The sequence below is a fragment of the Chaetodon auriga genome, chromosome 6 (assembly GCF_051107435.1).
Source record: "Chaetodon auriga isolate fChaAug3 chromosome 6, fChaAug3.hap1, whole genome shotgun sequence".
In the NCBI taxonomy this organism is placed as follows: domain Eukaryota; kingdom Metazoa; phylum Chordata; class Actinopteri; order Chaetodontiformes; family Chaetodontidae; genus Chaetodon; species Chaetodon auriga.
Window position 1 is genome coordinate 5,632,109 of NC_135079.1, and position 144,179 is coordinate 5,776,287.

Below are 144,179 nucleotides of genomic sequence, written 5' to 3' on the forward strand. Positions count from 1 at the left end.
GTGATGCCAACAATATGATATTGGGCTAACACATATGAGCTCTTCATTCTCTCATCTGTATGAAGGTAAGCTATGAATGTGTGGCCCAGAAAAGAGCACTAAACTATGTATGTAGTATATGTAGTATTGTACTGCAATTATGTGGCATGTGCTGTAACCATTCAGCTAACATGGTTCATCAATGTGGATCCAATTTTAAATACTTTGTGTACTACTGGGTAGATTAGTATTTCAGTGTTACATCATTATATCAAATAAATGTAGTGGAGTAAAAAGTCCAATATTTCTGTCTAGATTGTAACGCAGTAAAAGTGCAAAGTAGCATAAAATGGAAATACACAAGTTAAGTACAAGTATATCAAAATTGTACTTAAGTACAGTACTTCTGTGTAACCAGGACACTCAGGCTGAGTGAACGCCTGCTCATTTGCAGCTCCGCTTGTGCTTTCCTGGGAAAGCTCTTCTGGCACGAAGTGACTTGTTTTACAGCAGAAACGGCGGTTTCATGGGATAAATAGATGAATGCAACCCACAGAAATTCATCAACCGAACATCTAAATAATAAGACATCAGTGCCGCCCACACTGCTTGATTGACACGTGATCCCTGAGAACTGCAGCGCAGCGACTCCACAGCTTAACACCCGTTATGTTTCCAAAATAAGTACAAACAGGAACTTGTGGAGAACCACATCAGTTAGAGAGAACTTGACTCAGTGGAGGATTCAAAGCGACAGCTGTGATGCACCAATCAGGCAGGGAGGTTCGATACTCAGGTCGTGACTTTGGCTTTGATGTGGAAGGTGGGAGCAGCGTGCACCGAAACACATCCAGGTTTGGAGGTTTGTCCCGTCGCAGGCGGCTCACTGCATGTCGAGAGCTGATGGAGTCTGTAGATAATGTAACAGAATAAAGTCCAATGCAAACAGGCATGTCTCTTCCACTGAGGCTGACTCAGGGCCTGCCTTTAAGAGCTAAAGCCAATGTCAACACAACCCAGCTCAGACTTATATTGAAGGTTAACAAGCACACTGATGTTCTGAAACTCAGCGAGGCCGGACATAATGCTCACTTAATTGCTGATGCTCTGCTTGTAAAGTAAGTTTGTGACAGAGGAGGTCAAACATCTGTCAGAGCTGGGACCTTTTTAGCAGTTTGACTGACAAACAGTGACGTATTTTATGATTCAGGATCTTCTACTAGAAATCCTCTAACACAACTGGACTGGAACATCTTTCTTCACTGATGTCGAGAACAACAAAAAAACCAAAACCATCTGATGTGACACTTTGTCTAGCCCTCGATTTTCACAGTTAAAGACTTCAAGCATTTATCTTCACGGCATCTCAAAAATGCTTCCTCCTCCCCGCCTGGTGTGTTTTCATTCCTGTCGGTCTTCTGGGAGAAAGGAGGAGTCAATTTATTCCAAACTAATGCTGGATAACATCCGCCAATCAGCGACTCATTCTCTCTGACCAGGCCGAACAGATGAAGGAGGCGTCCTGCGTGAAGAAAACACATTTCGATCCAGCGAGAGGCCTGCGGTCGCAAAGATCGTCCAACTCTGATGCACGAGCACATCTGAGGGAGTGGGCAGTGGGTGGTGTCCAATCAGTTTCAGCAGAGGGAAATTATTTCCTCCTCAAGCACTTTGTCTCTGCACGGTTTGCATTTTTGGTTGCAGGGTTCAGATTTCCAAACACTCCCTCAGCATCAGAACATCAAGTCCGTCTCCAAGTTGATTAGAACTGCTCTTATTACATGCTTATAAAGGCATGTCAACCAAGCGCTATTTACAGCCTTTATTAAGTATTATGTCCATCTTTAATCCATGTTTGATTTTCAGATTAGGCATTTGCATCAGATAGTAACTCTCCTGCAGATGTTGATCTGAAATCTACATGACATCTGTGCTGCATAAACATCCACCAGGGTTGCTATTGTTTTATCATGACTATCAGTTTTATTTTTGCTTCACTTACAGTAATTTCACTTTTCAAAAGATGTCTACTGGTTTTAGTTTAGTTTTGACTTGATAAATGTTCAGCTTTAGTTTAAATGTGGTTTTGGGATCTGACGTGCACAGTAGGCATCAGTGGCAAGGGAGAAAATCAGCATTGTTTAGAGTGAGAGTTTAATTCTTTGGAATGTTTCATTTTCTCTCGTCACATTTTTTCTATTAGGTTTACTGTTAGCAAGTACACTATCCTTATTGTGTTCGTTTGAAAAGGCATTCAGCTTGAGACTTGACAGCCACAGCGCAGTGACATAAGCGGACACATGTGGAGGAACAGCTGTGCCAAGCAGCTTATGAAAGCTGCAGGATGAGCGGAGGCCGAGCAGCAGCAGGCCAGCGACACCGGCAGAAGACAGGAGAGCAGGAAAATGTTCGAAGCTGAGAGAAATGCTCAAAGCAAAGGCCATTCACTGGAAAGAATGACGGATGGAGAGAACCTTGTTAAATGCTGACGAACGGCTGCAAGATCTGCTCTGGTTTCTTCAAGGGCCTGTTTGCACCTGAACGCCACCTGGTGGTCAAATGCATGCATAGCATTTATAAAAAGCAGATAAAAGGTTGACAAAAAGATGTTTCCCTGGGAAAGATGAAGCACTTTGTTTAGTATTAATAAGTAAAACTGTGGTTCTTGCCTTTAATTTCTTCTCTTCACCTCAGGCCATAACTGCCAATAACTGTTTTTCTAATGCTTTTGAATTAAAACTAGTAAATAAATTTACAGTCTAAATAGTTTATTTTGCATATCCATGAGCCTGGTTTATGCATACATACATTTGCATTGCATTTCAACACAACATGCATATGTCATAAAGTAAGATAATATGCAACTATATAATAATTCAACAGCACTTATAGTGTCTATGTTGTGCTGAAAGGTAACACAGTTGTGTCCTTGGAATAAACTAACTTTGAAAGCAAATTAGCTATATAGTGCCACTCTAAACATGCTTTAATATTAATCACTGCATGGACAGAAAGTGCTGAAGCAAAAAAATGGCTTCACATTAAATGCAATAAAACAAAAAAGCCCTCTCTATCTCTGGACTAAACATATGTACAGTAAGTTAGAAATACAGCACTTTTCAAAACAAAAATGAAAGTGTGCGACATAAAAAAAAAGCATAAATCAGCAAAGCAGAACTAAAACAGCCATAACATAAAACAAAAGAGCAAAACATAAGAGGCGTTTCAAAGATTAAAAAAAGCTTTATAATGGTGGATATTTCATGCTAGTGGAAGTCAGCTGAAGTAGAACAACAAAGTCACTGATAAAACATTTAACACAGGTTTTGTTGCATGAACATTTTTATTTCTATTAGTGCTGAGAACAAGCTCAGAGGCAGACTGCAGCAATACACGTTTCTTTCGTTTCAGAATCTAGACATTGCTTTGAATTACAATTACTTTTAAAGGCACCTGCGATTTACACGTTACAGCTTCATCTCTGACAAAGCACACAGCTTGTATGTATGAACTGATGCATGGGGAGTGACAGAAATAATAAATAATGAAAAATGAGGGGGTGGTGATGAAACTCTGTGATGAACTCAGCCTTCAGTAAGCATAAAACAGGCGAGTGACAGAGTGGAGTGATGGGCATCTACACAAACACACACTCACACACAGACACTCACACACACTCAGGCGTACTTTGCAGCTGATCTGTCTAATTAAATGTGGTTACATGTACCTATATCTCTGATGCAAAACATGATATATATATATATATATGTCGAGACATTAATCAAGCCCAAAAATCTTACTCAAAAACAGAATATTTACACATAAAACTGGTAAGATGTATGGATGTGATATCCTGAAGGAGGAAACAGTATTTTTATTTCAGCTGTCTGTAAGACATAACACATCAGCTCCTGAGCTCTGTGCTGTCTGTAAAATCTCTACCTACATTTCTTGCTCTCAAAACACTATAAAAATATAAAATGAATACTGCAAAGAAATGATTGTATATTCAGTATATGAACAACAAAGAATAAGGTGTCATCGGTATACAGTATGAGAAGAGAAACGTACAGCAAATAGTCGAACAGTTTTCAGGGAAAAAAAAGGTTTTCTTTAGTGGATCAAAAAAGTTATCTGTTTCTCTCATTGTACACTTTCTACTTCACCTTAAGCACTTGCTCAACATTCATCAGCCAGCTAACCATCACAGGTCAGAATCACAACAAAGAGGAACAATACAAGTCTGCTTTACAGTAACGCTCTTCTCAGTTTCAACATACAAAACAAGTCTAAAGAGTCAAAAAAATGTCAGGATTTCAATATATGAAATCTGTATATCTGTATATTCAGCTTACATATGGAATGCTTAAAATCAAAAATAGCTTTGACAACTTAAAAACGAACTCTGTCGATGTCTTCATTTGAGATCAATGCAACACAACCAGTGAAGCATTTTATTCATTTTCCCCACCCCGGCACCAACCAGCTTTTATGAATTCTTAATTGCAGACTTGGAAACTGGAAATATCCCAGTTTGAGATGACCTCACCTCTGCCTGTCAGCCAATACAGATGTGTTAAGGACCAGTACTACCGAAATAACGTCCTGCCAGTGGTCTACAAACTGTGGACTGTGTAGTTCTGCGGTCAGTGCTGTGCCAGTCCAGTGAATATTTACAAGCACTTTGGAAGCATGCAGAAATAATAACATATGACAGATGTTGACATGACTCTGAGCTAAATTCAATCAAACCTGTGCAAGTTACCGCAACAAGTTTTTCATTTCAACTGTTTTTAGTCTTTAACTTTATTCTTTCCACACAAAAGTCAAACTGCTGAAATGTTATTGTGTGATGATAAAGTAATAGAAGACATTTTGAGAATTAGGCTTATTTTCTCTCTTACAGAGTTAGATAAGAGCTCAATACCACCCTCTTTCTGTTCAGTATGCAGCCACGGCGAGGAGAATGTTAGCTTAGCATAGCATAAAGGCTAACATCTCCTGGCTGTAGATTCATATTTAATATATGGATATGAGAGTGGTATCAGTCATTGAATGTAACTCCTGGAAAAAGAGTGAATTAGCTTATTTTCCAAAATGTTGTGCTGTTCCTTTAAACTGAATTTAGCCCTGAGAAACATAATACAACGGTACCTTAAAAACATAATAAAGAGAAAATGCAAAGAGGCAGTTTTTCATCTTCTCAATGATACAGCATATATTTACCTCATCATCTATATACAAGGCTTATCAACTTTCCTGAAGAACCAAAAACTAAAACCAAACTATCACAAAGACTTTAAATTACCTATCCACTCATATGAATAATAATGGCCTATGATATCATATGGAATACAATGACAGAGCACACCCAAAATACTTTTTGCAAACACGTGGCATGTTTATGTCTTTTTTTGTGCCCTTTGACAAAAAGGAATGATAAAACTAAAATAAATAGACATGGCATGAGCCTTCTTAGATAAGAAACTGCCTCTTTCTTTGCCAATAAGTATTCAGTGTTTCATTGCCTGAGAATTTATCCACAGTTATGTTGAGATAAGTAGATAACCAATGGTGTCAAAAAAATTACTTTCTTTTATACTGATATGGCAAGGTCTTTAATACTGAGAGGAATGATTTGCGGAGGCTCCCGAACACTTGAAGATCCACCTCCCTCTGTGTCCTATCTCAAAGTGTCTCAGACCCAGTACTGGTTCTTTTTCAAGGCCGGGTTCGTTGTCCGACAGTGCTGCAACAACTCTGGATCTGCGTCTTTGGAGTCCATGTTGGACATGGGGATGTTGTTGGCTGGATCAGTTTTGCGAAAGGTTTCTGTGCCTGCCACCTCTCCGTTTTTGGGCTTGGATGCTGCCGTCTGGACGTTGTGCTTGCCTGTCTTGTTTTTACGGATCAGGTAGTAGGCCAAGATGGCTGCCAGCAGCAAGAGGAGGAGGATGACCAGGATCGGGATGAGAATAGACCAAAAGTTGCTGCGCCGGGAAACATGTGGATTCCCGTGGGGGCCAGAACCAGAAGATGTTGTAGTGGGGGCATCTCTGGGGGGCCCGTCCTTGTTGCCCTTCCAGCTGGGGCTAGCTGGAGTGCCAATGGAGGACCCTCCCGCACCAGGGAGGTTATTCCTGTCCTTTGACTGGGCTTCTGAGGGAGTCCTCAATAGAGTGGCAGGGTAGACCCCAGAGGCATTGAAGGGGCCCGTTTGGAAGGAAAGCACACATTCTGCAGGAGGAACCCCATGGGCTTTGAGTAGGAAGCGAGCCTCATCCTGAGTGCCACTACCTCTTAATCCAGAAGAGCTATTTAGGATTTCCATAGCTACACGGCCCTCATCCAGGTCTTTCTGGCTGAATGTGTCCACTGGCTGGCCTGCACCAGAACTTCCAGACCTCACAAAACGTGCCCCCCTTGGCTGTTGGATAACTGTGAACGTGGGGGAGGTTCTGGTCTTGTTTGCCAGGGGAGTGGCATCCAGAAGCTTTCTGTCCAGTTGGACAAGAGCACCTTGCGGTAAGAGAGGGTCCTGAGCAATGTTGGCTAGAGGCTGGACTGTGATGTTGAGGACAGAGGAGACATTAGCAGCCCGGCTGCGTGCTACAAATGCAACACTGTCTCGAGGTGAAGTGGACTTGACAAAGCGAACGCTGACTCTGCCTTCTTTGATCTGTTTCTGGGTGAAGGCAGATGTAGGCTGCCGGTCTACCATTACAGCTGCATATTTAGGGACACTTGTGATCTTGTAAAGAATGTCCTCCTCAACAGGGCCACCGGTAGTGGCCCTCAACATCTCCTCAGTCACAAGGGTCTCATCATCGCCTTGCTTCACCTTGATCTCAGGGGCTTTGTCAAGAAGCAGTGTGCGAGCTAGGACGCCAATGTGGAGTGTGTGCGGCTCTGTTTGGTGTCCTCCATCTGACACGATGAATTCCACAAAGCCATCGGCAAGGCTTCCATCGCTGTAGAAGCCCACCTGTCCACGATTGACCATCTCTTGTGTGAACTCAGAAATGGGATCCATTGTGAGTGAATCAACCAGTCGACCGTTGCTTGGGGCTTTGGTCACTTTGAAATTCACCTCATCTGGCGGACTGTCCTCGTCTTGAGTGTTAAGATGCCTCTGGGTCAAGATGATCATGGAGCCTTGAAGAACCTCTAAGAGCATGTCTGTAGTGACTAGTTCAGGGGGGTCAGAGCCACGCCGTTTGACTGAAATGTTAAAGACCTCTTCTAGGACCACAGATTCGGCAGGTGAAGCCACACCATGACCCTCAGTCTTTAGACGGGCCCTGAAAGAGAAGCTATCAAAGGAGGCCCCTGAGTCATCATGGAGATACTCCAGGTTTCCTTGAGTTACATCTTCCTGCGTGAAGGATGGGGCCTTACGTGGCAGGTCCTGACCACCAAGAGTGATACGGCCATGGTCAGGGAAGCGCTTAATTTCAAAAACCACATCCGCATCGCCTCGTTGAACTTCAGGTAGGGTAGCCAGAAGGTTGGAGGCATCCAGAATTGAATCGCCAATGACTTTCCTCTGGCCCTGTACAATTTCCAGACCTGAGTGGAAACAACAAAAACAAACAATTTTCAAATGTCATCAAATTTCCAAAGATGCTTTCTATTCAGTTTTGGCTGTCTCCTGATGATATTTAATTATGCAGTGCAGTGCATTTAGGCTGCTGGCACATTAGGAGAGACAGATGGAGCAGGGGGCTTGTTGTTTTGGCAGCAAAAGTAGCCGGGGCAGTGAAAAATTACAGTATATACAGAAGTCATTCTAAAACTCTAGAAAAAACTGAAATGATAAATGAGCTGCAATTTCACAGCATAATTGCAGATTAATCAGAAATGCAGGTCAAAGTGAATTTAACTAGAATGGACATGTTTTTATCATGGAGTGATTTTCAGATATTTCAAGATTCAACGGCAACTCAGCTGTGACTGCTGGGTGAATTAAGGTGTTTCGTTGAATCCGTGAACGAATTTCATCCAAATTCAACTCAATCTGCCATAGAAATTTGTTGACAGCACATTTATTTGAACCATTTTAGGAAAATTTCTGCATATAAAGTCTCTTCAAAACATTGCAAACCTGCAAAAATATCAATGCTTACACTCTCATGTTGAATCAAAGAATTGTAAATAGAGTTGATCCCAGAGTGTGGAATACAAGTCTCATGACTACAGTACTGCTGTCAATCAGTGTTTCCTGCTTCAACTAAGGACCCTCAATCAAGGGTACCCCTTACGACTAATGTATTAATTGCAGACCTCTCCCTCATTTGGTCTTTTACCTTTGTTCTTCCACAGCTGTGAGGAGATGTTGCTGTGAGCAGCGTAGTAAGAGATGGTGATGGGCAGGATGTGACGGACGTCTGGGGCCGGTTGGGATGACAGGGTCAGCTCGATGGAGTCCCTTGCCACCCAAAAAGGATCCTCAGGTATCTGGTGCTCATAGTAGACCGCTCCTGACTCCAGCTGTGCATGAGGGGAAACAAAGTCGGGAGATGGTGAGTTGACCAAAACTCTTAATGTCACTATTTACAAGGTTTACATACTGGAGTGGATAACACATAATATAAGTATTCTGGACACATCTGTGGCACCCTTTACTGTTGGACTTCTTCAGTCAATATCTTGTCAATATGGGCTTGTGACACCCGGTTTGCAGTCACTTGGTACGGACTTAGGTTTAACTTGAGTGATTTTGAAGACATTTTAGTTTGCTAAAACATTTTATTGCTCTCTTTCCCTCTGACGTTTGTGAGCACCACAGTAAAATGGGAGCTCAAATGGCTGCAGCAGTGGTTTGGCTCTGCTGTACTGGGATCCGGGTTTGAGAACTGGAATGTGACGGCCTGTGTTCGCTCTCTGAGGTTGCCGTGTCCTAAGCTCAACTCTGCTCTCTCCCCTTCTCTCTCGTTCACACACAAGCAAGCAAGCAAGCAAGCAAGCAAGCAAGAGTATATTCATGCTTGCATGCACAGACACACATTGCTGAATAAGTCAAATCATTTTTTCAACTCAATGTGGTGTTAAATTTACACTCTAAACGGAGCAGTTTGCAGAGAATTTGTTCTCACGCTCGTCCAAACATGGTCGGATGTCAGATGGAGACGAGAGTGTGAATATACTGTCGCCTTGGCGATAAAACACGGGGTCTGAGGTGCATGCACAGTGGTCAAGTTGTGTATCCCAAAATCCTAAACCAAATCCAGTAAATGCTTAATATACAATCATTAATGTTTTGTTATAGATAGTTTTCCTTTTGGTAATGTAACCTGAGTAAACTGAGACAAACTCCATATTACACTGCACTCATTGAACAAAGGAGCTCTGTGAAAAGAAGGACCACACCCTGATGAAGAGTTTTCTCAAACACTTCGGTGTCAGCCATTAAAAACAAAAAACATTTTATTATTCTCAGAATTTTCAGAATTTTCTTTCCTGGAATTTTCCTCCTTTTTACATATAATCTGAATATATCATATTCTCTGTGGTTGCTGTAAGAAATGCTGGGATAAATTCAGTGAAGTCTCTTTTTTCTCTCGGTATTATTCTTTGTGTGCAGCCTTTGTGTATATTTAAATCCTCCCAGCCCTGTCCATTAAATACAGAGAGATAGATCGTCTTATTAGCATGAATGCTCATGCTAATGGTGAGCCTAATCATGACACACACAAGGCACAATGTCATGTTGAATGACGCCCCCTGCTGGTGAAGAACTGAAACATGCAGATAGTTGAAACATTGCATCCATTTGCAGAATGGACCACATATAGATGATCTGTTCATGCTTTGTACAAACTCAATTTAGGAGCATATAATGTCTCATGAAAAACAATTACAGTTTATGTGAAGCAGAACTCTGCGTGCATGTTTGCATTAGCTAGACAGAGAGGCATGTTTGTTAGGAGATTTACGTGAGACTGAAGTGAAATTATATGATAATTTAAGGGCTCCATTTGGGATGGTTAGAAAAACTTGAGCAGTGAAGCTGTGTTCTTGTCTGCTGCAGTATATTTGCATGGGTATGTCACAATGACGTAACAAACTTGCTACAGTACACAGTGAAACAATAATACTTATTATGAACAATCCACTGATAATAATTAATACAACAGGTCCGTCAGTAGTATCAGGATACTTTGTGTTATTGATGGTGATGTGCTCAGGATGGGTTATTGTAATGTCATGGTTAGAGCTGCATTGTCTTTACAGACGCAGTGAATGGGCGAGCCTATTCATAAATTATGTATAAAAAGATATATTACTAAGGCCATGTTACAAAAATGTCCCTCTGTAAATGTTTTACATTTTAGCTCTTCAATCCACTTTAAAGTTTCAACAAGTCCTCACGACACACATGAATGATCCAAAGGTTTTTGCTCTCCCACCTCTATTTTTTAAGGTGTTTGGTTAAGTTTCTATCTAACGCTAAGCGTATCTGAAACTGCTTGACTAAGGTTAGGAAATATAAAAACAATGCTGACTGTTGTGTAGATGAGATTTTCAGTGTCACTGTCAGACACTCATCTACCATAAGATATCAGTTGTTCGGAATATGTAACACACAGTTCAGTGCTGTTGTTTTTCTGTTTCTTTATAGCTATCATTTCTTTGTCTTCAAACACAAAGCGATGGCTGTAGTTTCCACTGAATGAGCTTTCCGACCGAGTTTATTGCACTGACTTCTGTAATATAAATAAAAGTCAGTGCTGAGTAAAATATGTGCAATAACAATATATTTCTGTGCAGACCATTAAAAGTATTCACATGAGTCAAGAGCTGCAACTGCAAGCATCTTAATGCCTTTTTCCACCTCTGGACGAGTGGTGAGTTCTGCAGCAGCAGTCTGTGAAAAGCAGGATTAGCTGCGTTTATATGCATTAAAGTGTCATTATGTCTCCTTATATGTCTTTCTGATGGTCTATGCAGCAGACGAGTGGAGTGCCTTTAACAGCTTTGACTGCTGAGTAACACAAACCTGCTATTAATAGGAGTGTTAAACCTGAAAGTGGAGAGGATTTATTTGACAAGAAGAAAATGAATAATAGTTGAACTTACGGTGCCCCTTTAATGCAACTGCTTATTGAAGAAAGTTTTCATCAAAAGACACTTTTTCGTCTGGTTTTTCTGGCAATGTTTACCCACAAGCTTTTTATTATTATTATCGGCTTTAATCCATTTTACTGATTTACTGTTTACTTTTACCTTCGCTAATAATTTATTATTATCATTAAAGGTTAATGTAGAACATTAATTTTAAGAAGTGAGGACGGGAATTTAGTAAAACCCCTCCTCAAAGAAACACATCCAGGAAGCACACCTTCAGCAGCGCACACACAGGAGAAGTAATTACCTGTGTTTGTGAGAAACGGCTTATTTCCTCAAACTGGTTCCTGTCATTGGCCAGGATGAGCCTTCCCAAACGAGGTGGGCGGATCAGCGAGTAGCTTATCTCATTTCCATCCTCATTGGTTACAGCCCCCAGATTGGCACTTGTGATAGGCTGCCTTTTTCCTGTGAACACACACACACACACACACACACACACACACACACGGTCCTCTGAGTGCTGAGATGATTCTGTGGAAAATGGCTTCTTGGAAGTGTAGCTGAGCTTGTGAAATTAAGCAGACTCTGGAATTGCCTCAAACTTTAGTGGTTACAGTAATTCATGCACAGTACTGTGCGGAAGAGTTTCCTGATGGGGAGAGTTTCACTCCAAATTTTTATCCAGGCTTTCAAACTCATCTCCTATGTCATGCTTAAAAGTTTATTTTTAATAGAGCTGAGCTTATTTCCTGTGCTGACGCTTGCGCTCGTGGAATAGTTTCACTTCTTGTAATTTTTGGATGTTTTTAACCACAACAACAAAATGACATTTTATTTCCAAAGTAAAGAAGCAGGACAGCTTCTCTGAGGTGCACTGGAACATTTTCAACTGAGTTTTGACTATAAAAGGAAGAGAAAGCTGAAAGCAAGACTGTGTAATGTTCATACCACATAAAAACACTGTCCTCCTCTTATGAATAAAAAGCTGAATTTATAAGCAATAAAATGCACCTTTTGTTGAGTTCAATGCACTCAGGGGTTTTACAGCTACAAGCTTCCATCATCTGGCATTAGCAGTAGCTTGTAGTGGCTAATCTTAGCATAGGTACCATGTAACTGACATTAATCAGTGACTTCTCTTGCTATATGATGTTTCTTTTGTGCTGCTGTTACACAACATTTTAGCACGTTTTAGATAAATGTAATAGTCTTTAAAACAACTGAGTCAAGATAAAGCAAATCCATTATGCAATTTTCACGTAATTACCACTTTTGGCCATAGTGGCCGCTGTTCTGCACCTGATGCATTCCTTCAATTAAATTCATGCATCTTCAGTGTTACAAGCAGCTAAAATAAACCAAACCAAACAAACTTTGGCACATTTAATCAAACAGAAAACTAACACTACATCAAAGTCTGCAAAATTTCATATAATTTATAATATAATAGACACATCCAATACCAAGATGGTATATTTATGCATGCACTCAAAACATTTCTCAGCCAGTGGTTAAAAGGATTTTCAAGTTTGCTATCATTTGATAAATTAACATTAGCAGGAAAAGGGAAAATCCAAGGACTTGTTCTTACACAGTAATGACTTAAGTAAGGTTTACACAAACTGCTTTGACCATGGCTGACAAAACAGAGTGCTTAAAAAAAGACCTATTATTATATTGCTGTAATGACTGGGTCTGAAGGACATTGGCAGCTTACCTGGAAATACCATGAGCTCCTCCTGTGTTACCATGGTGATGGTGAGAGGCCTGGCCGTGACAACAAATTGGTAGAGAGGAGACGTGTGCTCCCCGTCTGTCACGGTGAAACTGAAACCACCGGACTCCTCACCTGCAGGAAGGGAGGAGTTGAGACGTGACTTTCTGCTCATTCAGTTAGCTTCCGTCTGTCTTTACTCCGCCATTTTAATTTAGATTATACGACTTATTTAGATCTAACACTAATTATTCATTCATTATAAATGCAGAATGTGATTTTTGCCTTACTTTAATAGCCTTGATGAAAATGACTCTTTCACTTGGCACAATAAAGGGGCAAATAACGATTACTCTCAAGTGCTGCTTTTGCTGTCTCATGACACTAAGTGGCCACGATATATCTGTCGGGGTTGCTGATCAATACCAGTGACTTAATGAGAACTTTGCCAGGTATTGAGATTTTGGCTTAGAAGCTCAGACACTTGTAGAAGGGGATAAGTTTAAGCACTGTAGGTGTAATACCAGCAGTCTAAGAAAGAGTCTGATCATTGGTTCATGTACGATAATGCAGGAAACACTGACTGAACAGTGGCTTCCTGTCGGCTCAACCGAGTGGCCTCACCCTCATGAATGAAGATGACCTCCCCTCTGTTTATGTGAGACTGCGTGAAATTCAGGATGTCCTCATCGGGCGCCTCTTTCAGCGCCACCATCCCACTGGTTGGCCCCTCGACATGGTAAACCAGCTGCTCTGCAGGGGTATCGGCGTCGTCGGTGTTCAGCATGCTGGAGGTGATGTCAGCTTCCTCTCCGGCGAGAACCTGTGAAATATCAAAGACAGTGAGAGAGAGATGAAAAACACAACGTTTGGAGGGATGTAATTCAAGCCAGGGGTCAGGAGTTTGTTTGAGCATTATTGGAGGCTGCTCTGTGTATAAAAGACAATACGATGCTGTCTGAAGTTCATCAAAGTAGAGAGAAACAAAAAGAAACCAATTAAGAGGAACAAAAGAAATAAACAAATCCTACAAACAACCACCTCCAAGGTAACAATTTAAAAGGTTAATTATTTCTCAGTGGCAGTCGAGACGCTCCTGTTATCAGAAGATGGAGCATAGCAGCACAGGCTGAATGACTCTCCCTGGGTGGAGGGGCTTTAATGGACTTCTAATGGTTGGCTGGCTGAAAGGAGCATTAATTGAAAGAAATGGGCCCGATCCCCAGAAAGACATTCTTAAATAGCTGGAATCAGCTGGGAGAGCGAGCCGAGGGTGCCCTGCGGTAAGAGGTACGTATTGATCTCGAAAGCTGTTCGCCCTCTGATGCCTCTCTCGCTCCCACTTTCCCAAGACTGAGGATGAAGAGCAAGAAGCCTCCGGCAGAAGGAAGAGGAGAGGAGAAGGCTCATTTGTGGATATTAAACCTTTAGGTGTCAATCACTGAGAGGCAGTTATAATTAGAAGTTAATTCATGCCACAGCATGTACGAGGACATGCATGAGACATATGTCAAGAGGCATGCTCTAATGAGAAACTGGAAGAGCTGTAAATAGACTGAACCCAGCTCCACCTGCCCTATCTTCCACTGTGCCAGCCACTAATTCAATCAACGAACTGTAATGACGTTCAGTGACCTCAGAGCATGAGCGTGAACTTGTGGCATTCACGTGTTAGCAATCAGAGAAATAATCTCAAAAAGAGTGAAAGGAGTTGAGAAGTAGCAGGTCAAAGCTCGACCGGCTAATAGCTGCGTTCGATTGGATACTGTGCATGGAGGAAAAAGAAATATCTCCCTCGTCCATGACGGACGTCTCCGCAGATGAAAGCTGATGCAAGAACTAAGCTGCTTTTAGAAAACACTGATGTTTATTGATGATATCCAACATGCAGAAAATTGCTCTTATCTGTGCTTTGAAAACACTCGTACGGTGTCACGTTGTCCACGCAGCACATGTGCTCGGTTTTTCATGGGAATTTGAAAATGCAACAAGTAACGCAAGCAAGCCAGAAAGACATGGCGCATTAACAACAGCTGCTTTCCACAGCGATTAAGCGCTTTAGGGTGGACTCTCTTTTTAATTTACTGTAATAGCAGCCTAAATACTTAATTTATTTAAGTTTATACTGTAGGCTGTGTAATCCAAAATGCAGATGTAGACACTGCAATTTAGTCGAAAACAATATAGCAGTGAGGCAGAAAGTGCTGAGTCACTCAAACACAAACCATTAATTAAAACAAGACTGCTGCAGCCATGCCAGTGGCTCTGTGAGGCTGCACTTAGGCACAGCGGTGCTTTTAACTAAATGTTAATGTCAAGATGACAGTGAAAATGCCAACATGCTGATGTTTAGCATGTTTGAGCACAAATGATGTTCAACATGGCCCCCAGTTTGGTGTGGTTGAATGCTAATGGTTGTTAATTAGCACTAAATTCTGCAGCAAAGCTGCAAATATTTGTGGCGATATCTGCTGTAAAATGTCATAATGGAGCTCGTGGAGAAGTCGGGGGGTTGTTGTTGAGGTATTTCAAGTGGTGGACTGAATGACCAACCGTAAAATCCTCTTTACTCCTCATGTTGTGGAACATAAAGACAGAAAACAACATCGCTGTCTCCTCCAGTCCTCTGTGATATTTCTGGCATCTCAGACCCATTTAGACCGGCTCAGTATAGCATGTGTTGTGAAGTGTATAATTTAGTCGCCTTACTACTCACAACATCCCATTCAGTTTGACACTCCATCAACGCTCTATCAACATGAGTCACAGCATCGGCAGATCAAAGCCATAATCCATCATTACACTCTGGGATTGTGTCTTTTTCCCTCTCAGATGGTAACTTTCACAACTCGTGACGACTTCACAGATAAGTAGGTTTTGATGTTCGTAGCTGCTACACATTAAAGGGGTCATCAGAAGAAGGGTCTGTGTGTACCTGCGCTAATGCAAGAAGCTTTGTCTTTAACCTTTTGTGAATCCTCAAAGACTCTGAATTTCATGTCTGTGCTGAGTTTAGATGCAAAAGAAAGAGACATAAACATGCAATATGGAAAGCAAATATTTGGAAAACATTTCACGTCACGTAATATAATATCATTAAATAAAACTGCGAAGACTTTGTTTTACACTTCGTGGCCTCTGTTTGGATGCTGCAGTGAATCTGCTGTTTTGAAATAAGAAATAAGATGAAGATCTTCAAATGAGACCATTGTGTGCACCATTGTTCAAACAGGCAGAGCGCTGATTTGATGATTTGCACGTCAAAATGTGTCTGGATGTCTAAAATTGGATAATATAAGATAAAATGAGCCTTTATTGATCCCCTGAGGGAAAATTTGGTTGTTGTAATGGCACAAGGACAGAAATGAGTACAGACAAATGGAGAAAGAAAAAAATAAATAGTTGGAAGTAGAGAGAAAAACAGAAATAAAAATAGAAACTACAAGAGCAATTTAAATCAAAATTACGGGATAAAGTGACAGCGGTGTGATTAATAGCAGCAGAGTAAGCAAGTCTATCCAAACCAGACTAAATCTGGTTGAAAGGTTAACATTTAAGACGTCTACGTTGCATACAACTATTGTTTCATCAGCATTTAATTGACTATATTCAGATGTGTATTTCGCCCTGCCTGCCCTGAATACAGTCATTCCAGTGCTTAAAGGGCAGCCTCGGGTGCCAGGGTGCTGCTGTTTGGATGTAAGCTAAATTTGGGACAATCCCTGGACCATGAGCTTGGAGGCGAGTGAGGCCTGTGAAACATTTGTGAAACAGGATCGATAGCAGCCGCCGGCAGCTCATCCTGTCAGCGGTGTAGCACAAGGTTCTGGACCTGAGGCTTTCTCTATGGGCCCCTCTCCAAACCCACAGCTCTTTGTTCTACTATCTTTTGTGGTCCCTGCTCACACGAGGCCCCTGTCTTCTCTTTTCCCTCTGAGTCCGACCCTCCTGCCTCCTGTGGTTGCACCACGACTGCTGCACGAGATACCTGCAGAGACCGTTTACCAGATTGCGACTGGGTCTGGTAGCCATGAGGGACTATCGGAGAATCCCGTCCGACAGATCAGAAACCTTTCATGTGTCAGATACCTCGATGACAGAATGGGGCTGATCTGCCTGGATGAGCTCGCTAGGTGGCGTGTCACCTTCAGAGGAAGAATGTCACATCATCCTACTGGAAACGATTGTTCTGCCTCACTTCAAGCCACCGATGGGTTCCGAGGATATTTCGGCTTGAACTGACAACTGCATCGTATGAGCGCGCGTCGACAAAAAGCATTTCATCCACTGTGCTTTCGAAGCCTGCAGAGAAGCTGTGATATGAGGCTTTGGAGAATGTCTACCTCCTCTGGGTGTTCTCACATCTCAGGCCTGCAGAAAGCAGAGCCGGATAGTTTGTCCGGGAGCACGCCCCTGGTGTGGGAGTGGCGGCTGAACCCAAAAACTCCGAGCTGAGTCTGGACTCTGTTAGGAAAGGTGGAAGTGGATTTGTTTGCCTGAAGGCAGAAACACCCACTATCCCCCATGCACCGTGGATGAGACAGATGCTCTATGCTTTCCCTCCCGTCTGCTGTATCCCTATTGAGAGAGACATAAGAGGCTGATAGAACTTCTGGTAGCTCTGGACATGATATGCAGAGATGACTTTGCTGATAACAGCACCACCCACCAGTCCAATTTCTTAGCATTAAGGAGCATTTTTGCAGGTAAAAACTAGTGTTACAATACCCCGCCACTGTTCTTCATCACTACTGACAGAGCTCATACTGTTGAAGGCTTATTTTTTAAGGAGGGTTGGAACAATCTCCTGATAATACACAAATATGGCCTTAATTTTCAGCACTTGTCGCCATCTCGACCATAGTTTCATTTGTTTATAGTAACCTTGTCATAAGGTGTCGCCTTTAAATGCAACTGATTCAGAAGTCCTCTGTTAGATTTCTGGGAGGAAGCCCCACTGCAATCAGGCTTTAAAGAGTAACTTCACACGAGGCTGAAAAGCAATTTTTTTGCTGTCCTCTCCAGTTGAAAGTTCCAAGCCTGCTTCACCTTTGGCCACATGCCTTGATTGGTGTGGTCAGAAGTGTGCTTTGTAGCACCTGTTACCACTTCCAGTGGTATCACGCGGTCCTGGAGTACTTCTGTGCATCGCTGCAGGGAGGTGAGAAGTTAAACCACAGGAGGTCAACAAAGGGATTTTCTGGAGGTGTTAAATCGCTTTTTGAACTTCGGGGTATGCTGAAATTTGTTCTCGATGGAGAGCCAAAATCAAAAAGTGGCATTTTCCAGTTCAGTGTTAAACCTGAAGCACCAAAAAGTCTGAGCATATATGCACAAGAGGAACATTCTGTAGGAAAGGTGGAATAAGAAGAGGAACACTTAATGAGTAAATCTAAATGAATACTGCTGCCTGTCTCACATAGACGTTTGTAATATTTCTTTACCTGATAAACACACAGTTGTAGAACATCTACTTTCTATTTTGAGTTGCTTTTGTAAAAATCATGTGTTTTAAGAGTCATTTGGACTGTTTCAAATACAAGCCGAAGGTTAACAAATACACCAAACAGTGCTATAATTACAACTTAACACCCTCTTAGGTAGAGGTGGGGTTTGATCTGTGAGCTTGTCTCATTAAAAGACAGTGAAGGACCTCTGACTCGCTTTGTTTTTATAGCTTGTTGCCAGTGTTTTCATCGATGAATTTCACTGAGCAGCTGAGGTGAGACAGTGCTTTGTTTTGGACATGAGTGATTATACTGGCTTGTGATGTCCATAATGAGAATGATAATAGTCACCAAGGATGCAACACTGATGACCTATCGTGCTGTGATGTAACTCATCATCACTTTCACTGTAGGAAGCATAGAATTGTCCCCAGGCAGGAAACACAATGTAAATATTGTATGTTAACACTTTCGAATAGTAAAAAGTACCAATATTTAAAATGAGGTCACATCACTGGATTCAGAATATCATCAGCATTTTTTCTGATGGACTATTTTTTTTTTGTTTTACAGTGCAAGCCCCCCTCCCTAACACTAGATGGCAACATCGACCCACTCTGCATCCCAGCAATGCACCAGGCAATGTAGGGCAGGTAATCTGCAAATGGCCTTGCAAATGACTGGTTTATATAACAATCAATGCATTTAGCACCTAAGAGGACTGGCTGCAAATTTAATTTGATCAGACACAATGGCTGATATTTCATTTGGAGGCAGTAATGAAGGAGCTGCCATAGGCAAATGACTTCGTTTGGCGATGACTCAACAGGATACCACCGTCTCTTAAATGTTTGAGACTCTGAGGGGCGCCAGACATCTGAAGCTGTATCCCTCACTGCCCGGCCATCTGAAATCTTGGCTGGTTTAAGTACAGAGGACACCAGGGCCTGTTTATAACTCTATATTGGGGCTCGGGGAAGTAAAGGTGCACAAGCTATTGGAAAACAACAACAAAAAAAGATGATTGCTGTGAAGCTGTCGTCTGTGGCCATGAAGGAAAGAGCTCGGTGTTCCATTTTGATTTCAGCTGATGGCATTTCTCTGGGAGGCGCAGATTAACCACCCCAATACCTATCAGGTGTGACGCTTCTCCAGCTCTGGGTTTGATGAAGGATAAAACACAAATACTGTACTTCATCTGTCACTCACTAGTCATATTTGCGAATAGCTAAGGGGATAAGGCTGGCATTCAAAGCAGAAGTGTTGATGGTTATATAGTCCTGCAAAAATGTGACAGAGAGAAGGCAACGGCAGAAATGCAAAGAGTAAAGATTCAGATAGATAGATGGAAGCCACAGATGGGATGCTGTGGAAAACGTAAATAAACTGAATGCAGATGAACTGTGTTTACTGACTACGGCTTTACAAAGTGTTCCTGAGTACATGTAGTAATCTCCTTTATCCAATCATGTGTTCACAAAGTGGTGAACATCGCTCCATCCTTTCATACCCAATCATGATACTATCACCTGTTACCGATCAACCTGTCAACCTGTGGAATGCTCCCAAAAAGGTGTTTTTGGAGCGTTCCACATCTTTCCAAGTCTTGGCTCCTGTCGCAACTTGTTTGAAACGTGTTGCTGCATCAGAATAAGCAGATGTTTACAAAAGTCAATGAAGCTGATGAGGAAACATTAAACATATTGTCTTTGTGCTGTTTTCAATCGAGTATTTATGAAAAAAGAGCAAATTTATCACATTCTGTTGTATGTTTTTCACAGCATCCCAACTTTTTTTTGAATCAGGGTGGAAGAAAGACAGATCGAAGAATAAGAAGCTCGAAAGTTTTAAGTCAGGCTGACCCAGAGGGACGACTGTTCAGAGATACAGCAAAGTCGAGTAGAACCAGACAGAGACAATGTAAACCCTAATGGAGACCAGCTGTATCCTATAGACTGGGCCAAGTGGGATCAATGGTGAGCTTGAGCAGAGCCGGATCACGGCCATGTTAGTCATCATGTCTGATCATCTGCTGCAGAGGTCACTGTACACACACACACACACACACACACACACACACTTCCTGCTTTAAATCAATCCATGTGCCGCTGGGTCAGCCCTGACTCTGTGTGGAGAGACATCCACATATTATTGTGTTAGATTCTGCAGCCGCAGCAGAGGAGGCACAGGCATTGGATGCCGCCCTCACTCTGCCAGAAAGCCGTGGTCTCGTCGACCATCTTGGTTTTCCAAAAATACGGGTTGCCAGGGAGACGCGGAGCCGCAGGCAGAGCAGGGAGGGCTGAATGACACAGTTGGTTTCCAGTTCTGTGAGCTGATTATTGCTGGCTTTTTCCGACTGCCTGCCTACTCTTACAGTAGAATCCACTTCATTGATGCCTCCAAACTTTTCTTTCATGACTTCTGTAAATCAGTTTGAAAGTGTGTCACAAACATAAACGCTGAGCCGACCGTAGATCCAATCAAGCAAAGATGCCGTGGAATAAACATCTTTCTTTGTACAGGAAACAGTGATTATTGTGACTGAATGATTTAATCAGCAGGAATAGAAGAAATACAAGCAGGATTTATCTGCTGTGTAGGAAATGTAGTAGTACAGTCCAACGCTGGAAGGAGCGTTGAGCACATGAAGGTGCAAATCTACTGGAACACCAGAGCATCAAATAAGACTTACATGTAAATTTAGACACATTTTTTGACAATGTGTATTATAATTATTGTTTTTTTTTTTTTTTTTTTTCATTGTGCACTTATTGAATTGTCACCACACCTTTCACTGTAGAGCCTGCTGGTGCATACATGAGTGTGGCATCCAGTTTTAAACACAAAGATGCGACCAGGATTGAGATGTTGTCTAATTAAAAATGTGGGTTGCAGTCATTACTTCTCACACTGAAACAGGCAGAGCACAACCAACTCATGAAAAGCTATCAGAGTTATTCCATAAAAGCAAAACTATTAATTCCAGCACACTTCTGAATCAGCATGCTGTAATTTTAATTTTGACTTAACCTTCACTGCAGAATACAAACACTTGAATAATTAAAAACTTGGTTTAAATGAAATAACATGACTATGTTAATCGGGGATGGGAAATAAGGAAAAGCCATTAATTCTAATCTTTTAATACAGTTGCATTGTGATAAATAAAACTCTCAAGTTAGACTTTATTGCAGGCTGGTTGTATGTTTCCATTTGTAATCATACTATGTTCCCTGACTAGTGGTTCTAACTGAGATATCTGTAAATTTGAGACTGCATTAAAATGCACACTTATACTGTACAGCTGAAATTCTGCTTGCTCTGCATTGAGTGCATACAGTGGTGAATCACTGCCCTTGTATACTTATGTGGCTTACATGATTCACTTGCCACATTTTGGAGCAGTCAAGCTGAGAATATGCTAATTCACTTCTATTTTATGGCTCTTTATAAAAACAAATATGCTGTGGAGGCCACTGCTGTACCGACGCAGCGTGCCTCATCGTCTGCGAGGCCAGTATCCTTCTGCGTCGAAGTAAAAATTCTCTGCATTTATTACACCTGCTGCATGAAGCAAATTTAATTCTCAGTTCATACAGGATTCATGACACCCGGCTGTAACTGCTGGAGGTATCCAGGATAGATGTGAGAGAGATCAGGACTTACTACAGAGTTCATTCAGAGTTCAAAATCCATCCATCAACTTGAACCTCTGATGTAAAGTATTCCTCGCAGCACAGGAACTTTTGTGTGTTTGCATCTGTTGCAATTAGCAGGTAAACACTGTGAAATGCACGTACTAAGTATTTGGATCACTCTGTGAAAATACTTTAATGCAAGTAAAAGATCTGCATTCAAAACCTTACTGAAGTAAACGTATACAAGTATTATCAGCAAAATGTACTTAAAGTCTCAAAAGTAAAAGCACTCATTGTGGAGTGAAATGGTCCCTGTCAGTGTTTCATGACTATGTAAGATGTGTGTTTGGATTAATATTACTGCTGCACTAATGTGTGTGTTGTATTTTACTGCTGAAGATGTTTAAGGTGGTGCTAATTTCATCTATGGCGGGCAGTTCAATCAACAGCAATGCATCATATTCTAAGATCATCATATGTTTGCAGCATTGGTGTCCTCTGAAAACCATGTATCTCTAAAAAGTAGACTTTTCCTGAGCTCAGAAAAAAGCATGTTATCAGCTTTGTGACGATGGATTTTATACCTAATGCAGTTTTTAAAGAACCAGTGTGTAAAATTTATTGGCATCTAGTGGTGAGGTTGCAGATTGGAACCCCTTACCTCAAACTACCCTCCAAAATATGTGAAAGGCACTCTCGAAAGCCAGTGTTTGTCTGTTCTGGGCTACTGTAGAAACATGGCTGACTCCATGGAAGTGGACAGTGGATATAAAGATCTCATTTTAAAGTAATGAAAACACAGCGGATCTTAGTTCCAGGTGATTGTACACTAATGAAAAGGTGATTATGAATATTATGTTCCATTTCTGCTCATAAATCCTCTTAACTCCCAGACACTGGACCTTTAAATACTTGATTTATCTTTAAAAATAAACAAAACAAAACACTCAATCCTTCAGTTTATCACAAACATGTAAAATTCAAAATCACCAAATCTGGAGATACGTGGTTTTCACAGTGGAGGATTGTTCTGAAAATTTGGAATCTGAAAAGTAACTTGTGACTAAAGCAGTTAGACAAATGTAGTGAGTTAAAAGCACAATGTTTGCCTCTGAGATGTTGTGGAGTGGAAGTATGAAGTTGCAAGCACTTGTATTTAAGTACTCAAGTAAATGTACTTACTCACACCACTGAGAAAGAGGAAGTAGTTTCCATGAAATGACCCCTTTTCAACATGTCAGAATCTCATCAACAGCCATTATAAAGCCACTTATCTGGTGTGGCTGTGGGCATCAGACTGATCATGCAAACAGCTGCGAATGCCCACAGCCTGTCAATCACATGCACACGCTGCGCTAGTTCTTATTTCCATACAGCAGGAAAGAAAGCAAAGTTATTCACAAAGGCAACATGAAATCAGCTGAGCGCTGGCTTTGAGATTAAGCTGTAGGGAAGCGAGTTATTTTCTCCATAGTTTCATCTTTATGCATAAAAACAAGTCGGTTCTTTCCTCTTTCACACAAAGTGACGATTAAGGTCAGCTTGAATTCTCATCAGCCGAAACATACGAGAGGGAGTTTTTATTTTATAGATATAAAAGATTTCCAGTTTCCACCCACTGCATCATAGAGTATGTTGGGGCAAAGCTCAACCATAAGAGAAAATGCGCATTCAAAGAGCGAAACGTTACCTCCAGTCCTGTGTTACGTGTCAGTCTTGGCGGCTCGTCGTTGACTGGGATGACAGTCACTGCGATGGTGACAGAGAGGCTCCGGCGGTCAATCTCATAAGCTGAGGCAGAGAGTGTAAAACTGTCCTCTGTGCTCTCGGTGCTGTCATGCATGTAGTAGACGTGTCCGAGTTTCACCTGGAGAAGACAAAAAAGGATCCAGTTGTCACTCCATTCTGGATCAGACCTGAAGGGTAGGAAACATCATAAAATAGGGAAAGGCTTGGGGGGCTTAAAGGGCGGAATACATTTCGAGAATGTGTCATACACACATATCCAAAGAATACTGAGAAGGCATGAGGCCATTATACCCTGTTAACCTGGATTAACTCTGATTAGAGCTGAAAGAAAAACAAAGTATTTTCTCTGATAGCCTTCCTCCCTCTGATACTCTGACACTCCAATAACTTCACTCATTTCCTAATGGTGTAGGGTACCACTCAGCCTGTGAACACACTTGTATAATGTCTTCAGTGGCTCTGGGGGACCTGATTCTCTCAGCATTGACTTGGAGACTACAAACAGAAAGCCTGAGTTAAGAAGCGGGGTTTGAAACGTGGGCGTTCACTACAAGGAACATGGAACAAAAAGATGCTGTTGCATCATGGGAAAAGTGGAATCCAAGGTTTGAACCTTGACTTACTAGAGACTAAGAGTCAGAAAGTCTTGGCCTCTGCTGCTTCATCTGCCCAACTTTACAGAAAGCAGTAAATCTCAGGAGTACCCATTTTCCATACATCCCTTTCCATCCCATATCAGCTCCAAATACAGTCCAGCAGGGTTATTCTTTAAGGCAAAAGTTGGTTCAGTCAAATTGTTAATTTGCTTAATTTTTATAAGCTGAGGGCATTTCAGCTGTGAGAAAGAAATTTAATCTAGAATAGCACAATTACCACAGTATTACCCAGTATAATCATGAATGATGTGAACGTGTCCGATGTTGAAAAGCAGTAAACATTTGATTTATTGTTCAGGAAATAGTCATTGTTTTGGAAAAATGTGCTTTTTAGCTTTCTTGCTTTTAGTCATATGAAAGTTAGCCCAGAGACACAGATGGGTCTGGTTCTGGGCTGTACATTTCTGGATCTTTTTGGGCCAGTGACGACCTCTAGCCCAGATGTATTAAACAAACACGTTAATCTACAGTATGTTTTCAAAGTTTGAGATAAAGGCTATATCAGGTCTGAAAGTCTGGGGGCAGCTCAGAAACAAGGAGCGTGTCCCCTGTGGGATGAAACCTTGAGGGAAAACAGATGCACAAAAGAATCAGTCATCCACTGTCAAGTGAGCCAGAGAGAAAACAGCACCTGCGGCCGGGCCAAGCCAGCTCTGCTGACTTTCTGTAAACAGAAGAGGACTCTCAGCACCCAGCATCCTGTGTTTGTCAGTCCCGTAGTCCTACCTGGATCAAATAAACGTTTTCCTCTGATGCTCTTTGACAAATTTGCAGAGATCCAGGGTTCCTCTGTGCAAAGAGGACAGTTGGAACTTTGTCTAGACAAAAGCCAGCAAGCTGCTGTGATGAGAGGACCTGCTTCAGAGAGCAGGAAGTGCCAAATGGATCCCATATGACTGGCATCCCTCTGGAATAACAACCCCCATCATCATTACTGATCGAGGAAAGTCAGCGAGACAATCAGTCTGCTCGCTGGGACAATAAACAGTGGGTGGTTGTTGGACACGAGACCTTCAGATTCGTCCTGAGAAAGACTGATGCGGGTGTCAGTATTTGACACTAGCTGCATAATTTATTTTAGTTTGCGGTTTGATTGATGTAACATCTCAGGTTCTGTGTGCCTACTGTTTTGTGGAAAATTAGCAATATAAACCGTAGAGGCTTGCTCACTTTGTTCTGAAAACATTGTGTACTTTGTTCAAAATAGAGATGCCTGTGTGGACCTTAATAGCTTTCCACAGACCTAATTGAGACCCGATGGAGAGCTGAACCTGATTAAAGCAAAGGTGTATTTGGGCAAAGTGCTTCAGATTTCCTTTATTTCCCATATTTCCTCAAGTTGGACTCCACTCAACATTGCATATGTTACTGAGTGTGTGCTTTATTGTTCAAAGCCGGAGTAAATCATAGTCATTGCTGTGGTTAGCAAAATGCCGTATGCTGTCTCACTCAGATGTGACACATCTGGGCCACATGGCACTTTACATTCTTTTGGTTGGTTTTCCTGTACATCTTCTGCATTAGAGACTTTCCGTTTTTCTCACTGTGCACCCCCCATGTTACTGTGTGCTTACATAACCTCAGTGAAACACCACAATTGATGGCTTACTACACACTCTAGCAAGTCCAGCGCCCATTCCCAGGGACAGGGGGGACTCGCCCAGTAGAGCTTGAAACAGCATTAAACTTTGGGAAAAAAACACACTGCAATACAAAAAAGTACAAACACATCCGACTTTCATTTTGAAACAATTACAGTCTGGTTTAAATGATGAGCAGACTGAGGCTTGGACATTTATTCGTCAATGTGTTCCTGATTTGGGAGACCTGACTCTGTTTCTTTCTCTGAGTATAGTACAGTGAAAGCAAACAGAAAAAGAGTACACACAGTGCACACGTAAGAAAGTCTCCAAGAAGCAGTATAAAGAGGCATTTTTTGTTTCCATAGTGGCAGATGATGATATCTGTGTTCATTTTTGCCTCTGTGCTACCAAAGTAATCACTGCTTTGCACTAGACCTATTCAAGCTGCACACTGGGATCTTTGAGAGACAGTATGAGTGAGTCTGGCAGTAGCAAAGCGCGGGAGTTTTGTGTGCACTCACACATTATTATAGGAACATACCGGGCCAGTTTATTTTGGCTTCAGGCGGTCCAAAGGCATCGTCAGTTTTTCCACAATGGTTCAGCAAAATAGAGCGGAGCAGAGGCAGACCAGGCCGAGATGTAGGAGCTATAAGATATGTGTCTAACTAGCTCCACTAAACTATGTGGTCCTCTCAGAATGCATGAGGTTTTTCCACCGGTAACAACTCATGCATTTTTAATATTTTCCTAAAGCTGGGGCCCTCTGAACCACACGGAGGGAGACCAGATAACTGTGCTGCAGCAGCTCCCAGATTCCCCCTCCTCTCTCTATCTGGTACAACACAACAAATCCAAAACAGCTCTGAGTAGTAACTGGGGAAAGTTCCATGGTGACGCTTTTCTGTGGTAATCCTCTTGAACAACCACCATGATCTAGTCTTATACTCCCTGAAGTTATTAAGACCGGATAAAATACGGATTATTGGGTTTTTCAGTCGTCTGGGAAGTTTTCGGTACCACGCTGAGAAAAATCTTTTGGCCGAATGAAATTCAGGTGCTTTGTGTGGACACACTTCCTTTAAAGTTACCCTTAAAATGTTAGATAGTAGATCAAATGCTTTAGTGGATTTGGCAAAACATCTGGTACACATGTTAACCATTTGGTAAATAAAAAGTCTCTTTTATTTTGCAAGACATCTCTCTGTCCATAAGCAGGACAAAAAATGTCAGAAACTTTGGAAACAGCGAGGGAAACCAAATATAAAAACAATTAGTTTAAAGTTCAAACCGATGGTGATATGAAAAATGCAGTTTTATTTGAGTGAGGAAGCAGGGAGATGTTATTCAGAGCTCTTTTGTGATTTTTTTTGTTGGAATATGTGACCGATTTTCTGATTTTGATATTTCTTTCATTGTGTCACTACGTACCTCTTCCCATGTAAAGTAAGTAAGTTCGTCTCCATCCAGGTAGCGGATGTCACCGTGCTGTGGTGACTCTTCCACAACAAAGTCGATGTTTGCTGAGCTGTAGAAGGGATGTGAGATGTTAACTATCTCCGCGTTGATTGCCCTGCCGAGGCCTTCCTTCACTGTGAAGTTGAAGGTCTGGATGGGGATGAGCCGGGGAACAACGTTAACAGAAATGTGCAGGTCCTCCACTGTTGTAAAACCATTACTGACATCCACTGTGAAGGCATCGTTTCCCTGAAAGAAATGGATAAGTTATTGATATATTAAAGATGAACCTTGCACCTTAGACGCAGCAGAGGCTGAGGTTGTGTTTCGTCTCATTTTCCTCTCAGAGTGAATACGAAAGGGAACAAGCTGCCGCGTATGATTTATTACAACAGAATAAATTAAATGACAGTAAACCTGGATGGATGCAGACACATAGAAAATGCGCCCCTGATCAATGTCCTCTTGGGTGAAGGAGTGAATGTAGTCGAGGACAGGCGAGGCTGTGCTGTCTGAGCTGTTTGTCAGCTTGACCACATGACCGAGACGAGGAGGCCGTTTAACAGTGAACACCATTTCTGTAGGCAGAATATCGGCTTGATCCACCTGAAAGGCAAAGGCACAGGTTAAAAGGTTAAAATATCATCACTTTTTTTTATACAATGATAAACCTGTAGTATGGAGCTGGCTTGACAAGAGAAACCCTTTTCATATAAATGTGTTTTGAAATGACTAAGCTCTCTGGCTAATCACATATACCTTGAAATGCAGCAGACATACTAAAATTGCTTGACTTTTGCACTATGGTGAAGGTAGACATTGTTGTCTCCAAATGTAATACAACATGGAAACAGAGGAACTTCTCACAGTTGACAAAAATAGCAGACTGTTGTGTAACTGTTCCAGTGACATTTGGTAAAACAAATCAAATAAAACTTTGAAAAAGAGTTTTCACTTGAAATTGGCAGCAGTGTTTCAAAGTTTGGAGTCATACTGGACATCTGGATTTGGACACTTTTTATCATTTCCTTTTAGTACAAGGACTACATTGTAAGTTAATGTCAGTATGCTACAATATTTTCTTGTATACTAATAATCAAAACAGGTCACAGTGAACTTTAGTGCAATTTGAACCTAATAGTATGAGTATGGCATATATCATTTAATTGGGACACTGAGACTGTATGAATGCTGACTTAAAAAACACATTTCTGATATCTGGCAGCACTTAAAGGCATGCTGCAGATTTACGCGCAGGCAGATTTATGGTCATCCCTCTTTGAAAAGATTTAATAAACTCTGGAGCCTAAGTGTTTAGCAATCAGGCTTGCATTTGACAATATTTCAGAAGATCATACTATTTTCCATTTCATAGTAAGAACACGCATTGGAAAAGCTCCCACAAGCAAAACGTCAGTATTTTACCTCGTAAAGGCCATTCTGTCGAGGCTTTGTTCAATACATATTTCAGTAGTATGTGTACTGGGTATCTATGTTATTCTCCAGTTGATAGTGCTGTGTGCACTATGGTGAAATTAAACATTTTATCTTCAGAAATGTCCCTCATCATTTTAAAAATCAAGCTATACAGTATATACGAAGAACTTGTTATGAATGGACCGACAATTTAAACCTCATTAATTACGCTGAAGATGAAGTGCAGGCAAGCTCATCTTATAAATTACAGTGGGCTTCAGGAAGCTCCTCAGGGGATACTTAGTGCTCTGTTTTCCACACTTAATAGACTGTAATTTAGTACATAAACTAGATTAAAAGCAGCAACTTTGCAGTCATATTTAGCCCTGCTTTCATGTGGCTATAATGTAGATTAGAGACACAGTTACAAAACAGGGCAGTATGCTTGAATGAGTCATGTGAAAGATTTTCTTCACAAAGAGAAAATAAACTTGAAAAGAGAAATACATAATCAGTGCCAAACTGTCTAAATATGCTGTCTTGTTGGATAAATAAATGCATGCTTTATAGATCAAATGTCAGCAAAGGAAATGCATGTAAATAGTAGATTTGTTAGTTGTACTGTAACCCAGGATTGCATATAAAAATCTTTCAGTTAGTAAAACTAAACTTTGACATACTGTAATTACAGAGTCAGTAATCCTTACCTTAAGATTATTCTGGGTGATTATGTTGTGCTCTCCCTCATAGGAAATGATGACCTCATTGGTTATCACCTCAGGCTCAGAGAGGTAACCTTGCTTGAATATTTTAATCCTGAATGTGCCCTCTTCAGAATGGCCTCTTGCTTGGACAGTGAAGCTGAAGGAGTCCTTGGACCTCAGGCTCTCATAATTATGCTCATATGACACAACACCTTTTTTCAGGTCCTCCTGGGTGAACACTGAAGCCTCAATCCCACTCACGATAATCCTGCCGTCACTGGGTGGTGATGTGACCTGGAACTTGATTTCACTGTCGTCTCTGATGTCCATGTTGGAGTCAGCACTCAACAGGGTGGTGTTAAGTGTCTTGGTGCTTCCATGGTCGATGACAATGATTGTGTTATTTACTACTCGGAGGTAGGGCTCACCTGCCTGGATCTGAAGCAGCGTGGTGGTCTTGTGGAAACCATCTGACACCTGCAGTGAGAAGCGTTCCCGGTCGGCACCGTGGTGAACGAAGAGGATGTTCTTATCTCGCAGGTCTGCTTGTGTGAAACGGAAAAGGGGCTGTGAGGGGTTAGATGTTGAGACGATGTTGCCCGAGAGGATTCCCTCACGAGCATAGACGATTTGGGTGTCATTGAAGCCTGAGTCGTCATCCTTAAACTGGATGACATCCGTTGTTAGCAGACGTTGACCGTGGCGCACTACATTGAAGACTTTATCCACAACTCTCACAGGAGCATGCTCGTTCTTGGATTGGATGGAAATTCTGAAAGCACCATTCACTATTTTCTGATCCTCTGAACTATCTGCTGCTTGATCAAATGTTGAAAAGAGGAATTCATCACTGGTTGTCTTGGATCCATCATGTTTGTAAATAAGCCTGTCAAGCTGGAGGTCTTCATTGCTGAATACTTTTATTGCCCCATCAAATCTAGGTTGCCCAGGTGGGGAGTCCCTTATCAGTCTGCCATGTTTTGGCTCTCGTGTGATCTGGTACACAAAATCCGTTGAGCCTGGAGACTGCATCCAAAGATAGTTTTTGTTGAGAATATTTTCTCCACCCTGCAAGACAACCAGCCTCTCATTGGTCAAAACAGGAGCATCTGCATTGGCAAGGATGTTAATGGGGAAGGTGTATAGAGGGGAGTACTGATCATCAGCAAGGACTCTGAACTGGAACTGGTCTCTGCTATTCACAGCTCTTTGCACACGCACCCTGTAGCTAACAGTGTTGTCCAAAATGTCTTTCTGTGTGAAGACATCACCCTCAGTCAACTCTCTGTCTGAGAGCTGGACACTACCGAGTGTTGGAGGCTTGACAAGGATGTATTTTATAGTTTGTGGATCGGGATTTTTCCCGTTTACTTCCACTTGAAGCTCTGTGAGTCCAATTGTTTGCTCTTCACTGGCCTGCATCTCCAGTGCAACCAGGTTTGAAACTTTCACTTGTGCAGGGATGATCTTGACCAAGAAGGTGTTGTTCCAGAGGGCGAACTGCCCCAAGTGAATGTCAAACTGAATCCGCTCGACCACAACATCTTCCTGGTCGCTTGAGTCTGTACTGACATATCTGAGGCGGTCCTGATCCAGATCAGATTGATGGAAAGTTGTAACCTGCTTGTACATTCCATCACTTATCTTTATCTGTAGTTCTCCAAATACCAGAGGCTGTGTGATGTTAAACATAATATCTCCATTACGAGGATGAGCAAGGACAGCCAGATTATGAACACCTATGGATGCGTTGCTTCCTTGAGACAAGAGAAGTCCAGTGTTGGTGACAATAGTCATATGTGGCTGTGTCACAGAAAACTTAAAAGTAGATGAATGACTTACTGACTGTCCATCAGACACCTCCAAGGTAATTCCAGCAGCACTACCTCCTCTGTGTACAAAATAGATATTTCCATCTTTCAGCTCTGTGCAAGTGAACTCTGAGATGCTTCGTCCTGGCTGCCGACTGTTTTCTAAGTAACCAACCTCCATGGAAGGCTCTGAGGTTACAGTTACTACTAATTCATCACAGCGGGTGTCAGAATCCATGATTTTAATAAGGTTGGGAGTCAAGCGAGTCCTGCCGTTTTCTGTAATGGTGATTTCTCCTCCACCAAGTTGTGGTATATCATTGACGGGAAGAATTTCTACTGGGAGGATATACTCATGAGGAGTTTTTAAACATTCTGGAAGGTAACTGTTACTGTGAGCAACCACCTGTAGCTGGATTTGATCTGCATGCCTCTCATTTCCATCGTGCATATACTTAATTTTCTTATTGACAACGTCGAGAAGGGTGAACTTTTGTGTGCGTCTTGTGTTAGTGTTGATATCAACCAAGCCATACCAGGGATCATTCAGGATAGTAAAGATTATGTCTGATTGACGCATTCCTGCAGCACTGAGGTCAAATGTGGGGTTTAGGTTGCCAAGATCAAGTAAAAGTTCTCCACCTTCAGCCACAAGCAATGGAGAGACATCAAGAAGTTTTCTTACATTTTTGAATATCTCTGGTGTGTCATCTGTTGGGTAGCAGTGCTGTTCATTGAAGTCCATATCAGCAAATTGGATGCGAACAGGTGGAGAAGTTGTGGTTGACTCTGTGTCATAGTAAGTTGAGTAGTCATAGTCCTCTCCTTCACATTTAACATGAACATCTTTGGTCACTATAGCATCCTGCAGGCTTCTATCCTTCTGATTTACTTTGATTTCGCCCAAGCAACCAATGAAGGACTCAGCTGTCATTTCCTCCTCTGCACGATTTAAGGACCCACTGTCACGAAAGACATCCTTCATTTTTCCCTGGATGCCTCCTAAATACAAGTTTCCAACCAAGTCCAATTTTTGTGATGAGTCAAGAGGGAGGGAGGAAGACTGACTGTCTATATTAATGAGGAAAGAATCCTGACTGATCTGAAGCTTAACTCTATGCCACTGATCGTCATCCAGCTGCACCTGAGTATTGTCCAGTACCACCATGCCACTGCCGAGGTCCAGCAGACCTTTGAGGTAGCCTTTCGCAACACCAATAGCAATGAAGTCTGACTCTCGACCAGGGTGGAAAACAAGTAGCGCATCCTCAATGGTGGTTTTCATCAGGAACTCTAAGACCCTTGGAGCACCACTAGCCCCGCTCCAGGTGGGGAGGGACACAAAGGAATCAGGAGTGCTGAAACTAATTGCCTCCCCATCACCAGCTTCAAACTCACTGCTGCAGGATTCTTTTGTGTCACGGCATTGTTTAAACGCCGTGCTGAGGATATCAAACTGATGGGACTCAAATTTGACCTGAGTCATGCAGCCACGGAAAGGCGGAATGGCATTGCTGAGGTAGGGAACATCCAGGTCTCCTGTTCCTCCAAGCCAAATACCCAGGTCAATATTGAGCTGTTCCCCGTCGACATTCACAGGATAATATGTTGGGAAGAGCTCATCGATCATCATGGTGAATTTGCCATCTTGCAGTGTGAGTGAGATTTTGTGCTCCAGAAGGTTGTTCAGCTGTACTCCATCGGATGAGGACAGCGTCACCTCACCTGCTCCCAAATTCATCCGTGCCTGTGGGAACATAAAAATATTTTCATTAAATTCAAACTTAAACTACATTTTGTAGATATACATTGTGGCATATCAGGTTTTTATACATGCACATTTGATAGAATAGCACATGGAAAGGATTCAGGGCTGAGTCAACACTGTAAGTTACAACCAACAACTGTACAGTAATGGCAATATTTATGAAGAAGAAACTATCTTGAACACACAACTACCAACCCCAAACTCTTCTCTATGCTCATGACCATCTCTGGTTTCTCTTACTTTATACTCTTACTTTTTACCATTTATGAGGGCTAATTTGTTGGCTCATCAAACACTTGAGTTTAAGCTTCTTTTTATTCTAACATTAACATTTCTGATCTAGGCAGTGTATCCACAACCCCAGAAAATTCCTCCCAGTGCTCTTAGTGTTGACTAAGCTTTATTTTAAAAATTAACTAGTTTCAGGAAGTTTCACTGATAACATCAGCGATCTGTATTTTGCTTAAATAAAGTTAAACAACATGATTCTTACACATGCAGGACAGATAAGGCAGTTAGATTTTTGTAAAGCCTTGAGTCTATTTGCTCAGTGCATCTCCTGTCACTGGAAGGAACAGAATGAAGACAGGTGAAGGAAATATTTCCTTTTATTAGACATAGCCTGAGAATTCACCTCATTGAAAATGCAGAGATATTATCCTTTCAGGGAAAAATCTGAATGAATCTCTGTGATAGCACACCTGATGCTAATGCTGCTTTTCGAAGCTGTCAAGCAATTATTTATAGATGTAAAATGTCGTGGTTCCCATTCCAGTCAGACAACTAGGGAAGACGGTAGAAAAATGTAATCAATGTAGGTTGTTTATGAAATGTGTCATATATGAAGCTGAGTGGTTGTCAAAACAACATTTAAAGTAACACTCTGATGTTTTTGGGATTATAGTAGAGAATTAATCAATTGGTTATTATCCAACTGAAATGAAAACAGTGATGTCATTTTTTTTTTTGTATAAAGCATTTTCACTGTTTTATATTATCCTTCACCAAAACAACAGAGAACAAGAACACCTCCTGCATTGGAAAGTGAGCTCATAATAATGGAGACGGTTTGCCTTGACATTGAATTTACATACATATTTAGCACTGTAATTAATTTTTGAAGTGTTTTTCTCATACTTGCTTCTCCTGTGGGGAAAATAAGCAGCGATAAAGTCTCACTTTTAAAATTAACACCGAATCTACTTGTGTATGCCAGGCCATTCTCTTTGGTTGTTTTAGCATAAGAGACAGCCATTGTTTTCTTATCGCCTCTAATGAGTGTATTTAGTGATCATATTAATATGCATTTTATTTTTGCCCAAGTAATTTTCAGGTCCTGCTCTGTCTTCAGCCACATCTCCACCGTAGGAACTTTCCCCAGGGACAAATAATCTTTGGAGGAACCAAACCAGGGTCTAAATTAAGTACTCCAAAGGTACAGACCTAATCTTTGCAGGTCTTTAGGCCACGATGGAAATGCAGACAACAATGGATGGAAGGACCTTTCAGTTCTTTGAACAGTAGTTCCTAGGACTAATAGTCGTGGGAACTTGGGTGGAAGCGCAGCTTCTGAGTTGACATTACTTTAGGTACCATCACTAGTTCCACTGCAAATGCTAAAATAGCTAATTTTGGCAACACACTTAGTTCCTCCAAAGGTTTTTTGTCCTTAAAGTTCCCGCGGTGGAAATGTGTCTAAAGACAGAGTAGGACTTGAAAATTGTGCACTAAAATGTGATAACTAAATTCACTCATTAGAGGCAGTGAGACAACAATGGCTGTGTGTTGTGCTAAAACAACCAGAGAGCACAGCCTGACATACACAGGCAGATTCAGTGTTAATTTCGAAAAAAGTGAGACAATGTTGTTGCTTATTTTTCTTCACAGGAAAAACAAGTATGAAAGAAACACTTCAAAAATTAATTAGAGTGCTAAATATGTATTCAAATTCAATTACAAAGCAAACCATAACCATCAAAGTTTACGGCAGTGGACTAATGTGCCTCATCCTTGCAGGTTTTCAGGCCATGATGGAAACGCAGACAACAGTGGGCTGAAGGAACATTTTAGTTCTTTGAAAAGCAGTTCCTGGTGTTAAATGTTCCAGGTACATTGGGTGTAAACACAGCTTTTTGAGCTGACATTACTTTAGGTATCATCACTTGTTCCTCTTAAAAACAGTACTACTCTTTGTGCTAAAATAACTGTTTTTGGCGTAGCAAACCCCTGTTGTACCAAGTAAGTTTGAAATGATGCAACAGTGCTCTAACAGTATAAAGATTTATTTATTTTCTTAATGTTTGGGACAAACCAACCTACGCTATCTTATAGTGTCTGAGAATATTTCAGCCTCCTCCACAGTGTGGTGATCATTCACCTGTATTTTCCCGTTTTGGAGCTCGAGGAACAGGTAGTCCTCCATTCCTGCAGCCAGTAGCAGCAGCCCACTCCGCCGACTCGTCTTGATGTGTAGTGACAGGTGGAAGCTGGAGACATCTTGGACGGCTTGTAAACTGCAGAAGCTGTCCCCAAAGTAGGATTCTGTGTGGAGTGCAATAGAAAATATAAAGATAAGAAAGAGGCATCATGTTAGCCCATAAATCAAAGGCATGCTATACAACTGCAACAGTCAGTGATTTCACTCTGCATCACCAAAAACAAACATTCCCTTTGACTGTATGCTTTCAAATAAAGGCAAAAATGACACTTTTGTGTTTTTTTTTGTCACTTAGACAGGAACTCACCAAACTCTGGTAGCAAAAAATGAAACAGTCTGATTTCACAATTTGCATTTCACATTTTCTACACTGCGTCAAACAACATGGCTCACTACATTAGGATAACACAAAGAGACAGCTGCATGCATTGCTATAAACTCATCCTACAACTGCGGGATGGCGACTCTGTGAGTTCTAATGTGAAAGTTTGGAGAAACCAGTTAGATGAGCATTTTTCTGAGTCTCACGTTACAGTGCAGCCTGCTCTGCACTGATTTCTATATTATCAGGTGTTCTCCAGCTGCTCCTGGCTGAAGAGAAACTCCTCTGGCCTCAAAGGGGTTCTCTCACTGAGACATCAGTCATTACCCCTGCGGAGGTTTTCTGGGCATATAGAGTCTCAGGGTGCAGGATTTCCCAGGCTTGAGCTGTCTCCTTTCCAATGATATGCAAATTCAGCCACCTGCCTCGGACTGCGCTCTCCGGGGCCGTCGACAAAATGTAAACCATGGAAGAAGTCAATTATTTCCCAGTGCACATGCTCTGAAATTAAACTGGACCACCTCCAAGACCCCGTTTCCTCAGCATGGAGTTTCCATGGCCTTAGCCAAGAGATATAGAAAGGGGGCTTTCCATTAGCTACCCACTTGTCCTCACAGGGGTGATAGTTCAAGACACAGAACCTCATTGGAACGCAGTGTAGCAGGCAGCCTTCTGACAACACAATGCTAATGCTTTGGAAATTTTGGAAAAGTGAAGCAGAGAGAGACACTGCTGTGTGAAAGTTAGAACATTCCTACAAGATCACGAAGACCAAAATATTCCCTCAAAATCAACAGTAGCATCCAGTAGCCTTAGAGGACGGTGGGCCTGATGCCATAAAGAAAAAAATCTCATAAAATAACTTCTCAGCCACGGCGGAGTCAGAAAATAGGGAAGAAAATACAATACTAAAAATTCACACTCAAAGCTATAAATGGAAAACAGATTTTTGTCTGTTTGAAGGTGTCCATGTGAGAGAAAATGTGTGTGTGCTCCTGTAAAAGGCAGCTTGTGTCCGTGTTGCATCTACATCAATGTATTAATTACATGCTGCCAACTTCAAAAGTGAAGAGTACATTTGTCCTTTGGTTTCTCATTCTGTGGATGAAGCCCTCCATCCCAGATCTGCAACTCACACTGGAAATGTGAACAAAGACAATCGTTTTGATGTCCGCAAGGATGAAAGCAAGCTTTGTTTTTTGTTCCCATGCTTTTGTGATTTCACAGAGGCATTTGCTTTCGGTTCCAAAGCTGCTTGGTCATGAACAAAGTCGGTGATGAACGGTCTCAGCACAGGACCAAAAACACAGAGACGATCGATTATACACATCTTCACAGCCAAAGGAACGCCAAACCGGCAGCTCTCAAAGATAAATATCACATGAAACTATTTTTGACATGATCACATGCTGAACTTTGTAATCTGCACTTTGTGAATATAATGAACTGAAAGAAATGAGAGAAAACAAAAGCTCCAAGATCCTCCAAGAATGGAGCTGAACATGCAAATGTCATTTGTATTACTGAATTGAATGGAATTATCACAGTTACACATCATTCATTTTCAAAATGTCACTTTTCGGAGGCTATTGTCGTTAGCTGTTACTCACTGTGCCAGAGGCTATTATGGTACAGTTCAGAGAGTTTCGGGTAAGGCTAAGGTATTCCAAATGAAAGAATAGTGCTAATTGCACAGGAGCCTTCAGGCTGAAACTGAAAAAAAAAATGGGGGAACAGAATCTTTTCTTACAGGCAATTGCATTAACAAAGAAAATCGCAATGAGCTCCATGCTTCTTAAACCCGAGCTTTTGTTGGATTGTTCACTGAGCATGGGGATAAAAAGCTGAAGGAGAGAGCGATGCCAAGACAATTCTGCCTGCGGATTTTCTGGTTCAAATTCAGCTCGCTGCTGTTGCCTTCAGGAAAAGGAGCACATTTTCTAATGATACACACAATAGCTTCACCCTCTGCAGTGTACCTGGACCTGGAATTCATTAGTTCCCCAGCTAAGCTGTGTAAAGCTCAGGCAGAGAATAGGCTTCATGTAGGAAAAGCACATTTTCAATATGCTATCTGTTTAAATGCCTCGCTCTGTGACACTTCTTTTGTCTCTGCGCCCTTGCTTGTGTCTAACAGGTATGCAAAATGGGAATCATTGCTACAGGATGAAAGAAAAAACATAATCACGAAGGGCTTTTGAGAATGAGAATGTGCATCATAAGTCTTCTGTTCTCTGCTGCAACATAACACCCAGCTGCAGAGACTTGGGCTGTAGATGGGATCCAGCAGAGGTGATTTCACTGACAAGGCAAAGCATCATTATCTGTAAAGGATCATCCCTGCTCCTAAAGAGCGTTAGCTGGGGCTGTGAAGCTGCTCCCACACTTGGTGTCAGTCTGTGTGTGGAGGTTTAACCACCTAAGAGGACAGTCTCTGATCCCCTTTAGCCACCACACCCCTCCTCACACTACTTTATTGTGCGTCAGGCAGAATCCTGGTCTCATGCCAATGCAGATGGCTATAATTTGATGACTGACTGCGCTTGTATTTATAATGCTCCGAGGAAACTGAGTCTTCCTCTCTTTCACAGAAGGCTGAATGAATTACCCTGTTGTCTTTCTTTCCCTTTCCTTCTCCTCCTCCTCCTCCTCTTCACCATCCTCTTTTGGTCTCAGTCTAGCGACACATGTCCGGAAAAGCTATGGGGAAGAGAGACGCGCTGACCACAAGTGCAGGAAGATTGGAGACATTCAGACGACTTTGTGTCCTGTGACTTGTCTGTGCTGATGAATCAGAGGCAATTTAGTCATTTTTATGCGAGCGTGAGGATGCACAGACAAGATTTGAGCCTTGGGGCTGCTGATTTTTCCTGCCCTGATTGTACTGTTCGCCACAGAAAACACTGAAATCACGTGCACAATATCCTGAAGCTGACGTCCAATCCATATTAGTTGGACTAATGTTAGTGTTAACTGAAACAGAGTAACGCACAATGCTATTATGCAGAAGCAAGGATACCCAGTGTTCCTCTACAACAACGATGCCATGGTAACAGTGCCTGCTAGCCAAACAAACCACCTCCTTGCGTAACCCATGGTTAAACCACAGTTAGCTTCGCTTTAAATAGCGGTTGCTGGTCATTTGTTTCCTTTGCTGGGCTGTGCCTACTACAACAGCACATAAGGGCTTCTGGATATAATTATATGAAGGATAGGGTGTTGCTAACCATAGATAGAATTGGGGAGATTTTTTTTTGGGTGTGATGCCGTTTACCATATGGCAACACGGTCATTACCATAATGAGCGATTACAACAAGGGTCAATAACACTTGTGCTTGCGATAAGCATTAGTTTTCCAGTTATGTGTGCAGATAGCTGTTCACTGGACTCAGAACAAGGATTAGAATATAAGGGAGTAGCGCTGGATGCATAAATTGATTGTTAGAGAACTGAAACAGTTTTGATAATGTTTTACTAGTTTCAGTTCCCCAATTTTCTACTTTTCTCTATTAAATATAATTGTGAATCAAACAAGCAATTTGATAGTTATGACAGCTGATTAATCGTGTGTACTATCCACAGATTTCTAATCTACAATAAGACAATATCGTATGTGTTAAAAATTGTGCAGTGCACATTCAGTCAGGTCATTGCAGTTTGTCAGTGTTCAGACTTCCTGCTGCAGCACCAGAGCCCGAGAGTGAAATGATGTCTGTATACGTGCAAACTAATAATTTGCAACAGCAAATAAATCTTGAGAGAAAACCAGTGCCACCTGAATTACATTTTTTTGTCAGCATAATAAATTGCCTCATGTTTGTACTGAACAAAACACACACGAACAATGTGCTACTTTTGTTTTTCCCCATATCCATTCTAGTGATACAAAAACTTGAAGCAGGAGGAGTGTGATTAATGTCTTTTGTGGTTATATTTAGGCACTCCATGCTCTTGATTATCTTAGACACAGAGCATGGTCCTGTTTAAATCTCTGTAGTGACTTGATTTACAAGACAGGATGAGTTTACTGGATTAACATTTAACCAAAAAACATGATCCTTCCTCAAATTTAGCCAAAGTACTTTTGTAGCCTTTATTCAAGCCCATGTGGGACTGTGCTTTGTATGCCCACCATCCAACCCGGCCACCTCCCTCTGACTTGTGTGCTTTGGACAAATCTGATAAAAATGCTGCTGCCCAATGTAAGCCATGTTCCATGTAGCAACTATGGTAATTAGCGAAAAAGTTAATTGTATATACAGAATGAACTGCAGTTAACAGAGTCGCTAGAGCTTTCCTGTGGACAGCTCCTGTACTCATTGATAATGATTGGAAAAGCATTTAGTGATAAGCACTTGTCATTTTCGTTATTGTTTGGTAATCAGATGACTAATTAAGATGAATGGCTATTACAATGCACGTACTGTGAACATGATATTTTTCAACAGATTATATTTCAGCACACTCGCTGCTCTTAAAAGGAAGTAATCATGTTGGTGCAACATGTTTACAGACCTGACTCTGAATGCAGCAGTCTGTATAGGAAAATACTACTAACTCCTGCATTGTTAAACAGTGGAGAGCAGGGCCACAACTCTACATACCTTGACAGCGCTGCTTTATAAGGACCCCCTCCCTCCCCACTGACTTTTCAGAAGTCACCAGGGACACACTTTTACAGGCTTTATAGACCCATTTCTCAGACCAGTCTATGTCAGCGTGAAAGCAAACACATCATCATTTTAGTCCCCTTTCAAATCCCCATCTACCTCTGCATCCCTCTGAGACAGTCCTATGCTAGCCACAGTGAAGAGGAACAATACGTTAAAAAAAAAACAGGCTTGCGGAGCCTCAGCGGGTGGCCTCCTCCTGGGCAATAATTAAAACTTTTCAGGCTCTCTCTGTAAAACTCACACTTACACAACAGACAAGGGGTGGCGGCAGCTACGAAAAATTATGACCTTTCGCTGTGAAAGGAGAAAGGCAGTGTAATGTAATTTCAGTTTAGGAAAATGGACCTGTGAGAAAAGGGAGGGAAAGCGTGGAAAGGATGTGAAAGACTCAGTGTTGTCTGGGTTTGTGCTGTTAATGTGAGAGGGGTCTAAAAGGCTGGGTCGCTAAAAAAAGTGAATAGGAAATACCCACTTTCTTTGGAGGGATACAGAAACAAGGAAGGGTGTTTTTCTCTCTATGTTTTGTTGAGGACTGCTCATTTTGTAAAAAAAATGACTGATGTGTTTGGATCTGGTGCCGTTCTCTTCCTCTTTCCATCGCTGGGTTGAGATGAGATTGAGAACAGGACATCAGTAGGTGGTGAAATATATGGAAGGTCAGCTTAACTGCAAAACACCCAATCAAAATCATTGGAAATCGTTGTCTTATACTTCAGAAACTCACCATGAACTCCTCTTTGTGGTCTGCACACTCTTGCACGACTGCCAGTGAAAATATTTCCATCAAATATTGGCTGCATTTCAGTTTCATGTTAACTTTGCCATACTGTGTTTCAGGGCAATGGGGAACAAAGAAATATTGTGCTACTTCAGAAGTACACAATGAGACATTCTCTAAATTTCAAGCCCTCAGCTACAAGGTAAACATCTTAACTCAAACTCAATATTCAGGCCAAATAAGGTGTGTGCCGAATTCACAGTTTGTTGGCTCATCACGCTCGACTAAAAGACTCGTTGGTCATAATGACTTCGGACTGATGAGCTCACTCACCTCACAACACTGTAAGACAAACACGGCCGTGAACAGAAGCATTGTAGTGACTCAGGGCTCTGCTGTAGTTTATGACTGGCTAATACAAAGCGTGCCTCTGTCGGCCCGGCCGGGCTACGGAAGCCATCAAGCGCCGAGGTCCCAGTGGGTGGGTCCTGTTAAAATAATCCCCCCATGACATCAGAAGACTGACCCCCCCGACCAAACACCACGCTATTTCAACCTATATCCCTCCTCACACCAACTGACCCCCTCCCCACCCATTCACACACACTTCCTTTTGCCAAATCCTCATGTACTGCAAGAAGCGCTCTAACAAGTGATTGTTTATACATATTCTGCGGCTGTGACTTTCTCTGTTTTCCCTCAGCTGAAGCAAGGCTGTTTATGGACTGAGCTGAAGGACATTTTAACACACCGGTAATGAATTCCTGTGTGAAATCTCACCATGTGAAATGTGAGTAGAACAGCATGTCAAGGGAGAGGACAGGAAGGAAGCAAGTAGTGCCAAATAGCAAAGCACATATAGACTATTACACTTAAGACTTTTACAACGATACATTTCTCATCTAGCAGAGATGAAAGTGTCCCATTCTTCTGCTCCTTTACACCTGACTTATCTCCATAAATCGAACTAAAGGTCAATAAAGGATTTTCATTATCCTGCAGTACTTCATTTTTTTTTTAAAAAAAGAAGAGCTGAAAGGTGAAAGCACAAACTGAGAGCGCTGCACGTAATGCACGACCGGCTCGACTGCTCTGGCTTTGTTCCACACCACTGACAGTTCAAGGTAATAGCAGGAGGAAATTAAACAGCCCTTAAGTATTGTACAGCCACTTGAGTTTCTAATATTTAGAATGTCAACACAAAACGAGAGGGTAAAGAGGTCCTTTGTCCTGTTGCTACATCTACTGATTAGTGCGGGTAATTAAACTGAATTATTCCAATGTTCAGGCAGTTTCTTATGATGCAGCTTGGTTTAAGGGCTTTTGCCATTTTGGCCTCAGTCCTCCTTGTAATGTAAATTGCATCAGTTTCCAAAAATGTCTGCATATGTAAAAGTGTCTTGCTTATAATTTGGCATAAAGTTCGTGACAGTGCTGTGTGCATCTTAGCTAATGATTAAAGCAGTGTTAAAGTCCAGCGGTAGGTTTGAAAGGAGGCTCTAAAAAGTTTGTAGCTCGCTCTGTCACTCATAGCAACATGTGTTTGTTTCTCCAAAACAAAATGCACTACTTCCTTATGTTGCACGATCACCTCCTCACAGCTCCATGGCTACGCCACAAGCAGCACATTTAGCATTTTTCGGAAGAGCAATGTATATTTGGAATATAATGACTGTATAGTGAGCATCAATGACAAATAAGTGGATAATTATACTTTGGTAAAGGGTTAATTGGATATTCTGATTTCCTTTGATGTGTGTTTGCTCTGACTCTGGGTTCTGACTACAGTTATTTAACTGTGTGAGCTACACAATTTCAAGGATAATACAAAAAAAGTGTATATGTAAATATAAGAGAACATCTTCCACACTCATGGCTGTGCATTACTTGTAGAGCTGAAGCCAGGATGTGATTAGCATAGCTTAGCATGGCATGAGGACTAACAGCCAGGGAAACCAGCTAGCCTGCATGGACATGAGAGTGCTCCTGATCTTCTCATCTCACTTGGAACGAATGCTCCAAAATGTCAAACTCGTCCATTAAGAGCACTGAAGAGTATTCCTTTAGTTCTGAATTTGGGGTTTTCCAGCTTTGACGTAAGCAGCCACACATTCTTGATGTAACTAGCTTGTTTCCCTCTGTCGTGACTCGAACGCCCTTCTACTATTCCTGGTACTTCATTTACTGTCAGCACACTGCGCTCTTGAGGTTTTTGCCCTCAGTGATTTCTGTGGGTTTTAATGTTTCCATCATACGTACGACTGCTAACCCCGCTGCACGCTGTTGAGAGCGTCCCAGGCATTATCGTGGCTGTCACAATTTTAAGTACGAACCAGCAGAGAGCACTTGACAGCTCTATGGTTTCGTCTTACAATTTTCCACCATCATACTTTTTTTTGTGAGTATTGAAAAGGTAAGTCTGCATGTTTGCTCTCATCCTGATTCTTTCCCGGTCTGCCTCATTCAACGTGAACAGTCATTTCTGACATATCAATAGCTCCATTCAGCCTTCGCTCAGAGTGCCCTTATAGCTGCAGTTATGAGTACGAGTGCAGGCATCAGTCACTCCACCACTAATTATCAGCATGACATTGGCTTTTCAGTGGGCTGGAAAACACTTTGCTGAGTAGCAGCTCACTGTCATAAATCACTCCACTTAAACATCAGCGCAGGGGAAGAGATTTAGGACCTGGACCATGAGAAGCCTCGCTCAGCTGGGGTCCTGTGCAGGGGAGGAACTCTTGATAGAAATGGGATTTAAGTTGGACTTGCCCTCTCTAGGAGCTCCAAATATTTCCCAGACAGATCTAATAAATTAACCAACTTTCTCTTTCTTTTTTCTCTCTTTTTTTTGTCCGTTTTTGTATTTATTCCTCATTAGAGTCTCATTTATCAAATATTGTGAGAATATCTTTAGATTGTATGTGGACCTCACTATTATTTGAATGTTTCCGATGATACCTAAGTTTTGGTACTGGTACTTCAACAATACTATTTTCTATATTATTCTCTAACTTTGTTTTGCTTTTGAGGTAAAGTTGATTCTCCGATAATTATGAAATTGTGGTGTGATGCCCGGCTTCTTGCACCCATATATGAAAGTGTCCTTGAGCAGGACCCAAGTTCCTCCCAATGGCCAGGCTTGCATGGCAGCTCCAGTGTCATTGGTGTGTCTGAATAGGTGAATGAGAAGCAATTTGTGAAGCACTTTGCCTGCCAAGGTAGCAAAGCGCCATAGAAATGTAGTCTATTCAATATAAAAAGCTTCCAAAATTTACTTAGTTAAGAATATAACCAAGAATTTGATGCCAGGTTTTGGTAGTAGACAGTTTCTATACTCAGTGCTACTGCCATATTCCAGGCAATTTAAAAAAAAAGTACTATACATCTGGAGACCCCCATCAGTTTAATAGCGACACACTTTTCCATGACCAAATTTGATAGTGAGCCCTTTCTATAAATGAGGCCCCCAGCCTCGCTCTGCTCCAAGGAGGGAAACTGTGATACAGAAGCTGCAGTGAGGGGGCCTCTCAAAACCCATATCCGGCTTTAACCTGGGTCTGCAAAGTCAGTGTGTGTTTGAGATCAGAGTGTCACATTAGCCCCATAATGAGAACCAGCTGAAGGCACACACCACCGGTCTGACCCTCTCCAGCTCCAGACTGACCCCCTCCCTTACCACCTCGCCACCTCACCCCTTCCCCCAAACCCTGGAGACTTTCTCTCGCTTAACTCCGCTGAATGTAGGCCTAGATAAATGCCTTGTCCAGATGCTTGCTCTCAAACCCTTCCATCAACCGGCGCTACACTAAACCATTCCAGCGCACACGCCCAAAGACAGAAGTACATGGTGCAAACATAAACACCCACACTCAGCCATTCACATATTAGTGGCCTGAGCATACACACACACACACACACACACACACACTCTCACTCTCTCCATCATGAGTTAGACGTCTCACAACCTAACAGTCATTTGTCCTCGGCCTGCCGGCTGAGTCAGCCCACCGTCTCCTGCCGTTCACACAACTGTTTTCCACCAGGCTACCGTTGAGGAGGCCCGCCCTGCTCCACCCAGCCACTTTTCTCCCTACAGCAGCTCCTCTCTCATTCAGGAGACGTTAGGAGGCCTCTCCAGCACCCCCACCTCTCCTTTACGGCCCCTCCATCCTACTCTCACTCTTTCTCTACCCGCCACTTTCAACCCAAAATAAACAGCCCATAACTTGGAAAGCCCGGGAACGCTGTGAAACAACTTAAACAGTGTTCCAGCTCATACATCCATTTCATTTTCCCACAATTTGTTTCATTGTTGAACTACTGTCTTGAAGATTGATAGAGCTGGTTTGACTGGAAAATGGTGGTAGTTGGTACATGCAGAGACAGGCTCCTTTTTCTCTCTTCTTCACCACAAACAAATGTATTTCTGAGCTGATAAAAGCAGTTTTGAATCAATGTAATTCTGCGTTTCATATTAGTTTATTTTTTCGTTTCGACAGTGACGTGAATTATAAAGTATGACTCAAATATAAACAGTCAAAACAGTAATGATTATTTGAAAAGGCACAAAATGGCACAAGCTGGGATGTGGTCCAATGTGCAAATGTGTACTTTGCTTATTTAACCTTTTTCTAAACAGATTCACTGAGCATGAATGCTTTTTTCCAGGAACGCCCTGCTCCACACAGTTACACACACACACACACACACACACACACACACACACACACACACACACACACCCACACACCCACACACCTGGAAACTAACAATGCAATGGGAGGTAAGTTCCTTGTTCAAGAGCTCCTTCGCAGTAGTAATGAGGAAGGAACAAGCACTTCTCTTTGCCTTCTCTCTCTCAGATTTGTTCCGCCAATCTGAGCCGGATCAAACCGGCAAACTTCTGGTCACAAGCCAGCTTCCTTTTCACATCTCAGTTTTCTCAATCCAAAAAGGCGAATTGTGCCATCTGCCTCGTGAAGCCATTCCTGCGACACATGGCATGTGAGGCCTCAACATAGAATACACATTTACGGTAAACACGGGTTTTGTTAGGTCTAGATGCTCATGCCACATCTGTGGTAACGGTTTAAACATGTGGTGACAAAATTGCCCCATGGGACACAAACTGCATCCCTGCCAAATCATTCACTGACAGCGGCCACTCTGCGCACCGCAGTGGGCCTGGAGGGACGTCGTGGCAACACGCGTCCTCTAACACAAGCCACTGTTTAGTGTACATAACTCACACCCATTGGCAGCTGTGCTGTGTGCAGATGCAGCAGCAGTAGAAGTCCAACTGTGTAATCTATGACGGCTACACCAGCCTTCACCTTGCTGATGAAAAAAATGAAACTCTTTTTCTTTGCAGCCATCTGTCACAGTTTCAAAGCAAAGGCTTTGCAGTTGCTAACAAATTCACCAGATATTTGTTGCCCTTCAAAGACCACACAAAGGCATTTCGATCAGCTGCTCACAGCCGCGTTCACTCAAGACATAAACACCCCCAGCAATTACTTCACCTGGAAGCACTTAATTCACTTATAGTTTGCAACATTTGAGACAGAATTATCCATCTTGGCCACTGCAGCGCAGGATAAAAACAGGGTGGGAAAGTTCTGCTTTGGCTGCTGCTGCATCCTCCCAAAAATCCAAATGTGTTATTTGAGACAGGAAGGTGCACATACTGAGTAACAAGGACCGGATTCCTCTACAGGCTGTTATTTAGACAATACAATGTGTTGTCAGATAAAATGAGAGAGGTATTGAGAGGTAGACAAGTAGGACAGTCACCTGTATGGGCAGAGTTTGGTTACGTTGAGGCAGCTGAAACCTTTTGATTTGGGAAAGTTCTTTGATGTTAAAGTCCTTTTTTTCTTCTTGTTCCTATGGCTGAATGTTTGAGCTTCACTGTGCAGAATGATGTATGTGCAGGGTTTGACACGAGAAGGCACATTCACCTGCTGACAGAGTGAGGTTTATCTGCGCTCACTGAAAATCCAGTTTTAAAGAGGCGGGCCTACGATCACAAACAGTTTGGAAACCAATCACTGTCCAAAGGTCAATTAACACAATTGTTATGTGGAAACTTGAAGCCTCCAATACACAAACACAAACAGTAGGAGGCATCTCCTGTGAATTAATTAAATCTTTGAAATTACACATATTTGCATTATCAGAGATCGAGGATTTCTGTTAATGAGGGAAAAGGAGTAGATGGAATTCTAAGGATTTTAACAAGGTTTTTGTGGAAAAATCATATCAGAAACATTATTAGTCAATGTATTTTACATGCAGTACATCATAAACTGTGTCTGGATGGGCTCTTCAAAGTTGGTTCGTATGCCACCTCAACCTCATTATTAAAAAGTTAATACTTGCATGAAAGTAAAAGATCACTTATTAGAAAGACGTGAGCACAGATCGTTCCAAGCATTTGAATAAACAGCCAATGCTGTGTTTTCTTTGGTGGAGACAGTCTCCTTGGTTTTATATCTGAAAGTCCTAAGAGGGTAACTTGTGACAAGGGTCATGAGTCAGATTTGAAGCCACATTGCCACGAGTTCATGTGCATCATAGCTGGTGAACCTCAGGGATGCCTCAAAGACAGAAAGCACAAAAAAACTTCACAAAAATTTAGAAAGAAAAAATGTTCAGAGAGAAAGAAACATGATGAAAAAGACGTAGAGAGACATAGAAGCACGCTTCTGGGATATTGAAAAAAAAAAATCCTCAGAAATACAAAGACTGAGAGCATGAAGAGTGAGAGTCTGCATCAGACATCCTTTTTCTTTTTGCTGTTCGTGTAAGTTGGCACAGAACTTCAGCAGATAGACAGACAAGGTCCTTATTACATCCAATTTGCATTTAGATGATAACAAGAGCAGGGAGTTTGAATGGCTGTTGTTCCAACAACTTCTCTGTGTCTCCAACAGATGTAATTACAAGTAATGCACCTCATTGCCTCTGACTGATTACAGCGTTATTTCTCCATTTCGTCAGAGAGAAGTTGCTCACAATCTTCCTTTGTGTAACCCCCAAATGAGCATGGCTGATTCAACTAAATGCTCATCACTATGTTTGAAACGACCATATGTATTGCAGATGACTGTGGAGAAATCAAACCTCCTCCCATTCTGTACCACCCACCTTGAGGATGACAGTGAATCAGCGCAGCTATTGTTGGAGGTTGACTGCTTCTCAACTGCGGGACTGATCTATGGAGGTGTGTGTCCTGAAAGTGAAACTACCGCACGGCAGTCAATGATCTGTCTGAACTGCCATAGGGACTAATCGTCTGTGACAGCTGGATGTGGCCTTCAGGTATGCACAGAAGCGATGAGGCGTGTGTACATGATCTTGCTGTGTTGGCTTTAATATACAGCAGAGAAGAAGTTATGAACACTGCAACTTTCGTGCACTGCAGCGTGTGGGTCATGTGAGGTTGTCCCCGCATCACCGGGTTGGTCTGCTGACTGCGAATCACGGCATTAAAACAGGAAACAAACAAACAAATGTTTGTGAATATTCTCCTTCATCCAGGTCGTGCCAAAGGCAACTGGACTTGCTTGTGGTTCTAGAAGACGTTTCGCTTCTCATCCAAAATGCTTCTTCAGTTCTGGATGAGAGGCGAAACGTCTTCTAGAACCACAAGCAAGTCCAGTTGCCTTTGGGAGTGCTTAGAAACAAACAAATGGGAGCACGCTTCAGGATTTTGGAAATCCAGCCGATATAAAGACTGTGCCGCATAAGCTAGCGGAACGGAAGCTAACTAAGAGCTTTAGCTCTCGACGTCTGCTTTCAGCGGACATGAATTTCCAATCTGCACGATCCATTTCTCAACTGTCTCAAGGCTTTTGTGTCTCAAGGCTGCTTCATCAATAAACTTTCTAAGCATCCATTAAGACTTACGTGGTCTATGTTTCAGAGCACATATACTTCACACTTGTGTACACTGTGCTGGAATCTATCTGCTAATCCAAATCTGCTGCATCTAGTGAGCCTTTCATCCATCATCAGGTAGGCAAATGTTTTATCTTGCCACGGAACAATTACACGTACTGATGAAAGTGCCACACATGGGTGAGTAATTTGATGGTATACGACATGCCATGGGCACAGATGGCTTGCACAGATTTGGTGCATAATTCTCACATCGCTACACATAGTCTTACATACAATGCCGACAGCTCCTTGGCTATATTTGGATTTATGAACACATTTGTACATCTCATTGGGGAGCTACATGACTTTTTGCCCACTTTGCATGAATATTGACAAGGCCGTCAGACTTTGATGAATCCAGAGGTTTAGAGGAGAGCCATGTTGAAACACAGCATCAATGAGAGGGAGATCATCAACAGGGGCGAGTGACTGAGCGCCGGCGAAAGGGAAAGTGAGGGATGTGTTTTTTTGTTCACTGCTAGAGGCGAAAGCTCAGTTGAGACAGAGTCTCTGCCTCCACTGAAGTCGAAAAGCCCGTGACTGATATCAGTGCTTGCCTTCACAAAACCGTATAGTCGAAGACAGAGCAGACCCTGATACAGGCAGCCATTGTAAACTCTGATGGTGGAGAAAAAAAATGAATACAAACCCCAGAGGGTTTAAAAGTTTATCTAGACAGCTGATTTTTTCAAGTATTGATTGTATGAAAGATTTTACTTGTGTACAGTGTCACTTCTTAACACAGACAGACAGCCTGTTCTCACTCCCAACTCGTCACATATGGGAGGCTCTGCCAGGACCCCTGGGTAAAGCCCTTTTTAAAGCCCTGGGTACACCTCTAGCATAATTTCTTTATGTGGGGTAATATGGATAGTCTGATATCGACAACCTGCTCTCATTCCCAAAGCAAATTAATGGAAGGATTAATGGATGGACATTTAAATAATGTACCTAAGTTAATGTGTCCATGTAACTAATGTACATATTGCTTATTTTACTACTTATTTTAAGCATAACCGTGATCTATTACTAAACCTCACCAAGTAGTTATGGTGCCTAAATCTGATCAAAGTACATATTTATTGTTGTTCTCAGCAAGTATTATGTTTAAAGTTAATGGACGTTTGAACTCGGATGTTGTCTTTTTAGCTGCATGTTCAAAAATGATGCTGAAGGTAACCAGTGCCTTAAAAAGTGACGCCAAAGTGGTCCTGACCAAGTGTCTGTATGTGAGTTGGGAGTGGTGTGTTGACATAGAAATACAGAAATAGACAAAAGTTGGCTTCTCATTTCCAGCTGATAGCCCTCCGTTTTGCCAGCTGTAGTGATAACTGTTGTTTGAATCAGCTGTAGCTAATTAGCTAACGTCAACTGTGTGTTGGTTGATAACACTCGCTCAAAAATGAGAATCCTGCAACAAGGTCTTAAAGGTGGGCTACAAAGTAAAGCCATTTACATGTATTAATCAAATGTGTGATCTGCTTACTGCAGAGAAGGAATATGAGAGCAAGTGTAATTTCAGCTCCCTGTTAAATTTCATTACCTATTCTGTTTGTTGCATGCACATTAAGTTAGGAAATACGGTATATTAGCACCCGACATACTAAGAACAAATTGTGTACCTTGTTTAAAATATGTAAATGAATTCATTAAAAGTCTACTTCTGTGCTCCTGCTCCCTGTGGATGAGTGAAAGTATGTCATGATGGTGCTATTACAGATAATAGTCCTTTCTGGAGCAAATGTTCTGTCCTTCACCTTCTTTTCCCTCCATTTCCCTTCTAATGCTTTATGAACATGTGCTCAACATCCTGTCATTTGGCAGATACCGGCACCCTGACCACATGTCTTGTTAAACAGTGTTGCAGGTCAATTATCCGGCACGGTGTATGCACTGGATCACCTTTTAGTGACATGAAAGCAGACTTTCACTTTCTGATGTAACATATTTAAAGCTGTACAGATTTTGAATGTTGACTGGCGGCTACAAACGGCAGCAAAGGATGCTTTAAACTTAAAGATTTAACTTGATATGCGGAGCTCAGTCAGCTGCATGCTGTCTTTACCAACTAGTCTGTGATAACTTTATATCAGGGCCTGCCCCTGCTAGATGTTTCTATCAAAAAACAATTAAAGATTAATTAAAAAATATGCAGTATAAATCATGGTTTATACTGTTTTTTATTGATTATTGCATACACTTTACACAGGAAGTCAGTCAATTAAGTGAATTTGGGATCTTACTACCATTAACAGTACAATACAATACAATAGGTGTTTGCTTTTTGTCTGTGGCCCACCATTAAGTTTCTGGACAGCCATGTTTTATATTGGAGGATGCCAAAAATGATAAATCGGGCAAAGGATTTCATGTTGTTCTGTTTAACTTTTCCCTGACTGATTTCTCAGTACTGTTTACAAAGACTGTTTGCATTTTCCTCTTAAGTTTCAATCAAGCAAAATCCATCATAGCTGCATCTTCAAGTGTCTCATGCCGAAAATGAATGAGGACTTTTCTTTAGAAGTACAGTCGATGCATGTTTTTCCACAAGAACTGATGGCCTCAGGTGCTAATTTCATGCCTTCTTGTGTATATGAAGATGTCAGTTTCACAATTACTGTTTCATTAAGATGGTATCAAGATGTGCGGAGGGTATGTTCCTGGAAGTTATTACCTGTTATGAAAAAAGCTTAAGCTCCACCACAGTTCCTTCATTGTGTCCTAAATTGGAATCTTAAGGCTAAGAAATGCACAAAATTGTAGTGAGTGGCAACAGCTCCCAACTTTAAAATATCCCTTGAGATAATTACAGACACCACAGTACATCCATGAGTGACCCGTGATGAGCCACTTGTGCAGTTGCCTACTGCTGCAGTCCCGCTTTAGTCACGTTATTTCAAGAAGAAAGGAATATTTAAATGTACAGTAACAACTTTCCTAATGCAGCTCTAAACAAAACGCAGATTTCCCCGTGAGTCACTTTAATCAGTGTCTATTGATGTGCGCCGTCTTAACTTCCTCAGCTCATTCAGAATCACAATGTGCGTATTAAGGACTATCACAGAATAAATGAGTGTTAACATAAGCTCAAGTGCCTTTAAATTTATTCTCCCTGGAGACATAGAGGAGCACTTCAAGCTGTGTAAAAAAAAAAGCCTTGATCATGGAGCCAAGCATCTAAAAGTCAGAAAAATGGTGATAATCCCTCTTTAAGGTTAGATTTTTTGGGCTTACAAGGCTTCAGGCAGGCTTTCTCTGTTAAACTCGCTCTTCTCTTGACCTCCTGCAGAAATCCCCCTTGCACACCTTTATTTGGGACGTTCATTGTGATTCATTAGCTGTTTCTTGAATGTTGGCCGTATAAAACTATTTGAACTTTTTCCAGAAAGGGAATTAACATGCATTATCTTCCACCTGGCTCGTTTGGGAGGAGGAGGAGTTTGTGAAGATCAAACTTTTCCGTCCTCTTTTTGATGATATACTTTTACCTGTAAAACATGGGGAAAAAATGGGACAGGAGGCCCCCTTCAGTGCAAACCCAAACCATCTGCAGATGTGTTCACTGGTGCTTACCCGCTAAGTAAGCAAACCTCGTGGAATGTCAATATGTGTGAGTAGTGATGCGCCGCATGGTCTTAACATGCATATATTAAATCTCATACCTCACAGAGAGATGAAATTCCATGCCAATGGGTATGATAATCATAAATCTGAGGATTAGCTTTTTGTGTATTTCACAGATCTGGATGATCTGTCAAGCTGGCAACAGGCTTCCTATAAAAAGTCTCTCACAGCATGTATCAAACATCAGACATACAAATGATAAAAACCCAGTAACCTCATCGTATAAAACACATCATCACAACATTTCAAACCTTTGATGAACGGAGAAATAAGATGTTTTCTTATTAGATTCATCTTTTTTAAATTCAATGAGTAAAATTTTAATATTTCTCTGGTTCCTCAAAGACACATCCTTCAGACAGAGGCTTGAAAAACAGAAGCCTACAGGGAAGTGTTCAAATCAATCAACCAACCAGTCAATCAGCTGATCGTTGGCAGTGGCAGCTGCTCAGAGGGCTTGAATGTGAGAGCACTGAAATGTGAAACAGACGTCAGTCTTCGTGAAATGACTTATTTCTGAGGACTAAAAGTCACTGACATCACCTGTGAAACTGTTGCCTACTTGTTTACTTCTGTCTGAGTTTGCAGATGAAATGAAAACAGCTTACAAAGCCATTAATTTACCATCCAAACAACACAAGCTAACCCAGTTGAAAGCTATCTGAGAGTAATTAAAATTCCTCTGGATTTAAATACATTCTCGAGTGTGTATGCTAACGGCCCTTTTGGGAGCTTCTTGGACTAATCGGAGAGACTGAGAAGTGTGTTCCTTTTGCTAATGGGTGAACACATGATTTCACAGCTCCCAATGCGATTATACTCTTATTAGGGTCAGACATTCATAAAGACTCATTAGCAATTTTTCCCATCATGTGTGTGGGTGATATCGTTTCTATCTCTTTTGGTGTGTGCAGCCTTCTTGCTTTGATTCCACTGACTCGCTCCCTTTGAACCAATTTGTAAGCCGCTGAGAGTGCTTGCACCCAAACTTAACCCAGACTTAATGACAAGCAAAACTCTAACCAAAAAGACAAAAAGGCTAAGAGCCTCTCTTGGCTGGTTTGATGTCGCAAATGTTCAGATGGTTCAGTTTTGAACAGACTTTGAGGGATCATGGGATGGTTAGATTTCTGACAAATTAAAAACCACTAATTCTGGACAGACAGCTTGTACACGCTTCTGTTTTTGGCAAAGAAAATCCCAAACAACATATGTCGATGATGCTGAGGAGGTAGGCCAAGGTGGAAGTCACCAGCCTGAGAAAACCTGGCATCATGTAAAAATTATTATCATTATTTATGACAACATCGCCCATTTTCAGAAAGGTTAATACAGGCAGTTCACTGCTGCTTTGTGCTCTCCTTTTTCTGCTAAAATTCAAGAGCGGCACTTTTCTGAATATTGTCAGCCCACCTGCAGAGATAGTTTACATTCGAGTTAATTGAATAATGTGCAGGTACTCAGCGATGGCAGCGTAATTAACGGTTAACAAGCCATCGCTGAAAATAGTTGGCTGTGTATGCAGCTGTCGTTCTCCGACGGTATTTTAGGCACATTTACTGCAGTTTGGTCAGCAGTTCTGTAAAAGCTTCATGACATTTTATTTCCTTTATTTGAGTCATGCAAAGGGTGTGGCGCTGGATGGGCATAGATACTTCTCCTTTCATTCCTTAATTGACTCTATTTGCTGCATGAAGTTTGTCCTGTTTTATAACTTTTAATATCAACTGTGCTGTACCTTTGTCCAAACATCACCTGATATATTGAGTATTTTTTTTTGTGGCTGTCTATGCACAGATTACCACTGAGCGTGGTAAAGAGAGCACAGCTGCTTTCACAAAGTACATAATGGTTGTCATTATTCAGAGAAATCTACATTAAATACAGTCCAATCCAGGTTTGTTAAAAAGTTTTTCACACAGCAACAAAGGACATAAATATGGATAAAAATAAAACAACAGAACCGAATGTATTGGCAGCAACAAGAGTGAAAAGCTTAAAATTTATGACTCATCCATCTGTCTTCATGCTTCAAATGGCCACACACGAAAACACACACACACACACGAAAACACACACACACACACACACACACACACACACACACACACACACACACATATAAACATGCGGATCCCCATTTCCTGCTCTCACAAAATCCTGCCGATGAGCCACAGACACGCTCAATTCAATCCACTCAGGCAAAAGCAGGCACAAACACACAGCCTTCGATGCAGATAAAGGACCTCCTGATTAAGCGAAAGCATATGCATGTGCTGGTGGCATGAAGGTTATAGAGGAGGGTTTATGACTGCGGGGATGTCAGTTTGAATCCCAGCTGAGCTGGGGGTTGAGTGATGTCGTTTCCTCCCACTAAAAATGAGGTGCCTTTGAGCAAGACACATAAGCCGCAGTCAACACTGGTTGGCTCCCCAGTGTGAAGGGGCCTAATGGCGTGAACGTGAAGCCGGGTGTTCGTCAGCGCTGAAAAGTTCCTTATCTCTGAAGTGCTTACCTGCCATATGGAGAATATATCAACATTCAGGGCTCTGCCACATGAAAAACAAACATTCGGGGTGTGGTGAGCAAACATAAACTGTGAGACTTGTAGCCAGTTGACAGAAGATTGGAGAACTGAGCTGCACACATGCACACGTAGATTTACTCACAAACACACAACCAGCGCTGTTTTGCGCAGCTGATGACATGGAATGTGTTTGCTACGTTTTACTGCGTTTGTCCTTAAACTCTGCCAAGCTTTGAGGTGGTTTTGGATGGAGGAGAAGAAGGCTCTTTTTTAAACATTTATAAGCTACAGGGCGACTCCGCTGCAAAAGGGAGGGGCCATCCAATCCAGGCTGTGGAGGAAACCGCCTCCCCAAAAAAAGCAAACCAAACAAATGGCACAAAAAGTTATTTTTCAGATGGCTACTGTAAAAGGGAGTCTTTGTGTTCCCAAAAATCTGCTCCAACTGACACTGGACTAAGTGCAGCAAAGGAAAGGACAAATGGAAAGAAAGACTCAAAGAGAAAGTACGCAGTGTACCCGGTGGGAGGAGGGGATTTTCTGGTGAGCAGCGAAAGATGTATTTTGGGGAAAAGCGCTCCTTCTGGAGGCTTCTGATCCGCTGTTTCACCAGAAGGCCTTGGCGCAGTGTCAGGGCGTTGGTCTTGTTTCCAATTGCGTCACTTTCTGTGTGACAGCAAATTCATAAGACCTTAATAATGTGTTTTATTTTTAACTGCTTCAGTTGTCTGATGTGGCAGCGCTAACCGCAACAGTCACGTTCAATGAGAAGCCTTCGTTAAACTAAGACACACACAAACTACAAGTGTGCATTTATCTTGACAGACAACTCAATGGAGCAAAGTGTTGCACTGTTCGCCCGTGAGGAAGAAGCCTGTGTGCACCGAGCACTTCTCTTTTAGCTGCAGTGCCGGGCAACTTCTTATGGACACTGATGCTCTCAGCTGTTGCCATGCGACTATACAGCAAACCCATTCGAAGCATTTCATCCATTTACAACAAAAAGATATGATAATTATATACATGGTTTGGTTCTCTGAGCACTTAATAGCAGGAACATACAGTAATACTGAGCAAGAGATGCCTGCTGTGAGGGGAGGCTCCTGGTAAGCATATGCAGCCCTGCTAAATCACACGATACTGATATCCATTGGAGAATGAACATCACTCCCTTTATAACACAGTTCACTCAGAGGTCTTCTTCACGTGCTTGAAACTTACTTAAGTTAAGCCTTTAACTGCCTCTGCTTGATGTGTCAGTGTTAGGATATTACAGCGGGTTTGAAACATGTATGTAGCACAGCGTATGCCACTTTTCAAAATTCATAACACTGGTCCTGTGAATCCGATGTAAATGAGCTCTGGCCTGTAGTTATGAATATATTCACAGTTGTTTATTAGAATTTAAATTAGGTTGAGGAATTGAATTCCACAGGCCAAATGAAGTCCGTATATTTCTGACTGCTAATGAATGCTGTTCCGAAATGCACTGATTCTCGATAATCCTGCCAAAGGCATCCGGTACCATCCAGCTGGCATTCAGATGTTCTACAGATGCTCTCAATTCACTAAGAATAAGGCCCATGGAAATGAATGCATCCAGAACACTGCAGTGCAAAGTATGGAATGCGTGAATGATGCATTTCCACAAACATGCTTAGCTGTGTGACTTCCAAGCCAACAGTAACACTGCAGAGAGACAACAGTCCATTTGTTGTTGAGCGTCTTGGTTCCGCAGGATGTCGTGGTTCATGCTTCGCGTAAAGTCAAATGAGGTGACCGATGCTTTGATACATGACATCCATTTGTCTTTTACTGTTGCTCCACAGGCGGAAATTACAGAAAGCCACATTTGAACACCTACGTGCGTAATGTCATCTTTCCGGAAAACATCTAACATACATACGCACGCATCGGCTGTGCTGCTGTGCACTGCATTAACTGTACACTGAGAAATGTAAATTCCAATTATGCAAATACTTCTGGGACATAGGCAGAGATAATTTTCAGTGGGTTTCGTTGAATATCGTTGGATGAGGCCACAAAGCCACAGAATCTGGGCTAAGTAAGATGTACTGGAGTGTAGTGAAAATGTCAAGAGAGGAGCGAGGAGGGAGCCATTATTGTGAAGTCTGCCTCTTTGAACTCAAAAACTGCAATCCAGCCATGATAAGCTATCAGAGCTGCTTCTTATCTGATTTTAATTTCATCACGTGCGCCATAGTTATTAATATATATGAAAAAAGACTCATTGCATTCTTGGAGTTTGAGGAGGACACCGAGGAGAGCTGACACAGGAGGGCGAGGCAGGGTGGAGCCGAGCAGCGCGACGCTGCTCCTGTTGGATTTGGCAATGAAATGTCCAACTGTGCACCACCACGGCATCCTCCACACACATGCCTCCACATGTCTTCACAGTGATTCACTAAAGTCATACCATGTGAGAGTTTGGTACACCTGAGGTTCAGCGGTTTAACATTATCTATATTCCTCAGAACAAAGGTACGGAGCTCCTCTTTTAAACAATATATTTTTATAGCACAAGACTGACAGTAGGGAAGTCTGCTGTATCCGTAATACAAGACACCTGCTCACAGTTAAACCCTCATTCATAAATCCAATACAACAGCCTGTTACAGTACATATTATCCAACACCAATATTTCTCTGCAGACAGACTGTTTCAGGGCCACTAACTTGGTTTCCAAATGACCTCACTCTGAAGTGATGTGACTCAGGAGTCAGCAGCGAGTTCACATGGAGACCACCGTCAATAGTTTATGACTTGCATTTAAAAGAGGCCAGAGAAGGTCTTTTCTGGTCAGGGTGAAACCATTATCGTCTTTGAAGGAATCATATATTTGATAGTCAGGGTTCACAGAACCCACCACACGGGACAGAAACCACATGCTTTGGAAAAACGCTGCCTGGTAATGGCAGTGTCATTCGATCAGTGTGGAAGGGGGTCAAATGGAATATTTGGCAAGCTGTAGGTGCTGGAGTCACTCCCTTAGGTTGCGTTAAAAGTAAAAAAGACTAAAAATCTCAAACCCTGCTAGAGGCCTGTCAGCAATGTTTGTTAAACCTCATGAGATGAAGGTATTGGAAAACAATAAGACTTGAGAAATCTTTTGTGGTCCCCTGGTCTTTCCTCTAGCGCCAACAGCACGTCAAGTTTTCACTTATCCTGTGAAATATCTAAAAAACAACAAAACAGATTCGCCCAAATCTTGACATTCAGGGTCTCCAGAGAATGAATCCCCTGACTTTTTGTCTAGTGCTGCCATGAGGTTGACTTTTGTGGTTTGGATTGCGCTAATCAGCAAATGTTAGCATGCTAACACACTGAACCAAAATGAACATGCTAAACATCATACCCACTTAGCATCAGCATGGTAGCAGTTTGGGAGCATGTTAGCATGATGATGCTAGGATTTAGCTCAAAGCACCGCTGTGCCTAAGTCTGACAGAGCATGGCTGACTCTGAGTCTTATTTACATATCAATGGTCGAGTGGAAATTTTGACCAAAAGGTCAGAGATTCCTAAGAATCAATGGGAACTGTTGTCTTGAAAGTTTCGTGGTAATCTAACCAGCACTCATCGAGATGTCTTGCTCTTTACCAAAGTACTGGACACGCGGACCTCATCATCCGGTCACATTTTTGAGCCTTCAAGCGGGGCAGAAACACAAATAGAAATTATTTACAGCATCATGTTAGCTTCAGCTGCCTCCTCCAGAATGGACAAGAAGAAAAATTACTGTGATCACAAGTCTTTCAATAAATTTATGTGTACAAAAGTGCTGTTTTGCATTAAGATAGATGTTAAAAAAAATGAAAACTATCTTTTATTTGTGTTTTGGGTATCAGTAACAGCAACTTAAGGGTTGTGTGCAACAAAAACTCTTCAGCCAGACACCAAACGCTAACTTCAGGTCTATGCAGCTGTTTTACATTTCGTTTCCACTTGAAGGTATTGAAGTTAATTCCCTGCATCAGCTCCCAAACGGTATCCGCTCAGTCCAACAGCGTGCCCAGGAATGCTGACCTGCATCGACCGAGGCAGATGTCAGGTAACGGCTCAACATTCCCAGGCAGTAATGCTCTATTTCATATTTCCAGAGACCACAGAATCATCTTTTTATTAGAATGCGGACCGCTCAGAACACCACTATAGGTGTCATGTTGAAAACGGCCTCTTTTGCTGTGCTGTCTGGAGGGGAGCTTTCCCAGCAAAGCCCTGTGCAGACATTCTTGGCGAGGTGAGTTGGCTGTGTTCACAAAGTCGGTCAGTTTTGAGAGGTACTGAAGGTTTTGCATTAGAGGAGCAGGGGAGGTTAAACAGACGCCAACATGTTTAACAAGCACATACTGTAATTTGTTGAAGGCTGGAAGCAGAAGCGGTCGCCTGATGTGAGCCTGTTTGTCTTTAGATCTTCTAATAAGGACGTTCATGATTAAACCTAATCAGCGGTCCTTTATTCAGGCATATTCTTGATTGTGTGCGGTTTTAATCATTCTTATCAAACTGATTCATTGCTCTGGCGTGAGATATTTACTTTATTTACTTGTCATGTACAAGCATCGTGAGAGCAGAAACACTAAACATACAAGCTTTATGATAACATGACTTCTTCTTTGTCAGCCATGTTCGGTCATGCCTCCAAAAGAAATCCACAGTTTGGCAAGGCAATGAATCCAGTTAATTCCACTTTCAGTTGCCAGGAAAACATTTGCACTCACAAGTATCTGCATGTTGGATGACACCGTGATTCCTCTGCAACAACAGCTGCTGAGCGAGTTAGTGTCGAGACTTCCACCAAAATACACAACATGACAAATGACCGAAGGCGAATCTTTACTTCTGCAGAAGGAGCGAAACGTCTCGGTGGGTTTTTTTTTTTTTTTTTTGTGGAGCTTTTCATATTTGTCTCACTCTGATTGATTGTATCAAACTCTATTTCTGTCCTATCAGTTCTCTGAACCCATCACCCCTCAACAAACTGATCTGCTATCTGGTTTGATAATGTCTGGTTGCAAAGTGGAAAACATGAATTTTGTTCGGGGAAAGTTTGTTGAGGCTGTAAAACTGTTTTTGCCATGAGAATGAAATCTAATCGAGGGAAGTTAGTCTTATTTTAAAGTTTGGGCCATACTTTCCAGGGATCAGATATTTCTATTTTAAACCGCTGACCTCGCTTTCACTGTCTGCTGAAGTGGAGTAGAAGCTCGTGTGTGTAACACTTTAGACCCCCCCTCCTTAAACTTGCTCCCCCATCCATGATGTCTCAATTGACACATAACTTAAAGCAGATTAAACGCGTCTCCTCCTCTTCGCCTTCATCTCCCAGTTGAGACTGAACTCAGGCTAATTAGTCAACTCAATAAAGGGTCGTAGCTTTAAGCTGGATTCACCTGCCAATGAGGAACGAGCAGATGGTCTTGATATTATGAATGTGGACTTTCACAGATGGAAACCAGCGAGTTAAAAATGTTACTTCGACAGCTCAAGGATACAAACCATTTGAAAGCACTGAGGAGTTACAGTAAAAGCCACACACAGACTATGTTTTTATTTATCTGCAAGATTTGTTTATGCATTTAATGGCAGGAGGGCAAATAAACACCGGGAGCTTGCTCATTTTTCTGATAAATTAATGTGCATTAGAGAGTCAGACAGCCAGAAAGAGCAGGTTCAGTTTCTCCCCCTTAGGCTGGCCTTAAGCTAATTGCCATCCAGTGGTTATTGGTACCTTTATGTGTAGCAAAATGCTCTCTCACACTGCAAATTAGTTATACAGCCTCCGGAGGTTATTACACAGGGATTGGACCATATTGCTGTTAGATTGGAATACCTTAGCAGGTCATGTGTATCATTAGTTTGCTTTAAAGGAAGAAATGGAAGCTTTCTTGTTGTGGCAGCATCTCCACGGTGCTTAAATCTACTGTACTTTTCTATTCAGAGGACCATAAATACCAAATGAATGTGAGAGCATTGCAATTAAGGTCACCAAATCCAACGTGAACTCAACAATGTTTAAAACATCTAAAGTGTGTCCTTTGTGGTCACTTATACAATAGAGATTTGTCTCGAAGAGGAGCTCGGGAATGCGTTATTGGCGGCGAAGTGACAGGACGCTCCGGGGTCACGCGTGGTCAGCTTTCCTATTCTGTATCTTTTCATTCTCCAGAGACCTCTTCCCATGACCCAGTCTGGCACAGTCTAGTACATCAGATTGCATAGTTGGCCACAAAAATAGTGGTTGTTCTCGGTGTGAACTCGTCGCTCCTGTCATCTGCATTTCTTCTGGTTTGGCGCATCGATTGTTGACTTCAGTGTGCTCAGCTGCTGTTGTCAGTCGCTCAAAGATTCTGATTATTTTTCTCATTTCTCACAATCTTTGTTCTCTTCCACAAGATAGAGTAGCTTTAAGAAATATGTTTGCCTTCTCTGTTTGTTTAATCAAGCATGTAATCATTTTTGAGCTTGGTCTCCCCCAAATTTCGCGAAACGTGAATAATGTCTGGAAATGCAAATATGTGCTCGGAGGCGAGGCACGAAAAGTGAGAAATATGTTGTTTTTTTTTTTTCAGCAGAAAAGGTGTTTGAAGGAGACTCAGCTCGTCACCCTGAGACAGTCAGATGGACGTTTGACGATGAACCAACAGAAGCTGCGCTGCTTTGCCCTGTTTCCAGTCTTTGTGCTGAGCCTTCCTAACTGGCTGCTGTGGTAGCTTTAGCTCCGTATTTATCTGATGGATAACATATTTCCAATGTCCAGTTACATCATGCTTATGCTTTGCTATGTAATGTGTCTTTACCTATATTTTATTATTTTATATTGTGCTTTTATTTTCCGTCTCACGTTATGCATCGTCTTTATTGTCATCCTCATTCTTTCTTACTTTTACTAACCTCATCAAGTGGGTTTTATTCTCCATTTTATTTGACATTAATTTTTCATCCCTGTTTTTATGTACATTTATGTCTTTTCTATGTGAGGCACTCACTTTCTTTGTTGTGAAGCACTTTGAGCTGCAATTTCTCCTATGAAAGGTGCGATACAAATAAAGTTTATTATTATTATTGCTATGATGTTTTCTTGTGAACAAGCACCTCACTAGAATATGCATGTTCTCCTTCAGTTCTTCGTTGTTTACTTTCTGTTTGTCTGCAGCTCATTCTGACTTCACTATTCTACATGCCTGAACATATTCATGAACTCCACTTTCTATGTGACAGACAGCAGAATTTATAATCATAATCTGAGTTTCTTCTCACTTCACGATATTCTATGAAACTATGATGAACTTTTTAGCATCTGCTTTGACACAACTGTGTGAAAGATTCAACACATGGTTGCACAAGAAGCTCGGCTGTCTGGCTCGGCGAACCAGTGACGTGTGCTTCAGCTCCTCTGTGCAGCTGTTTCTGCTTCATGCTACAGTCAGTCAAACCGAACTTCATGAGACACATCGTTTCCTCTGGTTATTTTAAGCCTTCATAACCGGCGCGATGACGGCATTTGCTCTGGCCTCCTAACACTGGGATCTGTGTGAACCACAGCACATACAGAATACACGCCCTCACACACACACACACAAATCCCCACCCTGGGTCCCCTTTCCTCCCCGGCCGAGCTTTCGTCAACCTCATGTGAAGCAACATGCTCTTTTGTTGGTCCTCCCGTCTCGCTATATTTATCTGGTGCAAGCTATTCCAGTCTGTCATCTACCCGATCCCAGACCTGGTGCTATCCCCAGCCCCCTTGATTCTGTCTGAACCCAGCCTGTAATGAGGCCGTCTGGCGTCAAATTACTCAGAACACTTCATGGTCCCTCGGCGGTGCTGATGAAGATTTTCAACAGGATGGGAGCTGGCGCTGATTTGCCTTCATGTCAGCATGCTGTGAAAAGTGGCCCTCATAACTGCAGCCTCCCGCTGCCATGTTGTGGGAATGACAGAGCAGGAGACTAGCAATTTGGATGAAACGGGGGATCTTCATATTTATTTTACATGGCTCAAAACCATCCTCATGGAAAATAAAGACAATTAAGTCACATTCTTGGTGAAGTTACCCGCCAGGTGTCAGGTGTTTGCCAGGATCTGTGAGAATCTGTGAGACACTCAGAAAGTCGTCTGTGACCAAATGCACCGAGTGGAAATATTTTATCATCTCACAGCAAAAGCTCAGTCCCTGAGTCTTGGAGCAAAGGCTAATAATGTCTCAGAGTCGGGAACTAATTAGAAGTACAAAAAACTATTAGTTTGGAGTCTGATGTCTCATGATTAGCCCTTGTGCTTATGAGTCACACACCCTCTGGGCTGGAGGGAGTCCCTGCACTCACAGTGGATTTCTCTATATTTAAAATAGTGAGTCATACTCATGTGCGAGATACTGTCCCTGCTGGACTTGTGAAAATAAAAGACTCCGGTCTCTAAGGGATAGTACTGTGCAGAAGGACACTTAAAGCATGTGAAATATGTTCTGCAATTTGTTTGAGTCACTGCTGTGTGTTGCTTGGTGTGTGTAGCATTTGCTGAAAAGCTCCATGTTTCCAGGAGTTGGAGGGTTGCAAACATAAAATGCCTCTGATAGCAAACAGGTCCCTTTTACTTCAGATCTAACACTGAGCATTCTCCAAAACTTGGCTAATTGCGGCACACTGGCATTCTTTCACCACAGTTGTTTTGTCTATATTAGGTAAGAGAAGTGGAGGGACAATGCGGTTAAAGCCTGCAGCTCTGGCTTGTTACTAACTGACCAAGCCGACTCCAGATGTTGGAGTGGAAACCTCAGGCTTTTCCTAACACGTCTCAGATGAATCAGCCAAACACTGGAAACATTTCCCATGATTCACGCTGCTTTTCCAGTGCCGTAGCAGCCTTTTTTACCCCACCGGCCACATCAGTCTGATTCCACTGATCAGGGCATGTGAGCTACATGCGATGCAGAGTGCTTAACAGAGCCTGCATTGTTCTTAAATCTGATTAAGACAGTAATATATATCACATGATGGTGTAAGATAACAATATCTGATGATACTAAGAGCTGATAACATCCCCGATAAACAAGCAGAGATCTTGAGAGCTGATCTTGGGAGGTAAACTGAATAATTCCATAAAAGGCCTTTGGGGTGAGAAGACATTTTGCGATTCCTTTTCCCTTTTACTCTCAATGGATAGGAGAAACAATGGCAGCCAGAATAGAACTGATTTCTCTTTATTCAACCAAAAATGATAAAACAGACTGTTCTCTAAAAAAAAAAAAGAAAACCCACAGAGGCCACTCGTATCGAGACATCTGGTCATGCATAATTCCTGCTTATTGAAAACTTGGCAGTTCTGTGATGATGAGAATTTTCTCTGGAGTTTTCATTTTTGGGCACTAAACTCCCCAACAGCTCTTATCAAAAATAAACATGCAGAGTTCAGTCGCTGCAGTGGGGGAAGAATAAAAGTCTGTCTGTCTGTCTCAGGGTCATAACACACACTTTGAGTTTTCCACTTCAGGTCTTGGTCTTAAAAGTGACCTGATGTGCATGACATTAGGTTGTCTTTGATTTTATGCAGCACTGTTAATTTCTTTTATTATTACTTGCTTGTATTTTACAGTGCTTAATCCTTCTTATGTTAAATAATCAACATTACTCTGATTTTCATCCATATCCTGTTGCCTGCCGCTGCAAAGACCCAATATCCTCAAAAATGTCATGAAGCAGATCTAATCTACTATTCCAGATGTCTGAGTATGTCCAGCTTTTGGCCAAGGACGTGAATTTAATAGGACACTGTCCCTCACACTTTTGCTGAGAAAAACACGAAAACCCTCGTTGGGCCCTGCCCTTTAGCCGTAAAACTCTCAGTACAAACAGTTGTGGTGAGAGTGCGAAATCCTAAATGTTGGAGCGCCCTTCAGCAAGGCATTTTCCTTAATAGTGCGGCCGTCTGGAGTAAATGCTGACTATTCTCCTCCTTCACTCATGCAGCTCAAACTGCTGCTGCTGTAGATTCGACTTAGAAGTGCCTAAAATTGCATGGCGACAAGGTAATCACAGTTTAACAACAATCTGAAATCCCAAATTGCTACTCGCAGACCTGAAATCTGGGTGTTGACCATCCGTCACTAATCTGCTGCAAAACCCCCTTCCACCGACTTATCTGATTGACGTGTAAAGGGTTAAAACAACGCAGGAGTACATCATGAGATGGCCTTTGACCTTGCACCTAGGGACACAATCTGGGCCTGTGTTTATGTACTGAAACTCTTTTGTGTACACACCCAAGGCTAAATGAGGTCTGTGTGTGGGCTGTCTGCCCGCTCTAAGAAGATCACGGCCCTAAAATATAATCCGAGCAGCCTGCCGTTGACAGCCAGCAACCTCAAAGAGAGCAATGTGGGAAAGATCATCTGCCAGGGGAGTATAGAGACCTCAAGGCGAGGGACATGTCTTTTTTTTCAGCGTTCTTGCATCACAATGAGAATAAACTGAGCTATGTTATGTGCTTTTGAAGTCCCCGAGTCCTCTGCTTTAAGTGTGGCAACAAAGCGAGTTATACATCCAGAAGGAAGAGGAGTACTGCTCTGTTGTTTTGGAAGGGTTGTGCATCTGGCACATCTGTGGCCCTGCGAGGGACAACTTGATAGCTTCATCGCACGTGTCTCCTGCTTTGAAGGATCATTCTGATTTATTACAACTTTAGTCTTATTTTTGAAGTAATCGCCGTCGTTCCAGTCAGTAATTACACAGTTGTACTCATCAAGTTAATTGCTTAAAATCTGTAACACTGCTATAAATAAGTCATACGGTGGAAAAAGCAAAGAGCTTTTATTTTCATCCTTATTCTGTCTCACTTTTACTATTACTACCAAGTGGATTTTATCTTATTTTACATACATTTTTATCCCTGTTTTGATGTCCATTTCATGCCTTTTCTATGTGGAGCACTTGCATGTAATGTCTTTGTTGTAAAGCTAGAGGTGCATTATGAATAAAGCTATTATTATTGTTATTATGAGCAGTGAGGTAACCAGCTCAAGGAAATAAAAACACACAGCGAACCTGAAGCCTGTGGGAGTCCATAGCATGTGGGGCCCCTGGCCAGTTGCCTGTTTGTAATCTATGGTTGTCCCAAGTTTAGCCAATTTATTTGGAAGAGAAACCAAAGATGAAGATTAAATTATTACACGAACTGTGTGTTGTAAACATCCATGACAGAACGACTTACTGACCTACCATTCTGGCTGCAATCATGTGCAGTTTGGCTTTTTCAGTTTTACCTCCAAATGATGTGGTTTGATAATCTGGCTAAAATATTGTCTTATTTACACCATGTCTGGTTGTTCCTGCCACGTCGGACATTTTTATAGGGATGTCACTGTGTGTCAAGATCTCAGCAGTTACTTATAACGAAAGAAATAATGGCCATAACTTTGATAATAAGAGCCAAGTTGTAATTAAATTAAATAAGCATTCTTTGCATGTCATATTTCTGGCTTTTAGCTTTTGATCTGAATACAGCAGCTCTGTGTGAATGAGCAGCAGCGGCTCCGTGTCTTGCTCAAGGACACCTTGACAGGACTTGCTGCTGTTGCACGCATCAAGCCTCTAACATTTCCATTATGGGGCCGACACTGTATTCACTGAGCAGATATGCTGTCCGCTCTGTTGCTGCAGGTGAGATATGAAACTCTACCTGCAGGAACAAGGTGAAGCTGAAGGAGCTAACTTTGGATTCTTGCAATGATGTTTGCCTCGGGCCAGAATCCCAGAAAATAGTCAATAAACCATGAGTCACTGAAACTTTCTCTGTGAAGTGCCGGATAAAACATCAGGCAGGCAGAAGTGAGGGAGGTCATATCACATTAGAAGCGTTATCAGTAGTGATTGTCTCCCATGCTGAGATGTTACGAGGGTCTCATCAAGCTTTCCAAAGCACGAGAATGTTTCAGAAGACATGCACTGCAGCAGAAAAAACGCATCCTTGTCAACCATGATTTTGTGTTGTGCTGCATTTTGGTGCAGGTTAGAGGCTGAAGTGAAAATAATAATAGCACGTGATGTTCCTCAGACATTTCAAAGCTGAAGTGAAGATTTATTCTTTTGGACATTCTGCCCTTCAGTCCCACGTGGAGGGATTCAGACAGAGGGGAAGCAGGCAAGGCGCTGTGCGTTCAGCTCTGCATTTATAAACACTCTGATTTTCTTGTTTGGATTTACTCCAAATGCCCCATTTCTATTCTGTCCTAACATCGCGTTGTGTTTAAACTAAGAGGTGAGGGGAGGGTCACAACGTGTGTCTGTGGGACCAACACAACCGGCAGAACACTAATCTCATCAATTTCCCAATGCAAATATTGGACTTATTAATCTTCTGTGCAGACACTTGTAGTCACACCATTCCCCGTGCCAACTCTCAAGGAACACATGGAGGCCTTGTACACAGACACTTCACGCAGCCCGGGCAAATTTCATGTTTATTTTTTCTTGTTACCATAGAGACATTATACTCTGGGGGAGATAGCAGGCTCATATGCAGGCTTGGGATGCAAATCCCCTCGTTAAGCTTTGCAATTGAAAATGCAAACACATTCAGGAGCAAGACGTCGCTAAAACACTCAAAAATGTGCAGACACTGTTTGCAGCACATGCTGTTGTCTTATTATATGTTATTTGAGCTTTTTAAGACAAGCATCTGCAGTGATTCAGTCAGTGCTGTTACAATGTTATCTACTGTCTTTTTAACATCACACATGCAGTATTGGTAGTATTTTACATAGAGCATGAGTAGTTCTGCCACCAGAGTTTCATTTTCTGTCCGTTTCATCTGTTTGTCTGTCGCTTCATCTGTCAGGTCATGTTGGTGTTTGTGAAAATGCCAATATTTCATAAATGGATTTTCAGAAAGCAACATGGGTCGACACAAAAGGCAGCAAGCAGAAGACTTTGTTGAAAGGTTGGTCATGGGGCAAGAAAGGAGCCGTTAACTTTTCACACTGTTTGGCCAACAGAGGGGAGTGGCGGTGGACTTGGCTTCCTCAGGAGCGCATAACTGCCAGACAGATTTACATAAAAGCATTCAACTTCGTGTGCTTACTGTATCAGCAGACAGAAAAACAAATAAAAAACAAACAAACAAACAATGAACTCTGTTACCAGGCCAACCGAACAACATGGAAGCACTGGAGAGCAATTTATGGTTTGGAAATAGCTACCCTGGCAATTTTTCCAAACCTCGGTAAAGTAGTGATTAAAGAGCAGCCTTCCTGGCCGCGGAAGAGATACAGAGCTGCAGGCTTTTTTGAAGAACAGGAACATGTCATGTCCAATTTCAGATAGAGCCACGATAAAGTGAGCATCCCTTGATTGAAGGAAAAAGAAGTGTCACATGGCTGCTGAATACAGAGCCCTGCTGGTCGTCGATGAGACTCTGTGGTGAAATGATATTCATGGATATACAGTACAGGGTCTAAAAGGCTCGCCGGGTGTTTAGTGAGCTTGGCTAAGTGACAGAGGGTGTTATCAATCATCTGGGAAGTTCTGAATTGAGGGCCACGACATCACCAGAAGGCTAAACGAGCAGGTCTTCGAGCATGAATGCTAAGATATATTGATCGCGTAATGCTTAATCTCATATCTGAGTATGCTTACATTTACTTCAAATGTTCTATGTGAAGAGAAGATTATGGAATTGATTTGGTGAGCTCACTCTGCATCATAATTGTTCCCGAGGCTGCTATGGGGGCGGAAGAAGCACGATGGTGTAAGACTATGAGAAAGTGGTAGGTTGCACCACTGAAAAAAAAAAAAAACTCATGGAAAATATTATTAAAGGGGAAGACTCACTGCGCTCGTGCTCTGACTCAATGCACTTCTTCTACTGAGCAAGATGCTCCAGAAGATAGGGACATATGGTAAGAGTGGGTGCAGGTAGACCCCTTGGAGGCTGCACAGTGCCGCTGTAAAGACAGGCGGCAGTGACTTGGAGGCATCTGGACGTCATGTGGCGCATGGCCTGTGACATTTGAAGTTGTAAACACATGGAAGAAAAGAAACCTTCTGGATGCCTTCTAGGTAGTTGGTGGAAGAGTCCCCCGACAGCTTGTGGCAGGCATTTTGCGGAGCAAAGGGGGGCCAAAATCTAATCAGTGACTCGGTACATCTGGTCAACATTAGCATTTAGTTCTCCAGGGTCAGTGGGTGAGTACTGTTCACACTGAGGCAGCAAGGATTCTGCCAGCAGATAATTAGATGAGGAGAAATTGTCCCCTTCATACAGTTTTGCTATTTCATTCCACCATCAGTTTGATTAGAGAAACATTTGGTTTTGGAAAAATATATCTCCTGCACCATTTAACCAGTCAGCACTATCTTTAGCACTACCTATCTACTGTATGGACATCTGCACTAAGATGCTGTTGGGGGAAAAGGTTTCTGTACGGCGGTCGCTGCTTGCTCAGTGTAGAGCTAATTCTTTAGCGGAGGTGTCGCCATCGCACCAGTCAGTTGGGTTTATCTATAAATGAGCAAACAGAAGGGCAAATGACTCTTTTCATGCATGTGGTGAACAGAACATAGTGCAGAAGAGCTGACTCCAGCTCTCCAGCTGAGCTTTGATTCTGTGCCACAGAAACAAAGTGATACTCCTCCGTTCAGATCAAGAGCCACTTTTTCACTCTAGCTGCAAATGCTCATGGAGAGGTTTGCCCGGACTTAATTGGAGTGGAATTTGCACTGAGAGTTTGAAGATCTGACAGCCGGCAGAAGACAATGGGCCCAACAGCTGTTCTAAGTCCAAGGCTGATCCTGCCAACGCACCATATGTACAATTTTGCGCTGAGGTGAGCTGGTTAAGCTGTTTGACGACACCATCTCAACTTCCCATCCACGTACCAGATTTGCCTCACCCAGACACTCCACATCCCACACTAACTGCACTTAGGAGGGAAAAAGAAGAAGAAGAACGGCTGCATCGTATCACATTGAGACATATCTGTAGCTGACTTCACTTAAGCACTGTGAGGCCATTGTATGGGCCTTGGCCTTCCAGCATCCCCCCTCCCTAACACACATACACACCCTCTCTCACTCCCTTACTAGCCCCTCTTACACTTTCATCTCTCCTCTCTGGGTGGATAAGTAGCAGCTCTGCCTGCAACTGTGCACTTCTCTCTGAAAGAGCCATTCATTGCTGCCAGCAGAGGGACCTCAGCTCACCTTCTAACCACAGAGGGCTTCAGCGTCACTACCTCCTGCCTTTTGGCAACATGCTTTCAATGCAAACATTCTCAAGGTAAATGCTCTCACACATTCAGCCGGGCACAGACTGAAAGGCACAGAGAAAAAAAAAAAAGTGCATTAGATGAGAAATCGACAGATGTCGTCTCAGTCCTTGGACCACAGACAGACCCCTGGCACATCTTTCCCCTCATATATTGAGTTTCATCCAAGAAAAGGAAGGTTTCACTGTCGAGCAATGAATGGCATGAGGACTGTGAGAGTGGAAGACAACAAAGTAAAAGAGAAATAAAGGGAAAGCAAATCCTTATCTGGAGTTTACTTCTAAACAGTTTGCTCAATGCAGTGTTGATGCCGGTAAAAGTTCCTTCAGTTTTAAGTTTCCCAGTCATGGTTTGCATCAGCTTGTCATGCTTTAATTTATGCGTTGGGGAAGCCTCTGACAGGGACAGTGATCTGATCTCCTCCTGTGCATCTCTGACAGAAGGGAGCAGAAGGAGGGAACAGGACACTAAAAGAGTGATTTGCAGTGGCACTTACCTCCATGACCGGGGCTGGGGAGGCAGAGCAGCAGGGTCAGGAAGGCACCGACCAGGACCGAATGCAGGGCTCTCATATTTTCGTGCTGAAAGTTAAGTCCTCCACTCTCACGTTAAAGACACTCCATTCAGAAGGGACTGAATGAGTTTCCAGTTTTGGGACCTGCTACAGGATACTCCTCTATGTGAAGGGGCAGGGCTGGGGAGGGACCATGAGAGGGACGCCCTCTTTCAACCCCCACCCCCCTCCAGCACACTCACTCACACAGACACACACACACACATGCAAAGATTGGAAAATCATATCCTGTTTCCTGCCTCTCCCTCCTGCCCCTGCACTCATTCACAAGTTCAAGATCTGCAGAGTGCAAATAATCAATTAAATTATTATTCACCATTCTGTGAACAAGTCACTTGAAGAGTTACTCCTGGTCATGCAAGTTGTGGAGGGTGTCTCCAGCTGTGCATAGTTGTCCTGTAGAGATCGTTTCGAGGAAACTTGGAAAACTTGCGTTAAGCATCCCAGACGAGCCCCCAAACTGTCGATGCAATCAGAAAACCAGACGCTGTCCAGTAATGGTTGGATGGAGGTAGCGAGATTCTCAAATGCAACATCTGTTTTTGACTGTAGTTCCTGAGAATTCTTTAACTAAAAGAGCAGGTACATTACGTACTGGGTAACAAACAAATCACAAGTTCGGGTTTTTATGTTTTCTACCTTAAAAAGCATTAAACACAGTTATTCACCCTTCTGTGAAGACGTGACTTCCAGGTCTGCCTTGGATGAGGTGCTGATGATGCAACCTGGTATGACGACAAAGCGTGTAATAGCCATGGAAAAATCTCATTCTGGTCAGTGGCAATAATAAATATGCAACATCTGGTTAGACTTTCAAAATAAAGCTTGCTAAGAAAGATTTCAATTGACGGTTGCAGTCTGTTTAGGTAGATTGTGGTTTGGCTTAAAATAACCACCTACTACACTTGATCCAAAGATTCTGCCCCAACCTCCATCCCTGGACGCTGCTGCCCTTCATCCTACTTCGTCCTTCCCTCCCGCTGCCGCTGGCACTGCACCTTCATACACGCCTGTGCTCTCATGCCTTGACGTGACACTACCACGCTATCCTCTATTCACACTTTGGCGTGAGAGTTTGCTGGTTGGTGTCTATCGCATCTGTCTTCGTACATGTTCTTCATGAGCGGTGACTTGTGGCTACTTCAGTATCTATTGACTGTGTTCACCATCAAGGTCAGCATCAAACAAGAAGTCTGTGTTCTCTACGCATAGATCAGTAAGTTCTCACAGAAGTGATACAAGGTGGAGGTGTGGTGCTCACCTCCAGCACTTACACACTGTCTAGACTTAACAACAGTTATCATGCAGTAACAACAGTCTAGAACGAGACACACACGCGTTCACATATATCAGTTCACAAACATGCTTCCTGTACCACACCACAAATCAAACACCCCCTGGCAGCACCACCTCCCCGGCTCTCTCTCATTCCGGCCACTGCTGGATTTGTAGAACTCCCCCTTTTGTCTCACTCGGTAATTGGAGTGGCCTTTGGAGACCGGCGGCTGCTTTCTGCAAGGATAACCCTTTTACTTTTAATTAAAGACAAATCAGGTTGCCCAACTCTCTTTGCGTTTATCTCCCTAGCCTTTCCCTTGATCAATGTCTCCGTTCTTCAGGTTTTTGTTCAACAAACCTGCTCCCGAAGCTAATTAAGCTCACACTTTAGCGTGGAATAGAGGTGGGTTGTGTTGGATTTGCATTCACTATCTCTCCTCTATTGATAGGACAGGGACAATGGAAAAGTTTCACTGCTCAAGTTATCAGAGAGGCACTCAGAGAGAGACTTTAATCGTGGTGAGTGCTGTCACTGATTGTTCTCCACTTGGCTTTTACTTTCATTTTTTTTTTTTTTGTAATGAACATGCACACACTCCTCCCTAGGATTAGTATTTTCTGGTTGGATGCTAAGATTAAACCTCAAGTTCACTCTCAAAGCCTGAACGTTCAATTTCACCTGTCTCACAGTCAACTGGTTGGCAAATTATGCCTCGTTCTCTCTGACAGCTGAAATGGGAATACAATTAGAATTTTCTAAACACTTCCTCTCAGGTGTGGAATAACTTTACAACAGTAATTCACTGTTGAGTGCAGCCCATACAGTTCAATTAGTTTTTCTTTTCAACTGAACAAACAATTCCTCACAAATTCTCTCCAAATTAACTGCCATATAAAAAGTGATAAAGCATCCCAAAACATGAAGAGCATTTTGTGTAAAGGGTTTTTCCCATTGTGCTTGAATTCACATTATATCAGAAAACACATCCAAAATAATGCTTTTTAATATGTTTTTCTCCGTTATGACTGAAACTGATATCCACACAGGAATACGGCTTTCGTTTGATTTCTCTGATCTGTGCAGAAAAGAACAAATTCTCCTTCAAGCACAATCGTAATATTTCTTTTCTTTGGATCAACAGCACCTCCAGTGGCAGCAGACACAGCAGCTTCACACTGAGGTGGCATTAATTTGTTCGGAAAACAGCAAACACAGTGAAGATGAAGCGGACCTCTCATCTCTGCACAAGGATGCGAGTGGTTGTAGCTGTAAGAAAACCTGTAAAATAACACATGGCACCTGTAACACGACGCTGTTTATTGCAGGCAACCTTTCCTGACATGGCAGACTCCCTGATTATTTCAGCATGACACAAGCTACAATTAAAAGGCTCCCTCTGAGCCTCGGCCAGCCGTTTGCACCGATGACATACTCTCGCCTCCCTAGGGAGGCATGATTTAACCTGGAGGGATGTCACCCACTGATACGAGTGGGCTGATGCAGTATGTGAGAGCGCAGGCAGTCTTAAGTAATGCGTAACACCAGTGGCCCCCTTAGCACGAGCACTTCAGCTGATGCAAGTAGACGTGTGTGAACCCACCTTTATCAGACTGAGTTGATGCAATTCTTGTCTTCCTTTTGTTTTTCTTTTTGCTTTAATAATGCATGGACAGGCGATGATTAAAGATGTCCCGTGGAGTCTTTATTGTGAACAAACAGAGTTTGTTTACTTTCAGCTATGCTCACCAGAAATACATTATATGTGTCCTTGAGGCCTAAAAACATGTTGAATGTATTTTCCACCTCTTAAAACATCTGCAAACCCCTTTTTAATCTTTTCAAAGCTGCATTGCTTACACCGCTGTGTGCTCTTCTTCTTCTTCATGTGCTCTTTAATAGCTGCATTGCTTTGTTTTATTGTGAATTTTATATCACGTTAACCTCCTGCTTGTGTTGTGCATGTGCATCCCCGTGGTGGTGGAACACAAGATAAAAACAGTATGGAGACCCGCTCATGGAAACATTATATAGAGCACACCAGTGGTCAAAAAGCTCCATAAAGTACTTTTAAGATGCTTTAATATATTTTGGCTACTTTGGGGCCGCAGAATAAGCTGAAAACACCTGGGATTTAAAGCGGTTGCCACCGTGTTAGAGAACATCCTCACACTAACACATCCAGCAGACACGGAGCGACATTTTCATTTGGACTTGTGTTTCTGTCAACCTGAAGAATTTAAGTCCAGCGTTAACTCTCCTTCCAGCTCTGTTTTCACCTCCACCAGCTCCCGAGGGAAATGTTTGCCTCTTAAGCTGCTAAAGGCTCCACCATGCTTTGTCCATCTACCCTTTGGTGCTGGGAAGGCAGCGTATAGTGAGTTTATATGAACTTTATTGGCTGAAAACGGCTGCCGGCTGTGTCTGGGTATCCTTTAAGGCTGATGAGCTGCAGGCCAGAAAACTAAAACAATGAGCTAAAAGAGGCTTAAAGGCTTCATACAGCTGCATGCAAACAAACGTTTGATTATTCTCTGTTGGCTGTGAGAGTCATCAGGTCATTTTATTCACTGTTGATTTAAAAAGTATTTATTGCAGCTTATAAACATAGGTTCACGTGATTTCAAGTGGAACTTAACACAATACCCACATGCCCGTATGTACGTTAATGGTTACTGCAATCATTCCTGCTCTCCATACCGGCAGTGAAGTTCTCCTCATGAGTCTTATGTGAGGGGGGAGAACAAAATCCACAGTCCTGTTGCAAAAATAGCTTCCAGTATTAAGCCAAAACTAACACAAGGCTTCAGCACTCAGACTTAGACAAATCAAAGCGGTATCTTCCAAAATAAAGTTTCTTTTTGCATGAAATTCCCTCTTTGTGCTTCTGCCCCTTCCTTGCAGCTCAGCAAGGAAAGAGTGTCCGTATGAAAAGGCTGTAACTTAAGATCCCCACGTGATCTGACGAGTTCAGACCGATGAAGCCTCACATCAGCTTCAGATGCATTTTTGAATGCAGTTTTACACCGATCACAGACTTTGTGCCCCATCTCTCACATTTCTTCACAAAAAAGTCCTTTAAGTATAAATATGTGTAAAATCATATGCAGCATTCGACTCTGCCTTCTCACCATATGTTATATCTCAGTAACTTCTCTCCCATTTGATGTAATCTTCACACAGAGCAGTAACTTAGGACATTTTGCCGAAATATCACCTCTCAAGTCACTTTAGGCAGAGTGAAGGAGCTCAGCTTTCACCGCACGGGCTCAAATATCATCTTCGTGTGTTGCTGCAGCCGTCTGGCCAGACCACCGCTATGCTCTCAAAGCTCCAGACTTGATTAAACCACAGCAAGTATGTCAGTGTTATTCTAGACCTTTTCCTTTTTTTTCTTCTGTCAGGATAAGAACTTGAGCCAAAGGCCATATAATCACAGTGGTCTGTTTTGATCAGCATGATTTACTGCTATTAAAATACACTGTAATAATCAAGTGGCCTTTGAACAAAAAGCTTTAGAGGCACTGGCAGTAGTGAGGACCTTGCTGTGGGAAAACATTTTCAGAAGAAAAGATTCTTCATTTTGTCCAGGAGACACTGCTTTTCTATGCCTTTTCAGCTAATGTGAGGCCTCTCACTTTTCGCCTCTTTCGACCTGGTTCACTTTTCATTAGCTCAATTATTGGACTACGTTCTTAATATAAATCCATGACTTTGTGAGTATTTTCTTCCCTTTCCATGTCAGCCTAAATTGAGAATAAACTGAAACCACCTGCATAACATCAGTGCTCCCCGTGTGGCGTACGCCTCAAGCGTGGTTGCTGGACAGGATTTTATGAGTGGAAAGGTTTCTTGAGGAGGTTGCAGGGTGCGAGCCGCTGTCATTTAACAGCACAGGTAAACGCTTTGATGTGTAGCTGTGAGAGAAAGCAGCACAGCGAGAGGCAAAGTTCATGGTGACATTAATTCCGTGCTGGGCGAGAAGGTGATGTTCAAAGTGTAATCTGTTAAAGATCAATGATTATTGTAGAATAACCTTAACGGATGAAACGGTGAAGGGGGAAAGCAGTATATAATGATGCATTGAGCTTTTTATTGGTTCCTACAGCAGGTCTGTTACATTTCAAACATGATTAGATCATCAATAGAGTATGATTCACTGAATGTTTTGAGAATCGATTAATCATCTGGGTCATTTATGAAGCAAATTTCTAAAATTGTGACATTTTTGACTATTTTCTGATGTTTCATTAACTATTAATTCATTAATTGAGAGAATAATGATCAGATTAATCCATAATGAAAAGTCATTAGTTGCAGCTCTATTACAAAATGTGCCAGATGTTAATGGAGCTATTTCAACAAGGAATCATCACAATTTATTTTAAAATCATGCAATCTGAATCCATATAATAGCTTTCTCCTCTTCCTACTTGTGGCTTGATGCGTAGCAGAGATTTTATGAATTTTAAGTGTTTCTGTCCAGGAACAAGCTCTGCAGTCCAGAGAGGAATTTGTCACATACAGCATTAAGATAAGATTAGGATTCCAGCTTCTGTATATAATTCTGTATGCAGGCTCACTGCCAAAGAGCTAAATATGTCCTGCACTGGAGATGCTAACAGGCTTATATGGATAAATTTTGGGTGGACTGTTAATTCAAATAAATCTATCTTAAGATGTGAGAATCAATGTCGGCCCAGCTCTCAGAGGTGGAGGTGTTACAGTGTGATTAACAAGCCTAACGTTGCCGGAGAGGTGTTGATGTAGCTCAGATTTTGAGGATGAAGCCTGGTGTTTACATCACGCAGGCAAATTGAAGCTCTAACAATTATTGGGATTAATAAGTTAAAATCATTAAGGTATTATAATCAATAAATGATCAGGCCTAAATACTGCGCCCTGACTGACGGTAACCGATAAAGTCAGTCCACTCGTGACACATTCTCACCTTTCAAAAGGACTCCCAATGACCAGCAGCCAACACTTTCACATCACAAAAAGCCATGACGAATATCATTTCTCAGACTTCTATTTTGTGCTGCAACACGAGCAGACGCTAGTTGTCAGAGTTACTTTCTTCCGACTGTAAGCCTATTACAGTCCTTTTTTGGCAATCCATCGGCAGTGTCAACTTAATTTGCTTTTCTCACCTCCGCTAATGCATGACACCGCTGGAAAATGGTTGAGTCATTTGCAGCGCGTGCAATGTTTCTCCCATGTTTATTAATGGTGCAAACTCCTGTGACAATATTTGCGTCCCCTTCAGATTTTTTCAAGTTCAGTAATCACTTGTTTAGACATGTTTGCTGAAGGAGAGGAGCGGATTAAGCTTGCCAATCAAATAATTCCACACAGCCTTTAAAATGATATAACTTGATAATATTTAGTGTTTTGGCATTTTCAGGGTCTTAATCTGTATTAGCATGTAGTTTTCAAAGGCGCAGGGCTCCCTGGTTAAATCCTCACCACATCCAGTTTGTTTATCTTTTCCCTGACAGCTTTGTGACTTTGAATCTCCGTCCCTAATGCGATGCTCTGGGGCGCATTGTCTGCAGATAGACGGGGCTCCTCAGGTATTAAATGGTGCTTCTGGAGAAAAGAAACATATAACTAAATTAAACAAAGATGCATGGAAAATGGAGGATGAATAACTAAGCAGAAGTGTTAATGAAAACAGACTTAGAGCTGTTAAAGATAAAGATAGCACCCAGCAGAAACGCCTGACAGCACACACAGAAAGTGTTTTATTCTTCCTCTCTTTCAGTGAAATAATAGCTGACTAGCCTCATTTACCAGCAATCTATTCACTACAAGGCTACCATTTGAATCTGTTGAATTTCAAGGTTAAATTCTGACAAACATGCTCGCTTTAACGCAGAAAAAACTTTTCCAGTCCTATTTCTTGACACATGCATAATACTGCGAGGCATAACATCACAGCTGATCGTCTAAAACTGGATTTTCCTCCATCAAAGCCAACAGATCATCAGTGTGACAGTGGGACAGAAATCTTTCGAACAATCAACTGTGTGCCAGCGTCAGCATGTACACAAAACCAAATTCAGAATTTCACGCGCCGTTTCACTTGATAAAGAGGGGAATGTCAGCCGTTCAGCTGCTCGCATGTGAACTTGCTAAATGGAAGGAGGGATGGGAGGGCGGCAAACATTGTTACTGTAACACTGAGTCCCCCTGCTGTGCTCTGAATATCATGGTGCTTTAAAGAGGCAATATGGAGCATGAAGTGGCATGCGAAGCTGCTCGTACCGAGCAGTGATTGAAACACTGAGAAAAGAACAGTCAAGGCACGTGTGAATGTGAGGCTGCTTTTTCTTTTACTTGAAATAAAATCCTTTCATTTCTCGCCTGAAATCAATAAGTAATGTATTGCAGCTTATAGCTCATCCCTGAAACAGCACAAACAGGAGAGGACTGTGAGCTGTGCATGAAACTCCTGTTTCTACTGTACAAACCTGAATCCAAACAATTCCTAAGGTGCTGATTTACATCTGTCTCACAAGGTTATTGTCTTGAAAGGCTTTTGTCTGTTGGGTGAATTTAAAGCTACAGCCAGCAGCTGGTTAACTCAGCAAGAGGTAACAAAATATACCTACCAGCATGTCAGACGCTCACTAATTGAACCACTACATCTTGTTTGTTTAGTCCGAAAACTGAAATGACGGCGTAGCAACTTCCTGGAGTCTCTGCTAGTTGCCTGAGATTCATGGTGTCTCCAGAGCCAAGGTAGCTGTGAGCTTTTGAGGTGCATATTTTATTGAGTTCCTACCAGTCTTTGTGCTAAGCTAAGCTAACACAGTGGCTGGCTGTAGCTTTTTATTCACCTTACAGGCATCCTCTGTATCTCTCCCAGTGGAATTATGAAGTTAGTTGTACACATGATTGTGTCATCATCACACAAAAATATCTGAAGTAGATTGAAGCGTTGATGCAGTGCAGCAGCAGTGAATATGATAAACAAAGAAGAAAAGTCTTGGTACTGGTAACAGAATTCATGTTGCCTGATTCAACAGAGACAAACTTTTTCAAATTTATTTATTTAGTCTCTAGTGGAATCTGTGATCATGTACTCCATGTCCTCCGAAGCTTTTAGCCTCTATATATCCTCAATGTTATCACTGCAAAACATATGTCTCTCACTTTGCACACATGCAAAATGAAGCAAGATGGCGTTCTCACTTTAAAGAGTACAGAGAGACTTTATTATTTCCTGAATTGGAAACATATATTTACATCACGTAATGTGATGGCGTAGTTTAAATGCCAACATGTGGGTGGTGAGAGGCTCGTCTTCACAGAGGTCAGTGCACAGCCTTGGCCAAACCACTGAATGCACAGGCTGAAAAAAGGATTTGGCTTACAGTTGTGATATTCAAAAGAAACTATTGATAGATGCAAAAGTACATCATTGTTTTCATGAAAGAGGCTGAAGGCTACAGAGGTGTGTTTTCATTTTCTTTTCTGATATTCTTTCGTAATAATACTTCATAAAGAAGCTGTGTCACTGGCTCTCCTGTCACGACCAGATTAGCTTCACGGTGCACATAAGAGACTCAAACAACTTACAATTAACTTCTGCTCTGCAACCTTGATTGAGGAGGACATGTGAAGACCCGGTATCATTAATTTTTTTTTTTTTAGCATTTTAAGAAACCTGCTGGGAGCCTAAAAGAATGTTTTTCCTGCCTTTTGTGTTTGCGCCGGACTTGTTCAGACACAAAAGACACAGTGAGACACAAAGCTTAACACAGTGCGACAAGACGATGATTAAAAAAGCTCAGTTTCAACGCTGTCCCTGATTTTGTGCATCCTCTGTTCTTGTATTCTTTTTTGAGAGGCGCTGGCACAGATCCAAAGCACCTCCCATCGATGTATTGGGAAAAAAGGAACAACGGTTTATACTCACATGGAGTCAAGGCAAGAAAAGATTCATCCCACATTGTCTGAAAGTTAAAGCTCCGCAATGCCTGCAAAGTAGCACTGAGCGTTGCAGGAATACAGAAAATACCATCAATCCATTGGACGGTGTTAACATCTGCAGCAATTAGTGGCTGTTTTTTACTTGATATCATCACACAAAGTGTGCTGATGACAAATAACCTCAGCTCTGAGGTGCAGCAGTCGGTGGGATGGAACGCAGCCGCTGCACCACCAGGGAGTCCACCAGAGCTGTGAGGTCAAGAGACCATTTAGCACTGCCCTCTGGTGGAGGACCAAATGTGCTTTGATGACCACCCATCAGGAATCTTTGATTGCACACACTTGAATGTGTAAGTGCAGTTTTATAATGAATAGATTGTTGCAGTCTACTGTTGTCTTTCCTAAGGATCCACCAGAATCTGTTTCATGGGAAAATTTTCAGAATAAAAGCATCCAGTTCACAGAATAGGTACTTTTGGTGCTGTTGAGTGACATCAAGCCACTGGAATGAATGAACCACGTCAACAAACACTGCGGTGAATAAACAGTTGTTTCCGTTGTGCAGCTGCATTCACATGCAGGTCAAGCTGAGATGGTCAGAAATGCAAGGTCAGTCTGTGGGTCCCTGGGAACAAGGCAAAGCAGGATGCTTGTAAAATTAATTCATGCATGTGAATGTAATTTCATTAGTTAGCTGCGGTCAGAGGTTGTCATCACTAAATGGCAACTGAATGAATCTGAGAAAATGATCTTGTCTCACATGAGCAGTTCGACTTCTGTGTGAAAGTGTGTGTTCTCATGCTAAATGCAGCATTTTTTAGCTGATGCTGATTTTCCACTATTTGCAAAGGACAGCTGGTTCCATCCTTAAAATCCTGCTCCTTTATTAATAAAAGCCCAGCTCATAATTTCAGTGACATTTAACAGCGGATTGTATTTTCATGCCAGCAATCAGTCTGCAAAAGGTTCCTATTTTTCAAGAGCTGCCTTTCTTATTTTACGAGCTGTGTAAAACCATGTGGCAGTCCATTCACATTTCAACAATGCAACAACCCAGAGTGATAGAGGAGGCTCTGGTAAGTACCATAGCAAGATTATGCAAAGTGCAGCATGCATGGTTTCTAAATCACTGTTTTAAAATGAACAAGATGGCCTCCTCTGTGCTTCTGTTGGACCTTCATTCCTTGAATGATACCGACGGTGACGTTTGAAAGGCGGTTTTGTTCACAAAAATGGTCCCCTGTGCAAAGACTTTCATCCAGATACAAATGCACTGGCATGACAGCGACACACATATGTGGAGATGTGTGTGAGTGTGTGTAGGTGTCGTGAGAAATCAACACCTACTCCTGTGTCCCGCCAGCCTTGTAATGCAGCTCTATGAATACACCAATGTTGAGCCAATTTTTTATGTTTGTGAGTTATGGTGTTTTTTCCCAGCAGACCTTGGCTGTCTCTCTCTCTCTCTTTCTCAATCGCCACATCTCTGTCTTTTTTCTCCCTCTCTGTCCGTCTCCTCCTCTCACTCCCTCTCCCTGTCTCTTCCTCTCCTTCTCCTCAGTGCACCAGGGCCATTGTAAAACACTGGCCCAAGTCCCAAGCCCTCAGGAGGCTCAGGGGCTCAGGGTTGACTGATCGCTGGATTTCACCACAGGCTCCAAGAACGGGGATTGTTCAAGAAGCTTTTCCTTCCCACTGAGACCCCTGTGGATTAAGGATTCCTGGCTTCTGTTGCAATAATAAGGCCTCACACACTGCCAAAAGAAAATACTGCAGCAAAGCTCTGCACTGCTTCAACTGTAGATGTTGTGCACTGCCACGTTTTGCCACCTTTTTTAAAAAATAAATAAATAAATAAATAATTTATTTACAGCAACATTCTCATACACAAAAGCCTGAAAATTACTGTCAGTGTTTGCAATAGGGAACAATGATGTGATATGTTAATTATTTACGTCAGACGGTTGTCTGTTTAGTGCACAGTAAGTGCTTATAGACTGGCCTAACCGTACTGAATATTTCAAAACAACTTCTCTTTAATTAGTTCAACAGGAGACACACAGTTTGCAACTGTATAGAAAACAAAACAAAAACAAATAGTAAATAATAAAGGCATTGCTTCTATCATGAGTAGTATTCAAAAGTTTAAAGTGAAACATCTTGAGGAAGAAGGTTGTAACTAAGATTCCCGCCCACTTACTGACACCAGTGCACATGTATATATTGACACATCCACGCCTGTGTACATTACATCCGCAGACGCCGGTGGCTTTGCAGCATCTAAAACTGCTCCAGAAAAGATGCATATGTTCCCCACGTCCCTCCCCTCATGCTTTATTACTCACTTAGCACTCAGCTGAGTGCCAATAGGTTGAATCAGAAAGCAAGAGCGAGCCAAATGCAATAAAAATGACACAAATCCTGAAGCCAATAAAGATGTAGTAAGATGGAGGCTGAGGAGGGAAGGAAAAATCTATAAGAAGAATTAAAATGATAACCATTCTTTTTCTCTTTAAGAGATGCAGGATGAAGGTCTGAGGAATGAAAACCCCAGTGTTTGAAAGCATCTGCCCCCCTCAAGTTTACCTTGAGCCTCCTCTCTGCCCCAGGGCTGCTCCGGGGCTGCTACAGCATGTCCTATGACTATTTCACATCAATATCACATTATCATTGACAATATTCTCCAGGATTTAAGGTATAAAATAAAAAGTTAGCAAATTTTAATTGACATTCATTTGGAATATTGGAGAAAAGAGAGTGAAAAAGGATAGCATGATGTGACAATCCATAATAGTACTGAGTTTTTTTGCCCTCTGTCATCCCGTTTTGCATGCAGTCAAAAATCATGTAAAATGATTTTCATGAGAATTGCTCATATTTTAATGGAGATGCATTGATTGACAGCCAAGTTAGCAGGGCCATAAAGGCACAATGTAAACAGAGTTCTGCTGATAAGTGGCTTGCAAATTAAGGAGCGTTTTGATGGTAGTGGCGCCCTAGAATAAGAATAACACCATTTAGTATTTAAAACGACTGATGCTGATGTTTTGAGGCACGTTTTCAAGCTGTCCAGTGTGCTGTGGCTGAGGCACTAATTAGCGATGTAGCTCGCAAACTGACATCAGCAGTGGTTGTTTCCTCAGAGGATGTTTGTTTGATGGCTGGTGCAGCAGGTCAAGGTGCAACGCAAGACATGTCTCCATGTCTTGTCACAGCTGTTGTGTGTGTTTGACAAGTGTCAGCAAGGGATTGAATTTATTTAATTGTCTGTCGGCAAAGAATATCTCCCTACTTACAGAAGTTGTCTAATTTAGGTGTACTGATTTTCTTTGAGGTCATGGGACATGTAATTTACAGACCCAATGTGTGTTATAGCAGACAGAAAAACAAACGAATATATAGATGTGACATGAGAAGAGATGGAGTAACTAAGGCTGAGACTGGGACTAAGACATTGCCAGCCGCCTCCACCCCGTGGGCCTTTTATGTAATGTTGATTGGCATAGGTACAGTAACAGTACTTACTGCTAATGGCATATGCAGGCAGCTGCCATTGGGCTGCAGTTCCAGATGGCTCTCAGCTGTGTTTCTGACGCCACGGCCTTCTCCATGCAAATTAGTGGCAAAGGCTGACCAACATTAGCTCTTTATTGAAGTCAGATTTCATTAACGCCATTGATTACATTATTGTAGAGTGCCTCAAACAGCCATTGCCCCCTTCTCAACATGCTGTCCTTCCAGCCCAACAATAAAGCAGCAGAAATGATCTGCGTCTTGGGCACAGTTGTGAATTGCTCAGATGAAGCTTTCTGGAGCCAACATTTCAAGTCTGAAATAACCAGTCAATACTAAGAGGAGTAATTTAATGTAGAGGAAGAATAAACTCAATGGGTAGTAATGACAAAGTTGGACTTGAACAGTAGTTCAGTAGCTCTTCTGACATGACCAGATGCTAAACCCTCCAGACTCTCGGGAACTGACATCCTGCCAGTTAATTAAATGCAACCCTTGACAGCTAAATAACGCCAATACAGCGGCCGAGATTCTCAATGTTGAGGCTTTCCGAATGGATTGATTTTTGCTGGCCTCCATCAACATGAGCAGCGAATTCTAATGTAAGCTGGTGTGAATATAACGAGATGCCACTTCCATTGCACAATAGAAAGGATTACAGAGGCCTACTTTCCTGATCTCCCTAAGGTCAGAGGAAAAGAAATTGCTGGACTTTTGCACCTGATAAAACCAAGCCGGAGACAAATGGACGGCCTCCATGGTTTCGCCTCAAAGTAAAAGTAGTCAATAATTCCTCTGTTAATCCTTTCTCCTTGCTTTGAGATCTCTAAAGAAGGACTTGAAAGACAATTAAGAGGAGGTGGAGAGGAAAAGAGGTGGATCTTTATTTTTCTCCTGAGAAAAGGCAGAAGGAAAATACACTCAAGAGCTGCTTTGTGTTTTTCTTCCATTTGGTTTGTGATTTATTAGGCATCTTTACTTTCCACTGTCGACATGTCAATCATCAAACAGCCCTAAAACAGGTCTACTTTTTCAATAACTATTCAGAGGCTATGAGCCACCGTGGAGAACTTGTTTTACTTTCTAATGCCTGCAAAGTAGTATTGATTGCTTAGTTTTTCTTTAAGTACTGCCATATTGCCGAAACTTATTTAACCATCCCTCAAAAGCAGATCTTATTTGCAAAATAGCTGCAGGTGTGAATATCTGGTGTGTCTGTGCCGTTGCATATGCACAAACATACGCCCAGGCAGCCATCAGAAGAGTCTGAATGCCAGCGGGCACACAATATAAAAAGAAAAAAAGCTATGTTATTAAGGTTTGTCACTCATGTCTGGTATCTGCGCCCTTCTCACTCCACCTTGACTGTTGCATACTGCGTCCTGACACATTAAATTCAAAGTCACATTAGCTCAGTGTACTCACAGGCTCCTTAACAGCTTTCAAAGTGATTGCAGCTCCATTCTTGTCAGTTTTCCACCCACAATCCATTACTGCACAATAAATTTTGCTGTAGTGGAAATGCAGTTTGAGACAGAAAACAACAAGTCCCTTCACATGTCGTAAGTGATAAGAACATACAAAGGAGGCAAGGTGCTCTGTTTTCTGCTGGTTTATATGATATTATACTTTCATTTCACACACAAAGGCTGCAGCTACAGCCGATATTCCAAGACCAGAAGTTTGCTCACTTCATAAATTCAGATGACCACAACACATAGTGTATATTCCATCAAACCCTCAGCTTCATTACACTTGGACTAAAATTTTGATAGGACATATCTCAAGTTGTACGGTTGGTGTTTTGTAATAATCTGAAAGGTCAAGGTAATCATTTTTGTAGTCTCGTATTGATTCTCAAAAAGACATTCGATTGACAAAACGATAAAATGTCTCAGGCACACTGGTGGATTAGAAAGGGCATCTTATGTTGACAGACTTGGATTTGTCTTTGGGATTGGTGTCCAACAAACCTTAACAGCATTTTATTACTTCAACACTGACCTTAAACATAAAATGTTGAGTATTTTTGCCAGCAACACCGGCAACATCTCTGGTACGAGGCACCAAACTGCACAAAAACAGAGGAAAAATTGCAAGAGGAAACAAATGTGTGCAAAAGATACTCGGCTAACTAGGCTACGCAAAGTGCCGTTCATCAGAAGGTGGCCATATGAGCTACGTTATGCATGGACATAATAAACATAGTAGAAGAAGACGCAAGTTGAAAACGTTGGAAATGCTGGAAACAACACGCGTGGCCTCAGCGTCAGCCGCCTGAGAGAAAATCTGAGAGGTCTGCAGGATTTGGTTCATGTCGTTTCATGTCAGTTAGTATTAGTCAGTTAGCATTGTTTTCACGTACCTGTTACAACACGGCCATTGAGTTACCATGTGAGAGGGTCAGGGTGTCTCATGCATTAACTTGCCCTTTTTTGCATGTTAGTCACGTTTCCTCTTGCAATTTTCCCTCAGCTTTTTCCAGTTTGGCGCTATTTTTGTTTTGGATTTGCTAGTGTGTTTATTTCTATTCAACTACAAGAAAAACAAACCAAAACTTGCAGACTATCACCTGGAATCACCTGTTCACGGCTGGGTTGAATAGTCAACGCTGGACTCCTGAACTTTGCTCAAACCAGGTGTTTTGTTTGTCTTACAAACTGAGAACCTCAAACCGACCTCTGCAGCTTCTCACATCCCGCAGACCAAACACACCTCGTCTCCTCCAAATCAAACACACACACCCTTAAACTGGAAAAAATAACAAAGCCAAACAAAAGAATATGCTCTTTCTAAGTCAACTCATCAAATATCTATGAGTGAAACACTGGTGAGAAGCCCACAGGAGCGTGAAGTGAAGGCCCCAGTTCAACTTGCCAAAGGCTCCTCCTGAACGAGGCTGTGCGCTGGGTGACAGGCTCAGCTTTGACTCTGGCTGTGAGCTTTCACCTGCAGCTTGGATGCACAAGCACCATACTGAGTACTCATGAGTATCTGCACATATGAAGTAAACCAACAGCTGGCAAATGACTGCATCATCAGAACAGTGTGGGAAAGTAAACAATTAGAGAAGAGGTACCGTGGTACTGTCCGCTGGGCTTTGAAGACAGCAATTAGTCAAGTATGATGGAAAAGACTGGTTAGGTTTCCTGTTTTCCAGTGGTGGAAAGTCAATATTTCCTCCTGCGCTGTATGTACAATTTAAAGTACTTTACATGATTGTCTCTGTTATGTCTCTTGATATTTTATTCTTCTAGAGGAAAATAATGATTAGTGTTTATTTAGCAGCTATTATTATTTTCTGCAGATTGATATTTTACATACAAATGAATGAATGAATGACATTTTTATCATTGTGTCATGAATATAAATGTGCTCAGCACCCACTGGCTGACAGTGCAAGGTGCTGTACATTCATACAAGCCAGGACGCGAGCGCAACACTCCCATTTTCAAACAACAGAGAGTCCAGAAAGAGAAAAACAGCTAAAACATCTTTCACAATCACATCTTCAGACAACCAAACAAAACCCATGGATCTCTGACAGACACATTTACTATGCTGAACTGGAAAATTTTGACTCAAAACCAATCAAACAATCTATCCTGCTTTCTTTTCCAGGCATTGGAGAAAAATTTGGCAAACTTAAACACATCAAAATTAAACAGCTGCTGCAGTTTTTGCTCATCTGCACACCAGAATATTTCAGGGTTTTGTGGAGCCATTTCATGCAACATTAACTCTCTTAAATCATCATCATTTGTACAGTACAAAAGAAAATAAGACTCACTTTCAGCTTCACCCAAATCACACGGCTCACACAACTGGTTCCCCCGGATGTTGTTGAATCAACCACGCACACAATATGATGCATTACTGCAACTTAAACTACTGAACAGTAAGTAATAGTAGTTAACAATATATTAAAATTAGCTCTGCTGTAATTAGCTGGATAATCAGTAACTACAAAATGTTATTGTTGTAATAAAATAATCACTTTTGAAACTTAGATTCATAATCCTTCAGATTTCAGTGCTGGAAGATTCTGCAACTTTTACATGCAGCGACCACTGGGGGCAGCAAACACCCCTTGACTGGTTACCCTGTCAGAAACAGAAGAAGGGCAGCTTGTGCATACGCTCACAGTGAAACCAAACAACGTGGACTGAGGGAGTAATGGGTCACTTTGAAATAAAGAAGACAACAACGGTGTCGTAAAACATGCATCAAATCCAACGCATGCATGCATCAGTTCTTGTGAATCTCTTCTCTCACATTTTGACTTGTCATCACAGAAAAAGCACAGATCATAAGTTTCATTAACGATGGCTCGGTTCAGTTAAGTACCAGTGAGCCAGCGTGCACCAGGACCTTGGAACTAGCTCACCCAAATGGAATGCAGTCATTTCATCAGTGCACTTGCTCTTTTCCTGCTATGACTTGCCAAAATGTCTGTTATGAGAAAGGTCTATTGCTGCAAAAACTGCTGACCATAAATCAAAAATAGGCTTTAATATAATTAATACCAGGCTTTAAAGAAACACTTTTACTCATACTGCTTATGTAATTTGCTTGAGTGAATTTTTATATTCAGGAATTCTTACTTGTCATGATTATTACTTTGTTTAATTTCTACTTTAAGGATGTGAGCACTTTCTCCACCGCTACCTCACATCCATACAGGCACATACACACCCACAAATCACCATCATCTTTACCTCCACCCCGCCTCTGCCCTCATGCCCTTGTGGTACCAGTGCCGTGCACTGCCTCCACCAATGACAGCAGCAGCTTAGCCCACCTGCAGGTATAACATCAGCAGGTTGTTATTGATGCAAGAGGTAAAAGTGAGGGTACATCATTCATAGGTAGCGCACTCACAGAATAGTGATATATGACCGATAAATCCATTTGTGTGGGGGCCCAGGAGTGGATAAATACCAATCCCCCATAAGGAGACTCTGATGTTTTGAATAAGATCCTGGTATTCAGGGTGAAGGTGTCTACATTTCAATCGTGCATGAAAAGCAAAAGAACAAACTCACTTTGGGACAATTATGTGAGAGAGGTGATCAGAGAGTCACAAAACATTCTCCATTTCAAACCGGAGAGGGAGAGAGAGAGAGAAAGGAAGGCAGACACAAAGAGACAGAGGGTATGAGAGGACATATGAGGCCAGGCAGCGCTGGCAGACGAAGCATAACAAGTATCTGAGGAGGAGCGGCTCGTGTCTGAGCTGCTCTGATATTAGGAACTGAAACCGTGGTTTGATAATTACAGCTAGTGGAGTATAAAATCCATTTGGGCCTTCCTTGGCTCATTAAGGATGAAAACAATGAGACGTTTGTGAATATAAAATGTTAAACATACTTTTTATGTATAGACAAAAATACACAAAATACAGTGTACTGACAATCTTCACATTTATGGCTTTATTGCACTGCGTTGTTATTGTAGCACAACACACATAGTTTACATACTGTTTATTTTATTATGCATGATTTAGATTGTAGTATAGCGTACATATGTTTACATAATCTCTGAGATATTTCTTCTTTCAATAAAGTATTCTGGTACTTCAGTGTTATTCTGCTTTTGCTTCTGGTCCTTTCTGGTTTATTTTACACTTTAATTTCTTAAAGAGAAATCTAATGATGTACCAGAAGGTTTGTTCCACAGAGCCGTCCTTGGAAACTGTTTAGAAAAGGGCAAGCACTTTAAGAAAATACTTGGCATGTGATTGGATGAACCATCTGTCCATCACCGTCTATCACTGGCTAACTTAAATCAATCAGATCAACGAAGCATATGGCTTAAATCAAAGTCTCGCCAAAGCCGGGAGAAAAGTGAAATTGTCTTTTCCACAGAGAAAAGCCTTCAGTGCTGTTCTTCGCTCTCCTTTCAATGAAGAAATACTAGTTTTGATATAACTAATATGCTATAACAGCATCCACGCTAACCTCTTTAGGAGCCGCCATCATCATCACCACAACACGTTGTGGCCGCTAGCTGCTAGTTGTGGACAAGCCGCAACTGCATGACTTAAATCCTGCCAAGACTGATCCTCAGCTCTATCAAACGTAGTTTTGCACTTGATATCCCAGAGGTAATGACGCATTTAGATTTCCAGGTTCGAGTCATTAATGCACACACAAGACACACATGACACTAAAAATCCTGTGAATCTGAACACAGCTACAGTGAAAAAAAAAAAAAAAACAGGCCCACAGTAAGAAAGAGGCTGCAGACTCAGAGTGTGCTCCCTGACTCCTCCTCACATCTGTCGAGCGCGGTCAGTATAAAGATGTACGTGTTCAGATCTCCACGGTTGTCTGCTCCTGTTTCAGGACGGAGAGAAGAAAGTGGAGACAGTCCAAATTCCCCCCCAGGGCAGATCTGGACGGTGGAGTTCAATAGACGTAACACTAATTGGCCATACTTCCTCCTACATTCTTTGTGACACAAACTTTGGAGCTGACCACGCTCTAAAGGGGGAGCTGTTGCTCAAAGTTCAACATCTGCCGACCTGGTGATCAGCGGATCACCAGGCAGCAGCAGCGAAGGCCAGTGTTAGTCTGCTGAGAGACAGCTCGTCACACTGCGGCTCATGGGAGCTCACAGGCCTCATTTGCAATCAGACTGTCAGAAGTTTAAACACTTAACCTGATGGGGATGGTTCAACAGCTCGCCTTTGGCTTCCTGCCCTCCCCCCCCCCCCCCCCCCCCCTGCTTTCCTAACCTCTTTTTCCATCACCTCTTCAAAGCTGCAGGCTTGCCAATTTCATTTGTTGCTGCCTCTCACAATAATAGTAATTGTTTAAATCTCCAGGGCTCCCTGTTTCCACTAGTTATCATCATTTGCATAATAATAAAACAGACAGCCATTCTGCCACATCATTCCAATTTTTTTTCTCAAATGATTTTTTAGTACTATGAAAAGGTTGGGCAGTGTCATTATAATGGAGTCTATATACAGTGCAGGATCCACGCCCTCATCTAAGACCTCATGGCATTTCAGAATCTCCGCACGAAACCTTGTTCAGGAATGGCTAAACTAGTCCTTTGACAACTGTGGCATTTTCTAGACATTCAGAGAAATATGTATCTCATTGTGTAAAAGACAATTAATCTGCTGATGTAGGGCAAGTACTCAAGAGGAGGCTTCTAGCACAGTGGCCGCATATGAAATCGCAACTTTGTGCATATACGATCATTGAAGGACTCTGAAGAAAGTTGACAGACTTACAGCCCTGACACAGGATCAGCTTAGTAAATTAAAGGCTAATACATTAGCATAAAGTTTCCTGTTATACAGTCACTTTCATTCAGTGTTAAAATGTGAATTATAATATTAAGTAATAAGTAATATTAAGTAATATTATAGGCTCTAATGCTTGAATTCTGACACTTTCAGGGTTTAGCCTTAGGTGGGCGATAAGTGCAAAAGCGCTGCAAAAATGTTTGGAGCAACGTGCTGCAGCTGTAGAAATGATGGCAAATCAAAAATTCATATGAAAGTCGAAAACAAATACAAGAATGAAAATGGGCCGCAAATGAAAAAACGTGCTGCAGAAAGCCAAAACAGATACATTAAAAGCAACCGCGCTGCAATACAGATACGATGCTAAGTCTAAAACACACGAACTCAGAAAATAAATGCAGATCAAAGTGACGACTGGAGCACTTCAGCGTGTTTCCCCTGCATTTGTTTGTGTGTGTCAGCATTTCTCTATTTGCAGCGCGGTTGCTTTTAATGTATTCATTTTGGCTTTCTGCGACACTTGCAGTACGTTTCCGTTCTTGTATCTGTTTTTGGATTTTCGTGTGTTTTGTGAATCGGCATCGTTTGTGAAGATGCAGCGTTTCTTCACATGGAAATGTTTTGGACTTTTTCAGCGTGTTTGCCCTTATCGGCCATCGTAGAAGCCTAAGTGACAGCGAGCGTCTGCCTTGCTGAAGTGTCCTTGAGTGAGAAACTGAATCCTGACCAGCTCCCCGGGCGCTATTCTGTGGCTGAGTTTGACCTCTGACCTCTACGTGAAAGCTAAGACAACATTTCAAAAGGGGGTAAATGCTAAAAATGAATTGCTGGCTCAAAGAACAGCAAACAAATAAACAGGTTAAGCAAGTCAACATCGCAGTGAGCCGGTGATGAAACACATTTTTGCGAAGGTCTTTTTCCAACAGGCAGTGACATTCACATTTAACAATGTATGCAGAGACACCAGAGACGCTGCAGCCTAACAAAATCACACTGAAACAGATCTACTGTGACATGCAAATGAATATGTAAATGACAAATTTTCAAGCCTCACATCCACTCAGCTGAATTGAATATCTGGTCCAAAAGCTTGATGAGTGACTTTTCCCACATGGACCTGAGTCTTCCTCTGAGGAAATGTGACAGTAAGAACAGCTGTTTCCCTCAATTATAATATCCATTGTTTTTATCCCTTTTTCTTAAGGTGGAATACATCAAACCTGGCCATTGTGTCAGGTTGTTTTTTTTTTTTTTTTTGGTTTAGGAAGAGTATTTGGCTCAAAAGTTGTAGTTGGAATTATTTTCTAAAGCCCTATTTGCATGTGACTAATATTACCTGGAGACTAAATCACATGATTTAGAAATTACCCCCACATGTCTCATGTTTTGTGCAGCGCATTCACACCAGCTTCTGTAACTGTCAACTGGAAAAGAGGCATAAAGAAGAGAAAATTAAAAAAACCTACACAACGACTGGTGAAATATGGTAGGTTTTTAACTTAACATATTACAGACATGGCGGATTCGCATGGGATTAAGATCACAGACGACCTCTGCAATTATTACAAATTACCAGAGGTCCCCGGGTAACACTAGCCCTGTGAGAATAGGGCTAATACCTCGCCCTGTTGTAAGACGTCAGCATGAAGAGTTTGAGCAGCAGGCTGTCAAAATCCAGGGAACTGATTTTAAACACAAATTCATATGAGGGTTTCTTATGTGCAAAGGAATGAAGCCACAGGTTTGCTATTGCACTGACATGACAGGTGGTTTCATAAGCATTTATCTGGCCATAAGGCATCTCATTCCTGCCGCTCATGTAAACATTATTGAGCTGTTTCATTGTGCGGAGGATAGCTGAGCACTTCACTGCTGTCTTTATGTACTGTAAAAGACGAAAAGTCACCAAACGGACCAGGGCTGACTCAGAAGTGTTTGTTTCTCGTTGAAAGATGCCACAAGACATTTTGGAGAAAAGGCCGCTGTAAAAATGGAGGTAAGACACCACCAGCACTTCAGTGTTGGCGGTTTGCTGTGAGTCAGCCAGTAATCACTGAAACAGATTGCACTTTTCTTCCACAACTCAAAGAGACTGAGAGAACGAGCAAAAAAAAAAAGAAAAAAAAAAAAAAAAAAAAAGGAGCTGCCGTGTTTTGGTCTCAAGGAGATTGTCTTTCTGAGTCAAAGCCTGAATCTAGTCAGAAAACAACTGTGTGAACAACAATAACATGCTGCATCTCCATATTCAGCTCCGCAGAATGCAGAAGTAAACAATTTGAGACACATTCCCATCATAACACTTCTCCAGGGCAGGAAGTAAATATGCATATACTTAAAAACCAGCCTTGGAACCTTATTTGGGACCCTTCAGGAGTAAATGGATAGATGAATGAAAGTGCAATAACAATTAAGATTTTAATATCAGAGGGACATTTCTGCTGAGGTTTGACGGGATTCTGGCTTTTAAAACTCAAATTTCTGCATTAATAATAATAATCACTGAATAATCATTTTAATTACAGTATTTTCACATTATAATTAATGTCAGTTGTCACCAGAAGGTTGGAGAGTCATCTAAATCAGGATTACTTAAACCTGCAATAAGTCATTATTATGGCCACTTGGGGCGTGTGTGACATATAATCAATTTTTTAAGCTAATAATGTGAACTTGTTTGCAAACAATTTCCTCTTTATACATCCTGCAGTTACGAAGTGACATCATCATTGATTTGGAGTTGTGTCTGTAGCCAAACTGTGAAGTCCAAAAATTCACTCTTTTCTTGCTCTGTTTTTGGTCTCTACCGACTCCTGAGGGAGGCATGTGGCTCATTGGCTGCTAAACGTTCCACCACGTTCACCAGCTAGTGACGCACTGTGTCTGCCTGCTGTTTGGTGCTAAGGAAGGTGGTGTTCTGTGGGCTTTTAGAGCAGTCTTTTTCACCTGCTGCTGCTATGAGAGTGATGATAGTCAACCAAAACTGTAAATCTGCAGCCGGACAGCTGAAGAATGAGCTGACGCTTGCTATAAAGCTCCATAAAACCAAGGGGAGCTGCCTTCAGATGATGGATAGACAGATGACACATTGTGTTCACGCTGTCATTTGATACAGCTTTAAAGGATAATTCAGATTTTTGACAACTTTGGTGTATCGTTTGTGATTTTTGGCCATTGTTTCTGTCAGTTCTGATAACATTAGTCCAAACACCAGAATGTAGCATTGCTACCACAAAGTCCAAAGAATCACAAGCTGTCACATAATTTGATTGTTTTTAAGTTGTTAATAAGCCATCTTTAGCTAGATTAATGACTTTATTTACGTTAAGTATTAAAACATAATATTAGCACCTCATTCTTTGCAGAGAAAACCTGTTTGTATGGATTGAAGACTGAAGCACAATGGACAGATTGGATGATAATACACAATAACAATGTCACTGTTCCTCTTCATCACTTCTTCCAAAGAAGCCAGATTCATCCTTTGATGTAACTTTTTAATGTAAAAATCACTGAATGTGATTTAATAGGATCAAAAGCACCAAAAAACTGAGAGATCTGATATGAAGACCAAACGCTTGATCATCAGTAGATGTCAGTGTTAAAGCTAGTAGGAGATCCTCACACACAGAGTTGAGCAGCTTGTGACTTAATTGGCCATAATGTGAACGCGATCATGGGTAATCCCATTTCATATGCAGGGTTTAAATACAAGATGGCGTTTCGGCTGTTATAGAATATACAGTTACATGACAGCACTGCTGGAAACCTCGCCATTATATAGGCAGGCTTCCACCGAAGCGTCTTTGCGCAGGGGAAAATGGTCGTAAAATCCAGCTGTATGGACTGTTTTGCTGCATGTCTGTATTTATTGTTTGATGCAGATTACAACCCCCCACTCACCCCGCATCTTCTGCCGCGTCACAGGAGTGTGGAGATCTGTTCAGCTTCTATTATGAGCTGCCTATTGGCATTTGTTTATATACAGTATTCAGCAGAGGTACTGATTCGTGCCCTGATGCACCTACACTGTTCTGGCGGGTCGTAATGATTTTATAAGGAGTATTTGCGTTTTCAAGGACAGGTTATCAGTTTCAATATGTACAATATTAGATGTAATCATATATTTATTTATTAATAATGCTTGATTCAAATACACTCTCAGAACTTAGAGGCTATATGCTGGATCCTTCTATGCTGCCTCACCTGTGCATCCTTGTGAATCTAATCTATTCAAATAACTGACAAAAAAGATGAATTATTTCTTATACATTAATGGAAAATTATAACAACCATCAATATTAGAACAGCGAGCTCTTAAGCCCCACCAACGGCTCCTAGAGGCTCTGATGCTGATTGTTCACTACAACAGGAAAGCCATAGACAAAATGCTATTCTTAAAAGATTAGAAATTAAGGTGCAAAAATGTAAAATTTGCATGAGATGATAAACTTTGAGGTTATTACATTTTTTTTGGGACCATGAATATCCACACATCCATGCTTTTAATGGGACTCTAGTCATCAGTTTTTGATGTGATCAATAGATAATTATTTCCCAATATAGCTAAAAATAAAAAAATAAAAAAAATAAAATGCTGGTCTGTGTGGTGAACAGCGGTATTGCAGTGCTGCTGAGGGAGTCACGTCAGGCCCAGTGAGGGGAAGCTAGGTGAAGTTCATTACCTTTAATTAGTGACTTCATGAAACTGGATGTTCAAGACTCCTGGGCAAAGAAAACTGTGAAGGGAGCCAAAGTCAAGGAGGCGTTAGCAAGTTATGATATCAGCTGCAGTGTTTCTGGGGAACTTTTTAGCCAGCGGCTGCAGAAGGTTGATTTAAGGACTTAAAGTAGACCTGAGCCTGGAAGGTAAAGACGTATGGAGTTCGAACAATTGTGCACAGAAGAAAAATGGAATATTTGAATATATGCAATAATTTTAGAGATCTTCAGATCCGCAGTGGGTGAGTCAAAAACACCCCGCTTTCTCCCTCTCTGCTTGCTGTTTGTGGTTGGATTTCTTGAAATGGGTAAAATTTAATGGCTGATTGTGTTGGTCCAACATTACTCAAGTTTATCACTGTGTGGGTCCGCTGAGGCTTTGAACCAATTTAAAAGTCCCTGATGTCACGTTTGTATCTGTGGTTGTGTAGTTCTGATCGGCTGTGTGCCATCTGTGATTGCTGTAGTCTCTGCAGAGCTCTGGTGCTTGGATGTTCTATTGAATGTAGTGCGTGCTGTGTGGTTTGAGGTAGTTGCTCTTTGATGGTGTATTACCATTTTCTGTTACATTACACTTGTACTCCACTACATCTCAGAGCAAACTGCTGCACTTTTTACTCCACAACATTTATGGGACAGACAATAGCTCTTAAGATTCTGCCAAATATGACGCCATGTTAAGCGACCTAACAACACACCCAACTCGCTACAACAAGCTCCACCTTGACAACATAGAAATGCTGCTTACATGTTGATGCATCAGTAAAATATTCCAGTAATACGTATGATGAATATAACACTGTCAAACGAGCCATTCTGTGCAAGTATTTGTGGCTTTGATACTTCAGGTGTTTTTTGTATTGATGTATTATACTCTGCCTTTACTGAAGTTAAACTGTGAATGCACGCGCTTGTAATTTCACACTTTGGTGTAGCTATTCTTACTTAAATAAATTATTTGAATTCATCTGAAGGTTTCTTCAGGAGGCAAATAAGATACAATGTGCATATTTCCATTTTGTTTTATTAAAAAAACCAAATATCGGCACTTTAAGGGGAAAATCATGACGCTTGCTGGTAAACGTTACGGGTGTGGATGCATGTTAGATTTGGCCTGTTGATGCCTTGCTATCATTGGTAATAATACCTCTGGCGTTCCTTTATCCTCCATTATCTTCACTTTGCATACATGTCCATACCTTGCATGGCTTCCACGTTTTGCACAATTGCCTGGGATACATTTCTACAGTATTGTTTTTCTGCTTGGCTACAATGAAGCATTCCTATCTGTGTTCACTCACAGCCTCACTTCAATGAAATATGTAAAGACACAGTATTTACAAGATCTGGGAAAAGTCCATTAAACTTTGGGAAGTGATACCTTTTTTTTATCTTATTCGACACAGTTTTGTTCAGGATGTTGGTGTTTTAATTGCATTGTACCATGTATTTTAATGTCCATGAATCTGCATAGTTTCAACTCTTTCTTTTCATTATATCCAAATATTATTACTAGGACTATGAGTCCTGTGTGAGAGGCTGCTCCTGTCCCTGTTCTCCCTGCTGGCTGCATATTTTCATGTGGATGTGTCAAAACTTGTTATTCTCCATTTGCTGCCATTCGTTCTTGTACAGTACGAACAGTAAACAACATCTACCGGAGTGAAATAATCCACCGCAGCAAACACTGAGCCTAAATTTGGGTTTGTCACTGCTTGTGTGTGTGTGTTGTTTTATTGTGCTCGAGTGTTCTTACATCAGTGCACACAATATGTTACGCTCTACTTCCTGTCAATCACCTGATACCCACAGGAAGAAGTGGAAGTCTCTGTCAGCATGTGGACTTAGCATACTTTATTAACACATTCATGTTTTCTTATCTGGGACACAGTCGTTAGCTGGGGAGGCAGTTAATTTTAAACTAGGTTTAACAACTTCAAGTTTGTGGTGCACACAAATGAGGAAATGTTAAAAATATGTTTGATTGGATTTTGCAGGCAATTCACACTCGACAGAGTTATATAGGCTATAGGACGACCCTGTAGGTCCATGTGGCAATTATTGTATGTTGCTACTTGCAGTAGTTCACTGGTTTTGACTCCTCAAGTGTGAAATTTGTCATTTTTCAGCATATATTTAGAATTCTGTATTTGTTGTTAAATATCTTTGGCCTTTGGACCGTTGGACAGACAAAACAACACACTTGAAGATGTCACTCTGGGAGATTGTGATGGTGTTTCAGCTGCTATTTTCTGACATTTTATTGTTATAAATAGGAAGATGAATCAATATTTTAAGCAGTTGTTAGCTGGAATTCAAAATTTTGACTATATTAGTGTATAATTTATGTGTTTCAACACAGTAAATCTGGAGCATGCAGGCACACAATAAGGGCAACCATTGTGATGAGAACACAATCACAGCACATTGGCAAATGCAAATGCACATAATGGAGGAAAAACAATGCAATATGTGAAGCCCTTGGGGTGAAACCAGCTACGGAAATGCTGAGGCTGATATGAAGAAAGATGGAAGTGATGGCTGAGAAATGTATGTTAACATTTACAATGTACCTCAGGTTATTATGACCCAGGCCGCTGTAGTTATTTCAGCAAAGCCTGCAGCTGCTATTGATAATGAAGGACAGACTGACTTTTGGGACACACAGGAGGTTTATTTGAGGTTTTTTTTAACACTTGAATGAGCTTTATTTCCTTTTCCACACCCTATTCTACACTGCCTCAGTACACACAGTGGTGGCATAGAGGTGACTACTGTCTATTGTTAGTCAGATGTTGTCCTCCTGAAGCACACGTGAGGCTCTGGTGGCCTTGCATTACATGCCTGTTCACATGTACCTATGTTACAAACCCAGTCATACAAACTATAAGTTTTTCATATTAAACTGTAAATTATGAGTATTCTGAGGGGATGCAAAGTCCTCATAAGCCACACACATGCACATGTACTGTACGCTGATACAACAAGTGTGTCAACATGACAGAAGCAGTAACTCCTGTAGGAGTGAGGAGTTCATTTGGAAAACAGTTATTTTTTAGATTTATTTTCCTAAATCATGATTTTTAATTGTGCAGTCGAAGGAAAATCAACTGAGCTGGTGTTGCTTTATTGATTTTAAAAATGGCTTTTGTCTGCTTTTGCAAATTATCTCTTCAATTACACTAAATGTGCATTTAATACATGTACGTGCTGATTTGGTAACAGTGTCTAACTGATATTTCAGAGAGCACACTAAACCACAGAACCTCTCTCTTTGGGGTTGGTGGTACGGTAACAGTTTTACGAAGTGTTCCTGAGCCCATGCAGTAATGTCCTTCATACAATCATGTGTTCACAAAGTGGTGAACCTCGCTCCATCCTCGCTTGTGAACCACTGAGCCTTTCCAGGATGCCCCTTTCATACCCAATCATGATCCCATCACCTGTTACCAATGAGCCTGTTTACCTGTGGAATGATCCAAACAGGTGTTTTTGGAGCGTTCCACATCTTTCTCAGTCTTTAGTTGCTCCTTACTTGTTTGAAACATGTTGCTGAATCAAATTCAAAACAAGCAGATATTTGCAAAAATCAATGAAGCTGATGAAGGGAAAAACATTAAAAAAGGATGAGCAAATGATCGGTCTGTTTTATTTATGGTTTATATGGCATCCAAACTTTGTCAGAATGGGAGTTGCAATATAGTCAACACAGGACTTCATCAACTGAGGTGATTAAACCAACTGTCAGAATAAAATACGTCCTTGACAGGGTTGGTTAATGCTGCTCTGTGGTCAAAAGTGGCCAAACGAGCACTGATAAATGTAAGTGGTACCTGACTCCACTTTAATCACAGTCATTGCGGTGGGAGGGCAAGCCAGCAAAATATAAAGCCAAGCAGGAAAGTACTGTAAGGGAGAGCAGAGCAGGAGAGATGTGCCGATGCCTCAGGGAGGGAGACAGATAGAGAGATGGTCAGAACGTTTGGGAGAGATTGAGAAAGCAGAGTAGACACGGAGCCAGAGGAAACCAATTAGGACAGTGATGGGCACTTAAATCAGGCTGTTATTCAATACTGCACAGTCTGTGTGGGAGTATTACAATTCCCTGAAGCTTGATGGAGTATTTCTTGTCTCTCGTTGACAATGGCTTAAAAGGAGGATAATACTGATTTTTAGCTTTGTGTGTTGCTCTTACACTCCAAGAAAACTGTCTGTATTGGAGAACATTTTCTGCAGCCTCTTACAGTCAGAAACAAGAACAAAGCTCGTCCTGCCTTCTAAGCTGTGATGTGACACCTTCTGTATATATCTGCACTGTAGAACACATTTTTTAGAAGATTAGCACTACAATAAAACATTTTTTGAATTGTAAACTGCTTCTGTTTAGCGCTATTTAGTCATAAAATACAATAATGGTGGTCATATTGTCAGCACTTGAGCACAAAATGTTCTGATGCTGTATTTATCCCAACAAGCATTTTGAGCAAGCCCTCCAGTATTCAAAGCTGCATTAATTCATGTTTTAGCCTCTTGGCAGTAACAGAAGCTGAAAATATAACATCTGACATAGTATCATAGGATTACTATGTTAGCATATCCAAGGCATAGCTGTGTATTTACATATCTGGCAGGCACAAATCAACAGAGTGGGCCTGAAAACCGAAACACTGAGCTAAAAGTGGCTGAAAGGCTCTGCAGAAGTGGTGTGAACTGCAGACTCTGAGAATAATTCTCTGTGAGTTACTCGCTCTGTTGTTAACAGAAAAATATTAATATGTGTAGCTTTGAAATGGGTGGTTCAGGTTTCATCCAAACTTCACAAACTCAAACAAAGCTGTCTTGGAGTTGCTGCACTACACTGAAAGAAGGTCACACTGGATGCAAACTTACTTTTCAGCATGCAAGTCGAGACCTTGGATGGACCAGTGGATGTATTATTTCTTCATAAAGTTGCCTAATAACACATCCAGCTGTTGTGAGAGCATCAGCATTCATATGGCATCATATTTCTGGCCACCTGATAAACTGGCTGTAGTTTAGTGCTGGGTAGGTAATGTGCAATCAGTTTATCAGAGATTTTTCACTGAAAAAGCATCATTATGAAGCTGGAAATCAGTTGATGAGAGCAGTGAGAGTGAATCAAAACAATAAATCTGTGAGCCGCAAAACCAAAACAACGAGCTAAAACACAATAAAACACTCTGCAGAGTCAGGTGTCACTACAAACAATCCCCTTCATATAACACATTTTTATCTGACCAATTGTGAGTAGGAGAATATTGAATATTGGAGGTTTGGATTAACCTATAATCCTGCGAGCTGTCATGCATTCATTTCAAATCCAGACTCAATCTGGATTCAAAGCCATAATGAGACAAATACATGAGGAACACACTTAAGAGATGGCTGCAGTTTGATACCTATCATAGCAAACTCCATTTTCATCTGGATTCAGACATAATGAATTCACTCAGATTTGATAATGAGATGAGATAAGATAACGTTCGCTTTATTGTTCCCTGCAGGGAAATTTCCTTGTCATACAAAATAAAAGCACCCACACATACCAAGAGCAAAACACAGCAAATATGATCCACTAAACAGCGAACAAATGAACTGCCTGCGCTTGTTATCCATTTATTATACGACGGATGTCAGCGGAGGAGTTTTAGTCTGTAAACTCTGCAATATGATATGAGACTGGAGCCTTTTCTGTTTGAAGGAGGGTGTACGTTCATGGTCGCGAAGGCCGTCTGATCCAAACATCAACTAAGATTCATTTAAGAAGAGAGTTCAGTTCCAGCCTGGGTGCTTTACTGCATGCCGTTTCCTCCCTCTTTCCTCTGCCTTTCCTGGCTCTCTCCAGCTATCACCATGTAATAAAAGCAGAAATGTGGAAAAGGTGTTCCCTCCTTTTAATAGCTATACTTGGAATTGACACTATTTACTGTAACTGAAACAACGACAAACAATGAAATGCTATAAATGAACTGCCAGTGCTGCTATTCTCACAGCTAACAGAATAAACTCTGTGATATGTAGCAGTTGTAATTACCTCCAACACTGATTTTCCCATTGATTACTGCACTGCACCCTCTCGTGATAATACGTCTAATCCAAATTCAAACTGATATCAGCTTTAATATTTACTGCCATTAAAGCTGATGCACCTAATTAAACATGTGTGGCATTTGGTCTTTGTTTGTTCTGCTGGCACTTAAATCCCTTCACACAAACATCCTCACACACACACACCCTCCTCCCCTGCCGCCTCTAGAGATCTAGTAGAATTACTGAGTGTAAATAACAAGGTATAAAGAGGGAAGGCTTTATGTCCAGCCACCGAAGATCTGTGGGGGGGGGGTTGCTGTGAAATGGACAAAACTCAGGCATGAACCAGAGCCAGCATCAGTTTTTATGCTTAAGTGACTTGTGTTTGTGGACCTGCCTTGCACATGACCCCGTCAAATTGATCCGTTTGGGGAGCCAAAAGAGGAAGAAGCAAAGGCCCATTGCCCTATTTCAAAAAGACATCTTCATTTGTATTGATTTGACTGGAGAGTCGGCCAACAGCTCTCTGTATCCCCTGTCATGCATTCTTAGTCTTGTCCTCAGCAGACCTGTATTTGGCACTGGACGCTTTATTGCACGCTTAGCGTACATTTCTCAGTGATCAGCAGTTGGAAAACTGCAGAAACGGATGCTGAATTTCATCCGTCTTGCCACTCAGATGCACAGTAGTTGCTTTGGTAGCAGATGGCTCCACCCAGACACATACACACACACACACACACACACACACACACACACACACACACATACAAATCATGAGCTTCAGTTTCCATAATCCAAGTCAAAAATAGCCTGTCAGTAGCTGAACAAGTTGCATGAGCTCAAAAACCACAAAGACATTAAGCATACAGTGAAGGGGTTTAGTTAAATGCAAATAACAGCTAGTGCCGTTGCCTTTATTCACACTGCAGCCATTTTTAATTCATCACACCTGCAGTGGAGGGAAGAATCGGACAAAATTGTCATTCGGTGATGAGCAGACCTGAGGCTGAACTGACTGCGGTAGCTGAAATCAAAAGCTACAGAAATTCACCTGAAGGCGCCGGCTGTGTTAGCATAATCGCCGGTGCTGCAGGTGAATGAAATAAGTCCTGCTAACTGGCTGACATTAGATTAATTAGCAACACTGGTGCCGACTTGGATTAAACTTTGAGAGTACAAAAAAATGTAGATAATGTTTGATGTCATGAGGAGACTCCCTGCATGTCCCTACTGAGACTGGGCTGTTTTTGGTTTCTGTTTGAAGTCCATAAACTTCTTCTGGTGACGATTTAGCTTTTTGTCAGCTTGTTCTTTTTTTTTTTTGTTTTTTAATTCATCTGCATTCACGTGCAGGTATCTGTTCATAGAGTTTAGACAAAATGTTGAGTTGTTGTGACTGTGTTGGGTTTTGATAGCCGAGCCCACCAAGGAAACAGGACGATAATCATGGTGGTGAGAGGCTCAGGCTGAAATCTACCAGTGGACACCGACCATGTTTTCCAGGTTGTTGGGTAATACTGCAGCATTACAATAACCAGAAGTGAGTTGCTACTGCAAACAGTCGGGGAGCTGAGCAATTATCGCTTGACGTGGACTTTTTGGGGTAATTTGGTGCAAAGTTCCACTTTCTGTCTTTTGTCAGACAAATCCTGTAACATTAGGTTTAAAAAAGAGGCATCCCCTCTTTAAATCTATATGACTTAAATGATGCAAATGATGATTAGCTTAAAGAAAATAAACGTGCCTTTCATTTGGATAAAGGAACTTGTCACCACGAAAGCATGTACGGGGCTGTAATGTGTGGTGTTAGCATGGTTAGCCTTTGTTAAAACCAAATATCATCCTCTGTAAACTCTGTTTACGAGGCAATCAATCTGAGGTTGCGGTTGGGTTATCATCACTGTAATGGGGTTTATGATTCCAGCCACTGGTGACTCCAGTGGTGTTGCAGACAGATCAGACATGGTAATCCCGCAGGGTAAAGCCATCATTATTTCCATTTTAATAGCCATTATTGTCATTGTCAAGGTTACAGCTGCAGCTATGCTTGCTGACATTTTGTGTTTGTGAGGTGTAGATGATGCATATTCTCCCTTCACTGCACATGGTTATTGGATTCCCCGACCATATTTATGATTTTAATCCCCTGCGACAAAAGTCACCAGAGGGAACACGCACATATATACCAGCCATATCTGCTGCTAACAACCGAGTCCGGTGAGGATCTGCATCATTTTACCCTGGGATACAATATATGGAGCATCACGGCTTGAGGCCTTGAGATAAATAGCTGTATCAGTTTGTTTTGACTTCCTGAAAAGTAGATATACTCTCAGTTAATTCTAAATGGCCCTGAGTCTGGCTGCTTCACATCACAGGAAATATAACTATCACTGTCTTTAACTGTTAACTGCACAGTGATGATTATCAGCGATCACTCATCTGGAAATTGAAAGCCTTTAATTTTTCTCCTCGGGTCTTCACTTGTTCCTTACCTGCAAAGCTTTGCTGATAATGGCAGGCTGAAGGAGAAATGGAAATACTCAAAGGACAGCTTTGACCTCAAGAGTCTGAATGTGACACTTGAGCTGATGAGGAGTTCATACTGGACTTCAGGAAACACGTCAATACAGCATACGACTATCAATTTTACTCATTTTTTCATAAATCTCAGGCTACATGAGGGAAAACTTCAGGTAGTGAAATAAATGTCTAGTAATAGGCAGCTTTTTAACCACTTCTTGTGCAAGAAATTGATTTCCTGCCACTGTCCATGGAATTAAATCAGGAAAAATAGAGTCAATCTACTTAGTCTGAATCAATTGCTGCAACACTGCTATTCTGTGTTGCATTGTTTCTTTATGATTTGTGCTGATAAGATGGGTCGATTTTTTTCACACAAATATCTTTCTTAGCACAGCCTTAAGTTTTTATTTAGGGTAGGTGCTCGAGCAGAGCAGTTAAAAGTTGATTAACAAATGCAAACACACCACACAGTGTGCAGGTCCTCTGCAACTATAGTCCATTTGAACCCCGCAGCAGCTAAATGAATGAAAGCCATGGGTATTTTGATCGGCCCGACACATTTATATCACTTTAGGTTCGCTTTATGTCATGTGTACATAAAAAAGTCTGCATAATAGGACTTGCCTGCATAGAGTTGGAAGGTCAGAGCTATTGATAGACTGGCAGATTAATCATTATGCAGTCTGGCACTGTAGCAGTCTGTTAGGATGGAATATACAGAGATATTTTATGGATAATCATCAATCATCAATTTCATGAATCATCAAGTTCATTGAAGCATTACTGTTACGAGCAACAACACTTCTGAGTGACACCGCTCTGATAGCTTCATGTCATTGCACATGCTCGTGTCGTGCTTTAGGACAGGTTCCTGTAGAGGAGTGTTTCCGTTGTGTTCAGGCGCCTACTTTCTATAAACAGACAGTATGAAGTGTCGTACAGTTAGATGTCTAGCTTTTAATAGTGCATCTGTGGCGCTCAGCCAATGGGCAGCTGGCAGCCAAAGGAGTTGTGTGGCTGATGAGGTCGATGTGGGTACAAAACAGATGGTATACCAAGCGCCATGACTCATACCTGCAAAATTTTAAAGGTGTGTGATAAAGATTGTTATTAGAAAGAGCATATGTCATTTCCTACTGGGAATGCAAATGCTGAGAAAATGAATATTTCTTTTTTTTCAAGAAGTACATAAAGTGCAGAATAAGCACAGACCTTCTGAGTCACATAAATGTACAAAATCTACCCTCATTTAATTCCCAAAACAGATGTTTTCCTTTTTTTATATATATATTTACATCCAGGCTGGGATCAATTTCACCAGCCCCCGGTGCGTGATTAAAGATGCACTGCAGTGCACATGCAATCTAGATGACTGTTTTGCGTCTTGACATGTAGCCAACATTGGCGATGTCTGCGTCTTTCTGTGTTTCAGTGGGCACCTGTTTTAACTCCACGAGCAAGAAAGCATAACCCCCCCACCCTGCTGCATCCTGCTCCCCGGCGCTGCTAGCAAAATGAAAGTAAAGCTGCTTTCTTTGATGTAGATGTTGAGGCCTGTGATCTTACTTAGACTAATTAATTAATGACATTCAAAGCCTTTCAGTCGTCATCCTGGAAGCTTTACTTAGAGCCAAACCGCGTTGGGTGTGCAATGATCAGCAGCTCTGGTTTTCACTTGACGTTGCCTGTCTGACTTTCCTCTCCTTTTCTTTCAGTCTCACTCTCTCTCCTTCAGTTCCAGCAGCTAAACCACAATTCGTTCGGAGAGCTGCTCGCTTCTCCTTACAGTCTGGTGGCTGTTAAGGCATCTCTGAGTGTCCAAATGTCGTACTTCTCCCCGAAAACTGATCACACTTCAATCAGAATGCATCCACATCATTCTTGCGATGCCTAGTTTTGTGGCATGGGGGTTTGAAGGGAAAGACAGGGCAGCTGTTGTTGATTGGGTGGATGAGACCTAGATTCGATGTGGCTCTACTCCGTCAAACCTGCCAGGAGAGGGAGATGGACTCTTACCGAGGCAGAAGTTGCAACCGGCGGGGGTGACGAGGTGGAGCGGATGGCAGACTGACAGCTGTCATCAATCACTTGCCCCACCAGCCAGATGCAAGTTGACAGGAAGGGGCACGTTGGCTAGAATGGCGATTCGTACACAGTTTACCGGAGATGTCTTTTTGCCAGCCGGTCTCTGGTGGAATGCTGTCTGTCATTAATCCATGCGACCATCTATCAATCAATTCCTTTTCCGGGGTCAAGCCTGTATGTGACATGCTCCATTTAACAGCGGCATTACAGAGCCGAGGCACTGCTGCACTGATAGCCAACAGGCTGTATTTGCAGGAGGAAGAAAAAGTGCAAATGTCCAAGGCACATTACATCAGAGTTTAAGAGCAAAACCGAATCATAATCACGACGTGCCTTTCTTTATGCTCGAGATGAAGGAAAACTTTGAGAAACTTTTGAAACGCACCTTGTGAATTTAGAGACAAGGCAGCAGAAATATGAAAAGAATGGATTACAAAAGGCAAGTGAAGAGCTGAGAGAGGATAGACTGAGACGACCAGGAGCTAAATAATGCCAGTCTGGGGCAGTTGGATAGACAGGAGAGAGATACTGCTTTGTCTCTGTGGAGTTTCCATTGGTTGAGGCTCACTGATGCTGAACACTCCAGACAGCTAGAGCTAACTCTCAGCAAATCTCGTTTTCGCAGCCTCCACTGTATAGGTAATTCTCCCATTTCCCCAGACGACGTGTTTTCATGTTTACAGTCTGGCAAACAGGGCAATGAAATAAATGCATCCAGGGCACGAGAATATTACATGTGAAGGCCCACAGTGTGCAGTATAATGCAAAGCTGCATATTAAACATTCATAACCGAGCAATTTAATATTAGAAGATCCAGAAAACCTTATTTATTTAATAATTAATCGTATAGTTTAGACCTACTTAACTTCAATGCATAGCACATCAAAGCATCATTCCCTTGTGCATTGTGTCTGCACGCTTGTTTGTTTTAACCCACACAATAAACAAGTTGTTTTCTTACAATGGTCATGCTAACCAGGTCGGTCATAAGAGGAGTTTTAGAGAAGCAGGGGTGTTGAAGTGGAGCTGTTGCCTGATTTCATGTTCATGGTCTTTGTTGGACACCCTCTGTGTTTCCCTCGATAGCAGCAACATCCTTAACATCTGTGTTTATATTGTACGTAATCCCTGCTCTTTTGCTTGGATTGTGTCTGTTCTGAATACTCGTGAGTCAACCCAACCACCAGAATAAATGTTGGCATTGTACATTTCTGCAAACCACAGATGTTGAAAAGTTTCTTTACATTCAAACTTTACCTCAATTTTATGTTGTGACAATGCTGTGGTTGAACTCTGGTTAGGTTAGGTGATAAACACAAATGGCTGAAAAAAAGCCCAGTGTCTCCTTAGAAATACCAGGTTTTGTTGCCAGGTAAGATCAACTACATCACTGATACCTCCTGTAGAAACTGATATGCTGTTGATTATTTAGCTTTTCTTGCTTGCTTTACTTGTTAAGCTGCTAAAACCGCCGGGGCTACCTATCTTCAGGCCCTTACTAAACCTAAATTAACACATCAGGCCAGGTTTGTTCCATGCTTTCTTTAGTGGGTTAGTAGAACAATGCATGGCATTGAGGAGCACTTCATGGAGCCAGAGTGAAACATCTCATTCAGAGGTCACTGAAGCCTGCAGTTTACCTGAGGAGAAGGTCAACTTCCATTTAACAAGTTGGGGGTGTACATATTGGGTTTAAGTGTCACAAAACACTGAGGTGACAAGCTCTTTGGGATGTGATCAAGCGCAAATATGATTGGAGTGCAGTGGAGCAGTGACGGCGCTGCCTCTGGGATGGGCTTTGATTATGCCTGGAGCTGGCTGCTAAATCAATAGACCCTGACGCTATCGCTGTCTGCACAACAAACACCCAAGCTTTCATGTACCTGTCTTGTCTGGAGGCAGCAGACAATCTGTCCAAACTGACTCACAGTTCTCTGAAATGAAATGTCGATTTATTTGTAGCATCGCATTTCTTCATTTTCATGAGTTTGAATGCAGTTTGGACATTTTGGCACAAGCAGCTGGTGACCAGGTCGTTTTCATCTTAAATGTCACATCTACTGAAATGGAGGCTGCACAAATGAAGGAAACAGACTTTAAATGTGCTGTGATTCTGCACAGGCGTTCAGCCATGACCAGGTTCATTAGCTGCCCCGGTGTGTTTGAGCAACATTTTAATAACGCTGTCTGTTCGCCGCTGAATGACGACTTTGGGGGCCCTCGGGCAAAATGGCACTGAACACAAAATAACAGCATGGTGCACATCTTTATTACTTTGTCCTGAGGGCAATTAGGAATATTTACTGTCTTTGTCATTTGCTCAGTTCAAATTGTGCTTTTGGCAGAAAAAGACAAAAGACAACCTCAACAAACAAACAAACAAAAAAACAAACGGCCACACTATTCTGTAGAAACATCTAAAACGGCCTTTCGGTGGTATGTTGAGTAGAAAATTCAGTGTTTAAAATCAGGCCCTTATATTTCATAATGTTGTCTGTCATCGTCAGTTATGATGATATTTTACTTGCCAAACTAACTGCTGATGCCTGGCACTGCTGTGGTGCCGCTGCAGTAATGTTCCTCGTCCTGTTGTCCAGTAGCATTCGGGTGCAGCTGCATCACCGCGTCCCCAGACATCAGCTCGAGAAAATCAGTTTTGACTCACTGATTTTTGGTCCCATTCCCGATCCCAAACTTTTAATGTTGGGTATCAGCAGATTTTCAGTCAATCTGATGCTTATATTTACCTAAATGTTGCTTAAATCTGACACACTGAAAGTACAACTGTAGCTATTGATATGTGAGTATAATCAGGATAATGTGAGTCCTGATATTGACGTGGTGCAGTCTGCTGGAGACTCGAGTATTTGGAGTCTACTCACAAAAAATCTTTGTCTGAGGACAGACGGCGCTTTAACCAGACAACAGCAGAGTTTAATTTTGGCCCGCAATCAAGTTACTCACGAAACTACCGTTAACCGTTAGCTAAAATGAGAAGCTGCCACCTGAATGTTTCATGTGCTGCTCTTTGCTTGTGAGAAAGACAGTTGGTGTTTAGCAGATTCATTTTGCAAATGCTGTCCAGGTGTCAAACTCAGTAACCTAAATGCAGAGCCTGGCTGTGGAGGCTGAAGTGGAGGAAACACAGATCAACATAAAGAAAGGATCTGATTTTGTTTTGCTTCATTTCAACTAATGCTGATGCTTTAAAATAGGACAGCACTGATACGTGTCGGTACAAGGGAGTAAGACATGAAGTTAGGGATAAAGGGTAAACAATGTGGGAAGTGAGCAAAATATATATATACTGTGGGTATTTGTTCAGCTGCTATCCTGTTCTAACGGGGTACAGTATGACCTATTGAGCAACAAGCTGACATTTTGGAGGAGTTTAAAGAGAACTTAAACTGTAAGCTTTTAAACCATTGGGTATCCACTCAAACATGAGTATCCTTGAGGGCTGCACACAGGTCACAGGTGAGTGGCCGCTGAGACTGTCTTCCATGCAGCTGCTGTTAAGAGTACAGAGAGATGTTTGCCTCTGGTTTTGGCTTTAGGTCTGCTTGGTTTTGGATGCAGGTGTGAATTGTGTGAAGTTAAATTAACATCATACAAGACGTGTTGAGTTTAAAAGTAAGAAATGACCCACAGCTCGTCAAATTGTATTTTAATTTTGATATTGAGCAATGACTCAATAATGCTTTTAAGTGACTGTGGTGTTTGTATCCTTCACTGTTGACAGTAATGCTGTGACAGGATGTAAAATCGATCATCTTTTCCAACTGCCTCATCATAAAACAAGTTTTTCTACTTCCTGGACTCCATAACAACGATGAATCGCACTCTCTGTCACAACAGTGTCAATGCACATAAACCTGAACCACATCAGGCCTCTGAAGTCCTCTGTAAGCACAGTGTTGTGCCCCATACTGCAATACTGGACCTCTTTTTGCTCCAAAGTCAGAACACAAATTATAGTACCAGGTACTTAAAGAAATACCTGCAGTATAAATTCTTTTTAAATTCCCAGATTGTTTCCCCTTTATTCTCTAACCTCACATCTCATTCTCTTGTATATGCATTAATGTATCAGTCCATACTGATTACACTGGAAACTGGGAGGAATAATGCTGTACGCTGCAGGTCGTAATCTAAAGAGTTATCAAAAATGTAGTTAACGATGCAAAAGGACACAATAAATTCACAACGGGACGTGTTTCACGCTGGTATACACAAGAAAAAAAGTTTATATAACATATCGACATCATAGTTTTGCTTTGCCACGGACATTTTACAGAGATACAGATTTCAGAGCGGTGCAAAAGCAGGAGAAGTGAGTGTTATCTACCAGTGGGTGAAATAAAAGGAAGCAGAAAGCAATTAAAACGAGACAAGGAGAAGAAGAATTTCAGTCCCTCTCAGACTGCTGCTGCTCTTCTTCTCTACTTCCACCTCCTCTGTTCTTCCTTCGCTGACAAATAAGGTTTAGCAATTCAATTTTCACTTCAATCTCTTCGGCTGTGCTTCCCCTGCGTTGCGGGTACTGTGCATATTTGTGTCGTGTGTTTGTGTGCAAGAGATTTCTGCAATACACCTGCTGCTTTCTGAGATGCTTTTACTGAGTCCGCCGAGCAGAAAGATTAACTACAGTAGCAAACATCCAAACTTGATACTCCTGCATGTCCCAGGGGCCTTTAGACCTGCGAGGAGCTTTTTTTTGACGAAGCTACGTTGGCTTGTTTACACAGCTGGATCCTTTAAGAGCACCGCATGGTGTTGTAGACCGAGCTGAAAGTTGCATTGAACTGCACGTCGAGGGGATGTTGCTAAGTCCTTATTTTCACAAAGAACAGTCACGACTGGCGTCCTCATGTCCATTTTGTAGTGATGATGAATCTTTGACCAGCTACTTAGCTGCTGATCTCAGTGTATATCTGCTATGTGGAGAGATTTGTGGGCAGATTCATCATTGTGCCCAGTTGTGGAGCTCATAGTCATAAAACAACAGGCACAGTGTCTGAGAGCTGTGAATAACAAGTTGTCATTTCTGCCTTTTTTACTGGCAATATCTCGTCTCCTTCATGGCGCTGTTTTATAGAATGAGTGGCTCCACCGTGTTTAACGCATCATTTCCCACCTCATTGTGAGTGGGGAGGGGAGAGCAGGATGATGGGTGAGTGGTGGTGGTGCTGGTGGGGAGGGGGCCCAACGTCCTTGCATTTTATTGCCCAGCTCTTGTCCTTCCAGCATGGATAGTCAGAGCAGTGCCCTGGGAATTACAAATAAGCAAATTTTCATGCTAACAGTCAACTGGCATGAGTCAATTCCTGTATGACCAAGAGACAGACATGGGTCCACTGTGTTTACTGCCTTTTTAATATTTCATCAGGAGGAAATGGCTCTGAGGGATAAGCAGTCAGTGATTCATGAGAAACAAGAATTTGAGAAATTAAGAGTGCAGGATTAGATGTAGTTACTAGAGAGCATTAAGGGAATTAAACACAGCTTCACGCTCTCTTAGAGAAAGAAAATCATGAAGCTGCTTCACCAGGTCTGCATCAAGATCACACCTAATCATCTTCACTTAGCCTGATCAAAAACTACTTGAAATCATGGCCATGCCCTCTCCAGTGCCTATATTTAGCATTTCAACATGTCTGCACTGAACTTCTGAACCCTCCTTGGACTAAGTTTCAAGCGGGTTTCTTGCCTTTAATGAGCCGTGACTAACTGGTTTTACATTTCACTTTAATTACAGATTGCTAATACGCAACTGCTTCAAATTGTTCATAGCTGGGTAATTTTAATTTTGCCTTCCTCAATTGATTTATTTAAGCTTAATGAAAGTGTTATCTTTAAATGCAACATCATCACTATGGCATCTCATTATGGCCGCACATCGGTGCAGACCAACAGCCTTTTCTGGGGCATAAGAACAGTAAGTCAAGAAAAAAAAACAACCTATAACTGTGAGAATAAATATGCGGCTGTGTTTTATTTCTGTATTTCTTTAAAATAATTCCAATACATTTTCTCAGTGGGTTTACAGTCATGATGTGCTGGAAAATATTGAAAAATACTTATGAGAGTTATACTGTTCAGACAGATGTAAACCCAAGCGCTCCAGATATATATTTGATCACAAATCAATTCCTAACTACACCATTAATTACAAGGCTTAACAGCCAGAAGATTAAGTGCACTTTAAAAAGGTGGAGCTTAATTTGTCAGCTTAATTACACACAGTTCTGTTAATGAAGTCACGTCATCCACTGACTGCAGTTTCTAACCCACAATAAAAGAAAGATCTTCGTTTACATTTTGTTCATTTGTCAAGTCAACTTTATTCATATAAAGTACAGCACACCCTCTGTCCTTCTCTGACCCTCAATTTGGAGGAAAATGGAAGAAACCCGATTGTGTTACTTGTAGAATATGTTTTATTAAAAGGCCCATTTGAAGTAGAATTGTTTATTTTAAGTTTGTCATAAGGCATTGTATGCATACAAGCATAAATACCTGCCGAACAGAATTTAATAGAGATCAATATCAAGTCAGGAAACACTGCTTTCAAAGCCCACATCCGATGGTGCCTACTAGTAGCGGCTATGAGCTATTGTGTTTCACAGACACTGAAAAGTGCTTGATAGCAGCGGGGCTAAAACAACAGTCCATGTTGCACAGAGTGAAGGAATTACCAGACGTCGGCCGCCCTTGGCAAAATGATTGTGGCAAACTGAAGGCCAGGCATCTACATCTTAATCTGAGTTAATCAATGTCACTTCATCACGGCAAGGACAGCCAAGTCATCCCGAACACTCCCCTCGACTTTCCATTCCCCTTCTCCAGTATGACGGACAATTGTGATCTAGTGCATGAGGCAGTTTAATGGTCTTCAGTAAGATGAGACTGAACAACACAGGACATATGTTCTGTCACTTTGCTTATGTAAGGAAAGAGCTGCTCAGCGCGAAATAGAAAGATGGACCTGTTAGTACAAAAATCATAAATTCAGTATTTCTGGGACATTTACAGCGATATTTATTTATAGTTTATAAATGCTCTGTGTGAGGAGCGCAGGATTTATCAAGGGCAGAATGATGACTCATCCTTTGTGTTTTCATCCTCAACAACGTTGCAAACAAATATTTTTTTATTGAGGGAATAGCTGCTGTTTTTAGGGTTTAGATTCCTTGACAGGTGAATATTTCATATACACAGAGAAGGCCCTTACAAGGCAGTGGGTGAAAACAGCCAGAAAAATTGTTTGGCAGTTTTTCATGTTTACATCTTTCAATAAAAGTCTGCCAAAAAAGTAAACCTGTTTTTTTTTAAGCAACCCCCCCTGTATCTGCCTATCCAAAATCCTGAGTTTGGGGCCAGTTAGGCTGTAAATGTTAAGGCGAAAACAGGCGCTGTCAAGTAAGTCTTTGGGAAAATAACCCATCACAAATCCAACAGCTTGTGTCAAGCACTCAGCTGACACCTTTGATACAGTGCAGCTCAGCCTCGCTGGCGTCATGGTGGAATTGCTTTTAGTGGAGCTGAGATTTTTGAAGGCTACTTTGTATTGAGATGTTTTCCCTCCCCCTTTGTTCCCACCCTCTCTGACAGCAGACACATTGATAAGGACATACAGATGGAGAGACAGAGGGGCAGTGCAAGAAAGAGAGGGGAGGGTGTAACGAGGAGGTAATAACTTCACACCTCGTCGGCGGGAGGAGACATCAAAAGGCCCTCAACCTAAATGAATTCTGACAGACTCTGGGTACAACCCATCAATATCCTCCCCCGCCATTAAATCAGCATCCAAAAACTGAGCTGGATACCTGCTCGTAAAGCCACAGTCCCGCGACAAAAGATTTGGACCCTGACGAGAAAGCAGGTGACGGATGCACAAATCCTGACACGGGTAGCTAAGAGACGAGCAGAATTGCTAATGAAAGAGAAGCCTTTGCAATCCAGCGCAGCGGCTTGCCAGAGCAACATTCAAACGGACAGGCGAAATGAATTCGGTTGCCGGAGCTGTGTCGATTAGAAGATTACACAGCAAACATCTAAAAGATCAGTGCCACTTAGCTGTGCTGAAGGACATCGGCGTCCTTATCGCTCAGTCCCTGCAACGCCAAGACACAAAAGAACTTTGAATGTTTAGAAACGGCAGCAAAGGCACGTATCGGAGCATGTCATTAATCACTCAGAGGTTTATCTCTAAAGAGATGCCATCGCCAAGATTATTCTCCTAATTGATGAAGTTTCACAGGCCAATAAAAGGGTTGTCATAAACAAATGAAAAGTTGTGAGTTTCGGCTTCACTGTAGCGCATTACATCACCGCCTCCCTCCCGAAACTTTACAGGAACTCCGAGTTCTGCCCTTGTCAGACGAGGAAGAGGGTCACATGGCAGAATCAGTCACACAGACAACCTATGCAGGCCCAAGTCTGTAATGTAGATCTATGATGCTGGACAGGGTCAGTGGAGGCAGTGGAGTGTGTTTTAGTGCACCATAACCTCAGACGAATGGGCAAGGTGGGGGTGGTGCTATGAAAGAAAAAGAAAAGGAAGAAAAACACCCCGCTGTACGTGACTTTGTGTTCGCGATGAGCGTGTCAGACAGACTCCAGGGGGTTGTTTGTTCTTCAGCGCTGTCTTTAATTTGCAAAAGCTTTTATTATCCTGTAGTGTACTCCCTTTTCATCTATATTTAGCTAAAACGGAAAGTGATCAATAGTCATATTCGGAGGATTACTTGCAGATCAGAATAAATAGATGGATACTAATAGCTTGCATGTTGTCAGTCAATATCAATTTTTTTTTGTTCCCACTGCATTTGGTGTAATTTGAGTTGCAGCTCATAGCACAGACTTCCTGCAGCGAGATGGAGAGTTTAAACTCTCCAATACATCCAGATCTCCAATAAGGGCCTCACGCCTGCGAGCGTATCATTTAGATTGACAAGAGAGGCAGAAGCAACTGAAGTGAACTTAACTCTACCCCCTGCCCTATAAATAATATTTAATCCGTCTTTGGAAGGGAGAATTGGTAATGAGTCCCAAAGCTTTTTTGATGCATCACGTTGCCTTCAGCTACAGCTGACACCAATAGGATATAAACCAGACAGCTTTCTATGGCCTACAATGGGCGAGATACGACAGCGTTTTCAGGATCGGATCAATCAAATAGCTGAAGTCTGGTTAAATGAGGATATTGAGACGCACCAAGACTTTTGTCTGAAATGTGAAGAGAAGAAAGCAAGAGTGTGGGAAACACTATAAAGCATTGCGTCCTTAGGGGTGTTATTAAAAACCTAAGAGGTATTAGTTCAGATATTTGAACTTTCAGCTAGAAGAAATGGTAGCGAAATATGAAAAAGGCTTACTGTGCAGAAATCCAATAAAGAGAAGGCTAAGTATGTAAGCTCATATTGTTGCATGCTAATGCCATTGAAGGCTCCATCCTTGTTTTCTCAGCGCACTCACTGTATTTGTTGATGCATTTTATGTTTCTTTATGTTTCTTACTCCCATTTGAGCGTCTACACAAATGTCCAGTATACTGAACTCATCGCCTTAAATGATAATGCCCGAACAAAACAGCTGTCTGCATCGCCTGACTGGAACAAGCCTGGAACAGACGTTAGAAATCCAGTTCATTAATAGTTGGCGCAACTGAAACGGTAATATTTGTGGTTAATCACTCAAAGTGTTTTGCATTTTACTGCATAATTCTTCATCTAGCCTCCAGGAACACACCAGCTAGTCTATCCAGACCCGGGACATGCTTATCTGTTATCCAGCTATTAAAACATGTTGCCAGGCTTAATATACTATCCTGCTGCTTCACACTGATACAAAGTGAGTGTAATATTACCTTAATGGTAAGTAAATAGATTCCACGGGGAATAATAGCCGTCAGCAGTCTGATCCAATAAAGAAGTAAGCAGAGAGAGCATGAAGGGAAGATGAATGAATGTTATTAAAGAGTACTGATGCCTGGTCAGCAGGAAAATGAAGAAATAGCCGGACTGGACCGCTCCTGCAAACTCACCGAGCGCAGCCTTTGTGCTCTCTCGCTCCAGTCTGCATTTCACCTGGTTATCAGCAAAGGTTTTACTGATTACAGCTCTGATTAATTCAACTTCAAGATCAAATACAAATTGGTATATCGACTGAAAATGCTTCTCATTTCCCCAGGAGCCTTTTTTAGAAGAAGTCAAATGCCACTAATGCAGTCTCATGTCACCATTTTACCTCAGAGACTGCTGAGAACAACCTCAATGGCGTACTTTTTGGTACTGTCACTGGAACTGTTAAGGAAAAATACACCCTAAAACACTTTTATAGCTATGCCTACTATTTAAATGCCATTTGGTATTGTGCATTAACTTCCAAGTGCTTTTTTTTGGGAATGTGTTTTTCTTAAAGGGAGTAGTTTGACATTGTGGGAAATGCTCTTTCTTCCTGATAGTTAGATGAGAAGATTGATACCACTCTCATATCTGACTGGAAATGTACATCCAACAGCCAGATAGCTTGACATTAGCTTAGCAAAAAGGCTGGATATGGTGGGAGGGGGACACATAACCGGCTCTGTCCAGAAGTAACAAGACTAGCACCTCTTAAGTTCACGAATTAAGTCTCATTTGTTAAATCGTTAGACAATTTCTTCGCTGTAACTTACTGCATTTGCCGCAGTCGAGCTAGCTGTTTCCCCCTGGTTCCAGTGTTTGTGCTAAGCTAAGCTAACCATCGCCTGGTTGTAGCTTCATATTCAATGAGGAGTGGTATACATCTTGTCATCTAACTCTTGATAACAGAGCGAAAAAAAGACACATTTCTCTAAAATGTTGAATTGGCACTTTAATGGACCAATGTGACGAATTTAGTGACATCTAGTGGTGAGATTGCAGCCGACCAAGCGTGCAGAAGACAATACAGTGGCCGTGAAATTCACAAAACCATAGAGGAGCTCCTCCCTCTGTAGATATAAAGAGTTCATTCTAAGGTAATAAAAACATGCTATTATATTTTCAGGTGATTATACACTAATGACAACATATTTATCTATGTTATATTCCATTTCTGCCATATTTTGCCAAAAGATGGCCCTAAATCATACACACTGGACCTTTAATCTTTCTTTAGAAGGGAACATATTTATTTGCAGCATTTCTACAAAAGGAAAAAAAATATTAGCCTCAATGTCAGGTTTTGTTGTCAGTACCTCAGAATCACACAGAAAAGGTTTCTTTATAGACACAACACTGTGCCGTCATGTTCATCATTTAAGCAGAAATCCATCATAGAAGATGCACGTTTCTACTCCGACAGGATCCTCAGAAGACCAGAATGCAGTGCAGCCTAAAGACATGTTACATTTTGTGTGAGGCATGAAGTGCAGAAGCGTATGCTCTCTTGCTTTTTTAATGCTACTGCTATCAGTCGTGCTCTCTCCACCTACATGCATAACCCACAGCTGAATGCAATGTGTTCCGCCTGTTCTTTGGAGATTTTCAAGTCATTCTGGGCAATGTGGGAAATTGCTTACTGAAGTACAAGTGGACAAGGTTGAGGGAAAATGCACGCAACAAAAAACGTAACTGACACCATTTCCTCAGGAAATAACACCTGGAATGCACTGAGCATCTCAGACTGTGATGTGTAATAATGTAAGAGTACCTGAGGGTGGACATTTCCTGTGAGTGCTAAAACAAAGGAAATTCAGTGTTAGTTGAGGGAGACGGGAGTCTATCTTGTTCAGATTCCTTGTTGATTTGAGGGAACAGTCGGTCTGGAGATTTGAACTGGCCACTGGCTGTCCAATCATTAAACTACTTCTGTTTCCATATGAAGGACTGACCGCCGCATTAACGATTAAGTCTCCGCTCTGTTGTTTCCTGTGTTTTCTCATTAGATTAGCACACTGTAAAGGTCAGGAGAGATTCACATATTTAAATGACATCGTACTCCAAGGCTTACATTGCCAACAATGCCTGCAAATGCTTGTTTTTTTTTTTGCAATTTTTGTTCTGTTTTGCTTTCGATTTTGTAATCGTTTTACATTATGATGCAGTTTTACTTGTGTGGACCTCTACTTACTGCTGTAGGAGTAGTTGCTACGCTGTGAGTGGCTAATGGGGATCCAAATAAATAGATAAATGAACAACTAAATGAGCTTTGTCATTGTTACGCCATTGCCAAGTCGCTAAAACTCAGAATGCATCTTTACACCTCGTGACTTTGACCGATGGGATGCAGCGTTTATAAAACTGTGTTGCTCCTTTTGTAGAGGGCAGTCGCATATAATTTATGTTAGCAATTGCCAGTGAATTCAGGCAATGAAAAACATGGCACCAATATGTGCAAATTCCCCGGAGAAAAAGCGTCAATTTAGCCAAAATGCCTCTCTCATCTGAACACCATGTAGTGGGTGGCAGGAAGTGGTAGTGGTTCTTTGAGATGTGTTGGCGGGCTCTTTTTAATGCCTGCCAGCAGACATGCAGGGTGTCCAGGTGCACAGTGTGCAGACACCCCTCTGCGAAACCAAACCTTCATTATTTATTAGGCTACAAAATGAAGCTGCGAGAGGGGGTCAGTCAGCCGTGAAGCTGGCAGGAGGGGATGTTGCTTCCTTGTTTGCCAGGGACGCAGGTTGGAGCACTGGGCATGTGCTGCTAGTAGCTGCACGAGCGGAAGATGAGAGAGACGTGGGATTCAATTCCACCTACTGTGCGTGACAGGCCAAATATAGACTATCAGATGGAGTTGTTAATTTCAAGATGGCACGCCATCCTTTATCCCCTGTCCACCCCACACCTCCCCAGAATCGACCATTTCAGGTCCCACCTAATCTTTAATCGTGCCCACTCATTTTCTCGCCCTACATTCTTTCTCTTCTCCCTGCCTCTACACTATTGTAATGGCTTAGAGCCGGATCCAGCCTTGATTTTTCTTCTTCTATTCAAGGCATTTTCTTCGCTTTCATGAGCAGTTTTCCATTATCCCTGGCCTGGCCTTATAGGCTCAATAAATGCCATTTGACTTTTTTTCCTCTGCATAGAGAAAAATGGGAAAAAGAAAGCCGTTTTCAATAATCCTGCCAATACGATGATTCAGTTGATTTTCATCCTGTTATACTTGCACTGGAATTGCATTGTTCACAAACTCTCAATCTTTCCATGTAATTATGTGTACCACTTGATGCCCATGTAGTTCCAATTTGGGACTTCATGCAAAACTTGCTTTCCTACTAAAAGCATTCACACTAACAGGTTACATGTTATAATGACCTGAATGACAAACACTGACTCAGAACATCCACTTTTACTGTGCTTGAAGCTCCTTTGCTGCATCTTACTGCAGCGTTTGTATGTCATGACCCGACCTTGGTGATGGTCGTCCATTCAACCTTAAAAAATTACTTTAAACCAAATTTGTCAAAATGCTTTTTTCTCTTGTGTCTGCTCGAGTCGCTTATATGATTTATGCTGCTTATTCTTCGGCACAACCTTGGTGCCATTTATGTTAAACTTATGTGGCACTGCTGTGATTAAAAGTCCACTGATCTCTGAGCTCTTGTACAAGGCTACAGTCTTTTCATACCATGCTGCTGTACTATACAGAGAGATTAATACGAGACTGGTATATTGTGACAAATATTTCACATGCAAAGGCTTTAAGAGAGAAAATTGAAATGGAGCATTGACTGCAGGGTTTCTGTTTCTGTGAGAATTTGTTCTGATGTATTTAAATCTCTCTGGTCGTAATGTCTGGTCAAAGTCATTCCAGAGTTAGATTTGAAAATACACATGGCTGTACACGCTGCTTCTCTGACGTCTGCACTCCCTCTTGCTCCAATATTTTCACATCTAACTCTCTGAATTCAGGGTTTATTGTGACCAAACCAGGGTTGGTGATTGTTGGAACAGTGAGAAAAACAAACCAACAAGGTTTTGGTGAGTTTTGTTTCTGTCATGTTTGGATTAAGTGTGTTTTGCAATGATAAAATGACTGTTTCTGCGAATGGAGTCTGGTGACTTTGGCAAGTGATACAGCTGCTGTTTCTGGTTAAACAAAAAGGAACTTACTCTTTAACGAAAAGGTCTGTCTCTGTTGAGATCCTTCTCATAATGTTGTCAGACACTTAAAATAACAATCTGAGCCTGTCGGTGGCAAAAACAAACACTTTTAGTGGACGTACACTGACGGTGCGCAAACACCCGGAGGGATTACATTGCACACTGTTTGTGGCTGACAGATGCAGCACTCTCACTCAATACTTCTTATCCCCATTAGTCACTTAGACACAAAAACATGGGAAAATAGGGTCCATAAAAACAGACATTTGACTGGAATCTCTGCTGTTTTTACAGGACATTGAAGTCTTCCCCGACACTTGGGCCGGCACCAAACGGAAACCCTGAATGACATTCATGTCATTGTCACCTGTTCACCTTTTTGTGACGTGAAAATGTATTTCTCCTTGTGCAGAGAATATTTAAATTAAAGGACATTGTGCTCATGCAAAAGCCAGCAGCCTATAAAGGAAACATGCTCTTGGAGAGGTTCTTGGTGCTGGTTTGGCCGTCGGTAATTGAGCCATTGTGGGATCACTCCTGCTGCATTTCTGCAGAGGCCAAGAGCAACTTGCCAAGCCGCTGTGAAAACGGACAGTCCCAGACTCTCCTAACCTGTCTCCCTCGTGTCCTCGCTTCCTCTCCTGCTCATCCTCCTCGTCCTGATGTTCACTTCTCCCCTCTCCCACACTCTCGCCCTGTTTCCTTACCTCCATCCTCCCTCACAACTTCTGACTTAATTTCTCACTCCCTCACACGTCCTCTTTCTATCTCATTCAGTCTCTTTCTCTCTCTCTCCCTTTTCAGCCGTCAGTGTGGGAGTAAAAAGGATTAGTCGAACCAAGAGAGGGAGCAAAGCACTAAATGACGGTATTGAATTCTGGCAAAATAAATTTGGGCTTCTCACGCCAAGTGAGAAGTTAAGTCTCAGGCAGTGCCATTTCTAGCACATCTAACATGATAACAGTGCATAATGAACTCATTTCAGAATGACAGTTATATTATCAAAAGCCTGCCGCTATTTAGACTCTGAACATTTAAGCTACAAAAAAAGAGGGTAATGGAGAAAACTGAACAAATACTCACTGCAAAGTATTAGGGTCAGTTTCATATCTCATAAACACATTTTTCTGCTAATATTACAACAGTTACTTGTTGCTGGTCATCCACTATTTTGAGTTACTGTGGAATATAGTGAGGACAGGGGAATATGTTAAATACTGCAACAAAAAAAGACCAAGACTGCGTTTAAATGCACATTGAATCCACTTAAATTAATAATGCAAACTCATTTTTACATTATTTATAAATTCCATCGCATTTAATGATTATTTAACCAGTTTAAGGATCTTCTGTTCAAGCATGATGTGTAAGCAGCATAATTAACACTGAACTTTGTACATGAGAATAAAATCACGTATAAAAATGTAAAAAAAAGTTAAAACAGAAGACCTCAAAAGTCAGCAGTCCAGCTAGAGGATCAGGGTGAGAGGCCAAGCCTATATAAATCTTGGGTAAACAAAGCATGGACAGCTCCTTATTGAGCTGGTCTCAGGATCCTTCATAGCTGAAGGATGAACACTCTTGAATTTGCCAGAAGAGAGGCCAGGTCTGTCGGTAATATCAGACTGCTGCGGTGAATGACAGTCAATAGTCTGAACTACCGCCGCACTCTCTCTGTTTAAGGTTATGTGCTCAGGTATGACAGGCGTGTAATGAAATTCCTCTCCTCTTTACACTTAGCATCAGTGTCATTGTCCTTCGTTGCTTCAGTGGTGGAGAGACTGTGGACAACAGCTGCAAAGTCACCTGTTAGAAGCCCAACCGTAACTGTAGCTCATATATTAGCCTTGTGTTACTGTAATTACAATCTACAGTTCCATTTGTTTCCGGCTGGTGAGATGCTAAATATGGCTGAATATTATTTTGTAACCAGAGGTGATGTTGATATATGGCAAACCTTACTGTAGGTAAGCACAGTCTTCTAAATTGAGAACAGTGTTTTAGAACAATAGCAAGATTGTACACATTTAAGGTTTGGTCATTTTTCCGAATGCTAGTGTAGTTTTGCCCTTCAAGACAAATCAGAAATGCTTTTTTTCCACACTTGAAACCTGCACTGATTTTTGGGGCCACCTGGGGCCAGCAGAAACAAGCCTTAAACACTGTACGTTATTAGCTTCTAAGTGATATGGCTGACTTGTTAGCATTAGCATTAATTTGGAGTTGGGTTTCTGGCCACCTGATGAATATAAATCCAATATTCAGTGTCCTTTTATAGGGTCCTATGATTTCCATCAGACTCACTTACGTGGACTGTTCGAGCTGCATGTGGAGGCTGTCCTGCAGACATATAAAACAGTGCAATGTTGTGTTACATCAAATTCATTAATATTAATTTTGAGTATTTTCTTCATCCACCACACGATTAGTCTTCCTGACAAAGTGCTGTTGTTAAGGTAGCATAGTGGCATTTTATAGCTTTATATAGGAAAGCAACTGACAAGAGTGGATGGAGTAAATCAAACTGGAAATTTGTGGGTTGTAAAACCAAAACAATGAGCTGAGCGATGCTACAACAGCCAGTATGGCGGCAGAGAACTGCATGTAGCGATAATTTTCTTTGGGGTTGTGACAACGCTTAACAAACCTTTAAAAGGTGTAGACTTTTTTTTTTGTGTGTTGTCATGATGATTCCCACAGATCTCGGAGGACTGACTTTTGTCTCCAAAGATGTGCCTCAGCAAAAACGGAACGGAAAGGAACTGCCTCATCGTGGATCATCAGTGCGAACTTCTTCAAATGGCAGATGGTGGACCCATTGAAGGGACGTTCTGCGAACAGCTGTACGTTCCTCAGCAAAACGCAAAAAGAAGCTTTTAATGAAGGAGGCAAAATGACTGCAGGCGAGAGTGACAGGGTTCAGGGGATGAACAGAGCCGTTAATGAGCTGCAGGCTTTCCACTGCACACATTGGTCAATAACAATAAGTGTATCATTCTTTGTTGCCAAAACCTATCCCGTTTACATTAGCAGCTCTTGTACTTCTCATAGAGTGAGCTGATACCACTGGGATAGTCTGAGTCAGCCAGTCTGCAGTTTTTCTGTTGTGGGTCTTAACTGTGGCTTAGTAAACTAATGAAATGTTGAGATTATTGGCTTGCTAGACAGAGGAGTAAGTATGCGCCTCTTGTTCAGATTTCACTCTGACATGGGTGGTCTCTGGTCTCTCAGCGGTCTGGATACCTAGAAGATAAACGAGTTAAGGTTAAATGTTCTAGATTGGATTCATTCCGGTGTGAAATGTTTTGAAAATATCTTTAAAGAATGTATTAATTAGGCCTCTGCCCAGTGCTAAAACTCTGTCGAGCTGCTCCCTCGATGCTTCAACTCTCCCATCTGTGGTGCGCCCATGGCAACATCAGAAGAAGCACTCAACATGATGCATGTCAAATTCACGCTTAATGAGTTTTGGCCTTATGTCAGAGCCTGATTTAAAGTCATACAGTATGTTCTTCATAAATGCATAATTTACAAACAATTAACAGAAAACATCCCGGAGCAGTGAACAGATGGGTTACATAACCCAGTGTTTGCAAAGGAGAGCTTTTTAGCAATCTCTGTTTAGTTCCACCATTAATGATCAGTGGAATGTGGATATTTTTAAGTGGTTATTAATTCCACTCCATGGCTCAGACATACAAAAACATATTCTGCTCCATAGCTTCGGCATACAGGAAGCCTGAACCGTTGTGGGAATGAACCATTAAGACTTGCCTGCGCACCATTTAGAGCACGAACTGATTGTTGTCACGACTATTTTAATTTTTCTTGCCATCTGAGTTGTCTTGGAAGGTTCCCAAACCACATAACTAAAATGTGCTTGCATGTATGTTTCTCCTTCTGTTGATCTGACTCACTTAACAAAGCCTCACTCAGAGTGTGAGTGTACTGCAGAGGATGCTGCAGAAACTAACTGGAGCCACAGGGCCCCTCGCTGCATGGGAGGCTGCGAACAGCTTGCAAGATATTTTGCGGGATGCAGGGGTACAAGGTGGGGTATGTGGGTGTGGGAGAGGGTGTGTAGCTGTGGCCGAGGGCAGTTGATGAGTGGTAGGTTGTGGGTGGTGCGTTCGGGTGCTTACAAGTTGTGCAGGTTCCTCACTGAGCTCTCCTGCTGTCAGAAATATTTGAAAAGCAAAGTGGCAGCCAACTGAGCTTTTTCATAATTTATTGGTCGCGACATTTTCACTTTAAGTTGGGGGGAAAAAAAGAGCAATTAGCTGCTTTCTTCATCAGCCAGTGTGTGCTCCTTCCCTTCCCCGGCTGCTCTGCATACAGTATTCCCTGGGTGATGAATCATGCTCATGTGTTGTGCAACGCTGCTGTACTCACTTGCAGATGTTGCTGGAGTGATGTGTTTTCACATTAAACAAGGAAACTTCTACTTTCTACAATAATGATGTAGACCTAATTTGGTTGTTATGATATTCATGAGGAAGAGTTCAGAGTTAAAGGGTGATGAGTTCAAGGAAAGCATTTTTTTTAACTCCTTATTAACGCATTACAAAGATATTCCTGCTTTTACTTTTGCTGTTTGGGTTTGCGCATGCTCTTCTGTGCGCTGTTCATCAGGTGCATGCTCCTCAGTATGCGTACAATTACCTTTTGCTCGTTAATGCTCTGTGTGATATCCGTATAATGATGTGCCTCACACTCTCACATCTCACACTGTCACCATCCTGAGATTACATCTCCTCATGTTGACAGAAAACCTGCCATCCAGCTTCAGCATCTGAGGAAGGAGAAAAACAACACTTGGAAATGGCGCAGGCAGTGTCAACATGTCTGCCTCGCTGCCTCTGTGGATGTATTGTTTTCATTATGTCACTGCGGCTTAAAAAGACAATCTGGAATTTATTTGGCCATTTAAGGTTTAGCTGTATTCAAATATGACTTTCACTGAATAATAGGCTTACAAGGATTTTATTTAAAATCATAATGGGATGGCTCCAGAAAATGTCAACAAGCTGTTAAACACCTAGCACATGTCACATCAGACCTGTTACCTGGTTGTATTATCCAAAAAGTACTGAGAATCAATCATATAAACCACGTAAAGTCCGCCTTTAAGGTCACACTGACAATGAGACCATGATCAAAACTGGGATTAAATGGATGTTATGAAATCTTATTTTGCTACATGAAACTCGCTGCTGAATAGATCACAATGTATGACATGTCATGTAATAAGAAAATGATTTAGTGGATAGAGTATTTTTATCCACAGATTATCATTTAAAAGGTTCATTTACTGAGAAGAGACATTACTGATTCATTTTTGCCGATGTTACAGGCGTGGTTCTAGGAATGGCCACATTGGTCCAGACTGAGAGGTCTCAACTGTAGACCTTTTGACTTGTCATAGTACAAAAAGCACAGCTGAAACAAATTTCAACAATGGCTCAGTTCCATCAAGTGTCCCATTAAGTCATGCCCGTGAGTACCAGCACTCTGGAACAGACTCATCTAAATGAAATGTTTTCAATTACACCTGTGCTTTTCCTGCTGCCAAAATGCTGTGAAAAAGGTCTATTAGATGAACTGACATTCATAGCTCCCACAGGATGAGTAGCTAACGACTGACTTTGGGGATTTCCTGACTTTTCGTTTAGCACCATCACCAGGTTAGAGTTTCAATTCGTCAAGTTTACAATGCTTAATGACATTACCCTGACCTACATTTACAGAATGTTATAGTGTTAGCATGCATGGTGGCAATGATAAACATTAACTGCTAAACACTGGCATATTAGCATTCTGACATTAGCATTTAGCTCAAAGCTAGCTGTTAGCATGGCTGTAGACTGGCTAGACTCAACTGCTTATTGTTTTTTATATCCTGGTCTGGGTGAATAGTGAATACTCGATTCTGATTGGCTACATGGTGTCCATTAATTCCCGATAATGGACACCTGCTAAATAGTCATTTCACTGTTCTAAATTAATGTGTGGCTACATAGCATCAGATTGCATTAGTACCACAGCAACAGGTATGCAGTCAAAGCCTCTTTTACCATTTATTTCAACACGTTAACAAGCTAAAACAGCTCACTACATCAGGCTGTGGCCGACAGTACACATGGTCTGCCGTACACCAGTTGGTTGACTTGAATGTAGGGTGTGTGAGCCGAGAGGACTGGGAATTTCTCCCGTTCCCAAGTTGTATCTGAGGTTCATCCTGTTTAATAAAGACGCTTCCATTGCATGACAACCTTATGGGATGGTTATGATTGTTCCAGGTATTAGTCAAACTCTCAGATGTTACCAGGCAAACTGAGTTACGTCTTATGAAAGTTACCATGGCATGAATGGGATAATGCTCTCTGATGTGGCAATAATCAGGAATTAATGGGATCCATGTCGTCCATTAATTCCTGATGATGGACACCTTGTCGGGCATTATCCTTTACAAGCCCACCAGCTGCAGGCTGGTTCTTGAAAAAAAGGTTGATCACATTCTAGCTACTGTGCCTTGACTGCTACTAATTATCACATGTCCAATGTGTGCAAAGGATGTGACTTCAATTGATGCATGTCACTGATGTGCGATGTGGCCAGCGTGTCTTGTGTGAGTGTCATTTTTCAGTACTGTTGAGCACCACAAACCAACCCATTCACCTCCATATTTGAGGGGTGGATAGTCACAGTGGGAATCACTCTCCTGACCTTGGTGAATTTGGCGCCACGCTGTCTCCACTGAACTACTCAGAACCACAAGGTCATAATTTGGGCTGAATCTATTAAAACCATAAAGACACTGCAAATGTTTTTACCCACTGAGAAATTAGGCTCACTAACATGGTAAACCATCTGCCTCTCCAAATAGAAGTCTGCAGCCTTTGGATGCAACTTCAGTCTGCAGTATCCTTCTTAAATCAGCTGCAGACTTCACAGTGAAAGCCCAGACTGTGTGTGAACAGAATGAGAGCACAGCACTGGGCAGCAGGCTGAAGGAGGAAAACCTCTGCAGAGCATCTGCGCTACCCTTTCCTGTCACAAGGGGGCCACATTGTGCTTCAATAAACCCCCTTGTTTTTTTTCTTCCCATAAGTCAGATAAACACACCATGAAAAACAGAGCTCACCTCCCATCGACTGCTCTGTAAATGTATAGCTTTGTAAGTGGCATTGAGAGTGTGCGATGGGAAGTGTGTGGGGTGGAAGAGATTTGGATGTATACGTTTCAAAGAGTAGTCTCAGATTTAGCTGGCCTCTTTGCAGACGGAGAGACACACGCCTCTGCTGCCTCAAAACACTCATTCTCTAACATGGCATCTCTGGTAATGGGAGATTAGAGAAGAGAAAGGGAGACTGAAAGAGAGAGGAGGAGAATGACAGTTGGAGGAAGGTGGAAGACAGATGGAAACAGGCAGCAGGGGGTTGCACCGAGAGAGGGAAGTAGAGGAGATCAAGAGACAGGAAAAAAAAACATTTAGATTTAAATGGCTAATTTATGGCGGCACGGTGGTGGAGTGGTTTGCACCGTCGCGACGCAGCAAGAAGGTTCTGGGTTCGACGTTCTTCCCGTGTCTGTGTGGGTTTCCTCCCACACTCCAAACACATGCATTAGGTTATAATTGGTGAATCTATAGATTGCCTGTAGGTGTGACTGTGAGTGTGGATGCTTGTTCGTCTCTGTGTCGCAGCCATGTGGTGAACTGGTGACCTGTCTAGGGTGTACGCCGCCTCTCGCTCAGTGTCAGATGCTGAGGATATGAGGTTATAAATAATGGATGAGTGACTCATTTACAGCCTGCTAATGTAGTCTATTTACTGTATGTCCTACACTATATGGCCAAAAGTATGTAGACACCTCTTTCTACATGCTTTTGTGTGCTTATGTTCTGGGGCTGTAAGGGTTAGGTGCCTTACAGCCTTACTTATTTTGCCATTTTGGGATTATTTGCCGTCTTGTAGAGAAAAGTCATGTGTGTCTATTCAATACGAAGCTGGACCCAGCAGCAGGTTATCTTAGCTTGGCATAAAAACCAGATAAACCATGTTAATAGTGAGCTTTAGAGATGCTGGTAGGTGGATTTTTTTGCCTTTGCAGTCCCCCTCTCTCCAGTCTAAGCTAAGCTAACTGGCTGCTGGCTCCAGTTTCATATTGAACAGACACACATGAGGGCGGTATCAATCTCCTCATAGCCCTTGGCAAGAAAGCAAAGAAGTGTATTTCCCAAAATGTTGAAATGTTCCTCTAATGGAAGCAACCTGTCTTGGTCAGAGTACATGTTATGCTGACATATTGTATTCCCATTTTCTGAAATGCTGCAAAGTTTGGCAACAATTGATGATAATTTAACAGGGTTTAAACAGGGTAGACAAAATCTTGCTTCCATCGTTGTGTCAACCAGCCAGGTCCACAAAAATGATGAGCCATGGTGGGCCACCCTCACTGGAAACATCTGCATTATTATTGTTAATATCATATATATTTTCCTGTGTGATTTTTTACTATCGTTGTTGTGCTTTATCCAAATGTTTCTCTTTTTTTTTTTTTTTTTTTTTTTTTTAAGTCAGTACGATGCTTCACTTCAGTCATCGTCTGGCTAGCTTGGTGTGAGTATTAGCAGTCATATTTCTCTGTGGAAATGCACATAAGAAAGTGGTTTACCTACAAGAAAAGCTCACCAGCACATACCTCAGAACCGGATGGCCATATCATTTGTGTATAAGTTGTTTGCCTGAATTGTCTTCCACCTTTTAGGTTGTTTAAAATATTGCCTGTCTTCAGCTTTTTGTTTGCCAATATTGATTAACAGAGATGTGAGAGAGTAGAATAAACGTCCACTGAGCTGTTTGAGTCTTCCTTGTTTGATGTGCAGCGCTGTCCATGGTGCTGATGCTTCGCTCACAATGCACTTTCTTTCGCTCTAATAACTGACCATGCCTCTGTTTGTGCATGACGGGTTAATAGTGGGGTGAGACTGCAGGACTTCAGCATACTTTGCTATTCTTAAAGGTCAGGTCACATTAAATTTGTGTCATGCTTAGAATATACAGCAAATAAGCATGCTATTCATGGTAGTCTTAGAAAATATAAACCTACATACTGTTGAGCTATCCAATCCATTGGTGCATTAAAAAGTCAGAAAAAAAAGACTTTGCTTGTTATGGCTTGCTCATAAAAACCAAATGTCCAGCCAGGTACTTTCCTCCGGTGCCAGGACTGCAGAGGGGTGAAGAGTATGGATGCAGTTTTTTGGAACACCAAAGCTTCCTGCACTGCAGTGCACCAAAGAATGCACAGTGTATCTGATTCCACTTAGCTGGGTGCTCCCTACGCCAGTCAAATGCCAACATCAGTGCCAACTCTCGCTCTCCTCCCGCTAACATCCTGCCCCCATCCTCCTCCTCCTCCTGATGCTGCAGGGATGCAAAAGCTTTGGCAACTCCTGCCTGTGATAGACAGTAAGGAGTGTGCTGGGAGAGAAAGGCGAGAAAGAGGAAGAGAGGGAGTGAAGTAGGGGTTAACTAAGGGAAAGAGGAGGTGGAGGAGGGAAAGAGAAGAAAAAGAAGGAAAGCATTCTTGGCTTACCCTCTCTGATAATGAGACATGACAAAAAGCAGACAGAATGACAGACGGTGAGAAAAGAGGACAGCGGCTGGGAGAGAAACGAGGATGACAAAGGCTGAAGAGTGAGAGAGAGAGGGTAATAGAGAAACAGTGGCAGAGAAAGAAAGATCTACAGGAGCGGGACAGCTGTTGTTTAAGACCACAGGGAGAAAAAAGGAGGCAGAGACAATGAAAAGCAGGTCGGCTGCACAGCTCCAGCAGAACCTCTGTTTATACAAATAAAGCCTGGAGGGCTGTTTGAGCGTCTGTGTCTATGTGTGTTTTGGTGCATACACACTTCTGCTTTGGTTTGTGGGTGCACGTGCGCTGCGATTTTTGCTTGTGTTTGCATGTGTGCGTGCATGACGAACATTAATATAATTGTCATAAGCGCGCGGCTAAGGGTGGGTGGGATGCGTGAGGGGGAGCAGCTGTGTATATGAAAGCTGACCCCATGTTGCAATCATGCGAGCCAGACGACTGTACTCCAGTGCTCCTGCTGAGGCCCAAGGCAAGGAAATATGGAGCTCAGCACAACAGCATTAACTTGTGTGTCTGCAAAGAGTGTTGGTGTGAGTGAATGCAAGTGTGATTCCGGGGAATAATACTGCTCTTTTCTGGATGCAGCGGGGCTGTGTTTTAGCATCACTTCCCTTTGTTTATGCCACGGGCGACGTGTTGTCCGTGGAAGAGAGCCCCAGCCAACTTTGCTGACGCAAGGTCAAACACACAGGCATGGGCCCCGGGTTGCTTTGAAACAGATGTTACCCCCGCGCGCTGACACCCCGCCCCCTTCTCTCTCACACCCAAACTCCCACACAAATCTATTGCCTATGACAGCACCGCGTAGGGTCGGGGTCTGATAAAATTCACATGACAGACTACACAGATTTCACTCTCTGACCAAAGTGCATGCCTCTGGGTGTAGAACCATCCTCTGCATCTTAAAACATGACAGGTCCTAGACCCTCACTTGCCCTCCTTTCATTCATTCGGACTGGCTTTAACCAAGAACAGACAATCTGTTTTTTTTTAACCGTTTGGTCAGATCTTTTCATGGTTGTCTTAACAGGGCAAAAATCAGACTCTGTGTGTGTGTGTGTGTGTGTGTTGGTCCTGCATGGTTTAAAGCAACATGAAATGAGTTTTAAGTTTGGGCTGCGATTTTTATTCCAGTGTGTCTGTCAATCCAAATAGATGAAAATCAAACAAAAGAGACGCACACGCGAGCTTTCGTAATTCATTATCATACGGTGCAGCTGAGTAGACCCGTGCGAGCCCGTCCTGGTTTTAGTTCTGACTCTCCTCCTGAACATACAAATGTATTTTTAGCAGCTTCTTATCTCCGGGTTGGTTGTAGCTCTGTCCTTCTGTGGCCTGCTGCTGCATTTTAGGGATTTTAGGTAAATATATTAAGCACAACTGTCACCACCACCCCCCATCTAGGTTTGACAGTCTAAAAGACACAATTAACACAAGAATACTCATTCGATGTTAACATACACTTTATTTATCACTGTCAGTAAATATTACTGTACAGTCGTGCCTATTTGGGGATTAATGTAGAGTGAAAAATGTTATATGTTCTGCATTTTTGGGATTTCTTGCAAAGATGTCAAAAAATTATTAATATTTAAGGCCTTTGCCCTTTGAGACGAAGTATCTAGACATCACTTAATGACTCGATCTTTCATCTTCCAAAGTAGATGAGTTTTGACCAGTTTCAAGGTTAAAAAACTCAAGAAGCCTCAGATGAAACTGTCCTTACTCGTATTGCAACTGCAATTTTGCAGTTTGAGTAGTTCAAAGAAGACTTCCTCGTGTGGTTCAATGAACAATGTTAGCTGTACTACATCAGGAGGCCTCTGCCCTCCAATGTTTCCTTTGTAAGATTCAGTTGAACTCATGCAATTCATGTCCTCACTTACACGCGCTGGTAAATAAAAACACAGCCTCCTCTTGTAGAAGTGAGGAACTTGAGGGATTCAACCTCTTGACGCCAGTCATGATATTACCGTTTATCTTTAGAGAACTGACTGTAAAGCCCATTTAACATTTTATCGAAGACTAAGTAGAAAGCATCTGTTTGAAACCTGCACTCATCTGGCTGAGACCTTCTCTCGTCTGCTGTAGTAAGTTAAGAATGTCCCTCAAGGCGAGCCGGAAGGCTTTGTGGAAAACTTCATTCTGAATTGCTTTGCTTGTGTATTTGGCATTCTGAATAGACTTCATTCTCTTTTTCTGGCGTTTTTGTCATGCCTTAACACGGTCTCTATTGCCAGGTGATTTCCTTTATTATCTGACTCTGATGTGTCATCGACCCCACTCTTTATATGTTTGCTTCTTCCTATTCCTAAATCCACGGGGTGAATGAGACACTCTCAAGGCTCTTTGGAGGGCTGAAATACCTACAAGCATAACAGCGTGCAGCGTCTTTAGTCCCTGAATATTCATGCCATGGGTGAATGTTGTATCACACTGACATGAAGCACTTCTTCCTGTTCCCCATGAGAGTCCTTGGCTATGCCATCAGCAGAGGCGGCGCAGGTTCATTGTCTCTGCATTTAAAAATACTGTATCTGTGGAGAGGACGACGCATCCATGATCAGTCATCACGCTCGTTAATGTTTATGCTCTTAAATATCTCAATTATAGAAGATTTTGAGAATAGATAAAACATTTTTGAAGGGAAAAATGACAATAAACATTTTTTCTATCTTATCATTGCACTTTTAATTAATCAGAGGGTTATTAATGGAGGACCATGACACTGAACGACATGCAGTTCCCTTCTAACAGTAGGCTTACGCGTTTCGAACTAAATCCTCGAACCCAGCTGCATGAACTTATCTGCTGGCATCTGTTCACATTGACAAACCAGTCGTAGTGGATGCACATGGCTCCTTCTTTATCCGCCTGTTACTTGTTCTCCATCTTGCTCTCCCTCTGCCTCATTCTTCATCCTGATGTGTCCCTTCTTGTTCTGTCTGTCTAGATCTTCCTCTCTCCACAATGCTCTCTTTATTTCTTTTCTTCAAAAAGGACATTGTGTGCTGTCGTGGCTTTCTTTTTTTTTATCTCTTTGGTCTGACTTAAAGCGGGTAAAAATGAGATTTAAAAAGAAAACAAGTACGTAATTTAAAGTCATATAACAGTAAACAGTGTTGGTATGCTAATGCATGGTAATTGGAGAAGAGTCATGTAACTAAGCATTTGTGTGAGCCGATCACCTCACAGAAAATAAAGAAATCCTGCCCAATGGTTAACATAATGGCAATATACTACCAATACGCTTTCATGACAATTAGTGTGTAAAAGTAAACAGACCTAGTATGTGTGTGTGTGTTTTTTTCATGCATGCTCCTGTTTAAACTAGCAAAAATTTGGAAATTAGTCAAAACTGTTGCCATTTTATTGCCTGTAAAAACCACAAGATAAGATAAGAAAAGACTTTCTTGATCTTTCTTGAGTATAAAAAATATTGCATAAACTATTACATATCTATGGTAAAAACATTGAAAATAGAAATTAATATCCTGGTATTGGTAATGCTATGAAATCACACAATGTCAACGTGCTGATCTACCGTTGAATATGAATAAATGTCATAAAAACAACCTTTTTAATGGACAGTACGTCGAGAGAAGGTTTTGAAATTATGAGCATGGCTCACCTGTTGTAAAGGACAGACTCTGGAAGTACTTCTCACACAGCCAGCCAATCTCAGCAGAGCCTCAGTCTCAGTCAGTGCAGCCCATTAGTCCCTCTCACTCCTGGAGCTTTGAATGCCTTAAAGGTTTCAAAGAAAACCACTAGAGATGAGCAGCGAATCCCGTTTTTGTCTCTATTCATCCCTTGGTAAGCCACTCTGCAGGTACATAAACCTTGTGTGATTTGAATAGGTAAAATACCTGCATAGCTGGTGACTAAACACACATTTGATAAACAAATACATTATCTGATGTTTGTACATGAATTACCCACAGAACGTCTAAATTCAATCTCTCCACTAACACAGTGTCCATTTAATAGCCTCGTATTCTGCTGAAATGTCCTTGTGCGAGACACCGACCTTGTACCTGCACAGTCATTACAGCAAGGCTAAAAAAACAGTGTGAGCAGAGCTAAGTGTAAGAAAGACAGCTACAAATGCAATGCACCGCCTGAATAATCACCTATATATTGAAATTAAGTCTGCCTGCATCTTTCACTTCCTTGAATGAAATTGTTTAACTTTGCTCATAGCGTCAACAAAATTCAGAACCAGACACTAATCAGGATGTTACAAATGATATTATGTAAATATATGGGAGCTGGAAAACAAATACTTGTTAGTCCAATTTTTTATAGATTTAATGCAGGCCTGATTTAAGGACAACTTTAGCAAGGGCAGAGCAGATCTGGATACTTTTAGATAGTTACTAATTCCCCTCATGCAAGTGAACATATGTCAGAGTTTAATAAGCTCACTAAATGCTACCAGTTTTTTAGAAAATGGCATCCAGCCATTCATTTACATTTTCAAGCAGCCAGCGTATTCAGAAGAAGCAAATCACAAAGGAGCTGCAGTTCTAGGTCATCCTCTCAACTTACCTAATCATCATTTCATCACTCATATAAAATCAATACCTCAATATCAATAAGATGAAGTGAGGAAGGGCGGATGAGAGATGAGCTTTGAGGGACAAAAGCGAAATGAGGCTCCGCTTCGACCTCACAGCAGAAATGAAAGTTGATGGATACAATCCCTCCCAACAGCTCGCCACTCACGCCAGTGGACTCCAGCTCAATCACCTGTAACACTGACTGCCATTTGTCGATTATGGTTATGAATGATGCCCCTGAAGATGCCGGCTCACACACAAAAAGGGGAGAAAAAACCTGTCGGGTAAAACGTATGTTGATGCAAGCGACTAGTTACGTGCACATGTTAACGCTGGTGGCTTTCTTCATGAGACAGTGACACCGCTGTGACTCACTTAGAAGGCAAACAGCGAAGCTTGTTTGCTGTTGGACTAAATGTCAGACCGGGTAAAGCGTGTTATCTGAGTGACACGGAGGGAAGTTTGATGGTTAGTGCCAGACACCGTTAGCAGCCGTCGAGGAAAGCGGCCGCCCTCCTGGGGCTTTCGTGCACTGCAGTGTTTACTGTGAATGGACGGGATGACAAAAATGGTGATGTCATTGAGTCAGCAAGGGCCGAGATCAACGTGGAACATGAGCGGCACCTTGTTGATTGCACGCTTCAAAGAGCTGAGAAGGCTGTAAAAGCAGAAACAGACCCATCCAGGTGGATAACACTTTATTTTCTTAGTTCAATACTTTTCAAATACTTAGCAGAACTGCTAAAAGGGAAGTGGTGTACGACTAAAGACATTCCTTGAGAGGACTGTGTAATTGGGTGGTAATTATACGGTAAACAGAGACAGTTTTCAATTGTTACACTTATAATTAATTCCAATTAATATTTGGCATAGCCTAGAGTCTTATTCTGTGCACAGCAGGATTTTTTTTTCTGCATGATGAGCTACGAGGAAAAACTGTGTGATTGTGAATTACAGGCAACATGAAATTCAACAAATACAAAGAATCAACTATAAATTATCAAAAGATTTTATTTGTGGATTTTTATGGATTTTAGTCATTTTCCAATTACTGAATGGCACAATTCTGATGAAAGCTATCTATGCTGCATTCAATTTCAGATCAGATCAGTGCTGCCATTAGAGTCACATAGCACACGTTTCTCAAGTCCTGAACATTACAGCATTTTGTTTTCTAGAAGATCCACCCAACTGTGCTTTTCTATTCCTATATATTATTTCTTAATAAGTGTCACTGAACCCTGCCTCCATTTTACCGTAGTTCGCAGCAGAATACACAGCCCTCTCCGGGAAACATCAGAGGAAATTATTCCAAAATTATGGGACAGGTACAATGAAGCCTGCAAGTAAACCAAATTTATAACTGCAGATGCTACTCTGACAAAAGACTTCCTTATCTGATAGCAATATCAAAGTGGAGACCTGATTAAAACGTGTTTTTGCTGTGTATTCCATTATCTAAGAGGATGCTATGTTTGAAGAAAAAAAAAAAAAAAAAAAGACAAGGAGGCCCAGTTTCTAGCGTGCTTGGTCTAGTATCATCTAGTGCTCTCTGAAAAAAGCTTTTGTATTCACAGAGCTGCATTCAGTTATTCATAAATGAATAGCGAGAATGGACCGAAATGCATTTGCAAGGACTCTTGAGCCAGGCATTGTGCTTTTCTAATTCTAAGTTAGAAAATGCACAAGGGAACGTGCAATTCTTCAAAATGAACTATGAGTCAGTTGAAAAGTAGGCTGAGGCCGGAGGTTCCCAAGTGCATATCCTGTCTCATATTGAAAATAAGTAAAATATCTCTCAGTCATCATGGATGCTGACAGTATTGTCTCTTCCACCACTGATACTGTCCAGGCTGACACTATATATCATTTTATGTCTCTTTCTTCTTGTCAGTCAGTCAGTAAATTGAGAGAAAGCTCCATTTCAGATGAAATAAGCATGTTCTGCCTGTAAACACAGTTTGTGTGTTCTGTTTGGGACCAAGACCCTGATGCATGTCATCATGCAAAGCAGCTCACAAAAACCTTAAATAATAGATTTAGAAATTCTACTGCGCTTTGTTTAAAACCCATTATTTAGACATGGATTATGGTGTTCACCGTCATGTCAGATTAGACCTCGGAATGGTGACCGACTTAAATATGAAAAAGCATTAATGTAAGTTGACTTCCATGTTTACCAGACTTAAATCACACAGTGGAATACTTTATTCAAAGTGAACTCTGTTTGAGCACATTTTAAAATGCGCTTAAAGGCACCATGTGGAATTTCGGCGGTCCTTAAGAGTTCTGCTTTTATGAGTGGGTTTGGTTTACATGTGCATCCTCCAATGCAAAACACAGTGCTGCTGCTGTCCCTACACATCGTATTACGCAGTGTCTGTTGGAGGCTGTGAGCTAATGGGCCCAGAAATGCAGTGATGCACATGCAAAGGCAGCAAAGAAGAAGACTGCAAGCTAGCCAACATGGATTTAACTGCACTGTTTTTTTTTTCTCTTAAAAAAGGCATTTGTAAATGGTTTATATGATGAAGGAAGTGCATTCAACCTCGAGGACACAGTACAGTTTCACAAGAAACGCCTTGACGCCTTGAAATATATGAAGCCATGGAAGTGTGGCTGAGTCAAAACATGTCGTATTAACATGAAAGATGCACATTCCTCTCATAAAAAAAAGACAACAGAAGTTCCCATTCACAATCAATCACAATACAGTAACTAAAGAACTCAGCTGTCTGACTCTAAATAAATAAATAAATAAATCTTAAATCAATAACTTTTAGTCTTTCACATGCTCGCAGCTTCATGTATTGAGTGTCTGCTTGAACTCGCTGCACGGTTAGAACCAGGAGAGAGTACAGTATGAAAATGTATGACATTTTTACTGAACCCCACACGTTTTTTTTAAGAGGAGACAATATGATTCATAAAGGGTATGACTCATCTCCCAAGTGTGTGTGTGTGTGTGTGTTTGCCTGTTTGTCAGATGTGGCTGCACATGAAGCGTAAACAAATGTACCAAATAACTCTGTATATGGGAGGGAACCTTAATCCTATTTCCAGTCCGCTTGACGTTGAAGACACACAGGGAACGGCCATGCCTGTCTCTTTGCTTCCCGCTACCACGAACCTGAGCCTCGGTTAGTGAGGGACACTAAAGCAGGCAAAATGCACTGTAGCCTCATTATGTCACTTCTCTTCTCAGTATAATGTATTCATGCTACACAATGTTTTCTCCATCCAAGCTCCAGCCTGATATCGTGTACAACACCTACAGTACTTTTATCTTAAACGCGGCTTGATGCAAAAGCTTTGTTGAGATGTGGCATCAAGTGAAAGCATGAAGTTAACACTTGTTACTGTCACTGAGGTGATTCTGCTGCCACTTTAAGTTGCGGTGTTTATCTGTGTGTGTTTCTTATGGGACAGTGTGGCTCTGTCGTGTTACTTTATGCAAAGCAGATAGGAACGTAGTCAACATGGTCTTAATTTATTTCTACTGCTTCCAACAGTCATTGACTGCAGTGGGTTTGCAGGAGACTCGAGGCTGATTTTTCCTCTTTTGTGCCCAGATTTATTTGTGCAGCATGTACTTCAAAATGCTGTCTCCATACATGTTGTTCAGTGTGAAATGCTGGTTTGAATGGGTTCAGTTTTGATGCTGTTAATATTAACCTTTCAGTCGTGTATTTGGCATTTCTACTCATAACTGAACACTTTTACGCCTGTCTGCCAGCTATTATGTCGTTGCCTATGCTCACATGGATTTATGTTAATTAACACTCTGGGCATTGCTGTTAAGTGTCTCTTGAAGAGGATAAACTTTGATTTAAAAACTCCTAAACCTTCATGTAATAAACACCCAAATGAGGCTGCAACTAATGATTACTTTCACTGTCAATTAATCAACTAGCTGTTTGGTTTATTAAACACCACAAAAATGTCGATCAGTGTTTCCCAGAGCCCACGCTGATGTCCTAAAATGTCTTGTTATGTCCAGAAACCCAAAGATATTCAATTAACTGTGAAGAAACTGGAAAATATTCATATTTAAGTTTTGACTTTTTCCTTTCTTGAAAAATAGTCAAACCAACTGATTAGCAAAATAGCTGGTGATTAATTCAATAGTTGACAGCTGATCGACTGATCATTGCAGCTCTAAACCTGAATTAAAATTTATTAAAAAAGTTGTATCCTTGATAAAGAAAAGGCGTGTATGGACCCATTTTGAGTTGCTTTACTTTTTCACTTCCACAAGAAGATAGCAACTTCAGTTCAGAGCACACTGTGTCCACATACAATAACATACTCCAAGAGTGAGTCTTAATGTGACAGAACAAAAGGCGACTTTTAGAGGGGACACAATTGCATTTACGAGGTCAAACTGACGCAAAGTTGTGTCCATGTGGGTTGAAAAACGTTTCAGCTTGAATGTAAAATTCACGATCATCTTGAGGCTTTATGAATCTGCTTCATGAGCACACAAACACAAGAGGATAAAAGGGCGAGAATGGAGAATAAGAGGAAGAACTGGAGTTTCTGCTGAGTTCTGCGTTCATTTAAGAGGCTGAGCGAAACACAAACACACAGCTTGACTCCCAAAGACACGGCTGGAGCGTCCACGGCTAGCTAGCTTACAGTTAACACAATTGCTATATTTCACTTTGCTTTATGTCTGGACTATGGCTGTCAAGCGATTAAAAAATCTAATTTCATGCTTTGTGATCAATTGATTGGAATTAATTGCATGGTGTCGCAGGTAGTCTGCATGTGAACGGCTGTTTGAGCGTGGCTTGATGCGACTGGTTGCTGGTAGCATCAAGGGCTGTGCTGGTCTGACCGCCAAGCTCACTGCTAAGTGCTTCGTGCCGAGGCGATAATTCAGGCTTTAATTATATATATTAAATTCCTTTCTCCAGAAATTGCACAAAATGGGGCTCCTGTGAATCATCTGAGTGTTTTTTAAATGTGAATTTTTGAAATTACTAGGCCAAGCAACGTTATACCAATGACATTTCCATCAGCCTTGACTGTACGTTAGCATGCTAGCTCACCAAACTACCATCATTAAACCTGCTTTAGAGCATGATAGCATTGTCGATGTGACCATGATGATGTTGGCATTTAGTTCAAAGCACAGCTGTGAACAGCTGAGAGGTGCTACATGGCTGTGGACTCTTAGCCTCGTTGCCCGAACACCAGACTTGGCACAGACAAATCACAGCTTACACAAAAATGATCCATATACAGTTTTGTCAAAAGCTGCCTTTTCATATTGGCAGTGCAACCTTAACAAGAGCCGGAATCTGTTTGGTAACTTTGCATTTGAACATGGTCTACGAGCTTGCGAGCGCTTCACTGACGTGTATTTGATAGTAAAATTGCCCAACACTTTTGTTGCCAAACTGATTTAGATTCCGCAGAGAAGCCAGGCATCTGACGGTAACCTGCCTGTCACTGGGAGGTGTAAGTGGGCCATTTTCGCTCTTGATTGACGAGTCCATTGACAAGAGAGATGACAAGCAGCATGTGCTCTCGTTGGAGGTTTTGAGGAGCAGAGAGCTGCAACTTATTTATGCTGATCTGTAACCGGGTGACAAGTGAGTTCATCTTTGAAACAGCCAGTGCTTCCCTGCAGTAAGCTGTTTCCATTCAAATTAGCTTGGGGGGTGGGGGGGGGGGATGCATACATGCATGCCGCTATGGATGTTTGTACAGTATGTTGTTGCGGGGAAGTAATGAAGCAACCAGGGCTGTTTTGACATCCACTCAGCAGAGCAGACTGCGAGGTGGAATTTTGCAGAAAATATGCAGCGATCAGAGCGAGAGCACGAGGACTGACACACTCACAGCACTGCTGAAATGTAAATTGAATACTAACAGTCAATGCTACGCTACCATTTAATGGTCACTCCAGAAGTGCTGAAGAGTGGAAAGCAGACTGCTTGTTCCTGTGGCACAGCGCTGAAGGCTAATTGAGACAAACATACACAGGAGCAGAATTCACACTCAATTTAAATTCTGAGAACCGGATACAAACGCCAAGCAATATAATTTATGCGTCTCAATTCTTAACAAGAGTTGCGTATGTCAGAAACATGCCCTCTCGTCATCCAGCAAATTATTCTGAACAAGATTTGCCTTTTGTCTGCTTTACATTAGCAACACTGAATTGAGAACAACATGAATTAGTGTCTCCATCAAGAGGTGAAAATTAGCACCAGCTATTGTCACAGAAATATTTGTAATAATAGACGTTGAGCAGCAGCGTGCGAATCCCTGAGGGAGGCGTTGAATAAACAATTTACAGTATGAAAACAGTGTTCTTTGTGAAACTAGTCGAAAGCATAATGAATAATGTCATGGCTGTTAGTGTGTTATTAGTCCTCCAACCTTTTATTTAGCTGTTTTGAGATCTCATGACAGATGGCCAAAATTCAATACTTTACCGAAACGCAATGTTGCACCAAAAATATGATGAAATTGATTTTTAATTTAAATTCTTTTCAAAATTTTCAATTTCACCAGAATAACCACACCTCATTCTAAGTGTGTGATTATATTTACACATCAAATAAGTGAGATGGCCAAGAGAGATATAATATAGAACAATATGAAATAATGCATGTTTAGTTTAAGAAAAAAATGTCTCACCAAGCTGTGTGTTTGTTCTTAATGTAACCTGGTACGTCAGATGAGAAAGACAGACAAGAACAATGACATCATCGGCCACTCGTTGAAATACTTAAAATAACCTTTATATACATTTCCTGAGAAGTGGCCTTTTGCAGTTGCACTGTATTTAGAGAGAAAGAGAACGTTGGAAATTGGTTAAAAAAGCACATCCATGGAGTGGCATGGGCAGAAATAAAATGACATTATGGTTCTGTAGAAAGTGTAATATACTGTATGGATATACTGTATGGATGCGTAAGGAAAGTTTATTGACACCTGAGCTCACGTCCCAACTTTTCACATGACGACAACCTTTCCTTAACTTTAAAGTATAGTCACCAACTACACTAAATTTTATCCTGCTGATCTGACAATGGGTCGCTTTGGAAATGACTGACAGATGAGTTATTTTGCTGTTCAGGTATGAGAATGTGTTGTTCACGACTCAGGGCCTTTCGATGGAAGAATAGCTCGGGATGGTGAGGGGGGTGGAGTGGGGCAGCTGGAGCCCAGTGGTTTTTGAGTGTGACGGGGAAGTCTGACAGACATTATGAAAAACACGGTGCTCAAAACATCACCTGCCTGGTTTTACACCACGGCAACAGCTCTGAGAGCGCATGCAGACTTTAACCTCATGTCTTTTTATGTTATCAGTCATCCCCCAGAGAGACTCAATGTTGCAGAGTCCATTTATTTCTGACCAGAAGCGCTGTGAACTGCATTTAATAGCAGGATATAGTTGTGAATGGTGTTTGTGTTTCTTATCCTTTTCACGTTCTTCTCAACCTCATGCACTTTGACTTGTTATTTCAGTCTTTGAAGGCTAGCGGACGGACTTTCTTGACATTAGCGGACCGAGTTTTGTCGCCTTTTGTATTTACAACAGCAGCATGAAACGATTAGAAGGTTTAATTCAAACGTTTTTCCCTAACTCACAGTCATTTCTTTGCTCATTAGTACTTGCTGTGTTGTATTATGGCTTTCTTACTGTTCGTGCTGTGTGAACTTCACACTCTTGGCGAACTCTACCTGGCTGATTGACTTCCCCTCGCCTTAATTTGCTTTGATGGTCGGGACTAGCTGAAGCCAGTCCTGATCACACATGAGCGAGTGGCACAGTGGCAGCGATAGCTTCATAGGCCCACAACAACTTGACAAATTACTCATCCATATTATCAACAGTTTAACCTAAATTTGACTTGCTCTGAGCATTTTTGAAGTCCAGGATCCATAACAGGACTCATTTGTCAGCAGTGCCCCAAAGACCACACAGGCATAATTAAGACTGGTGGTTTGGTGTCTGTCCAGAATTGACTGACATGTTATCAGCATCCGTAACCAACGCCAAGAGGGTCAGTGCTGCGGAGGTTGAATCAACAATTGTGGCCTAAGGCAGATGGTAAAATGAAGGTAAACAACATTTTAGCCCTCAGCTTCATTTTGGTTTCTTTGGTGTAAATATAGATGCCCTAAATGAGATACAGTCACGTACAGACACATTCTTATCCAATCCAATCTAAGAGGTAGTGCATTAGCTGAACAGTCTGCTGGTGATGTTGTTTCCCAATTTGCACCTCTTTTGGAAGAAGTCACTCATAATCAAGTCAAAATCCAAGAGCATGAGTAATTTGTTATTACGCAGCGCCAGAATCATTCTGATGGCAATGTTTCTCTCCTGAGTGGGCTCAGAAAAAATATATTTTTCCCTTTGTTTAGTGATTACACCTGTTTTCGTATGCAAGGAAAAGACAGAATCTCAAAAGGGTGAATCACCGCTTGAGATGTCTTGGAAAAGGCAGTGATCTGGGATTATGATTTTGATAGCTTCATAGGGTAATTGTGAATGCAGAGAGGGAAGCACGTGGCTGTGTATAGATCAGATTCAAGGTCATATTGATTAGAAAATGAAAGCATGAAGCGCTCTTAATGGCCACGACAGGGAAATAATACCCAATATACTACATGAGACATCTCAGCTATAGTTTGTGAAATGTCAAAGTTCAAACTGTTTCTCGTGGCTGGAGTGATTCAAAGAGACATTATTTCTCACATTTGGCCTGCTGCAGTGACTGTGTCACTATCAGCTGCTGGTGAATCATCGCCACTCGGTTTTGCATAACCTGACGTGCCTTCTCTATAGAGTTTACTGCCGGCCCAGATCAGGACCTGACATTTAAAGCATTACATCCACTTACACATCAGACATGTCTGCTGCTCTCGGCTCTGGCCTCCTTGAATGCATCTCTCTGGCGATGTCACCACATCCATCGTTTTGATCCACGCAGTCTAATTGCCGCTCCGCTTTACGAACTCCCCTTGACATCGAGTTGACTTGACCATAAGAAGCCCATAAGACGGACAGCAAGCGTAATGGTCCCAACATGCGTGGGAACACAGGGCAAGCTGCTCACACTGGCCTTTTCATATGGTAGCACTGCTGACTTCTTGCACCGTCAGCTCAGATAACTTCATCGTCATTGTCACGAAGAACTGCTCGTCTTTGTTTGCCTCTCATTTAGTCTGACACTGGGAGGAGGGAGAGGACTCTTATTTATGTTTTTTTTTTTTTTGTCGTCTTATAAGGCTGGACTGAAATGCTGACATTTTGTTGGTTTCGCATCAAAGAAAGAAGAATCAGAGGCAAACTTTTGATTCTAATTTGACGGATATTAACTGTAAGTGAGAGGATGGGAAGAAGATCAGAATGACTGAGATCTGATGAGATGA

General features: G+C 41.8%; 1 protein-coding gene across 1 annotated transcript; it reads right to left on the minus strand.

Moving 5' to 3' along the window:
• Positions 1 to 3,343: 3,343 nt before the first annotated feature.
• Positions 3,344 to 71,115, minus strand: cspg4 (chondroitin sulfate proteoglycan 4). Its single transcript, XM_076732002.1, has 11 exons — positions 71,025 to 71,115; positions 35,374 to 35,537; positions 29,421 to 32,975; positions 27,715 to 27,903; positions 27,271 to 27,546; positions 23,542 to 23,718; positions 13,388 to 13,586; positions 12,767 to 12,898; positions 11,354 to 11,514; positions 8,286 to 8,469; positions 3,344 to 7,548 (listed from the first exon to the last, which is right to left on the minus strand). Exons 1-11 carry the CDS (start codon positions 71,098 to 71,100, stop codon positions 5,678 to 5,680), a joined length of 6,984 nt encoding a protein of 2,327 aa, XP_076588117.1. The 5' UTR covers positions 71,101 to 71,115; the 3' UTR covers positions 3,344 to 5,677.
• Between the last annotated feature and the right edge of the window lie 73,064 nt (positions 71,116 to 144,179).

What these genes read in the sequence shown, in the direction of transcription:
- cspg4 (XM_076732002.1), bottom strand. Translation starts at nt 71,100, where the DNA reads ATGAGAGCCCTGCATTCGGTCCTGGTCGGTGCCTTCCTGACCCTGCTG. An exon ending in GGTCATCTTCATTCATGAGG is followed by an intron (nt 12,899 to 13,387) that starts GTGAGGCCACTC and finishes CCCTTCCTGCAG; the next exon opens with GTGAGGAGTCCGGTGGTTTC. An exon ending in GCCGTTTCTCACAAACACAG is followed by an intron (nt 8,470 to 11,353) that starts GTAATTACTTCT and finishes CCTCATGCACAG; the next exon opens with CTGGAGTCAGGAGCGGTCTA.